This window comes from Cuculus canorus, chromosome 1 (assembly GCF_017976375.1).
Source record: "Cuculus canorus isolate bCucCan1 chromosome 1, bCucCan1.pri, whole genome shotgun sequence".
Lineage (NCBI taxonomy): Eukaryota > Metazoa > Chordata > Aves > Cuculiformes > Cuculidae > Cuculus > Cuculus canorus.
In genome coordinates this window covers 169,653,653-169,768,625 of record NC_071401.1, presented here as the reverse complement: position 1 = coordinate 169,768,625, position 114,973 = coordinate 169,653,653, and the positions used below count along the sequence as shown (strand labels likewise).

General features: G+C 36.0%; 1 protein-coding gene across 1 annotated transcript; it reads right to left on the bottom strand.

Moving 5' to 3' along the window:
* Positions 1 to 5,848: 5,848 nt before the first annotated feature.
* Positions 5,849 to 114,715, bottom strand: CFAP54 (cilia and flagella associated protein 54). Its single transcript, XM_054067432.1, is given in 69 exon segments — positions 5,849 to 8,016; positions 9,796 to 9,873; positions 11,209 to 11,398; positions 12,822 to 12,928; positions 14,209 to 14,394; positions 17,483 to 17,691; positions 18,928 to 19,128; positions 21,104 to 21,245; positions 21,774 to 21,866; positions 22,573 to 22,678; positions 25,119 to 25,227; positions 26,405 to 26,560; positions 27,984 to 28,110; positions 29,385 to 29,570; positions 29,766 to 29,923; positions 30,848 to 30,986; positions 32,332 to 32,434; positions 37,435 to 37,604; positions 39,133 to 39,227; positions 39,574 to 39,790; positions 41,192 to 41,245; positions 42,410 to 42,532; positions 43,570 to 43,656; positions 45,809 to 45,991; positions 48,085 to 48,151; positions 49,708 to 49,914; positions 50,379 to 50,466; positions 51,349 to 51,546; positions 52,047 to 52,199; positions 53,218 to 53,326; positions 54,802 to 54,937; positions 55,035 to 55,258; positions 55,467 to 55,694; positions 56,364 to 56,545; positions 58,474 to 58,610; positions 59,032 to 59,248; positions 60,827 to 60,980; positions 61,886 to 61,991; positions 63,047 to 63,173; positions 64,057 to 64,146; positions 67,123 to 67,219; positions 68,532 to 68,675; positions 70,809 to 70,931; positions 72,636 to 72,791; positions 73,753 to 73,900; positions 77,344 to 77,486; positions 78,598 to 78,783; positions 80,966 to 81,058; positions 83,440 to 83,613; positions 86,859 to 86,980; positions 87,064 to 87,141; positions 87,537 to 87,684; positions 88,052 to 88,168; positions 89,149 to 89,207; positions 91,044 to 91,194; positions 92,237 to 92,371; positions 94,346 to 94,440; positions 95,067 to 95,235; positions 95,348 to 95,460; positions 96,588 to 96,683; positions 97,624 to 97,822; positions 101,017 to 101,118; positions 101,212 to 101,325; positions 101,737 to 101,880; positions 103,195 to 103,253; positions 104,365 to 104,536; positions 105,465 to 105,611; positions 108,237 to 108,342; positions 114,339 to 114,715. Coding segments are annotated over 69 exon segments (9,729 nt in total). The 3' UTR covers positions 5,849 to 7,896.
* Positions 114,716 to 114,973: the final 258 nt, after the last annotated feature.

The window sequence follows — 114,973 nt, the reverse complement described above, 5'->3', positions numbered from 1 at the left end:
CCAGGATACGGTTGGGCTTCTGGGCTGCAAGCGCACATTGCCGGCTCATGTCAAGCTTCTCATCGACCAGCAGCCCCAAGTCCTTCTCTGCAGGGCTGCTCTCAATCATGTCATACCCCATCGTGTACTAAAATCGGCAATTGCCTCGACCCAGACATAGGACCTTGCATTTGGTCTTGTTGAACCTCATGAGGTTAGCACAGCCCCACTTCTCCATCCTGTCCAGTTCCTTCTGGATGACATCTGTCCTTCCCGTGTGGCAACTGCACCACTCAGCTTGGTGTCATCTACAAACTTGCTGAGGATGCACTCGATCTTGCTGTCTATATCATTGATGAAAATATAAAATGGCACTCGTCTGGTTCCACTCTTCACAGTGGGATCATTCTGAGGGGCACCTGGTATCCAATCTGAACCTCCCCTGATGCAACTTCAGGCCATTACCTCTCATCCTATCACCTGTTAGGTGAGAGAAGAGACCAACACTCGCTACAATTTCCTTTCAGGTGATTGTAGACAGTGATAAGGTCTCCCCTCAGCCTCCTTTTCTCCAGGCTAAACAACCCCAGTTCCCTCAGCTGCTCCTCATAGAACTTGTGCTCCAACATTTTTTTTTTATTCTATGAAATAAATACATTCCAGACAGAGGAGTTCCTGATCTGAACCTGTCAACTCCACTCTTTTTTTCATTATACTTTGTGTTATTGACACATCTATTTGTGTCAATAACACACCCCTTCATGGTTATTTCCAGTAACGCCAAGTAACAGAATTGCTGCATCTGTATCCTGACTTGGAATACAGCCCCTATTCTGGGCATGCTGAACTTTATAGAAGGAGGGAAATTTTTTTTAATTATTATTTTCATCTGGTAAAATATAAGCTAGACCTTCCTCACAGGTAATATGCATTTGCACTGCCTCTGCTTTCTAAACTCAAGCAGAAAATTACTTAGTAAAAGATTGTCTTTAAGGGGATATTAGACCTGAAAACTGTAGCAAGACTAAGCATTTGTGTAGAGATCTGGTTTCAAATGAGCTTTTACCTTGAGTACGGGCTTCAGAATTGGTAGATCTGAAATGTCCTGTTCACTTCCCTCTGCCAATGGAGTTTTGGGTTTCCAAGTTAATTTATTTATGTAAGTGAACTCAGAATCAGGGAAAAAACTCCTGTCACTGTTACACAAAGTGCCATCATTATTTCCCTACAGTAATGAGTATCATGTCCTTATTGCATCTATTAATCCTCATTAACTAGTCATTGGTCATACATCATCTGTCATTTGTCTCTTTGAATATCTCAGTGTTGGGGGACTTAGAGCAATCATAGAATCATAGAATTACCAGGTTGGAAAAGGCCTCTTGGATCATCAAGTCCAACCATTCCTATCTGCCACTAAACCATGTCCCTGAGCACCCCATCTACCTGTCTTTTAAACACCTCCAGGGATGGTGACTCAACCCCATCGCTGGCAGTGCCCGATGACCCTTTCTGTGAAAAACTTTTTTTCTGATATCCAGTCTCAATCTCCACTGGCGTCTTCTATCCCCACTCCACTTTATTGTCCTAATTTGCTTTTAAATGAACCATTTTTCACTTCTAATGCAAATACTCGTTATTCCATTGCGTGTGTCATCAATACATAAGCTTTTTATTCCCCATAACAATATCCTCTCTCTTTTTTTTTTTCATCTTCTCTATATGTAGCATAACTATGTTTAAACACATCTGGGTGAGCACCTGCATTCCAAGCCCTGAAGCTTTGAAGTTCAGCAATTAGTCATCATTCTCTAAGTAAATATGGCCAGGGTTTTTTGCTTCATTCTGTGACACCCCCTCAATGAAATCAGGTTTTTTTGGTGCTGTTAAGACCTGTGGTGGCATGTGGGTTTTTTTGCTAGTGACTGTGCTGTATTTCTTCTTGGTATTCATAAGAAACCACTGGGACACGCTGGTGTATCAGAGTTGGGGAAAGGACAGCAGCAAGAAGCCCAGTTTTTAAAGCAGAGTGGTGCTGTGGCTGGAAAGGATGAAGGCTGCCAGCAGAAGGCAAGGCTTTTCAAGCAGTTGAACAAGGCTGTAAAAGAGGCTCCGAGAACGTTCCCTGACACCTGAGAGAGAAAGATCTGGTTTGGAGCTTTCCAGGTGAGGAGAATCAGCTCATCTTTGAGAACCTCAGCCAAAATATACAGCATGCAGCCAATGATTTCATACAGCCCTCAACCATGACATAAGGAACTTCCAAGTGCAGGATGCACTCCTTTCATCAAGCATTTTAAAGCATGTGAAAGTCCAGTCAGTTTCCTGCCACTGAGAAGAAATCACAACTGAAATACATATGTAACAATGCAGTGTACAGAAATGCAGTCTGGGTAGGAGAGCAGAAGCCTTGAGAAGTGGAGGCTTAGGATGAAGCAGAGGATGGGGCACATCTCTGGTGCTGGGAACCCCATGGCTAGAACAGACTCACCATCGGTTAAAGACTTGTAGACTTCGTCCTGAACAAAACCAGTTTTCATGGGTAACGAAGAGAACTAAACCCAGCTTCCTAACATGCATGAAACACCACAGATACTGATTTTTGATGTATCATGGAACTGCAAACCCATGAAGAAAAAGCAATCTGTAAAAGTGTGTCAAACATAAAAATTACCCCAAATGGATCCTTGGGTGAGGGAGAAGAAAATGTCAGCATCCTAGAATGCCAGGTTGGAAGGGACCTCAAGGATCATCTGGTCCAACCTTTTTATGTGATCTATCATTTAAATGAGATGGCCCACCACACTGTCAAGCTGAGCCTTAAAAGTGCTCAGTGTAGAGGAACCTACCACTTCCCTGGGGAGCTTATTCCAATATTTAACATTTCTCATGGTGGAAAATTTTCTTCTGGAATCTCCGCAGCAGCAACGTAGACCCATTACTCCTTGTGTTTTCCATTGACTCCTTGTAAAAAGGGAGTATCCATCCTCTTGGTAGACACCCTTTATGTACTGGTATGTGGTAATAAGGTCTCCTCTAAGCCTTCTCCTCTCAACGCTGAAGAAACCCAGCTCTCTCAGCATTACTTGGTTTCCTAGTCCTTCTCTGGACCCTTTCCAGCCTGTTTTTTGTTTAGTGGGGACCAAAAATGAACACAGTATTCCAGATATGGCCTGAGAAGCATTATTATTACTATTACTTTTTCTGCATAGAAGTATTATTTCTTTTCTTGTATTAATTAGGCCTGGATTTATAATGTTTCTCAGATTAGGCTAAGATTTCAATCACTCTGAAAATAAAGAATTGGCTTTAAATACAAGTTTTGTTTCCTTTTTTGTCCATAAACAAGTTTTCAGCATAACAGCAGTGACACTAGGTCCTGAATGATGAGCCACAGAGTTCCTGAGGGTTAAGGCCAGTCAGAAAGCTGGGGAAAAGCAATCTGGATTTCTTTACAGTTATAATTGTTCTTTAAAGCAGTTTTGAAATAGTTTGTATTATTTCATCTGGTAGTGGAATCATAAGAATGTAACAGGGCTAAATTAATTCATTACATGTTGTATGAAAATAAAATGTATACAGTAATTTTACAGGATAAAAAGAATCTTGATTTCTACCTCTAGCCATGCCATATTTTAGCTATATAATGGCAGTAACCATGGGGAATGAAGCAGGCAAAGCAGCCACATGAGCCGTCAGGCACTCGCAGTTCTCACATTTGGAAAACGCACTGTAGAGGATCCTGTGCCAACCCCCCAGGTCTCAGTGGGGAGAAGATGTTGCTGCCAAGAAGCACAGAGTTTTGCCTACGGCATTGTTATTTTTTGGTGGCTGCTGAAAAGTTCTTTTCAATCCTGGATGCCTGGCCAGGAGCTAAACCAGCCTTGAAAGTGCGGTGTCTCCTGACAGCGCTTCACCTTTCTCACAGCTCTCCTGACTGCAGCCGACATAGACTGTGGAGCCAGACCCATCACCTCGTGATAATTTCTTATGTAGCATATTCTGGTTTTTCACTGTGTGACACTGAGATTGTTGGTGTAATTTGCTTCAACACATACATGGGGTTTTTTTCTTCACACATTAAGTAGAATCCTAGATCATACTGACATGGGAGACAAATGAGAATAATTGTAATTATCTCTGGGGTTTCAAAGTGGAAAATTAAATTGCAGTGGTAAATATTTGACTTCAGCACTTGCCTCTGGACCCTTTCACCCACTCTATTTTAAAGATTAACCTATGCTTCATATTTTCACTTCTCTCATTTGATGATGTACTCAGTATCTTTAACTCAGAGAGAATCTTTGGCAAACATAAATGGAACTCTTTGCTGGCTTAATTAGTTCAGCATATTAGCCTGTAATTCCAACAATTAATTCTAGTTCTATCATTATTCTTTTTTAGCATCTTTCTTCTTGGATTTCACTGAAAATGTATTTGAAAACAAATTGCTATCCCTTTTATATTGTGTCTCAGTTGAATAACGTCTTAAATTCCATGCCTCTTTTATTCAAGGATCTGAAAATATTTTCAAAATGTTGATGCAGAAAACTTCAAAATCCTTACTGATGAGGGGATTACTGTTATCCTCAGATAAAGGAACTGAAAATAGTGAGGCTAATTACTAGGATTATTTTGTTAGATTGATGTCATCCGAAAACCAGATAAATACCTAGGCCAAACCAAAATGAGTGTGGAATTGGAATGGCTGTCGTGGAATTTAAAAAAGAGTCACATACAATTGAATAAATCTCTGTGAAATTACTAATTTCCACATCATAAAATTAATTTAATCAGAAATAATTTTAGTTTGCCATATTTTTGTAGGCATGACACAAACTCTGTGGATGCTTTGAATATAAAACACTCCATCAGGGCAGCAAGATAACTTAAAACTATATTGAAAGAGTACATAAAAAATGAAGTATTCTAAAACGCATTCAGACTTGTAAATGTTAAGCTCCCCCTTCAATTTTAATTTGAGCCCTAGCAGATTCTTGAGGATGCAGTTATTATTTACAGGAACAGAAGCTAGTTTTGTTCTCAAGATGCTTACTTCATTCAGTCCACAGAACAGACAGTGCCAAGGGAATTAAAAAACCCTTAAACCTCTTTTTACTACTCTTTAGTTCCCTGTAGTATCCTCCTTGTCCCTCATCTGGGGGATGCGCTGAAGATAAAGTGTCGTTCACTTCACAATCCTTTCTATTTGTCCCCACAGTGCTCACACTTGCTCTCTCTCCCCTCTCTCTGTCCCACAATTTATCAGATAGGGACATGCTATCCATTCCTTTCAGATATGTGGAATGGAGAAACATTTCAGTTAGAAGTTGAAAAGGATTGGTAAACATGCTGTGAAGGCAGTAAGTAGCCCTTCAGCAGTGTTGCACGGGGCAGACCAGAGAGCAGACCATCACAGAGGAGGAGAGCCCTCCCTTACGCTTCAGACTGTGGAATCAAAGAAGGTGCCTTTCCCCTCTTCCTATTTAATTTTGGAGACAGTGACACAGACAAGTATTCTATAGAAACTTAATTGAGCATGGTGCTGACACAAATTTATTCTAGTCTCACATATTGAAAGTTTTAGTCTGCATTCAGTGGCAAGGAAAACCCCGCCCAAACTACTATAATACATAAAACAAGAAGCAATTTGCTTTGCAATTAGCTTTATGCGCTTTTTTTCCTATGCAATTACTGGAGACATTTAGATATGAGCTTTCTTCCTTACAAGCAGATTTTAACTAAAGAGTTTAATTATATGCTAAAAGAAAAATGTTTTCTCCAACATTTTCTTCTGAAACCTGCACTGAATACTTAATCCTGTGTTTATGAGAGTAAAATCTGCTGCTATGGATACAGTGGGGTCAACATTTCACCATTATTATTTTACTGTGCTGTGTTAAAGGAAATGGTAGGATAATACTTCTGTTTCAATAAAAATATGTTAAAAAAGCGTAATGTATTTTAAATGAATATGTAAAACATTTTATTTAATATGTCTCTTTTAAGTATGAGAATTATAACAAGATCTGGAATGGCAGCACTGATGAAACAGTTCAACTGTAATAGAACTTTACTTCCATTTTACAAATTTTACATTTTCCAAATACTAATTAAGCTGCATAAAATTCCTATGATAATCCTCAAGGTGACCTCAAAAACAAAAAAGGTTTTATACTTTTTACAAAGCATAGGGAAAGACTGAATAGCTTTTCCATAAAAAGCTGCAATTTTCTACGCATTCCTTGTAAAAGAAAAATGAGTAATGTCAATTTTTATTCTTCCAGCTTTTTGAAGACCTGCAGAACAATAAATTCTTCTAATTGAAAGAATAACGCTAAGGAATATCTCTTCCAAACTGGCTGTTAGACAGTTGAGTTTGAATAACCATTCTAACTCAGTTTTAAAATTGTCTTGCAAAAATACCTTCTGTATCAATTACTCATTTTTTACATTCTTTTTATCATTGTATCATAATCCTTCTAATTTTCTTACTACCTACAGCATTCCAGAAAAGGTTACACAAAATAAAAAATAGCATGACTTTTAAAAAGCTACACATCCCATGAATACATACCATCCTGTTTCTTTTACAGGAATAAAGAAAAATAACAGAAAACCTCAGCCCATTTCTTCCTGTTACTGATCACATTTCGAATACTCATTACGCTGAAACATTTACCTCTCTCTCCCCCTCCTTAAAAGAAACTTCAGTCAACCTGGTAACATTTCTCTGAAAAGCACAAGCCAAGTTAAATCTGCCATTTCCAAACAGCTCAAAATATTTTATCATTTTATCACTGGGCTACAGCACAGGGAAAGCCTGACTGAAGTGAAAGGGGCTGGCATTTCAATCCAATTGTTTATATTTCACAGAAACCAAACCCAAGAAGGTTAACTACTTAGGCCTGAATGGTCATAGCGATGCAGAAGCACAGCTAGTGATAGGACAAGTCTCACAGGGCTCTTGCCCAAAAAAAAACCCAAATCCTGGGTTTTTTGCTCTTTGTTGCAAACAAATTATCGTAACTGGGGAAGAAGTGCCTGGCCTTGTGATGAAACCAAAGGGCCATGAACTCTTGGACCCAATTCTTCCTGCACTCCTGTGCAGCCTTTTTCAACTGACTCACTTTTTCATGTCGAATTCCTGATCTCTAACACTGGACAAGCATGTTTCCTCAGGTGGCTGTTGTTAGGACTCATATGGGTTTCTTCAGCTCTTTAAAATAATATTTACAACATAGAGAACACAAATAGAGGTTTTGTTAGCATTAGAATTATTAGAATTATGTCAAAAAAAGTTCTATACAGTACCATTTTTATTTTTTTAAAACTGACCATTTTTCTGACAAATGCTGTGAAATTATGGAGACATCCGAATTGTCAACAACCCGTGATATGGTTTTGTTTAACAGAAGATAGAAAAGACTGAAATGCTGGTTTCCAAAGAAATTGTAAAACAACAAACTCGGTGATGATTTTACACCGAAAAAAACAACCTCAGAAATAAAACAACCTTTTGTTAACTGCAAAGTCAATTAAAAAATTGCTGCAGAGAGTAAAACTTTAGGGAAAAAAGTAGTATCTGCTAGCAGCCTATTCAGCTTTCCTAAGCAATAAGAAATCATTGAAAAGCTGGGAAATCCCTAACACCCCCCCCTTATTTAGAGGTGTTTTAATAAATCAAATTTTTAATCCTCTTACTAAGAAACTGCTTTTAATATATCCAATTCCTGAAAATGCATCTTATTTTTTAAAACTATTAATTACTTAAATAACTTGAAATAAGCTAAAAATGAAAATTAGAAAATTAGGAGCCAAATCCTGGTATGATTAATGAGGTTGTTTCACTAACACCAGAACTTAGATCTAAACTATAGCACTTGGCAACCCATGAAGTTATTGCAAAACCAGAACTTAGTGAAACAGAGAAATGATCCAGTTGAAAAGACTTTCTTCAGTTATTATACATCCACTGGCAGGATCAAACATATCTCCCAAACTTGCTATTGATTGCAAAGTAATCTCAAATGGGATCTGGAAAAAACATGAAAAACAAACAAACAAATTACTTCATTAAGCTCATAGGTACAAAAAAATACATATATACAAAGAGCTCCATATTAATACCAGATTTCTGACCTACAACCAATTGAATAAGTTAGAAATATTCATTGCCTTAATAAAAATTTTGGTTGAAGACATCTCTTGCAAGAAAACAGCGAAACAGGATTAAGGGGTAGAAACTTCTATGCTCGCAAAGGTTATCCTGATCATCTGGAGGTGAAAGAAAGATCTCAGACAAGAGCAGCAGGAAAGATTAATAATTTGGAAAGCTTTCCCTAAGATTAGAAGTTGAAAGAATTGAGCTAACTGTAGAAGGTGGAAGAGAGGGCAATGATAAACTGGTTTGTGTGTCCATTAGACATGCTGATTTAATTATTAAGAAAAACTAACTAAAGGAAGAGAATCTTGGGACAGGCTGTCTGTGGGGGGTTATTGTTAATGCAATTATTTTATTTATAAATTTAGTTTTAAGATTGGAACTCCCAAATACTATGTGTTATTATTTCCTTCAAGAACATAGCTATTCATTAAATAGGTTTAAAAAGAAGCCATTTGATCAATTTTTATGCTTAAAAATTCTTCTTTCATCAGAGACCCACAAACAGAAGCCGGCGAAGTAAGGAAGGATACACAAGAATTTAAAACAGGTCCAGCAGGTCAATGTGATTCTATGAAAGTTCAGGTCTACCTTTACCTAGGTATCTGTCAAATCTCACTACCATGGAAGGTATTTCAGTAGGACGTTGAAAAGTGTAGTTGCAGATGTATTTTTGCACACTGATAGACTGAGTGATAAGGGTCTGGAAGTCATCTGGAAGAGACTTTCAGGATAGATGACAAAGGGTGACAAGAATGGTGCAATATGTACAAAAGGGAGATGTGTACTCCTAGGTACCAGACTGCAGGATGCACAGGGCAGCATTACAAATTCTTTATTCTATAATAGGCCAGTAGCCAAACTGTTCACAAATGAAAATCTTCATTCCCTTCTGGTGGCAAGAGCTATCTGACTGGAAAAGAAGACTACAGTGGATGCCTTATCTATTACCATTCCATTGTGAATAATTAGTTGCAGGCAAGATATTTAAGTATTACTAGGGGATTTGATGTGTTACAGTAGATTCCAAAATCTTCCTTGATGGCCCTTGAGCCCTGGCAGCTGTGGTCCTTTCCTGATTCCCCTAGGGTGGCAGAGAACACTAAACTCTACTGCTGCCCACTATGGGCCAGTTCCCCTGATCTCCTCCAGGATACTGACTAGAGCTGGGTAACACAATGAATACGACTGCATGGACAAAAAAGGGCATGCTATCTCTAAGGACATTTCATGGGCAAGGCAAAGAAAGCCAAGGAAAATAGAAAAAAGACTGAATAACTGTAAAAACCTAGGCATGGAAGGAAATTGCATTTGGCAATTGCATCACGGGAATTCATTGGAGTTTGTGTAACCTATGACCAGAGCATGGTGGATAAACCAGATGAACCCATTGTGAGTGAGATTAATTTTTAATACATTTTTATACGTATACAAAGGTGATTCTAATGAACAGGGAAGATGTTCACATCTTGTCATCATGCACATTTGTATTTTATTTGTAAAGATGAAAAAAATAAAACCCAAACAGAAAGCCCAACAATGTATGAGAAAAAAATGGGAAGAGACTTAGTGGTATAATCCATGTTTCAGTTTAACTGAACAACTGTTTTATTTTAGGAAACAGATTTTTACTATTAATGAGAACAGCATACCTCAGTTAACGGCAAGGACAGGGCTGGAACAGCAGACAGCAGTGCTTTGACTTCAGATAAACACCTTTTAGCCATTTCCTAATGGTGTAAAACAAGAAAAAAACTAATTCTGTACTATCAGTCTCCTGTGATAAGCTAACAGATGGATTAGCTTTACAAAATTCTTCAGAACAATCCAGTGGTAGGTTATTCTGGTTGAATTCACAGCAAAATGAATCTTAGCTGATTAATAGAAATGTTCTGCAATACTAGTAGTTGTGTTTGCTGTACAAACATAAGTGTCCAAACCTTGCAGTTTCTACTGAGGCAAAATTGCCCCTGGCTCAGGTATTAAATCCAGTGAGCGAGCACAATGTTGTTACATGTTTACTGAAGACATTATGAACAAACACTCAGACAAGATGACATTTATATATGTATAATGCATGGCATGTTAATCTTATTAGTATTCTAAACATTGTTTTTCCAACTACTGGTATACCTTAAAGAAAGTTTGAGCAAAACCCAGTAAAAGACAGCTCTGCCTACCCTCCTGAAAATACCGTGATTGGCCAAAACATCATCTCCAAGCTGGAGAAAAAACAGCCTCATAATAATGGCCCAGTGCACAATTGTCACTGTTTCACCACATCCGTCAGACAAAATGACAGCTTCTACATCATTAATCATTTCATATAATAGATATAAAGAGAATCCTGCCACATGATAAATGTCTCCCACTTTGAAAATAAACGTCTATTTTGCCTTGGCATTTATCAAGCAGCAGTTATGCTGTGGCAACATTCTATTCCAATGACATTATCTCAAACAGACCACATGGAAAATTCTGAAATTACCTCTTTTGTGTGTATATGTGGGGGGAGTTCTTTGGTTGTGGACCATATTCAGCCTTACTAATAAAAAAGAAGAGAGGAAGGTGGCATAGAGAAAATGAAAATAAATTTACTGCCACTTTTAGTCCTCTCTCAATAACATTACCATAGGAATCCTGTTTCAGAAACCATCACTGCCCATGTTTCAATGCAGATGTGTAACTGACTTTTAAAAAGCATTTTTGGGTTGATCACTGGGCTAATTTAACATTCTGCCAAGCATCTTCAGATGTAGATTACTATAAATTAGGCATCAATTTTAAAATCTATGTACCTGAAGATGTAGCCTCCATTTTCAAGTGGAAGGTTGAAGGTAGCCGATATGTTTGTAAAGTGACAAGCAATATATAAGGAAAAGTTAAATATTAAAGGAAAATTGAAAATATTTTGAAATTTCTTGAAAGGGGTGAGGGAAGTTTAATCTTTTCTGTCAGCTTTGCAAGTTATCTGTTTTTATGTCCCCAAAACAGATATCTTAAATAGATTTGGCTGTATTTAAGAGACCAAGACCAAGAGAACAGTAAGAACTGTTCTCACTTACTTCTGTTTTTTCATCAAGGTGCACTTTTGCAACATTCATTTTGGGTTTTTCTGAAGGATTTTTTTTCAAACTTTCACCTTGTTCAAGAAAACTTGTAGGTTCTGAAGCTGCTGACAAGCTTTCAGAATTTTGCATCAAATTTTCAACTTGCTGCTTCAGGTTTGATAATTTCTTCTGTAAAGAAATAATTCTGAGAGAAGACAAGATTTTTCATTATTGCTGTTATAAAACAACAATATTTGTTGTTTCCAGGTTATAATTAAACTGGTCTTAGTTTTATTGAATATTGATTAGAAATTATACAATCATAGAATCACCAGGTTGGAAAGAACCCACTGGATCATCGAGTCCAACCATTCCTAACACTCCCTAAACCATGCCCCTCAGCACTTCATCCACCCGTTCCTTAAACACCTCCAGGGAAGGTGACTCGACCACCTCCCTAGGCAGCCTGTTCCAGTGCCCGATGACTCTTTTCCGTGAAGAATTTTTTTTTATATCCAGCCTGAACCTCCCCTGGCGGAGCTTCAGGCCATTCCCTCTTGTCCTGTCCTCTTGTCACTTGGGAGAAGAGGCCAGCTCCCTCCTCTCCATAACCTCCTTTCAGGTAGTTGTAGAGAGCAATAAGGTCTCTCCTCAGCCTCCTCTTCTCCAGGCTAAACAACTCCAGCTCTCTCAGCTGCTCCTCATAAGACTTGTTCTCCAGCCCCCTCACCAGCTTCGTTGCTCTTCTCTGGACACACTCCAGAGCCTCAACATCCTTCTTGTGGTGAGGGGCCCAGAACTGAACACAGTACTCAAGATGCGGTCTCACCAGTGCCGAGTACAGAGGGAGAATAACCTCCCTGGACCTGCTGGTCACACCATTTCTGATACAAGCCAAAACGCCATTGGCCTTCTTGGCCACCTGGGCACACTGCTGGCTCATGTTTAGTCGGCTGTCAACCATTACCCCCAGGTCCTCCTCCGTGCAGTTCTCCAGCCACTCTTCCCCCAGTCTGTAGCGCTGCATAGGGTTGTTGTGCCCCAAGTGCAGGACCCAGCATTTGGCCTTGTTGAACCTCATGCCATTGGCCTCAGCCCAGGCATTAAGTTCTACATTTTTCTTATTCCAGATTGATCTCATAATTTTACTAAAAAACCGTTTTCCATTAAAGCAGAAATATGGAATGCATTAGCTTTTTGCATTAAAAGGGTAAGAAGTATTTTAAGTATGCCTAGGAAAAGATTTTCCCATCCCACCACACAAGGGTGGCAGAAGCTGGAACTCTTCTTGGCCCGTTATTCCTTCTGCTCCACCTGCTCAGCAGATCCAAAAGCTAGCTGATGCTAAATCAATGACAAGGGGGAAGTAATGAAAAACACCAGAAGATGTCAAATGAAAGGCTAAGAATCAAAACTAAAATGCTAATGTACTGAAAAGGCATATGGGTTTAATGCTGTGTACAACATGTTACAGTTTTTATAGTGAAAAAATCTCTGAAAAGCGAAAATGAATGCTTTTAAGGAATTACAGCTCTTTGATATTTTGTACTTTATTTTCTCTCATCCTAAATGCTTGACTGATCTTTAATATAGCATGAAATAACAGGATAGAGTCAGTGATTATTTACCTAGCCAATGGAATCCACAAGTAGCCTGAAAACATAGACATTGAACTGAAAGTCTTGATGTTGTTAATCTTGACAGGCTTTGTATTATAAGCATAAAGCAGCAAAACCTGTAAAAGAAGTGGAATGGGTAAGCTAGAATGCAGTATGGTATAGTAGACCTGAGCTATTTCAGTGATACCAGATTATAGTAACTAGCAAATAAAATGTACTGACAAACCTTTTTCAAAAAAGGGAGGAGCATGGCCTCATATGAATCCGTACTATACTCAGTTTTTATAGGTTTTAAAGCAATTTAAGTCTGGATATAATGGACATGGGTTTGAAAATTAATTATCCCCTGTAAAGTCACCATCAAAACCCCAGTGTTGTGGTCAATCAATCGCACTTATGCTCATGTCCAAAGTTCCAATTTCAAGTAGGGAGAAGGCCCTATGTAATTACTTAAACTTGCTATATGGCCTTGTGCATGGCTGTCATAACTCGCCAATCTAATAAAGCCTTATCAATATAAGAGCACAAGAGAATGAAATAGAATGTTCTCATCTTTCACTGAAATAATTTGTTATTATGATTGAAAATATGTTTTCTAGTGGTAGCTGAATATTTTGACTATGGAGAATGTCACGAATATGGCATTCATATATTAGATGATTTCAAGGGTTATCTTTGGATCTCTAGTGATCTGTAAGGTCATGCTGAATTCACCTGCAAAACTATATTGAAAAGTACATTATTTGCTCTAACTTCACAGGGCTTCTATCAGCTTACTAATAGAGATGAAAAGACTATAGCAGAAATGTTGACACTGATCTGCTATGTCAAAAAGTTTGGAAATCATGGATTTCTATTGCAGTAGTAGAAATTTTACCTACATGCTGTTCTCTTGTTTAAAAAGAAAACAAATTCCGTGTCCTAAGCTCTTGCTTTCCTGCATTCCTTCAGTCTCTCTCATCTTTCATGTTTAGTCTGATTTCTTAGGGAAATGAAGTTTGGAAAATCCCATTTTCTCTGTAAATACATACCTTTGCATATCCAACAGCCTCCCACCAAACAGTTGAATGCATTAGTCACCTCTAACCAAGCTTCACTGAGTGGGGGTCTTAAAAGACATCAAGTGCCTGCAGCAGGCATGAATACAACATGGCCTGGAAGCTCTATTTGGTCAACAAAGTATTTCTTTGGCCTACCACCAAAAAATTGTCAGAGCATTCTGTTTGTCCTACATAGCAGGTTTTCAGCACAGTAAATATATAGCTCCCTCCTGTCCAGCTTGCCAATCAGCATAGGTATAATTCAATTTAAAAGCTGATCAGCATAACATAAATATTCATTCAAATTAAGACTTAATATGTTCAATACCTAAGGAACAGTTTTGGTGAAGTTATACCTTAGTCTCTGTATCGTCCGATGGCTTTGCCAGAGAAGGAATGTACCACTGAATGTTAATTTCCTTATTTGAAGCATTTGCTGCCCTACTCTCCATCTGACTGTCTGCTTCTGTGATGAGAGAAACGAGAGAAGCTGTTCTTACACGTGACATCTTTGATGCAATTCCAGTAACTTCAACAGACATCTGAAACACAGAAGAAATTTTAATTTACATTTTTTCTAGTGTAACATGCAAAATTTGTTATAATCTAGTGTCTACTAGAATTGGTATGACTTTCACTCCTGCACAAACATACTTATTTAGATAAATGATTAACTTGGTGTCCATTTTACCAAGTTAAGGCTTTTCAAAGTTTACATGATGAGACATTTCAAAAGGTAATGCAAATGACCTCTGGGCTGACTTAGACACCTCCTGTAACAGCGATTGTTACCTTTGACTTATCTTCCTTATGACATAATTTTTTTTGCTAAAAGATATTATTTGACGTAGTGACCATATAAAACTTAGTGCTGAAAAAGTAGTGTGTCAGCTATACACATTTATAATTAAAATAGTAATCTGGATCTTAGATTACTGCTGTAGTTATGTTTATGTATTCGTTTTCTCATTAGCTGTGCAACTAGCAAAAGTCTTACCTACTGAAAATTCAGTCACTTAATCTGTGAGGAGTTGTCCTGTGTTATATTTACTAAAATACATATGGAACATTAGCAGGTTACTCATCGTAGTTACTGGTTGGCTGTAATTTACCAGGGAAGCAATGGAGGAATACGGTCAACCAACATATTCATTCATGAATGAAAGCCTTTTTAAAAATTGTAAAGTACTTGATTTAAAGGCTGAACAGTGCCATACGAGTTCAACTTTTTATAGTGTTATACAGATCTGCAAAGAACAGAGGAGGCCAAACAGTGACGTTATGGGGGAATGCTGAAGCTATTTGAAAAGGCTGTTAGTGTCTCCATCATTAATTCCAAAATGTGAACACTGAAAACAGCTGCCTGGGGAGTTCGTTATTTTTTAATTTTCGATGTTTTTCTCTGAAAAAAACTGAATAATTTTACCCACTTTATTTTCAGAAAATACCGCTCATGACTGATACAGGGAAGTATATCCAGGTGAGCAGGAGATGTGATTTTTCACAGTGACATCTTCTTATGTCATAAAGTCACTTCCCATGCCACATTAAAATATAATGGAAGTGAAGATAAAGATGAAGCCACACATGCTGAAGTCATGCATTTGAGTATATGGGTGTGCCTTCAGGATGGCGTGGGACAATGAACTGTGGATGATCCATGCAACAGACTCTGAACACTGAGGCAGTGATGGGAGTGGCCATAACCCATGGTGTGCCATGAGGTGTGCATTTGTCAGTCACCTACTACAAGGATCTTCTGCATTCGGGATCTTGGACTTTAGTCTAAGAATCACCCACTATCCTCCTAGCATGGAGAGTGAAAAAAATTATGAGAATATACATCTATGGAGGTGGGAAGAATCTAATTCATGCCATGCCTCTAAGCTAGAGGTCTTAAACGTCCGTTTCACAACATATATTTCCTTCTAAAACGTGGTATGTTTTCTTTTTCACTGAACTGTATCCTTTGCTATTTTCATCATATTGAATCTTCTTGAGGAGGGAAATTACAACTGCTGTTGTCAAAATCTTGCTGAATCACATACATAAATATGTATCTATACAACTCTCTCAAAAGCCTGGAAACAGCAAACTGTCTTAGTTAGGTGTTTCCAGTCCTGCATACTATCATAAATCAGAATAAAAAAGAAGCACACAAAATATAACAAGGCACACAATTTTAATTATAGCCTTCTTAATGTAATTTGGATACTTTGCTCACCAGAGCTGAAAAAAACTTCAAGAGTCAAAAACAGAATTACAAAGACACATGCAAGTGAAAGAACCCTGTACACAGAAATGATTCTTTCAAAAATTATATCTATTTGTACTGTTAAAAATCCTAGTATCAACATTACAGTAAAATTTTTAAAAATAACTTCTACAGCCTTCTGAATATTTAAAGCTTCTAAAAATGTGAAAAAATCAATGAAGCTTAGAATTAAAAAAAGCAAGAGCTTTATGCTTGTTAGCTGTCTACAACAGTGAAGCTAACACATGATTATGCAGCTTGCACCTGTCACAAACATGACAGTGAGCTCTGAAGCTTATTATTCCAGGACAGTGTAATACTAATTATGTCAAAAGAAGAGCAGACAGAGTAAAATAAATTTTGATATACGATGGCTGTTATAAATGTCACATACCATATATTTACAATTTATTCAGTGGCTCAGTCAGCTCTTTGTTGGGAAAAGAGTAATGATATGCTGTCCAAAACTGCAGAAAGTTCACCAACTCTAGAAGATCTACTTTCACAAAAGTATTTTAGTTCATTTTTATAAAAGAATACTCCTCAAGGCTCCCATCTCCATTGAATACTGAACATAATATGTGAAAAATCATAGAGAGTAACCAGTGATTTTAAGTTTTTAGTATTACAATAATTATTAATGTGAGAAGTGGGGTGGAGAAATTTTGAAGACAATTATTTTTACATTGAAACTTCAAAGACCTTTACCACTCAATATTCAATACATATGTCATGGTCAGCATAGACTCCAGAATTCCAATTCAAGGTTTCTGAGTAATGTAGTCTGAGCTGCCTACATTTGAGTGCTCAAATAGGCTGTTTGCAAGCCAGACATCTGAAAAGATTGATTATCTAGACAGCTAATAATCAGTGGAAAAAAAAATGGCACACAGGCCTTCCACAAATTTTGAGAAAATATAAACTTATTTTTTAAAAAAATCTTGGTTTTATTATAGTCCAAATTAACAACATAAAGGCTGGTATGTACAAATTACACAAGAAACATCAGGACATTTTTTGTTCAAAACATGGAGAACTACAAGACTAAAAGCCTCACTCCTACTGAACAACACAGCCAACTTAAATTAACTCATAATGAAATCTTGTAAAATATCTTTCTGCTTAATCTTCTAAGGTCTAAACACACTAGGCATGGGATAGAGATCATTTTTGCAGGAACGAATAACACAAGGATATTTTCATTGTTAACTGTCTTTCACTGCTTGTGCAGGATTTTGGTTTTGCAGTGATCCTCTGCATAATGAATTCCATTCTCCTATAGTGCTCCCAGAAATATCATCATTGCAATTAGCAAGAATTTAAGTGAAATGCAAGTATAATACATATTTTTGAAACATCAGTAAGAAAGTAAGTACCTTTGAAGAATCAGCTGCCCTATTAAGTGGCAATTCTACATCACGTAGCTCTTCTGGGAAATTCTCAACAGAGCACATTGAGTATCCAGGCAAATATTTTTTAAGAAAGGAATGCATTTCTGCTATGTGTAGAACAATCCCTGTGTCAAAAACAGAACTAAGGCGTCCATCTCTTGCAGAAAATGATCCAGGTCCTGAGTCAGGGGCAGCTTTGAAAGGAGATTTTATTATTACATCTTCATTTGCCATTAAACAGTAAAGTTTCTACAGCTACTCAGTATTCATAAATTTTGAAGATACAGTAAAATATGTAAATTGATTCAATATCAAATAAACGTATTTCCAACAATTATACTGATTTTCCTTAAATATTAATAGGTTATGTTATTTATATTGTGAATTTTCACTGTTGATCTCATAACGAAACAAGCTCTGTCTAGACATTATAACATGCATAACATGGGAGGTGCAGCTTCAAGGTTTACATACTTTAATTTAGATCAGTATTTTCATTAGATGTTTGAGCATCCACTAGAATAAACACATAGTCAATACAGTCAAAAGAAACTCTAAGAACTATTAAGACCCTAATTGAGACAGCCAGCAGCTGATAGCTGAGTTGCTCCCTGGGCTCCATTACTGCTAAGTACAGCTGAGATATACAAGCACATTTTGGCACCTAGTTGTAGATACCTTACCTTCCCTTATAATTCTGTGGTGTGGTAGAATACTCTTCTTTCATTTGGTGCTGCAAGGAAAAAGCCTAACCCTCTCTGAAACTTCTATTTTCAGAGTTGATAAGTTTCTGTCTCGGCAGCACCTGTATGTAAAATCTAGTTCTATATTCACCTACTAGGTTGTCACTTGTGCATCCAGCAACTGGCCATCAGATGTAGGTGCATTGTATTAGGTCCTGAATCAGTGGATTTTTACTCTGTTTGAAAGGTGTGATCCTTCTTTTCTTTACAGTGAAATAAACCAGGCATGTACATAACATCTGGGATGTTAGTGAAAACATATTTGATAATGCTCAGCCTTTACGCTAATTCAGTTCTCACAGAGATCCCCAAACTGTAGAGATTTCTTTCTGATGTGACTTAAGTCTGGTGTGTGTAGAACTAACAATGAATACAGGAAATACATTTGTAAAAAATGCTTCAGCTATAGCAATAGCAATTCAGTTTTGAGGGATGCTTTTCCTGGTATCATGAAGACTTATGAATAATTATGGAAAAAAAAAAGATAACATCTTCACTTACAACTCTTCTAAACTGACATAAGTCTTTATTTCAGGAAAGATTTTTTTTCTCTTTTGTACATTTTAAAGGAACTCAAAATGAGACTATCATCTATCTCAGATGATGGTCTTTGAACGTGACACTGTTGGCCCCCAAGAACAATATCCCACCTTTGGTAGCTTTTTAGAAGGAAGAAAAAATTCTTACCAACTAGAATGTTCATGTTATAAAGTCTTCTTAAAAAGCTGTGGTAGTGAATTAAGTGAATCCATGTTATTGTCTCTTTCTTCTGGCTGGCCGTGGTGGCAAGGCTTTCAGTTCCTTCACTTTGGCTCTGCTTGTCATCTACCATTTGGGTTTTTTTGGTAGAAGATGCTTTGGGATTGTCAAAGACAACATTGTATCCATCTGCAAATCCAATGACAGTTCAACAATACACATTAAGTGAATGCTCTTTCTGCATTGTGTTGGAATTGACTAATCTGTAACTAAAAATGTAATTTGTGAACCTGGTTATGTTTTTCATAAAACAAAAAATGTTTTTATTCTTCTTTAATATCAGTTGAACTAGTAAAGAAAATATTTCTTAGATCATGGCCAGGAATCTGACTGATCCTTGCAAGAAGCTAAAAGGGGTAGAGAGCAAAGTGCTCTCGCTCTATCTTACTTAATTTAAATATAAAGCAATTATTTCTATACATTGTTTAATAGCAGATATTTACTAAATAGAAAAAATACTAGGAGTCATGAACTGTAACTACAGAATTTGAACTTCCCAGTTATATTGATCTGAATTCAGAAGAGTTAGGTGCTCTGAAATGTTTACCATTAGCTTCAATCCAGTCCCTTTTAGATATTAAGGACAGTATTCATTAAATGTGTTCTTGACTATGGGCTAAAAAAAACTTTTTCTTTTTTTTTTTAAAAGTTATACTTATGCAAAAAGAAGAAAAAAATATCAGTAGTTATCACCATATCAGTGCTTATATTCAGCATTTTTCTTTCACTGTATTAATAAATGGCTCTCAAAAGCCTACACAATTCTGCTCTGTTTCTCATTCCAAATTGAACAAACATTATGTTATGGTAATCCCTAATAGTAAACTTCAAAAAACCATTTATGTGTGCTTCTTCAAAATCCAAAAGTCTCCATTATTCCTGATATTTGACTGTCAATTGTAAAAACAGAATTTAGTTTAAATGGCCATATTGTTTATAAATGAATCTTAAACAATGTGCTTCAGTCATAGTTTTACAGAAAATATTTAGTGTGCCATGCTGATCATTTCCACTTCAATTTACCTTTATATATTTTGGCCTACTATTAATTTTCCACATTTCCTATTCTTCCTTGTATTGCCTAACAGAACTATCAGGAGAAACACCTGCTGCATTTGCTAAGAGAACAAATGATCTGTAATTATAAGCAAATGGAGCTAGTACAAAACAATCAGATTGATGGAAAGTCTTAGCATACAACACTTGTTTTCATAAACCAATCAAAACACATATGTTTAAACACTGTACAGTAAGCAGACATTGCTGAGCTTTGCCAGCAGCTATCAGGCAGAGCGATCCAGTCTTTGTCAGTTGCTTGCGATGATGGAAATTAAGCCACTGAACTAGAATTTTATCACTAAATTAATGGTTCCCGGTTTAAAGTAGATATTTTGCCGTAGTGTTTATATAGCATCTGGCAACCATTATCCTGGAGTTCTTAGTTTCTGACTTTTTTTTTACATCAAAAACTTCCATTTCATCAGCTTATTAGCTGTAAAATAAATGCAGAAGTTGGAAATAAACCAGGCAAAGGCAAAGTTCTACCAAGCTAATGGAAGCATCTCTAAATGAAGCTCCATTGGGCTGGAATGGCAGTGAATTTTTTTCTTATTATACTGACTTTGAGTTGTAGAGTACCCAGGCAGGTAACTTTGCAAGAGTTTGAGATCGTTGGGTTTGGTGTTTGGGATTTTGGGGAAAAAGGAAAAGTGAAAGTCTCCAAGGAAAAGTTACTATACCTAGAGAAAAAAATCTGTTCTAAATCACTAAATCACTTTAAAAAAAGCAGTGATGACTAATAGGGGGCCAAGACCTCCTCTAGAAGGTACAGCAGTATGTGCACTCTCTTTCTGAGCCAGACTATGAAAGTAATTAATTTTTCTTAACCTACTGAACACACGCACATGCTGATTTTTAAAGACTCATTAGGTCTACTCAGTGTCTTGTATTGCTATGCAGGACAAGGATTTTGCTTTTACTTTCCAAATTTGACTTATAATTTTTCAAAAATGAAAATTAGATATTACATGTATTACCAGATTACATGGCATATGTCTTTTATTAGTTATTTAATGTTCCAATATTGCTAGGTATAAAAGAATACCAGATAAGAAATCTCTGTATGAAGCAAGAAGATCCATGGAAGCAAATTCCGGGATTTTCTGACGCATTTCATCCTTCATGCTGTGTTCTTTAACACTCTGCATTCCAATTAATAGCTGAGAAGCAATTGCAGCTTCACTGACCTAAAAATAATATTTATTTTATTCAGAACTTGTTCACTACTATTTATATAGGTTTTAAAATCTGAGAGTAGCAAGATGATGGAAAAAAATTAATTACTCAATTTACGATATTTTTAAAAGTCAGGAAAATCTTCTCTCTCTCTCTGAAATATGGTACATGCTATACTTACATAAATCATTATTGCTGACAGCTTAATTACTACATAAGTGATTCTAAATCAGATATCCTCACCTGCATGCCACTGATGTCTACCCACACGTCAAACACATGTGCCCACATATCAGGCAGTGTGCTGTTTTATTTGCACTGAATGATAGCTGAGGTAAACAGAGTATGATCTGTCCAATAGAGATTAAATGCACTACTCAGATAGTGTCCATTTTAATTTCCTCAAATAAGACCCATGCCAGAACTTTCAGGAAGCCTTAATTATTTTCTTGTTTGCATTGTCTTCTTTGCTTGTGTAAGTAGCATAAGATGAAATTTAAAAAAAAAAAAAAATTACCTCTTCAGAATATTGCACCAACCTGTGTAGCTGCTCTTACTGCAATCCAGGCTCGTACTTTGTAGTCCTCTGATTTCAGAGCCTCCTCAGTGGAAGAGAGTTCTCCAGGTGACATCTAAAGTTAGAATCCAAGTCACAATTAGGATCCTAAATGTGTTATAGTAAAATATATTTTAAATATAGAAAAAAAGTCCTCCTATTTACAAGTGTAATTTACAAGTTGTAAAAATAAGCATTGATTGTCAATCTATGGATTAATTTCTAAAACTGAAAAAAATTATCCCGTCCATACTAATTTGCTGCTCCTGTAAGAATTATGCAATTATGTACAATTTTGGTATAATTTTCCATTTTCTAGAGTCTGAATAACATCTTTTCACTTATGTCACACATTAGGCTTTGAATCTATGGCTTGTAGCCACTTCAGGGTGGTTAAAGCCTTTTCTATTTCTTGTGCTGGCACTCCCATTGAAAAACTGAAATCTGGTAAAGTATAAATACTAGCACTTAAAAAACATGTTTGAATGTTATGTTTTCTTTGCAAAGTACAGACTGACTAGTACATAATCAGAATGAAACACTGTTGGTTCCATTTCTTCCTGTTTTATGCAGAGAAATGTTTTAAATGTTATCATTTAATGCAATAACCATGAAAAATTACATCAAGCAAGATATAATTCTCCTGCTATGATTTTTTGCACGATTTTTCTAGTAGAATTTTCAGTATTAGTGTTATTTATAAGTCACTATGAGTAATAGTACGGCAAGATATGCAATGTTCCTGCTTGAAGAGGACACTACCCAAAAGATAGAAAACATACGTTTGATTTGGAAGGTACCATCTTATCTTTCGCTGACACACCCTCATCATTTGTGGCAAAATGCAAATATAATAGGGCTATTTCAAGGTATGATCTTCTTATTAACCTGTGAGAAACAACACACAGATCAGCCAAGGTTACTATCAAAGTAAGCAATACACCGATACAATCTGACTCCTGCATAAGACTAGCCAGACAGTTTCACCAAATAAATCATTCATCCAACCCTCATCATTTACGCAAAGAGTATCTTATTTCAGAAAGACGTGATCCTGTTTTAAAGTCCTAGTGAGTCTAAAACATCCCAATGGTATGCTTAACGAATAATTCATTGATTTAAGAGTACGTCAGATATGATTTGCATTATGTGCAACAAATGTTCCATGAATAAACTGCAAAGGTTTAGTAAGAAAACTGTAATTCTGCAAGGGAAGTGATCTTTCTGTACAGCATATGTATGGGTACCTCTTCCCTCCTCAAGTTAAGACAAATATCCGTTGTCCTGGTTTTCCTGAAATGTGGGTGGCTGAATTTGGATATAGATCCTCAGGCAAACTCTTTCAAGAATCAGTAAAATTACCCACAGTTACCCAAACAGTCTTTTGTTTCTTCATTGGTCTCAGGTGAGGAACTTTCTCAGTTCTGTATTCTGTACCAGAATACTCCACATCTTCAGACAGACTGTGCTCACCAAATCCTGTTCTCTTCCTATCCTTTCTTCTCCATTTATTTTTACAGTAGTAATATAGACCAGGCAAAAACCATAGAATCATAGAATGGTTTGGGGTTGGACAGACCTTTAAAGTTCATCTAGTCCACCCCCTGCTGCAATGAGCAGGAACATCTTCAGCTAGAGAAGGTTGCTCAGAGCCTGTCCAACCTGACCTTGAATGTTTCCAGGGACAGGGCATCCACCACGTCTCTGGGCAAGCTGTTCAAGGGTTTCACCACCCTCATCGTAAAAAATTTCTTCCTTACATCGTCTGAATCTACCCTCTTTCAGTTTAAAACCATTACTCCTTGTCCTACTGCAACATGCTCTAGTAAAAAGTCTGTCCCTGTCTGTCTTGTAAGGCCCCTTTAACTATTGAAAGGCTGCAATAACATCTCCCCAAAGCCTTCTCTTCTCCAGGCTGAATAACAAACTTTTTCAACCTCTCTTCGTAACAGAGGTGCTTCAGTCCTTGGATCATTTTTGTGGCCCTCCTCTGGACCCACTCCAACAACTCCAAATCTTTCCTGTATTGAGAACTTTATAGCTGGATGAAGTCTCAGCATAGTGGAGTAGATGGGCAGAATTACTTCCCTTGACCTGCTGGATTCATAACAGTGTTTGTATGCAGATTCCTCTAGGCTCTGTAGATGTCTCCAGATCTCTCTTATGAATTAACTTTCCTCAGCAAAGCAACGAACTCCTGCTTATGCAGTTACTATTCTGGACAGAGTCATGTTGCACAGAGCTGCCTGTTTATACAGCACAACAAGTTCCAGCTTTGGTATGATTTGTGTGAAGGAAAATACAGAAGTCAAAGAGTGCTGTACAGTTCAAGATAGGGCAAACTAAGTGAGAAGATGGCAAGTTCTACATTTAGTTTTGGAAAATTTAGTTAACTTTCTAGTCTTGCTACAAAGATTTGAGACATCAAGAAACAACTTTAATTAAACGATCCCATATTTATTAGAGGGTTTGTATAAGGGGGATTGGGATGTTTAGGTCTCTAAAATAAAAAGCAAAGGTCCACTGATGTTGCTGTACATTCTTTTAGAAAGATGGTAGTAAATTAAACAAGACTATAGCAAATTAAACTTGCAAAACATCACCACAGCCCATTTCCGTACTACCTTCCATCATGCTGACTGCTTGTAGAGGTTTATTACTATGCTATTGCTTTTGTGTTCAGAGTTCTGGTTCATTAACTTAAGTAACATAATACCCAAACAAGCAAGGTAAATTGCTGCCTTTAGACTGTCTGTAACCAGACATGGCACATTATTCATTAAGACTGGTCAAGGAACTAAAATACTGAAGTCCAATGTATCCAAGCTTCTTGACAGAATGTATTGGCTGACTTGGCTCAGCTCTTCAGCACCTTCTGTGCTGATAACTAATGCCAAAGTCACTGTCCTGATATCTGTTACAAACACATTTCCTGTGCTCCTTCTGTCTCTGTTCTGACTGTTTCTGGCTGCTAACCTTTTCAAGCTGGATTTCTATTATCTGAAAGAGGGCAGACCTGAAATATGAATAAAATCCCTGTTTAATTGATAGCTCTGTTCCTGGTTTTGACAGAGAGGGTACAAATTTGGAAACATAATAGAAAGCTGCAACTTTGTATATTCTAAAGTATGCTTTTAAATGTTCTCAGCATTTGTTCTAAATAAAAGAATAAATATAGAGTAGCTTTTCTGTACTCAGTAGAAGAAAACTCTCCTAAATATGAAAGATGCCTCATAATAGAAGTCAACACCAAACCTCAGAAATCTATGAAAAAATATATTCATGTGTGATTAAAACTGTTTTTAAAGTTACATAGCCAGTTTCTTACTCAAATTTTTGATCATGTTGCTGGCTGAGTTTTATAGCTTCTGACAGGGTTTCAACAGCTTGAAAGGACTTGTTATTGCCTGCTTCCGTTATCTGGCGTTCTACCTTACCTAAGGAAGAAATAGAAAAAGCAGATTTGCAAGATATTTTTTTTTTGTCTGTTAGACCCAACCTGGTTTTCCCTCCAGGGAATTTGAACAACATAGTGCATTATCTGTTCTCTTCATGATAAGCAACATCTTCTCCAGTTTGTTTAAAATGTAATGCAAAGATAGCCAATTACTTCATAGAGTAGTTGAAATAAACAAATTTGAGAATCATAACGATGCCTAACATGTAGTGATCCTAACTAGAAGACCGTAGGAGTTAATGGACAGCACAGGCCTGTTCTGTGCCACGCTACGCTGCACGTACAGTGTGGCCTTCAGGCCAGTGTTGTGCCGCGCGCATCCCTTAGCCACAGGATAAACGTAGCCAGGGAGTTATAACAGAAGAGCCTGTTGGCAGGTCTTCTCAGTCCCAGTGATTCCACCACCTGCCCTTTCTGTGAAAGTGCAGCAAAAAGTTCTTATGTGAATATCTTTTTGTTTCACAGTAGAAATAATGAAAAGAATCATTTTCTTCTAAGAAAGTCCTCTAGCAGCTCAAAAGACCAACATGAGGCAACCTTTCCATAGACAGGATCAGTGTGTTTCACTACACCCAGACTGGAAGCACATTCAGTACTGCATAACTTAGCATTCTCAGCCTCTGAAGGGGCATAAGATTATGTAGCCTCTGTTTTTTTGTTTAGCTCCAATAAATGGCATTTTAAGATCTACTTTACAGAGTCTTGGGTGTCTTTCTGCCTGAGATCCTAAAAAATGAACACCTCCTGGTGCCAAACATACTGCCACTATAATCCAAATGCATGCAAACACTGTGTAATTCATTAGCTTTGTTAAATAATTTAATACTTTCTGAACCTCTCATTTTCTTTAGTTCAGACTGATGTGGAGCAGCTAATTAACTTTCTACACTGTCCTTAATCTCATTGGATACACCATTTGCTCTCTGATAATATACAGGTGGGAGAATTTCTGCAGTTTTGAAACTATTTGTCGTGTCACACTTCCTGAACTATGCTGGTGTGATACTAAACACAGGAAAGAGAGCTGCAGCTAGACAGGGTGAGAAATACCCAAATCTGTTCTATTTTTACCATAAAATATTTCATTTTTAAGAGAGGTCACACACATAACATTGCCTAGGAAGGCAATCATGATGTACAAACAAGGCTTTATTTACCTATCTGAAAAAGAAGTTCAGCTTCCATATCCAGTTGTTTTGTTGCAGCTGCTCTGCAAAGCTTCAATGCTGATTCTAAATGTTTGAGAGCACATAGCCATTGCAGTGGATCTCTTCTTGCAGGTGTACAAGCTACTTTTTCAGCTAATATGCATCCTAGGGTAAAAAAAAGTCAGTTCTTAGTAAATTATTTTTTAAAAAAACAGTTCATGCAAAACAAAGGAACTTCCTTAGAACAAAGGCTGTTATGTATTCACTGCTATAATGCAATTCTCAAAAATCAAAATGATTAATGGATATAAATACAGAACTATAAAGTTGTTCTGCTACTTTATGATGCCGTTAAGGTTTACCGAGGCCATCTAAAAGAAGCTCAGGCTACACCAATCAACCCTTTCACAAACTCTCTGTTAAGACTAGCAGTAAGCCACTTCATAACTTTATGTCACCAGGCAGTTGTAGGCAAAACTCTCTGAGCATTTCCAAATAGCCACATTCCTTTTGTACTGACCAGTTCTAAAGGTTTCCTTGATGTATTGCATACCTCTTTATACTGTATTCCCAACATTCATCTGTATTCATAGGCTCTGCCTAAAAACGTTGATTCAGAAACAAGAACTGGTCAAGCGTGGCTAGTAACAATGAGGGAGTCTGGCCGTGCCTGGACTGACAAGCAGTAAAGCAAAATAAGAGCGGATCTGTAGAGCAAACTAGTTGGTAATGAAGACCTGGCAGCCACAGCCAACACATTTCAGTGTTTACGTTGGACTATTTCTATTGTAGTCCTAAGGGCTGAATACAATTTAGTTATTAGGGTGCACCACTCTGCTCCTGGAGCACATCTTCCTGAAAAAGAATCGGGAACACTCTGAGGTGGCTCCACAATGTGAATCAAAGTGCAGTAAGTGATTTCTAGATTTTCTAGTCCATTATAAGTCACTTATGCACCAAACTGAATTTAGCAGAAGGAACATGGAGACAATATCCCATTCTCTATATTTGCTACACAGCAACAACTTTCAGACAGATCTTTAAGGTTATCTGCTGTTGCAATTTAGCATTATTTCCAAGTTTCTATATAAAGAAAAGTTATCAACAAAAGATGTTAAATTAAAGGGTGATAACAATAACAGACACTATTTATTTAATTCGGATAGAGAATTATCACTGTTACTGTGTATGATTTGATATCATTAGTTAGCTCCCATAAAACTGCTTCCAGAGAGATGGAACCTATACAGGGAGTTTTCACAGAATGAATGTTTTGCATAGAAGCTGGAAAAGTATTGTTAACTTCCACTTAAAAATAACTGAATTTCCCATTAGTGTCATCACGCTATAACATTAATATTTAAGCCTTTGTTGATTACAGTTCCCATAGGAACTGTACCCTGCTTATACACATTGCATGGAGCCAAACAGGCATCTACTGTTAGTTTTCAAAATATTTTATTTGTATAATGAAAACAATTGATTTACTATATTCACTTCTAATGCATCAGTTTATCTGCTGCTGCAGAAAAAAAAGAATGACAACTAATGAAAAATTAAAAATACGAATGACTTGCATTTTCCTTACCAATTCTCATTTTGACTTGTGCTAGCGTGTTGATATGTGGCAAGTAGATGTTTTTTGTAGGCAGGACCAGGCAAGTCAATGTATTGTCTTCTATTTGCCGTTCAATAGGTTGTCCATAAACAAAAAACTAGGAAAAGAATATGTTTTGTAAAATCAAGTTGCAGACAGCAAATTAAATAGCAGTTTGAAAAAATAACGTAGCTAATTCAAAACTTTGGAACTGAAACGTGTCTTGTAAAAGTGCACTAGAAAAGGGCTTGACACTCCTGAAGTCCTTTACTTCACTTTGTACTTGTCTTCGTTGCAGAGGAGTTTGGTAGGAAATGAACAATTTCAATGTAATCTTGATCAAATTTAGTATGTTAGTCTTTGGTTTCTAGAAGCATACTCCCTCAAATCAGTTTTTAAGAAATAGATCTTGCAAGTAACCCAAGCCCTAGAAAGAAACTGTCATTTCAACAGAGAAATCTGAAAACCAATAAAGGCCAGAAATAAAAAAGAAAATAGCATGTATGGACCAGTCAAACTTTTCATTCGTGGAAATAAAGCAATGGGGACATGCTGTAAAGTGTTAAGTCTCTCAAAGACTAGCAAATCTCACAAGCAGAAGTCTGAGTCTAAAGCAATTCATATGATTCTTTATTACTTGGGAGAACAAATATTTCAGTGGATTAAACTTCTGTATTAGGAAGTATGAGGAAAGAATTCAATCCAAAAGCTTTTCTTTATAGACTGTATCAAAAATGAATAGAAACTGCAGAAGTGCATATCTATTTTTCAATCACCAAACAGGTAAATGGTTTATTACTCTACATTCCTCTCACAGATTTCATTTCTTTAGATTTTTTGTTATTGCATATTTAATTTTTTACACTGAAATAAGTCCTTCATACTGATTGTAACAATCTGTCAATCTAAACCATCATAAACAATACATGACTTTATGTAGATTTTCCAATTCAAATTATTCTAAGTTAAGATACAAAGCTAAATTATTAAACCTGAATGCCCAAGAGCTATTAATTTCGTGAGATGTGCATTCTCCCTGAGGTGCTGAGTATGAACATATCACTCATTGAAAATGGAAAAAGTGAGTGTTCTGCAACTCGTTAAAAGTCAACCTACCTATTTTAGTTTTCACAAATGGATGTACATTTTGCAAGTGTTCAATATTTTTTAATAGTATGAAAATACCAGACTACATACAGGAATGTGCATGATAAGTATGCATGAATAAGTTTGGTTAGAATAATTACTTCTTTATGTAATCTAGGACAAAATGAAGTGATCAGTTAATAGAATAGCCCATTTTAAGTAATTGCTAAAATAGCTTCCAGAACAGATAATTAAGATTGTTGGAAGGATTTGCATATGCTGTGTAAATCACCAACGTATACTCACTGCTTTAATGGTAAGCTCATGTGCCAAAATCAGTAAGTTTAGTGGTTCCACTGTTGAGGACCAATGTTCTGAATCCTCTGCTGTTTCCACTGCTAGTATATCTGCCAGCAGAAGCATACTTTTCACAAGAGTCAAAGAAGCTGGAGGGGAAATAAATGTATCCTCTTGGAGTAAACTGATGATATTCTGTTTTGACATAGACAACATAAACAGAAGTAGTTATTATTTTTGTTGTCTATTTATGAGGACAAATCATACAAAGTGAAAAAAATCTGTTGTAGAGGCACTGTTTCAAGCTTATTTAATGCTGGCATCAGCTCTTCTGACTACACGAAAAAAGACATCAAAGAAAAGCTAACAGTTTCTCCTTTGTGCTCAAACCTCCAATAGAAGTTTAATGCCTGTCACGGGACATTTTTCTTGCAGGTCAAGAAGAGCAGCTTGCACCATCATTTCAGCCTGAGTCTCAATATCACCAAAGGCTTCTGCCTCAAGTATTGCTTCTTTTATCACACTTCTGCGTTCAGCCACAATATTTTCTAAAAGAAGAGAATATGTGAAGAGTAAAAATACAATACAGTGTCTTCTACCATCCTTAAAATGTCCCTTCCATAATAGAAGTTACAGTAAATCTGATATTATAGATCCACATTTAGCATTTCATAGATTCTGAGCCAAATTTACTTTAAAAAGAAAGAAAAAAAGAGTACGTGGTTTAAGTTCACCCAAATACATTCTTTATATGTAAACCACCAGCTTTTGTAGATCAGATGTCATTCTCGCCTCTAAAAGACGTTCTATGCGTTCAAAAATCTGATCTTAGTTATCATTCCAAAATACTAACAGCCTTCACAGAACTTATCCAGAAGAGAACAAAGAAGAATTAAATTTGTCTACAGACCTAGACTGTGATTTTGATACTTAAGTGAGCATCAGAGTTTATACTAAGATCATAGAACTAAGGAATGAAAAACATCAGTTAAACTGCAATAAATATATTTTGTAGTATCTCACTTAAATTATTTTTAAAAAAGAATCTGGAACATTTTCAGGAGATACACAGAAACATGTAATTTATTGAAGATATTAAAAGCGAAAAAAAACTTTTGAGACTTTTAAAAGTAGAAGTGTGCAGCAACAGTGGTTTTTGATAACAAGCATACTTATTCAACTTAATTATATTAGAACATTTTAAACTTTTTCACACAGGAGTGATTTATCAAAAGATAATGATCATTAAATGAACATTAATATAATGCTTTGTGTTTACATTCTCAGGGAGAGATTGTACTCAGAAACGTATTTTCCTTATTGCACTGGATGAATTTAATACAAATAATTGCTTAGTGATATTACAGCCCCAGAATTAATGTTGTTATTTTTTATTTATTAATAAGAATTGTGTCTGAGCAAGCTCATTTGCCCATTATACTCCAAAAGTCTAAACTCAAAAAGGGTAATACCTTCCATATCACCAGCGCCATATATCTGTCTTATTAGTGCAGTCACTAGCATTGTACGACACCTTAGCCACAGACGTACATTCATATGTTCTCGTGCTATTACACTGTGTGTCAGTCGAACATCTTCAACGTTACAGTCCTAATAATTTCCAAAAGCAAGATAAATGTCACTTTCTGAGACAACTACTTTACTACAAACAAAGCAACAGGGCAGCATCGGTCTAAAATAAATCAAATTAATACATATTTATTACAAATTATAACAGAATTATAACCAGAAGTTTATGTGAAGGGTAGATACATATTTTTAATAACAGGGATCTATTTATTACTTAACTTTTTATCTATAGAAGAAAAAGAATTGCAACAAATTAAAGTTAAAACAGCTTCTATGGGACATTTCACAAATATATCCATATAGTATATGTGTCACAGAGAATAATTCTAACTGTTTGGACTTTATTCCTCTGAAACAGGAACATTACACAAAACTCTAAGGCACATAAAAGTTTAATTGTAGAGCAGGATCGGGGTCAAGTTCTGGTACCTCACTAGTAATTAAAAAGAATTTTTTTATTTCTGGTTTTTAATGTTTCTGTGGATTAAAAACAAATACCTGTGTAATACAGTACTGGAAGCATTTAGGAGGATTCTCAGCTCAACTCCTTGTCCATCTTCACAAACTACAAATCATCTTTCTATTACTAAGATTCTACAGTCATGTTCTAAAGATTTGCTCCAAGGAAGCAATAAGTGGGCACGACACCACTTGTGGTTTACTTATACAAAAATCATCATGAATAACTTGTATTGATGCAAGTGTAGGAACAAATGCAGAAAGACAGAAGACTCTAATATGCAACATAGACAGAGAACAATTACCCTGCATGCAAGAAAGTACAGTCTTGTTACGTATGTTACGAAACCTGGCCTCACTGCTCACTTGCTCTGTCCATGTGAGTCAGTTTTACTCACTGTGCACTTGAGAGTGAATGTGTGGTTTATTACCCACGGATTTTGTCCAAATTATAGGTCCGTATCCTTATGTGTTAGACAACAGAGGTCAGCTGAAATCTTGCTAAATTTGGAACACAGCAATGATGTGAACTGGTCTGCTTGGGCTCTTTGAAAGAGAATACTCTGAAGTAGGTTTTCAATTAAAAAAAAATAAAATATATTAACTGAGTAATACAAGATTTTCACCTGATAGCTTTCTGTTTGTTTTTTAAAAATAAGAGATTTTCAATGCTGGCATTTGAAGGAAGAAAAAGTAAAACTGTAATTCCTAACCACATACAAATTACAATTATGTTTATAGACATTAAATATACTATAGGCAAGCAGGTAACTGAAGCACGACATACATCATCTTCTACCCAGGCTAATGGTGACTGTGTAATACCATGTAATAAATGTCAATAGACACTTAATACAAGTCTTCATACACTAAGAAACAATAGTTGAAAACAAATATTCACACATACCAAACACTCCCATTCATCCTTTTCTTCTTGAAAATGTGTCACTTCCATCCTAAAAATTTTTGCATCTTGGAGAAGTCGAATTGTAGAGAAAGCCAAAGCAACACTGTGAAACATAACAATATTATTAAAAAATACTAATTATATTTTCCCATTTTTGCTTTTATTATAATAGAGACTTCATTTCTGACAATGTCAGAGAGGTTATGATCAATATCAATATTAATTTTTGCTTCAGTAAAAAAAAAAATTGCACTCTGAGTATATTCTGAATTAGAACCATAGAATTATAGAATGGTTTGGGTTGGAAGGGATCTTAAAGATCATCCAGTTCCAACCCCCCTGCCATAGGCAGGGACATTTCCCACTAGATCGGGCTGCCCAAGGCCCCATCCAACCTGGCCTTGAACACCTCCAGGGATGGGGCAGCCACAACTTCCCTGGGCAACCTTTGCCAGTGCCTCACCACTCTCACATGAGTGAGATTTCTCACATGAGAAATTCTTCCTCACGTCTAGCCTAAATCTGCTCCTCTCCTGTTTATACCCATTACCCCTCTCCATTTTACACCCATAATTTGTAGGTACTGTAGCATGAAAATGAGAAAACAGCAGTAAAAGCTTTGCCAAAAACACATAACCTGATACTAACTTCCAGTTATACGTATCTGTTTTCAGGGATGGGCTTTTGCAAGTCAGAAGATGGAAAAACACTGAAAGTGACCGAATATATGAGGACAGTTCTACATCTCATCCACAACTACAGAAATACTTTCGTCCTTAAAGTCTTTCCAGACTATATATCAATCCTTCTGTTAAATCCCCATATCCAAATATTCACAGGCACTTAATAAACACCATCAACCAAAAATTGAGCCAGGCCCAACCTGGCAAAACCTCATCAGTAAGCAATCACACGGCATTGAGTCTATCCTGCTCCCAGTCATAAATTCTTTTCTGGAGCTTTGGACTCCAAACAGCATCTAGAAAGATACAAACAGTAGTAGGACTGGCACAGCATCCAGCTGCACATTTCATTGTGAGTTCAGATCTCAAAATATGGCCAGATTTCTTAAAGCATTAACCACTCGGTGGTTTTGCTCTTTATGCGGTGCTTTTAAAGCTTTCACATACACTGTTCAGTTTTCATGTTAACTATGAAATATTGTAACATCAGACTTTGTGAATACAACTATTTTCATGATATGAAGACACTTGCAAAACCAACATAGTAAGAAGATCTTTATTATAACAGATTCGTTGCCCAAAGATCATGCTACTTAAAATACACTGAAAACTGCCAAAACCAATTTCTCATGGTGTTAGTTTTCCATCTGTAATTGTACATTTTCCACCACATCTGTAAATCTCTACTTTCTTACTTTTATAAAATATTTTTGGGCTTGTTTTTTTTTTTTTTCACTTATTCTCTACCTACTGAAACGTATTTACCTAATGATACAAAAGTACCTGAGGGTATCCCTATCTATTTCTTAAAGATTTTTTCAGCAGGATAATTGTTAAAAATGCATAACCAAAATTCTGATCTATGCTGTCTTTTCACATAGAGTCTCTTTACATAGAGACAGGCTACTATGAAGCAAAAGAAAAACTATTTTATGAACACCTTAAATTCTTTGTACACTACAAGAAACCTGTAAACAGTCTTTAGTGCAAGAGAGATTCAGGCTCTGTGTGAATTTATGGCTTTTGAGAAGTTCTAGATTAATTGTCGTAAAGGCAAAGTTCTTGATTCATGCACAAAGAAGCCAGAACAAGAGCTGCACTACTATGAAATTACTCACATTATTCTGCCAACATGTATCCAACCACAGGATGGATAACCTCCAGAGATAAAAGTGTAGTTCAAGTCTTCCTGTCAATTCTCATTTTATGCCGCTTGCTGTTTCGTTATGCTGAATTGGATGGATTACACCAATTCAGCACAAATAGACCCCAAAGTAACAATGAGAACCCAAACTGTTAATATCTTGCCTTTCAGCTACTTATGAATCACCTTCATCATCGCTTAACCTCAGTTTTATTCAACAAAATGAAACCAGAATAAATCAATGTTGAATTTGATGATAACCTCCTCTCTAGCAATGGAAAAGATGAAACAGAATTTGCTTATAAAAGCAAAAGCGACAGTAAGGATAATGCAATGAAATATCCCAACTGGTTTTCTTTCTTTTTATTAAGCAGAGTTTTCCCCTGAAACCAGGCATCAAAATTAAAATTACAACATAACCTGACATTTTTCAAAACATAGCTTGAGATGCTAAGGCTAACATTTGTCAAACAAGTTGGAGAAGGTGTGGTACCCAAAAGTATATACAGGCTGTATATACTAAAGGAATACTAAATTATCTTCCTGAGCACCACTGCCTCCAGTTACCTGCTGTCATCAATATTTAGCAATTCTGAAAATGAGGCCATTTTTACCTACATGTTTAGATATAAATTCCATGAGTAAAATGTAGACCACAAGCCCAAATTTTCATATATGTGTTGTTTTTTAAACAGAAATGTATTCATGTAAGTAGACGAGCACATATTAGGGTAATTAGACACCTCACATATCTTAGGGGGGGACACTATGTAAGTGCTCTCCTTGAGATCAATGGAATTAATCCTATATATAAACTTATTCTGAGGCATAATTTTTTTGCAAGACAGAGGCTGTAATGTAGAAGCTTCCCTTGATGAAATTTTTGTGACCCTCTTCTGCTGTCAACAAGAGTGATGTGTCTATATATTTCCCTTGACAAAATACACATCCTTTTATCAGCTGCATCAGAAAGTGACAAGATGATCAAAATAGGAAAGTACAGCTGACTATAACAATTCCACCACTAAGTCATTTCGCCAAAGGAAAAAAATGATGAATTTCTGTAATATCATGCAAAGTTTGATTTCTAGGCTGGCAGGCAGGAAACATTCAGCTGTCTGAAGTAATGTTTCATTTGTATCTGAGGCAGATATATCAGCAGTTTCCATGGAAGGCAGTGCAATAAAATTGTAAAATAGGTTAAAAAAACCCAAACTCTTGCTTTGTTTGTTGGTGCTATCTGACCACTATCTGACTACAAGGCCCATTAAACACCTATCAAGAATTTGAGAGTCCTAAAATATGATCCATAAAATGCTTGACATCCATTGGAATCCTTGATACTCTAAAAAAGTTTCTTCTGCCTGAGACAAGTTATAAGCCAAGAGGGAAACTACACTCTAGGATACAATTTCATGTTAAAAAGAAGGGTCCTGCACTGAAAATGTCTTGCATACCGGTTTAGCAGGGTAAGAAAGTTTGAGTTAGAACTCTGCTAATGCAGGTTTTACTAAGCCTAGTAAACAAGGACAAGTAACTAGGCCTAGTAACTAGGACAAGTACCAGCATACTGGGCCTTAGTTACTAATAAGATAATTTTATAAAATCCACATGGTATTCAAAAGCATAATAAGATCACTGTCCAGTGATTTGTTGTTGACTCGACAAATTTATGGTAAATTAATCTAATTGAAAAAGCACTGAAATAGATTAATATTTCAGGATAGAAAGTCTGCAGGTAGCCTATAAATTCTTACATACATCTTCACAAATGACATTACTACTGAATTACTACAGTCCTAATAGCTGAACTTTTGGGAAGCTCCTATCTTTCAAAACAGTATAAACAAAACCCAGATGAAAGACCATGCTGCACTACTCATACTGGCTTTGGTTCAGTAGTCTATACGGCCCTGCGAAGCTCCCGTCCTTGTTAATTTTATTTTTATTTATTGCTGTACCGTAGGAGCTAAAAAGGAATTGTGCTATTTAAAGGCTATCTGACGTGGAGGTTTGTTTATTCACTTAAGACATCTGGGAGAAGGAAGACAGTTTGCTTTTGACATAGCAGAAAACATGGACACTGATTTATTTTTTGGCCATATGAATCACCTACCACTTCATCAGTAAGAGTTTTACAGCAATTCACCAGCATTCCAACAACTAAAAAAAATGTTAACTTTGCTTTTTCCCTGGTGCTCACTATAATGTAAGACTTACTTTAATATTTTTTTTGTGTGTAGTCAGATCATACTTAACAAAATTACAAATACTGATTATGATCTACTTATTCTTATTCCCAATATAGTCAGACCAGTGACAATGCTACACCTCCACATGCTGCATCTTTACTTAAAAATTTGTACCCTCGAAGCTTTTTCAACCTAATAATACATGAAAAGACCTTGACATTAATAGAAATTTATTGTTAAACTATTATCCTCATACAAATTAATTAAAATTACAACTACACTAAGCAGAAGAATCCTCCTAGCTGAAAGATCAAAACAATGTTCAGAATTTAACATCTATAGAGAGTTAATATATTTCTATATGCCCCATGTATTCAAAGAACAGCACAAATGTAATTTCAGCAAGTTCTCCAAAAGAAGTTAGAGCCTAAAAGAAATCACAGAATTTGGGAATTATAATTTGGAGAAAATATCCGACAGATTATATAATACAACAGTATTTGACACGCTATCACTATCAATATAACTAATACCTGCTAAAATCTGTTCTAATACATTAAAAGTTACATCAATGCTCTTTAATCAAATTAATTTAAAAAATAGGATTTTAACATTTTAATTTGACACCGCTAACTAGGTACATCAAGAGAAAATGTTCTTTTAGGACAGAACCACAGGGCATTCTAGAACGAGGTAAAAATTCAGTACTTCAGAGACAACATTAGTGCTCTGCCATAAACTTTAGAATTATAAAAAACACATGACCTAACACATCCAGAGTTTTATTTTAACAAAAACAGCAACCACTGAAGGTTTTTCTTTCATTTTCTTTAACACAGTATCACAAAAACACCTCACAGAGAAATCATAGACAAATAACTGATGATCTTGAAAAAGTAAACTAAAGCAATAATTAATAAAAACCATTTTCAGATATACTTGTGGAGTTGTTATGGCTGGTTGCAAAGATTTAGAATATTAATGTAGATGTGAGAGAGTCACAGAAAAAAATTGCTGGATTTTGGTTTTTAATCTTCTGTAGTCAGGACTGTGCAACATAAGGTTTTTCCATAATATTACCTACCTGAGAGCTGCGTGATGCCTTTGCTGAGAAATAGCAGCAAGCTGAAGTCTGGCCTCAATAAGAGACTCTAAATCTTCAGCAAAACACTGAGATATGTCCCCATCATATTTGTCCTGTATGTTCTGCACAAGATGGCTAAGACTTTCTTCAGCTTCCATCAATAAGATCCCCTAGAGCAGAAGACAGCATTGTATAATTTCAAAAAATAATGAAAGAAATAATAAAAAAAAAATCCTTAGAAGTATTTTATTCTTTTACAGCCCACTGTCATTACATCCTAAAAAAACCTGACTGGAACACAATATGCCTTTTCTATAAAGAGCTGGGGGGTTAATTTAGTTTTATTCAAGTTTATAGATTCAATGTGTTTAAAGTAGCAACATCTTATCTGTGACTGTACTATTGCAATTTATGCTTAACTACATATTTTATGGCTTAGCAATATTACTCAATATTTTTTTATTTTTATCTTATAGCTACACTTGATAATTTTATACTATATTTCTTGCTATGCTTAGTAGTTTTAAACAATAAAATGCTATATCAAAATACAATATTAAAGACACTGCAAGTATTACATTCTTTTCTACCTATTCTTTGACAGATCCTTGGCTGCAGTATGTATCCTGAAAGTTCAACTGTAATTTACAGACTTTCTGACAAACAAAGCTGTCAGAAGCTGTGAAAATCATCTCTAAAAACCATATCTATTTTATATAAAGTTAACCATAGTTAACTCAATCATGGAGCTTTCAGCAAAATTCAGAAATAATTCAAAGCTTTGTATTGTCCAGTATCTTTTTTTTGACCAATTTCCTCAATGAATTCAGAGCTCTATTTAAGAAAACAAAAGAGCAGAATGGTTAAAGAAAAATCAGAAAGAAATATACATGCTTCTTAAAAAAAGCCCCATTCAAATTAATTTAACATTTCTATTTTAGTTACTTTCCAGATGCTGTTTTCAAGTTATTTTCAAGCTATATCAAAACTTTCATTTTCTAGCATATGGCATTTGCCAATTGCCATACAAAATCCTCCTCCATTTCTCCATGGGTATTTTTTACATTACTTTGTTTGGCCAAGGTACTTCCTAGACAAGACTATTCTCTGGAATATGTCAGCTGCCAGTTGCCTTTTTGTGATGTGAAATTACCAAGCATGAAGTTTAGAATTAAGCCAAAAAAAAAAAACAAACCCCAAAACAAAAATAAAACAACCAAAAATCCCTTTTAAACAAAGAAGCTGTGGTATGGTTTTTCCAAAATAAAGTATCAAAAAAAGGAACATGAAAACCATGAGACATTTCACATATGGTAGAGAATGGTTTTCCATTTATTTGTAGAGCATACTACTCCTTCAAAGAGGCCCTAACATGTTCTACAGGCACGAACTCTGAAAGGAGATGATTTTATACTCGACATACCATTCAGTCTTTACCCTTGTTGCTAAAACAATCATACTGAGGGCTGACTGTGATGGTGTTTCCCATGGACATTTATACAACATAAACTAACCTGTTTGAAAAACTGCACCGAACCACCACAACTTTGTGTATGACAATCAGATTAGAAATTAAAATTTATAGTGCCCTTATTTATGCCATCCTCCCATCATAATTTCTGTTATTTTAAAGCATTAGCAATGTTTTTGGAACAATCTGCAGCTTTTTAAGCCTTTCTTCTTAAAATCCAAAATTACCTTCAGCATGGCCATATTTAATTCATCTTTACAGTGAATGAGCCGCACTATTGTGCCTCTTTGTTCCTGTTGTCTTGAATTCTTAACAGCATCAACTGTCAAGCACATTTAAAATAAAAGTTCAGATAACAGAAGCAGAAGCAAAGCATTTTCCATCATTTGGAGAATATACCCTTTTTTTCCTATGTATAATTGGGACTTTCAATATCAAAATAATTGAGGAAGAATGTGATACAGCTCTAGTAATATTAAAGATATTAGCTAAAAAAGACTCGAAAAATCTTAATGCTTCTTTCAATAATTACTATTTTTTCCAGCAACATTTAATATGAATATTGTTTCTAAATAGGACACATTAATGCATACACAGATGAAAGTGGAAAAAACATGCTTGAAACAAGGCACAGAGTAAATGCACTTTTCCACCACCCTTATAATTACCTTTTACATTTGATGCTGTAATTCCACTTGGCTCCTTCACGTTTTTGTTATCAACAGAATAGACGTGTTTTTCCACTTTTTCAGGCATATTATTTATTGTGGCAGAAAGGCAAATGATTAAATGCATTTTGGCTAAGGTTAATTTATTTATAATTCGTTTACTGCACAGTGGCACCATTGTTAAAGGCAGACTCCAATTAAATGTATCTTCCAGTACCTATGAGAAAGTTAACAACTGAGACACTTGAAATAATATATTTTACATTTTTTTTGTTCAAGGCCAACTCTGCTTCTATTAATAATGATGTTTATCAACAATTAAGATGAATAATATTAGTAATGTGCTCTTAGTAATTATGCATGTGTTGCTGTTTTCCTTTCCAAACTTAATTCACCCCTTAGCAGCCTCAGTGAAGTTATAGACGTTACTATGTGTGAGTTCTAGTTTTTTTGCATTGTCCATAGCACTCTGAGCTAAGGTGGTCACAAAAAATATATAGGCAAATCTGTAGTTCAGAAATCTCAACTCAAAGAAAAGTCTGGTGTTACAATTCACCCTAACTAAAAAGTTTAAACGAGGAAAAAATACTTGTATCCAGACCATTCTAGCATATTTCATAGAATCTTTTTGCTATTCATTATAGCATCTTTGTTTCATCTTGAGTTTAATATTCTCACTTTAGATTAATACATTTAGAAGTTGAAAGTCTACACAGCTTTGCAAAATCATAAGCAGACCGGTAAGAGCTCCATATAGACTGTAAAATGTTTAAATCAAAAGCTCAAGATGAAGCACAACTTCAAAATAAATCTTAAACTATTGAGATCAAAAGCTGTCAAGATAGACATCGCATTTCTGCCTTCTAATATCAATTGTTGTAGGAGATGCAAAAGATTACTGTAAACAAAAAGGAGAAAAGTGGAAGAAAAAGCTGTTTTTCTACTTTATCAGTTTGGGTTTACGGTACATTTTTTTTTCACATTCTGCTAGCTCAATGGATCTGTGACAAGGCAAATGAAAGGAATTTATTAAAACTGAAAAAAAAAAAAACAAAAAAGAAGTCATATAGGAACATGTAGTTTTAATTAAAATGAGAAATGGCTATTCATTAACTGGTTTACAGATTCACTTTTTTCCTGTCCTGTCTGTCTTGTCCCGTCCTGTCATGTCCTCTTCCATCTCCTTTTCTTTTATTCTCCCGAAACGGACTTTGACCCCAATCTGAATTAGGACAAATCTATGAAGACAGCTCTAATTGATAGAAATTGTAAAGCTAGATGACTGTTGTTCTTGGTATTTTAGCAGGATAAACACCAGAACCCACATATCATGACAAAAACTGAATAATTTTACTAATATGCTCTGCACAGGCAAGTCACAGATTTGTACATATTAGGTCTCTCGTCTGAAAAATGGTACTTGGTGCTCCCTTGTGAGGTCAGCCATGAAATTTTAAATTTAGGAAATAGTAAGTCATTGAGGAGAACACGTTTTCCGTTTACTGTTTTTTACTAATAATACGTATATTTTCTGAACCAAATAATCTTTAACTGATGCCAGAAAAATAAATATTCAGTCTAGCATAAAATTTTTAGGTCTTTCAGATTTTATTTTTACCTGTAAATTTGTAAGACTCAGGAGAGATTCTGAGGAGTCAAATTTCTGTAAGGCCTGTAAAATGGACAAGATCAGAAATAAGTTATGCATTATAATATGAGCATCAAATAAGTGAGCTGGCAGAGCAGAGTACAAGTGTAGTGCATTTCCAACTATACTTTCAGGGCTCTGAAAATGTGACAATTACTTAGAATCATAGAATCGTAGAATAGTTAGGGTTGGAAGGGACCTTAAAGATCACCCAGTTCCAACCCCCCTGCCATGGGCAGGCACATCCCACCAGATCAGGCTGCCCAAGACCCCATCCAAGCTGGCCTTGAACACCTCCAGGGATGGGGCAGCCACAGCTTCCCTGGGCAACCTGTGCCTGTGCCTCACCACTCTCATAGTGAAGAAATTCTTCCAAATGTCCAGTCTAAATCTGCACCTCTCCGGTTTATACCCATTCCCTCTGGTCCTATCCCCACAAGCCTTTACGAATAGCCCCTCTCCAGCTTTCCTGTAGGCCCCCTTCAGGTGTGGAAGGCTGCTATAAGATCTCCTTGGAGCATTCTCTTCTCCAGGCTGAACACAAGCCTACAGCCTACCTGCTCTACGGCCCAGGACTCAGTGTCAGCCCCCTGGGGCCATCAGTCCCTGCCCCAGTGATGCCACAGCAGGAGCAGTCTTCAGGTCACCACAACCCTGCACTGCCACTCAGGTGGGGCCACCTGTGTGCCCACATCCTGGCCCAGCCTCAGCCAGACCCCACAGCCCTGTGTGACCATTCTGGGGCTGTGTCTGTGCCTGGTTGTCCACACAGGTCTGATGTTGACCTCTACCCACAGCCCTCAGCTTGTCCCCAGGCCCACAGAAGTGCTCAGTGCCCTGGGCTGGGGGCTGTCCTGCTCCCGGCTGGGGCAGTGGGGATTTTGCCATTAACTGGACAAGGACTCTATCCATATTTTTTTGTCTGCATATGAAATTACATGTTATTTTTCCAGCAGTATTATCTGTGTTAGTCACTGTATAAACGAGACAGCACGTGTTTCAAAATTTATTTTCATTCTGGTTGTTCAGTGCGAAAAATTGTCATTCAATGCCTACTATTTGACCTACCAATGGAAAGAAATTTAGGTTTTTTTAGGAATGTGTAACAACTTGAAGATATGGAGTGTGTGCAGTTTCATGAAAAGAATTGAGTATTACAGTTCGAGGTTATACTTTACTGTTGCTTACCTTCATTGGCTCAATTTTTCTGTATCCTGCAGGTATTTTCCACGGAATTCTCTCTCCACAGTTAAGCAAAGACAGTTCATGAAAGGCCTCTGTAAAAAAGCCTATATCTGTAAGCACTTTAATCTGTGAAAAAATAACAGAGTCTTCGATTTCAATAATTTTCAATTTTTCTTTTTGCTTAAAATAAAATTTATTCAAGGGTAATTTTTAAGTAGATCCGGCTATTGGAATAGTACATTCATGGAGAACATTCTTCAGTGGAAAGAAATCTTTCATACTTTTACTAAATAACTGAAATCTCAATGTTGGGTCTTTCACTTTTAAATACAAAAATAATTAAAAAAAAAAACAAACAAGAACCAAAAAACATATTCTTCAAAAACTTGCTCCTGAGAAAGGAAAAGAATTTAATTCATCTGGCAGATCAAAATTTGTTTCATACATTTTACTCATCTTGACCTTGTAGTACTCAGCTACTCTCCCTAACCAGTATCAGCATTTCCTGAAAATATCTAATATCAATGATGCTTTGGCTCTTATTACAAATTAGATTCCTTTAAAACAAACAAACAGACAAGGGATTAAAAAAAGAAACAAACAAAGGATTAAAAAAAAAAAAAACCAAAAGCAAACATTAGTGAAATGAGAAAAGTCTGTTCCCAGAAGTCTGACAACCTGGTTCCACCATGATACTGATAACAAATCCAGACGTGAACATTGCGAAGAAAAAAATCATTCATGTTTTGCATTTAAGAAAACGTTTAGAAGAACAGTGGAATAACATAAAAATTAGGAAGTAAAAAGTTTGGCTCTGAGAGGGAAAATCTTACGATCGTACCTTTAAGGAGAATATTTGTTAAATGGAGAATTAAAAGATATCATCCAAGTACTTAACATTCTCTGTAGGACAGTAACACTAAAACTGTATAAATAAAACCACATCTTACTAAATTGATTCTATAAATAATACTTGCATTTAGAAAATAGTCCTGTTCTGCAATCTGTTGTGCTAAGAAACACTAGGCAATAGTTGAATATTAAAGCATTACTTTACATAGTAATCATACATGAATAAATATTAAATCTAGTACATTCAATAAAGAAATAAAAAGTTTACTTGAAATACAATGTGCTGTGATTAGAAAAGTTTCTTTGATTACCTTTAAGATTCTTCCTTCAATACATTTGACTGGGTCCTTACAAATCTCAGAAACAAAGTATTGGTATAAGGTGAACAGTGGTAAAATCTGTAGGGAAGTATTATGTCATCTAGTTATAAATGTCATCAAGGGTACAATTATGGAAATGTACATTGCAATTATATATCACAAATATGTAGATAATCTATGAATAGTGCATTCACTGCTACATACCACCACTACTTTCTCTTATGCTCCATGAAGGATGAATGTGTTAAAAAGTTCTTCACCTAGCCAAAGCTAACCCCTTATACTTCCTTATATGTGATTCACAATGTAGAAAGTAAAGTTTCCCCAAATTATTCTGTGTGTTCAACGTGGGCTTTTTTTTACTACACCATCTGTGGGTAAACCTACTGGGAAGATGTTGAAATGAAGGTTTTCTAAACCTGCCTGCATCTGGATATGCCATAATCTTTTAAGCGACACAGTAATAGAATTCTGTGAGCTTTATAAAATAAAAACAATGAAGTCCTGTGATTGTCTAAGTGAAACAATACCAATTGTAAAATAAACTGGATGGTGATAAAGCTGATTTACAAATTTATTTACAGTCATTTAAAATTGAAAGTTTTTTTAGGGGTAGCTAATAAAAAACATTTTAAAACTGAGTTCTAGTAAAGTATACAAGCACTGTAGTTATTACTATATAATGTTTCAGAAAAAAACCCAGCTTCTTTTCCAACAGGAGTATTTGTTTCTTGAACATGAAAGAACTTCCAAAATTCAATTACTGTTCATCTTTTACATTTTCCTTCACTTTAAAATGTCCCCAAGCTTGGAAAACGCTAACAGCATTGTTACTTTCTTGTCAAATGCACTTTCAGTTTTTCATAAAGTAGCTTAATACTTCTGAATTGGGATTACCAATGCCTGAGGCAGATGTTTTAATTCTACGCATACAGTTTCCAACTGATACTTGAAGTAATTCAACAAAATTAGTCTTCAAAGTCTTATTTTTAATAAAACTCATATTTTGATGTATTTTGATTTAATTGTCAAATCAATTCAGTGCACACCATCCAAAATATTCCCATACATTAAGCATTCAGTGGAAATGAGGTTGCCATCCTGCTGAAACTACAATTGCTTTGCCTATGATCTATGACCTGTATCTATATTCTGTTAGTACAAGTGCAGAAACGATCAAAAATTGCTTGCTTCACATGGCCATGCACATCCCTGCCTCCAGGTAACTGTCTGCTCCTTGTTCTCACTTGGTCTCATGTAGCGAAGGCAGTTAGACAAAGCAGTTAGACAAACTGAACTCCAGTAATGCAGGATGGGAAGAAGCAATAACAGGAGGTAAGACATGACACAGCCTAAAGGTCCAGAAGAAATCAATCCAAATAATGGCTTTCTGACAAAAAAGGGGTAACATCTTGCTGCCTCCTCTCTAACTCCTCTTCCATCTCAAACCCCTAACCCTTTCGTACTCTTCTGCTGTCAGCCACACGATCTTCTCCCCTCCCTTACACAGGACCTTTCCATAAGTGGATTCAACGCATCAAATCAGCAGAAAACTATCTACTTTTTCTACTTGGGGAGTTTTCTGTTTTGTGGAGAGTTGATTTATAGAGGTGTACAATAATTGCCTGACATGAAAATCTGTTAAGAGCATAAAAGGGCCAAACAAATTCTACAGAGGTAGAATTGCACCCTTTTCAGTAATAGTAACCAATTCAATCTATTTATCCTAATACACAGAACTGCACCTTTGAAAGAAGCTGGATGAAAGTGGAAGTGGTCAGTCATTAAATGGAGGAAACAAGTACATGATCAACATAAGAGGGAAGCTGTAAAAACACTCCACGCAGAGGAATATGGCACCATGAGAAGGAGGAAGGCAGAAGAGACTTTTATTTATTGAATGTGAAAGTAAAATTATTGAAAGCATTCTGGACATACTGCATTTAAAGTAATAATACAGTGTATCTCAAACTGTATATAATAGGAAGTTTCCTCGAAAATGCCTACGCTAAGTGGACAATGTATTGTCACCTTCTTGAATAAACAAGTACCCTGTTTATTCTAAAAACTGTAGGCAGCAAGCTATACCTTGCCTCTATCTCAGTGCCACAGAACCTATCCAGACAGTTATTTTGCTAGAACTTCTGAGGTATCTCATAAGTACACCCACACTAAAAAATAAGATTAGATGTCTTAAAATTCATTTCCAGAGTATAAAAATAGTACTTACTATTAAATTTTGCTTTGCACAATGTAGTTCAAACATAAGGAAATTCAGACTTGCAACTACAGTACAGATATTAGCTCTGTAGCGATCAGAGAACAAGTCGATACCAGGAATAAGCATATCTGTTTCATATTGGGCAAAGTCGTAGTCAGATGTTGGATGTGGAAGAGAAGCTCTGAACAGGCTCTGAAAGTAATAATGATCTCCTTGTGAAAAGATGTATAGTCATTAATGAAATACTATTAAACTCTAACACCTGAGACTCATAAATGACCTCATAAATGAAACTCAGTCAATGTCTTAATTATCCAGTTGTTTCCAGACAAAACCATGGAAAATCTTCTAAAAAAAGAAAAGCCCTACGTATGAACTTGACAGATTAAAAAAATACAGGCTGAAAGTAGTTTAAGGACAGTATTTCACAGAACAAGCAAAAGAAAAAAAACTAATCTAGGTGTAGAAAAATAATCATGAAAGATTCCTCAGCAAGTACTCCAGGTAATGAAAAGTCTTCCGAGAGCCAATGGTGTTTCTCTCAGGTTCCAAGTCAAAGCATCCCAAATAAATCTTTGAAAGCACCAGGGGAAAAAAACTTATAAATTATAAAACTTATTAAAATTAGGGATTTTCACAAAGATTTTTTAGATAATTTTTAGGATAAGTTTCTGCCCAGTAAACAAAAAGACCTTACTAAATTATTCAAACATGTCCATCAAAAAATCAAGGTAAACACATAGGAAAAATGTGTTGAGAGGATTCTGGGGATGTGTTCAGATTTTCAGAATTTCTCTGCTGGTCCAAAGATGTTTCATGGAAAATGTCTTCCATCAGAAGAAAAATATTTTTATTTTCCCTAAAGCTATGAAAGCTAGTTTGATTTTACTGAGCCTTAGGTTCTTGCCTTACCATCCCCTCAGAATTTTTTTCTGAGAGAGCTGCAGACATTAAGGCAAATTAAAAGCTAGTTCCATGGCATTAACTAAGTCAGCTAATGCAGATTAAATCATATAATTTAAAACTGAAGTGAACTTTAAGGAAGTAAATTAAATGTTCCTCCTTTAAAAGGGGAGGAGTGCTAACATAGTCTCTGATATTGGATATCCCTTCCCAATTGTGTTTATCCTGTTGTAATTAGCAACGATGCTAGAGAAATATTCATTTAAATACTCAGATCTAAGATATTAACAAGCCTAAAGCTAACACCAGAGGTGGAATTTAAATAAGGTTATAAAAGCTTTCCAAATCAAGGAGCAAATTATGGGCTTGAACTTCACAAGGTACAGTGGCAGTAATTGATTATGTTTTTCAAGACACTCACCCTGCAAGCTGCACTCACCCAATTAATATCAGACCCCGTTCAGTCAAGTCACAATTATTTCTAGCATTATACAGCTGGAACAAATACTTACCACTATTTCTGTCAGTAGGAGGAATCAAAATTGTTCAGCTTTGTAATATCAGCACTTACAGTGCCAGAAGCTAGTCAAAATTGTTCTTTACTTTGTTTCTTCAACTTATTCTTCTTTTGCTAAACTTAACGAGGTTTTGCACTCGGATGAGTAAGCATTGATCCCAGTGGAGTACGACTGGCAGAATACTTGTAGTTCTTTTTCCTATATCATTTTTGTTACTGGTATCTTAAAACTTCTTTTTAAAAGTAAACCAAAACCCTTTTTTTTTTCTCTGTAGTCGGTTTCTGAAAGGTTACAAACTTAATGATCTTATTTTCTTTGTAAATGAAACTGAATCATTTTGACTATCCTCTGGTTTTAGAGCAAAGTTCTTATGAAGCTGAGATTTTAGTATTACAAACCAATATTTTTCAATGCTAAAAAGGATTAAAAGAATTCTTTTACTAAAGAGTCTGTTATCCTGGCTGAAAATTTATTACAACCTATGAAGGTTCTGCACAGGTCTGACAGAACATTCTGCTATTTTTTATGCTATCCAACTCTTCCTGAGCAGAACACTTCAAGGGAAGAAAAATATATTTGTCTGCCATATATTTTAGCCATCTTCACTTTGCAGTATTTCTTTATTTCTCTGACATACTAGCCTCTTATTGAAGTGATAATTTTTAGGCTTTAATACAGGAATAATGTTAAAAAACAGAGAATAAAAACATCTAATCTAATATGCATAAATTGTCAACAACCTCTTATATCCAGCTTTCCTTTAAAATCAAAAGGAAAAGAGAAATGTTTTAATAGGATATTGAGGTTTAAATTTTAGAAGCAATTTGTCAACTTCATGAATTTTAACTGAAATTATATACTCACCTTAAAAAGTATAGCAGAAAAACAGCAGTATTTAGTTCTTAATCTCATCTTTGATGTTGTTATATACCTGCAGAGCAATAAATAAGAAGAAATATGAATGTGCCAATCAATATGTTATTAAAATTCTTTTTTTACTCCTAGTATAATAGTAAGACAATCTAGATGTTTACTATACTGCAAAACATCTGCTTGTTCTGTAGATAGATGCTCAGCTATACCAGGCAAAGAAAGAAGCATTTGACCAAAGATGTACCTTAAGCAAAGGAAGTTGTCTAGATTCTAGTTAAAGTAAGAGAGAAACAAGCAATCTAAGTGCAAAATTCATCTCATACAAAACTAGAAAGATAAAGCAGGTCAAGTAACTCACACCTAAAAGTATAGCTCTTTCCATAAAGGAAGCCTAAGATAATCAGCGGAGTGTGGACTTTCACATGGTAGGTGTCTACTTAGATGAAATGAATCCCAAACATTACTTCATCAGAGCTTTAAAACATCCTGGTAGCAGGGTACTCCTCTGATCTACAATATCATAAATCTTTAATCTGTATTTTACAGCCTGAGACTAAGTTGCTCTAGAAAGAGTAGCTCAAAGGAAAGATGTTTAACGGCCCAAGTCAGGTCTGAATAGAAAAGATCTGCCTGAGGAAGAGGATAGCTCCCTCCAGATTCCTGTCAGGATTTGGAATGGACATTTTACCAGTAAAGGGATAGTAAAAGTGCAACAAATATGAGCCACAAGCATCTGTAAAAGAAGCTAGGGTCTGGTCTTGCCTAATTAGACCTGAGACTGCAACACAGCCAGAATTAGAAGAGCTATCATTTATAAACAACTTACACTCACTCCTTTTCCTCTTGGGTGCTAATCCTGAGTGTGACAATGCTGTTTCATCCTGAAATACCCATGCTAAGACTTCCAAAGCTAGCTTGGTTTACAGACATTTTACAGTGCTATTAATACACATTGTTTCTCAGGGTAGGACAGTTTACTCAGATGACACTCGGTCGTTTCACAGGTATAATGCTTCTAAGGTCATTTAGAACTGGCCTAGGTATTTCCAAGTTCTAAATTTCTACGTTTTGTAGATTTTTATATTGTACAATACATTGAGGAACAGCTCAGAATTGCAGCCACAGTGCTTTACCAGCAGTCAAGGACTACTGGACAGAAATATTTATTGATATTAGACTTTAATACAGTAATTCAAATTTCATTTAGTTGTAATTCATCAGAAAAGGAGTACTTTAGGCAGTAAATCTGCCTTCAAGATACATTAATATTTAATATGTGCAATGACTTGGGAGATGTGATATTTCAATTGAAAATCGATATGACTGTAAAATCCTTGTGCTTATGACTTTTTATCATTTTGTTTTATTTGAATGATCTCTCCATATAATATAAAGTTGCAAATATGATCAAAGATGAGCACTCAAGGAAAGTGAACAAGCAATATTCTCCAAAAGAGCAACTTTGTTCCTGAAAGAAAAAACTCCTCTGCTTTTGATGAGCCTTTTTTATAGCAACTCATTAGTATTTTTAAATTAATTTCAAGTTGCCTGCTGTCCTGGATGAGCAATTTGTTTAAAATATTAAATCAATACATACATAGATAAAATACTTACTGAGCTATCTTAGCCACTAGGACTGCTGCATGTAAACAACCCCAAACTCCAGCCTGAGAAAGAAATTTCTGACTAATATCAGTCGATCTTCCAGCTACAAAGCAGTCCGTAGCATCTTTTGGAAAACCTAATTCTTGCCAGTTGTTAAGAGTATCAGCAATGTTGAGTGTTTCATCAAGGGCTTGACACCAATATTTAAAAGCAGCTCTGTAACACATAAAAAACACGCTCATCATATTGCTGACATTTTCCAAAGTGGAAGATAAGTGGAAAGTGGAAGACTCACTTCATTTTATCTTTATTGCCTGAGATATAACTAATTCTGATTAGGTCAAAAACTGAAATACAGTTTCTACCACATAAAATGATACCATTCTTGGTCAACAAACTTACCGAGACTTACACTACAGTAAATCGTCAAGTAATAGATATCACTTTCTAAAAACACACAGAGATGCTTAATTAGTGTGCTTAGTTGCAATTAGCTAGCTAAGAAAAATACACAGATTCTTGGGAAAGAAGCCTCTCAAAATATAGCTAATAGTGAGTTAGATTAAAGAAGTTAGATGGACTAGAGAACAGTACAAGAACTTGCAAGAGAGTTGAAGGGCATATGAATGCCAATTAAAAATAAATGAAACCATGCTCTTTTTTAATCCAAAACTATGTACCTTTTGTTTCCAGCATAAAAGTGAAGATTTCCAAGTTCATGCAGAGCCTGAACCTTGAGGTCTCTCTGGCTGTTCATTTCAAGGACTCCTGTTATTTATTTTTCAATCGATTAGAAAAAAATGATGTCAGATCATTAAATCAGTTACTGAATCTTGAACAAATTTTGCATGAAGAGACAAGCACTCACATGTAATTCAATGCATTAATACCTTTTGAAAGATTTATTAGGCTTGTATACTTTATCTTCAAATATACAATTGCTTATATCTACTAATTTTAAAAACAAGAGTAGGATGTATGCATGGACCTGTTTACCTAAGGTTTTTCATTTTTGTTTTTTTCAGACTTCTGACATGATTTACACTTCAGGAGATAATTGGGAAAGCAGGCCATTTGCCTGGCTAAACAACACTGTGTGCTCACAACACAGCAGCATTGTTCCTGGGCCATTTCTAAACCTCTTGCTTCAAATAAAACCACTTAGGGTATTTGTTGACCTGCTACACTTCACCTATTTTGTCACACAGCAAAAAACAGGTAGTGGTGCTGAACTGTAACTGTATGAGAAAAGCCATAATGGAATGGAAGATGGAAGACAAGCAACCAGGCCTCATATTCAAATGCACAGAATTCAAAAGATCCATTTGCTAGGAAAAAAACTGTCAAGGAATTCAAATTAATCTGTTAATCATTGCAAAAGATTTCTAATTTGGGATTAATCAGTATAGCAGCACTGAAGTAATTCTTTTTCATAAGATGAGATAACTTATGAGATAACATAAGATGAGATGATCTAATGCAGATTTTCTGAATTAACAGAAAGAAAGTACTGTATTTCTGGAAGCCAGTTTTCAGACAGCTATAGCTGTCTGACAGAGGGAAATAACACTGGAATAAACGTATATGAACACAAATAGGCAGAACGCTGTTACATCTTAGCTATAAACAAAAATGTATGAAAAAAATTACCAATTGTTTTTTCATAGGAAGAGATAATTATGGAAAGCTGTGACTGTGGTATTGGTTTGCTCTCAACCATATTGGAGAAATTAAATTCTTCTTGAGAAAGGTCTTGTGGCGTTGGTAGAAATATCAGATCAGCTCCCACATTAAATTCCAGTCTTCTATTTGAAGAGATACGATTGCCAATTACTCCTCCAGCGTTTTCTAGACCAGAAAAGTGATTTATATGATCAGTTTGGAAAAGTATTACACTATTTCCAGCACCACAAATATTTCCACATATCACTCGAACAGATATACAATTCCTGTGTACCTTTTTTTTATCTGCTTTTCTGTGCTATGATTCTGTCTGTGTCTCATAATTAAACTCACTGGTCATAAGTCATCGGTCAGTGCAATCTAATGAAAATGTACTTGGGAAGGTCTGCCAGTCAGCCCTCTAGCAGAGGTTTGGCTGCAGACAGACAGGTGACGCAGCTTCATGAAAAAAGAAATATATTATCCAACCATGAAACACAAATCACAGGAAATCAGGCTTAGAGCTTGTGTTTACAGAACTTCCTATATAACTACATTCTATGTGTTTTTCTAATTGTCAATAGCAACTAAAACTTCAATTAAAAAAAATCTTTTTCTTTCAATCCTTATTACTTTAACTGTATATACATTTTATTAACTGAAAAACACTTCAGTAAATAACTCACCTTGTGTGTGTGCAAGAAATAATGAAAGTAGTTTTCTGCTGTGTCTCAATGCTCTGCTGTGGTATTTAGATTTCTGTAGAGTATCTCTAAAACATTTCAGTGTGTCATTCACATCAAGAGGTACGTAAGCTAGGGCTTTCTCTTGACTGCAGTCTAAAAGGATTTAACAGTTATGGAGAACAATTCTGCATAACATAAGTTTATATTTTTAGTAAATCACCCTACAAAACATGTATTTAGACAATTCCACAACTTTAAGACTAAAATTGATTAATGTAATAATCTCCTTTGCTTCCTGTTCAATTATGAATTAAAGCAAATTATTAACCGCCAAGAACACTTGTGAGCATTTGTATCTTTTTCAGTGTTATATTTCAATTGTCATTTGACATCTATATTCCCTGAATTCCATCTGCCCTGCCTTAGCTCAGCTCTCTGAGTTCTAGTGTCTGAATTCTGGAAATAAGTCTACTACAAATCTTGATCGTATTTACTACGCTTACTGCAGCTTCAATGTAACAAACCTGGGAGTTAGCATACTCTCTCCAGTGAATGCATAATATTATCTACTCTTCTTACAAACAGCATTATTTATTGTTTAATAACTTCCCTCAGCTGAATTAAACACAAAGCCTTGTGTGCAATGTGTTGACATTTCTGTGATATAAGGAACTACGCTTTACAAACTTTCATTAATGACTATAACATTTTAATCCTGACAGGAAAGAACAACAATTGTGGGTAAAAGAGGTGTCGACTTATGGTTCGCTACAGTTTTCCTATTTATTTTATTAATAACAGTGAACTTTCACATTAACTTCTGGGTATATTGCTGGATGTCCAACAACACAGATGGAAAACTGGACCAAGACCACCAAGCTCTCTCAATATACTGTAGGTCAACTGTCATCTGGATGATGAATGCTTTTCTCTGCTTTCAGATACAGCCAGAATATATTTGGAAAAGTCTTGACAACATTACTGTACATCCAAAAGATGAAGAATAAAAATTTGAAGACAAATCTAAGTTTATATCAGAAGAAACAGATTACAGGAGAAGTGGAAGGCCTACGATAAGGGGGAAAACAAAATATATATAATCTCCGGTATGAAAAAAAAAGGAAAGGTTTTGGCAGAAAACAGAACTCAAGATACTGAATTGTGCTCTGACCTGTATAATCATTTTTCATCTCAGGACAGAATCCAGGAAAAATCAATTCACTAGAAGAATGGGCCACAGGAAGCTGTAATTTCTGCCCTATGTAGCTTCTGCAACTCATCTGAAAAATAAGTTTTTTTCATGATAATTGAATAATATTCAGAAAAATCAATGTTTAGTGCTCAAAGAATCTAAATACTCAGTCATATGACAAAATAAAAGAGAATTATTTTACAAAGACACCAATGACCCATAACTAGTACGCTTGTCAGTAGGAGGTGAAAGAATCACAGCACCTAATTATTGGATATAACATACAAGTGTTTAGATGTTAATGAATTAAATTTATCTCTTATTTGGTATTTGCCATAATCATAAGTAACTCATTGATGTTCAGCAAATATACTACCTTTCTTTGTCTAGATAAATACATGCTTGCAAATAATCTGTCAGCGTTAAGTGTGCCTAAAAAGAGCACGCTGCCTGTAAAGCACAATGTAATGCTCCATAGGCTTATACAAAATAGCTCTAAGCAAACAACAGAAGCAGTCTAACCCTGCTAGAGAAACTTCCATACTTCTACAAAGAGCAAATCCAGTGCAGGCATTTTCTTCTGCTAATGTAGCTACATCACTTCAGAAGCAAAAGAACCAATTCAGAACATTCTGCCTTTTTTTTTAGAAAAAAGAACGATGTTCTGAATGGCAGGGCCTGAAAGAAGTCAGCAGTAACAGCCTTCCAGAGAGACAGGACGGAGCACCTCAGCTGCCCTTCGCAAGCCAGGAATGTCTTTAAGTTCCTGCAAGCACTGGGCAGCAGTGTGCTGTCTCTAGGCAAGGCAGTGGCCCCTGGACCATGTTCGGAACAAACCCATGTGGAATTCCAAATCCTGCTTTCCTCCCTCGTCAAGTCCTGGGTTTATATTAGGGATAGAAACATATCAAAAACAACAACCATACGTATGACTTTAGCAAATCTTCTCTCAGAAATAAATCTTAGGTTAAAAAAATAGAAAAATCCTAGTTTTTAATAGCTAATGCCATGAAAAATTTCCAAGTGGCAATCTCAGTTCATCAAATACATACAGCTAAGGCTTTTAAGGAGATGAGTTTGCTGAGCAGCTCAGGGGGGATTGCTGGTGATCAAGTTTTTCAAGTTTTTTTATTGGTATTGTCAGTGTTTGGGTCAACACAGTTTGATTATTTTTGGTCTGTAGGAGCAGTGTTCAATGCAGAAACAAAGCAATCTCTTTGTATTTTATTTTAATTAATCACAGAGATTGCACACTATCCAAATAAATGTTCTCAGGATGAAAGAGCAGCATCAAGAACTAACATGAAACTAGATTTAGGCTAATAACATGGAATGGGTATATCATGTGTGGCAGAAACATTCTCTGGGTCAAGTTCAGACCTCTGCTGCTGGAATCATGTCATGTAAGCCTCTTCATGCACTTCAATCAACTACATTCATTAATTTACTAGAATTTACTATTTGTGAACATTATGGAAAACCATACTAATCTAATCATTGAAAATATTTCTCTATATGTAGTTCACATTAAGAGTGTACCCAAAAAATAAATCTGCAGTTCACCTTACGTGCAGTATCAGACAGATATTTTAGGAAATGAGATTGATGGCTCTCTGGGCCAGTGAATTGCTGTATCCTTTCCAGCAGCTGCCTCTGAGCATACACCAGCAGTGGACTCACTTGTTCCGTGTATCTCTCACTGAAAAAAAAGCAAACTCTGGTAATTAAGAAAAATAATGGTATATTTAACTATATCATGTTGCTTTTTCGTTTTTATTAGAGTTGGTGTGACTTACTGTGTAAAGACATTAAATTGTACAGCTATGTGTACCAGTGCTTCCCACTTCTTCATTTGATATAACAATTCTATTGTTTTAAGAATCAGATTACATATCCACTTCAAGTCAACGATATTTACATCATCCAGGGGAGACTGTGGATGGAGATTAGAGCCACCATTCTCATCATTAATACCTCCTAAACAACTGGGAATGCAGAAGTCTCCTTCAGGATCCACAATCTACAGTGAAGAAACATTCTACCTGTTACTTTCAAACTTGAGTTTAGGACAAATTAAATAATAAAGATTAGAAAATACTGTAATCTGATAAAAACTTGTTACAGAGAATAATTTTGAGATACCAGAATTTAATGCAAGAGAAAGCAAACTATCTTTACTGAAGATGCGATAATAAAGAGCATATTGTGATAATAAAAATAATTTTTACCTTAAGAGATCTGCTTGCTTGTAGCTCAGTTATCATATCAATGATCATGTCTGATGCCAAATAAAATGGCAACCAGATGGTGTTCCTAAGAAAATCCCTGGTAATGGGAAATGCATCCACATGTGAATGTGAATGGTCAGCAATCAATTGTAATTCTTCAGTAAAGTTCCAAAGCTCTCGACAAGCATTTTGAAGCAACGTCCAGTGGCCACCACGGTGAGCAAGAACCTATGCATATAATTCAAAATATAAGTATATTTTGGAAATACGGAAATTAAAAGCTGCATTCTTTTGATGCAAAGCTTAGGTATAAGTGATCTTTCAACATTACAGCCTATGGATCTTCTTTAATAACAGATCATTTAATATTTTAATTTATATAAAGAATTATAGAATCTTAATTTGGAAAACTTCATAGAAGCACTGCTTTATAATTTAATTTAATTGTTGCTTTTATAAGAAATAGAAATTAATTCACACCATCTATACATGTGCTTTTATTTTGTATTACAAGACATTATGGGAAAAATAGTTGGTCTGCATTCCTTTTCAATCACTTTTGTTTATACTACCAAGGCATTCACTAAGATATGTAAAGGGAAAAGTAGGTCTTCAAGTATTTTCACAAATATTAAAAAAGCATGAGGAGAAGAGTTACAAAAACTAAATGAAAAATAAAACATTTATGTTTGGTAGAAATATACATTATGGTAGGTGATGTGTCTGATTTATTTCATTCACTGTACTTGGACATTTTGCAGAAGATGAAGAATCACTACTTTTTCTCACTAAAGTTTTTTTACGTTTCTGAATTGCGGGTTTTTTTAATGCTGTAAGTAGTATTTTAATGCAATGCTTAGCAACAAATAAAATGTTTAATAAGAAAACATATCTTACCACTGCTCTTCTTATATGCAAAAAGATTTTTGTAAAATGCTCCAATAAAACTGTATTTGACAGCAATTGGTTGCATTCATTGGGGGAATGAGAGATGGGTATTTCTGTATTGTTTGTCTCTCGAGTTCGAGGAGTATCTGTTCCTCTCAGTTCAATGCTGTCCTCAGAATATCTATCTGTACCTAAAGACAAAATGTTAAATAGTTGAAAATGAGTTAAAGTTCTCAAAAAAAAAAAAATAAAAAAGAAAACATTATCACCCAGCTAGGATTTTCCTGTGGCAGCTAAATGTTAGGAAATGCCAATGTTAAGGTTATCATATTTATAAGGTTATGATATTTAAAATATAAGATGCTTTTACTTAAGTGTTGGGAGAAGCAAGGATGAAAAAAAAAAGTTTGAGCAAACTAATAAATGTGTACCAAATAGTTTTCAGCCTTAAAGCCAAAACACAACCTACACAGAAGTTAAGAAGTATTAGGGAAAAATCACTGCATGGCCAGCTCCCAAGAAACTTTCTGAAACTGAGGCGTCTTAAAAGAAGAAGTTAGGAAGAAGGGAAGATTTGTGATAAATTCTGTGATACCTGCAGAATTGTTTCATTATTTTATTCAATATCAAATATCCTCCAAGGGGAAAGACAAAGGTTCTCGGTAGTTGGATACAGTAATATCTGAGCTATAGATTTCAGGCAGAAGCTGATCACAAGCTAAACAGTATTTGAACTCTATGTCAAACTACATACTTTGTGAAATTCTTTCATTCAGAATTGCTGCAGAGGCTAGGAGGTTATAAACAGGATTTTCACAATTTTTCAGTAGCTTGCAGTGACTCACTCCCCAGTGACTGGTAAGCATCACAACACAAAAGAGTATAACTAAAAGTAAGCTGTTGCAAAGAGAACCAGTGAATTCAGCTGTTAGTTTTTTTCACATCTCCTTGGAAAAGACAAAGAGGCTGGTTGATCCTGCCTAAGGAAGTCCTACATGGAAGGTGTTTGAGCTCTGCAGGGTGGTGGTTGAGCCATCATGCCTGGAGGTATTTAAAAGACGAGTGGATGAGATGCTCAGGGGTGTGGTTTAGTGGCTGATAGGAATGGTTGGACTCCATGATCCTGGAGGTCTTTTCCAAATTCTGTGATTCTGGGAATGATAGGACAATTTTGCTCTTTACAGTTGTGGCCACAATGTGTTCCCTGAAGTGCTATTGAAAAGACCAGGCCTGCGATTTCATCTTGAACTTATATTGGCCAGGCAGACTTCTTTGCATTGCCTTGTATGTTATCATCAACAGCAATGTCTGAGGTAACCAAAGTCCTATATTTCACAATTACCTACAACGAGGAGCCTTTCAGCTCCTGTTGAAACCTCAAAGGATGTTATTGAAAACAGCTGTCAAATGTGGATGACAGAGAATTGAAGTAAAAATGGTAGAAGATAAAAAAGGATAAATTATAGAAGATAAAAAAGGTAGAACATAAAAAAGGATAAAATTATCCCGAGGTAGCCCCTGCCACAGGAAAACAGCTGGGAGCAAGCACTGGAGAAGGCAACATAAATTATTCTACTTAAAATTTGAAAGACAGTAATAAACTTAACTCTATAATTTTAAGCAAGACTTAAAGAATGACCCAAGAAATTGTTGACATTAGGAAATCTAAAGGAAACTACCGACCAATTAATAACCACAGAAACGGATAAAAATTAGCATTGCATTTAGAATAATCTGGAATATTATCAATTTAATAGGTCTAGGTAACGGGACTTCTGCAAAATGAAAACTAGTATCACTAATTGGCTAGAATTTATAAACTCATTACTAAACTTCAGGATAAACTTTATAAAAAGTAACATATTAATCAATGCAATAAACAATGCTCAGAGTTATTATAAATGCCCCATTATTGACTAGGACTTCTTTTATACTCCTTACGCCAAAAAAAAAAAAAATACAAAGGACACTGCTGAAATCCAGAAACTCTTTAGATTGGCGTGAGTGCTTTTCCAAAGGCAATGTGGAAAACTTATGATGGAGGTCAGGACAGAAATTAAGAGAAAATAAAAGGTAAGTTGAAACTGATTCCAGTTGTGCACCCATTAAATGTTCTTACAAGTTTGGTTTTCGGTCATTCCTGACTTTTTAATGCCAGAAGGAGTTGGTGTTCTCATGTTATTCCCTGCAGCTTCTCTCACCACTACAGTGCCAGAATTATTTAATGAGAATATTTCAGGATCCAAAATATTGTAACTGCAGAATGGAAGAAAAACAAGAACGAACAAAAAAAACCCAGATATAATATTAAGAAGAATTTTTATATACACACACAAAATTCAATTTCTCAAAAGTAAGTTTTGATTACTTTCCAGGAGCTTTAGGATTCAGAAATGGTGAGTGACAGCCAAAAGTTATAAGGAAGCAAAAAATAGCACAGTATAATATATTTCCAAACTTTCATCTGATCAGTCAGCTGAGCAATCAAAAATGGGCAAGATGCCTCCCATATGATGGAAAACAATATCTTTTACATGGTAAAAGTTAATTTGCGTTTGGAAGATGAACTTTTCATATGACAAACTGACTGATGGCATTGTAATTCAATGTTTGCACTAATGGCAATAACACAATAATCTACATTAACAGCAGTCACTGATAATGCAGTAAGATATACCTGTCCAGATGCTGTGAACCACAAATTCCAATGTTATATTGCTCTTCCAGTTCCTTTCTAAATAAGTTGTAGTGTGAAATTGCCAGATAGATATTCATCTGAGACCTCCAGGGCATCTCTTCAAGACATGTTTGATGAAACATCTTTTGGTTTAAGTAATTACTGACAATTGGTTTCAGCAGCACCACTAAGGTCTGACGAGCTACTTTTTGCAACTCTTTCCTAAACCAAAATATATGAAGTAGCAAAAAAATGAAACTGTTTTCCTGAAGCTCTAGAAAGGAAAATCATGATAAAGATCCACAGAAGTATCCCATTGCATATCCACAGACTTGTATTAACTCTGAAGCATACGACATATTTCTAGCAAGAGTATTTTTGCTACAGTCAAGAAAAGCAATTGTGCTTTTCCTCCTTAGGTGCACTTAACACACTGTAAATACTACCTTATATTTTACAAAATTCCGTAAGATATTTGTCTTAGCATTTACAAAAGTTTAGCTCTGTGTTTGAAATTATTTGTACTTAAATCATCCAAACAGATTATTATAGCAAACACAATGTGTTTCACACAGTCTGTTCAGGAGATGGAGGGTCTACTATTACACTGTAAATCTGGATCATTCTTTTTATTGCTGTTTTTTGATAGCTAATTATCCTCAATGTGAAGAAAACATTTTATTTCAAATGTGGATGCCTGGCTTTATTTTCCAGTCATAGATTTTTATTTTTTTTTTATGCTTCTCTGCCAGGTCAAACAATTCTGTATTACCTGGCACACATATAATGCTGTAGTGAAAACAAATCTCATTTTTCCTTTTTAATAAACTGTAAATTAATCTCTTTATCAATCTAAATAATTTTTCTGCCTGTTTTCCACTTTTAAAGCTGGGCATAACAGTACACCATCTACAATGATTATTACATTATACAGCAATATTATTATGTACATACAAAAAAAGTAGCTGAAAAAGAAAAAAAGCTCAGGATAAGTTAAACATCCCCTCTTCCACTAAAAGCCATGAAAGTCATGTTAAGTTGGGGGGGGTCTGTCAAGGAGGAAAATTTGACAGTTTAGGTAAATATTTAGAAGACAGTATATGGAAGAATTTTTTGAGGTTCATTATTTAAAACACTTTCAGAATCAGTTATGTGATTGCTTACATTCACATATTTCTGGTTTTCTGTTTCGTAATTGCTGGAAGCATAAGTGACCAAAGCATGAGGTAATGAATAGCACAAATTCTTTTAGACGAGAAGGTACTATTATTAGCAAGTTATCCAAATATATATAATTACCTTCCAAAAGAAGAGGAGAATGAATTTCCATTTGTTTCTAAAAAGAAATATTTTCCTGAAAGCTACAGAACAGATAATCCAAAAAGACTAGCAAAAGGATGACAAAAATCACTCTGAAACTACCCGAACATCAGGAACAAACAAACATTATTTATTTGATTTCTAACAGCTAAGCTCCCTAACATAGTCTGAAAAAAATTATAGAATGCAAATTAACATAGCATTTCTACAAACGTTCTCAAATTAGTACAACTGAAACACAGTCTTTGATTATCAATAAAGACTTCAAAATCTTCAACAGTTATTCTCTGAAACAGAAAAGAGGCAGATTTTGTTCTCTTGAATATAAGTCAATATTATATCAAACCAAAACAGAAAAGTGAGTGAACTGTGCACAAATTCATCCCTTTCATAGAAAGAAAGTTTTTAAATACACTTTTAATTGTAAACTAAATTTCAGTCAACGTATTTTGGTTCTGCATATCAACGTGGCAACTTATTTTCATTTACCTTTCTGCTTCTGGAGATGTCATTATGTTTGGATGTTTCATTAAATACTGTCTAAGACTCTGTCCTTTTCGATTAAGACTTGAAGCTTCTTTTCCTGGTTTCTTCGAAGTTGATGCCTTTGGTTTCTTTAAAGAAGAGATCTCAAAAAAAATATTCCAGGCACATCTTAAATACACTTAAAATACTTATTTATACCTACAGTATCAATTACTTAAGGTAAACAGCACTTTGAATTATGCAGGAACAAAACAGAAAATAAATTCTGGAACTGTTTGTCAAAATAAGACAGAAAAAGAAATAATATGCCAGAAAGCTTTACAATTTTTCTGGAAAGAATTTGTCAAATGCCTGACAATAAGAAGCCATCCAGGTTCCCAAATATTTTCTTTCCCACAACACTGTTTTTCATCTCAAAAATAATGATAGTTCTTTTCCTATCCATCTATCTATCTATCTATCTATCTATCTATCTATCTATCTATCTCAGATGCCAGCAGCATTACTAGATGGTTATGAGGGAGAAAACGCTTTCTCCAAAACAATACAAATCCATTAAGATTATTCTTACTTTTCAATAAAAGCAATATTTTATTCTAAAAATAATTCTGAACAAAAAGCCTTATTGTGCAACTACAGTATCTGCACAAGGAGTTACTCATGAAAAAATGCAAGTACAACATTTTGTACAAAAAGGCTTAAATAGATTTCCCTTTCTTAACGTGATGGTATCTAAGTCATTCCCTTTTAACATATTGTTTTCTCTAAAGCGAGTTGGTGAAAGGCAAGCTTTCATTGGTTTTGGAGTGCATTGCTTTGACTCGGCTCAAATACTTCACAATTGTTGGTCTTTCAGATAAACCCCATGCCAGCTTTTCATCTCCAGGAGTGCAGAGGTGAGCTGAGGACTGGAGTTTGTACCCTGAATTTTAGAAATTATGCATGTCTCTGCCTTAGGTTTTTGAGACAGTTTTTAAAAATTTAACTTTGTGCTTATGGTACTGTCACCCAGTAAAGACATACATGACCTTTTAAAAGTAAAACTCACTTTCTGAAACTCCGTATCTCCTGTATTTCTTTTATCTATGCTTTCTGGCAAAGTGGAAGAACCTGTTTCTTGTGTTGAAATTCCATACACAATGTGATCATTCCTCCTAAAAGTTAATAATGTTAAAATCATCATCATCATCATCATCATCATGTTAAATTCTTTTCATACTTAAAGTTCATAAATTCTTTTCATAGTCAAAGTGTTATCTTTGGGAACAGGTAGAGCACATGTAATTCCTATTTGAATGGGAATTCAGCAGTTTTTCTTTTCTTTTTCCCCTACAAAATGAAGACATGCTCATTTTCAAGATTTATTATAGAAATCTGAATTTATAGGTAAAAGTATCAGACCTTCCTAACTCCTAGTAAAACAAACCAGTTTGCTTCATTACCATAATTCTACTCTGGAATTCTACAAAGAACTTCTTCATATACAATTCTTTTAGTCTTTTCTAACAGCAATTCCTGTTCACTATAGTATATCTCCTTTTCACTGATTATTTGCCTTTCAAATTTTAGAGATACCAATGTGCATTTTTTAATAAAATTGTAGTTGAATTTCTTTGCAATCCTTTTAGATAAATGTCCTCAATTTGATTCCACTTATCTTTTCAGTACCAAATTTTTTTCAGACACTACGGTAGGCCCTGGTCAGTTTGCTTTTGAGTTAACTCAGAATACTTATCCCACTGCCTCATAATAATATGGCAAATGGCCATATTACAAAGTGGTGTCTGTAAAAAAAAGAAAATCCTGGAAATTGCTAGTGATAGACAGGAGTTTTAAACAGACATAGCCAGGGGAGAAGTTTCCATGTACAAACAAGGTCACAATACAATATTTTCTGTAGCTATATAAACTGGTGTTAATGGAACTGCTGAAGATTAGGAGGCATGGAAATGGCTGTAGATCAGACTCCTACCAGCTACAATTTACAAAGAACTTATTTAAGCCATGTTTTATTTGATTTTGTATAAATGAGAACAAAATGAAGAGAAGTTTCCAAGAGCTTATTCCAAGCAAGAAGTAGATTGCTTTACTGACAATTTTCTAAAGTAAAGAACCCTTTACAATTAAAATAATTTATAGTTTCTGCTGTAACTATGACACTGGTAAAACAAAATAGTAGTTATTCACTACTACTATAACGGAGATCTACCTTTTCAAGTAAATTTCCACATCACCTGCCCATTCCAGAACACATTGAAACATCTCTTCATTCAGGATTTTGTGCAAAAGTTTAACAAAGAACTCAAGAAAACGTGGTGTCTCTTTGAATTTCATCACTGCAATAAAGAAATAAATAATGAACACATTTATTGTACTTGTGTTGCAACAGGTTTCTGAATTCAGCGCACATTTATGTCATGCTGCATGCTGATGAAGGAAAAGCATTTTTTATCATCAAGGAATAAAAACATTTATCCTATCTGAAAGCTATATTAATTTTACAGGCTGGTCTCCATCATTATGAGAGTGGTGAGGCACTGGCACAGTTTGCCCAGGGAATATGTGGCTGCCCCATCCCTGGAGGTGTTCAAGGTCAGGTTGGATGGGCCCTTGGGCAGCCTGATATAGTAGGATGTCCCTGCCCATGAAAGGGCGGTTGGAACTGGATGATCTTTAAGGTCCCTTCCAACCCAAACTATTCTATGATTCTATGATTATATTGAACACCAGTATTTAAAAAAACAAGGCACTGGCAAAGGCCACATACCAGAATCTTAAATCCTATTTTAAGAAACACAGATGTACTTGGACTTTTATGAAATTCTCTTTCAGTAACATAATTTAATGTGGAAACGGGGTATCTCAATTTAAAAAGAACATTCCACACAAACAATCTTTGAGAAGTTGATGAAATTTTTAAAAATGGGCTAATTTTCAAGTTTATTAGAAAACACACATTATTCAAATTATTTGAAGTATTCATATTTTATATAATTAACATCAACATCTAAAATAATTTATTGCAGTTATTTCATACACTTCTAAATGTGACTGTATTAGGAACTTATTTATGCTGTATTTTATTTGATTTTGTATAGATGAGAACAAAATGAAGAGAAGCTTCCAAGAGCTTATTCCAAGCAAGAAGTAGATTGCTTTACTGACAGTTTTCTGAAGTAAAGAACCCTTTACAATTAAAATAAACACCAATTATCCTACCTTCTTGGTAAGCACTGTCTGATGTCCAACATGAAATTACAGGGTAGAGGAATAAAGAATCTTCTTGTCCTGTAAGCTCTGATCCACAAGCTACATCAATAAACAAACCAAATCCATTATGATAAGCAGTGATAGTGTACAATAGAAACTCTACCTGGAATCACAAGTGAAGACTAGAAAAATCCTTCTTTAGTGCAGAGTTTGCTTTTAAATCTCTCACTGCTATCCAGAGAGAAATTCAAAAGCTTGTTCTTTGCTTCTAACATAAGCAGCTGTGCCACTCTAAATAATGAAGAGCTTACAGATGTGACTGATGAACTTCCAGCTACTAGACTAATGAGCAGAGTGTCTGGAGTTCATCAGAGGTCTAACAAAAGTCCATATAAATGATCTCTGGAGGAAGATGTGCAGTAAGGACTTGTCCAAAAATGGTATTTAAAGATATAAAGCATGAACTGAGCACTTGATGCTGCTAGTGACTACTGTTTACATACATGTTCAGTATATGAATTGGATAAGTAGGCATAATACTTTTTTCTTCACTTACAGAATTGTATAAATACATCTATACAAATATCAATATTTATATCCTAAAATAATATATGAGATGTAGTAGTATATATAGTCTACAGGAGATGTACATAGTATACATAATGCATAGGAGAACAATAACTTGTATTCAAGCATCTGAAAGCTAAACACATTCATGTTACAAACTAATGAGCCCCAAAACACTGTATGTGCTAGTTGCTATTTTGCCTTAATAAAGAAACAGAACCTACAAATTTTGTGCTTAGGCAGGTTCAGTGGTTGAAAAAGATCAATGCAACTAGTCTCGGACAAAAAGTGAGATTAAAAATGCAGTCTGTAACAACCAGTTGTGATACTGGATCAATAGCAACATTCTCCAGTGGCAGCAGTCAGTTGAAGTCTGTTGAATGCAAATAATGCCTAAGAAAACAGGACAGTCAGCAGGACAAGCAGATTTTCTTTTACATTCTTTTTAGGACAAGTTACACCTATTATTAGTTCCCTCTCCTGTTTGACAAGTGAAAAAAAAATATTGCTTCAAAATAGTATTTCACAAAGAACACATCCCAAAATTGTTAAAAAGGGAAAACATCTGAAATTTCAGAATTTAAGTTGTACTGTGTACAAAATATTTTAGTTTACTCATTTTTTTAAGAAAAAGACAGATTCAGCTCTTTTTCTTCTTTCTCATAGACTATCAACAATAAAATGTTCAATGCTGATGCAATTATAAGTACTTTCCTACAGGATTTTTTCCAAAATATTTTTAACAGCATACCCTACAAAGTGTGCACATTGTCCTAAATCACTTACACTCCTAATATTTCCAAGGACAGCTGTAAACTTTGTTACTTGTTCTGCATGGCCTCAGCAAAAGACTCCTCCTCAATTTTTATGCTGAAACTTATTGACAAATGTGCTGTTTCAGTAACTGAGCAGACCAGCTACGAAGCATATGCCAGTTACTGAAAATGCATTCTTCTCTAACTGATCAGCCCATAAATTTCCCTTTCTATTAAGTAAGAATAGAGCATAATTTTATTATGTAATCAATGTAACTTTCAATTAACTTAAAGAATTCATTCATTCTGTAGGAATGCAGGCACCAATGTCAGCAACAAAAAATAAATCAGCAGTCCATAGATGAATGGAATTTTGCTTCACTGTTTTTGTCCTATGTATTACAGAAATTCTTTTTTTTCCTAAGACAAATTCATAAAAACAGAGGTGATGGACAATAACCACAAAATCAGCCAGCAGCATGCCCTTGCAGCAAACACCAGTTGTGCACTGGGCTGTATTAGAAACAGCATGGACAGCAGGTCAAGGGAAGTAATTATTACCCTCGATTTAGCGGTTGAGACCACATCTAGATTACTGGTTTGTTTTGGACACTATAGTACAAGACACTGACATACTGGAGTAAGTCCAGTGAAGAGCCACCAAGATGATAAGGAGCTAGAGTGCATGACAAAGCAAGAAGAGGCTAAAAGAATTTGGTTCGTTTAATCTTAAGGGGAGGCTAAAAGGAGTCTACACCAACCTAACAGACGGAATAGAGAATGTGGAGACCGACTGTTATCACTGACAGCACAAGAGGCAACGGACAGCAGTTGGAAATCAGAAAATTCCAAATAGATATTAAAAAAAACTTTTTTAACCATGAGGGTGGTCAACTATTGAACAGGTTGCCATAAAGGTTGCAAAATCTCTTTCTTCAGAGAGGTCAAAAACTTGACAAGTCCCAGAACAACTTGATCTAATTGCACCTGTTTTGAGGAGGAGATTGGAATACATGCCTTCTAGCCTAAATTGTTCTCTAATTCTATCCAGGCTACAAAGAGTACAAGATGCCATGTAAATTTAAAGGAAAAAAAATTCAGTAGTGGCTCTGCGATTTCAGTTCTAATCAAATGTCCTTTGTAAGTCCAACTTATTAATTCATCTAACTTTGCCACAACTATTAGCCTGAAAATTCTTGTTTAACCTAGGCCCTAAAATATTTTAAAGCTGATATATTCATTCTTGAGCCACAATATAGTTAAATGCTAGTATACTCAAAATTCCTTTACAAAAATTACTATTTGTGTTAACTTTCTTCAAGATGTTTTTTCTCTAATAAAAATTCCTGTAGTGGTCATTACTGATAGCACTGGTAGGACAGTAAGACATACTATAAATGGACAGTGGTCTTTGCCACTTCCTTTTCTGATTTAGGGAGATAAAACAAGTCTAAATAACATAGATCCAAATTTACACAGATTGGGAAAGCACATATTTTTGCAGAATAGAATAAAAATTACCATTCCTTTCTAAGAAAGAATGGGTGTCCTGGTGGAAATGGTGAAAAATGTTACTAAAATTCATAATACACATCAGTACCAGGTATAAGTAAGATCATTGAAATTATGATTTTGGATGATTTATCTTGGAAGATATCTGAAATAAAAGTAGTTCTTAGGTAAATAGTTTTTACAAATAAACAATAGAAAATTCCATAGAAAAAGACAAGAAATGCTTTAATAGTACACTCACCTGGTTCTGTCAGTCTGAGGAGATTTAATTCAAGAGCACTTAAATTTTCTTTTGCTTTTTCCACTGCAGCTAAATGGGATGTCTTTGCAGAAGTGGTCTGAAATATCCAATACTTAGTTATGAAAACTTACTTTACCTAACTAAAACCAGAAGGTCAATAGTGGAGTTTAGCTTAGATCCCATGCCTCCTAATTCTGTCTCTGATAATTTCATCAATATTGTCTTATTTTTCTTTCAAATGAAATAAAATTGATGTTCATAATTTTTTTAGTAGAGCTTCAAAAACCTCGCCATGATTCATTCTTGACTGACTCCCCAAGAAAGCATGGAGTTGCTCTGCCACCAAATAAATTTTTAGAGAAAAAAAAATTCCAGAAAAAAAATCATCTTTTTTAGATTATTTACTGCCTACAGAAATCAAAATCTTTCTCTTTAAAGAAGATTATTATTTTTTTAACTTCAGTGAAAATGTCATTTTCAGTCAGCCTTACTCGGCTCAAGCCATTGTATTGTTCCTACCATCTTAGATTCCTTTCTCTTTCTCCATATGAAGCTAGGAGCAGCTAACACAAACTCAGCAATAAACAATGGAGAAAATTTTGTCCTGGATCCTATCAGCGTCCTACAAATTTTCTTCCAGAAATTCTTCCCCGCAAATGGATTGGCTTTTTGTCCCTCTCTTTAATATCTCATTTTCATGCTTACACTGATTCCTTTCTTCCTCTCTAATTATTCCTGCTTTCTTACCTCTTTTATAAATCTCATCTCCAGTAATATCTCTTCTAAAACTATTTCAAGAAAAAAAGGGACAGAAAAGAAAGGACAACCAACACTTTACTTGTATTCTAAGCAGCAGTAAATCCTCACAACCTGCTGCATCTCTTTTTAAGTATTAAGATCTTTAAGGCTGAAAATTCTTGCTCCACTGAGAAATATTTTTCAGTCTAAACAATTCTGAAGTTACTGTCTTATAGCTCAGTTTCAAGCAGCTGCTACACAAAATGAGATGCTAAGTTTCTTTAGGATATTTTTGCCCTTGCTTACTTATACAATTCTTTTTTTTTTTTTTCCTGTCTAATAAGGTATTTCTGGAAACTATATGTGAAAATCAGTCAGGGATATTTATATAAATATATGCAGGATCCTCATGGCTCTGAACTATAATATTGCTAGCCTTTCTCCAGTTCAACATGATAAGACCCTGCACCCACTGCAGTCTGCAAATGGTCTTAACAGAGATGGCTACAATTAAATAGAAGCCTCCGAGCTGTATTTTGGGAACTCTTATTCTGCAAGGAAATTCTTAGTCCACACAACCACTTCTAAAACAAAAAGTTAATAAATGTAGTCTTCAAAATAATAGAGCACAGTATTTAGAGAAAACAAAAAGTAAAAATCAGAGCAATTACTTTAACTTTCTTTTTAGTGTTTGTTTCTTCTGTTTTCATAGCTTCTGACAGGCAGGGTGAGGTGGTTGGTGAGGAATCCAACAATTTTTTCCCGTAGTTAACAACAATTACTGCTAGTTCATATTCTTTCCACAAACGTAATACCTATTAAAGAATCATCAGTTATATAATTTTGCTTTTCATAACATGCAATATTTCTTTATTGTCTACTTAAAATTGTCAAAATGCATGAAGATTATAAATAGAAATTAATTACTCAATTCTTAAGTTTCCTTTCATTAAAAAACCACAGGGCTATAGACCTGTAAAATAATTGCAGTTGCAGATATGTTATATATGTTCTACTTCTGTTTAAACTATCCCTCAGAGAAGAGAAAGACTTAACTAGAGTATCTATTGCTGTGATTGACATTCTCTGTGTTCTCAAGCAGTACTGCTATCAAAGAATATTAAGGGAAAGTAAATGACCCTCATTTACCCATCTGGTATCAAGTGCATATTTGAAAATCCCAACTGTATTAGTGAAAGGAGTGGTGAAATATGTTTTTAAAATTATGAAATTTATAAATGAACAGCGTAGGGAAGGTTTTTAGATGGCTTTATCTTCTTTAGATAGAGCTCTGAAGGCCAAAGTGCTTCTAATGTATTCAAGGTAACTTCATGTTAGGATGTTTGTCTTTGGGATACACAAAATAAGTGTATAGCTTACTTTAGGATAAGTACAGTACATGGCTTGACTGTAGCTCACAGAAAGCCATATAACATGGATTAATCAGAAGCATTTGTGATTCACTCATTCGATTTGCTATTCTGTATTGCTGTTCTGTTGAAATGCCATCTCTAAGGCGAAAAAAAACCCTCAGCAGTACAAGCAGACAGTTATTTAGCTGGGGAATCCAACAACAAATAAACATTATTTTCAGCATTCCTGAAGCATTTCAAGTTTTCAGTATTCAATAGGCTTTGCTGGCCTTGATAGCCTCCACCTTGGCACTGCCCCACAGAGACAGAAGCTTCCTTTCAGTTCAAAGCCCACAGTCCCTGCCAGCTCTTACGGGGCAGAAATGCTGGTGTCCAGCATGCTCCAAGCCATGTCTGGGCCTGGCAATGAATCCACAGCTCTGGACACCTGACCCGTGGTCTGACTTCTCAGCTCGACCTCAGAGTGCTTCCATTACGACGGAGCAGCCTGCTGGGTTGTGCATGACTCTAGCTACCCTCACCAGACTTGACCCCAACCTGCAGATTGACTTCCTGGTTTCAGCTCAGACCTGTCTCAACACCTCAAACTCAATGATCTGGACTCCTGGTTGAACCTGACTGCCAGGTGCTGTCCCACCAGCCATGGCATTGCCCTTGGCTCCTGCCTCCCCAGCCCTCCCCGTGCTCCGACACTGCCCTTACAGCCGTGACATAGTTGATTCATACAAAGAAAATGACAACTCTAAGGCTTAAAATGCTCACCTTTATAGAAAGAATGAAAACCCATTCTTCTCGCAGCACACTTTTAAGGGTATCTGACACTGACCTGGTTTTGTGAGGTAAGCATAGAGATCCTGCTGCTATAAAGACTGGGGTGAGGCATCACCAACACAGGGAAATCCCTCAAAACATCAACACAGCTTCAGTATGAGCACTTAGCTGAGTTCTACTGAAAGCTAGAGGAAAGCTGACTTTTTGAGCACCATACTTTTGTGATGGTGGGTATTTAATTCTAGCACAGCTATATAAGTGAGGAAAAAAATCCTATCAGTACCATGTTTCTCCTTATCCCACTAAACAGGCTGAGTATCTGAATCATAAATGTGATCTATGGATATATATTATGGTTAAAAGTCATGGTGTTTATGTTCCTGCCAGCACATGGAACTAAACAGTATAAAGTCTTGTAACTACTTAGCAAACAAACCAGATGTGCTAATCTGATTAAAACTACAAATATGGCAAATTAGCAAGTAAGTAGATATGCTAATCTGATTAAAATTACAAATATGGTCTATTTGCAGTAAATAAACTTCTAAATTTGTAATATATATTATACATAGGCCTTACTGAAAATAGCACTACCCTAAATGTAAAAATACACACAATTATATAAAATACAGATTTCATGTCATAAACTAATAATTACAGTCTATATTTCTATACCTTTACTATTTAAGAGCGCAATATCTCTAAGAAACCACTCTGAAGGTGAGCTTACTGAATCTTTTTCTTCTCTAAATGGCAAGAGGTATATCTTAAACCAAGCTGTAAGCACAATAATACACACTATACCTTTGCTGTATAAAATGAAGCACAAGCTATCATATGCTGAATACTCTCATAACATCCTGTCTCCCTCCTCTGCAAAGTAGCACTTGGAATTTCTTGAAGGACAGCCAAGCACTTAATGAGGATCTGTAAATACAAGGGTTAAAACAAAATTTGGAGTCTGCAACACACTTACAAGCTGGTACCTTTCTACAACCTATTTTATTTGATGGTGAACTTTAAAAATACTTTGAAGTCTAATGGATAGGATGAAATGCCAGCACTACAAAAAACAATAATAAAATTTCCATTGAATATAAGTGTCAAGATTTCAACCACAGCCCTTTGAATAAATGCCTTGTTCACATAAAATCACCAACAACTAAATTACAGATACATGATGGATATTTCTGCTAATTCAATTAACATGAAAGAATACTTAATTCAGTGAGGTGACTCTCACTCTACCTCCTGGTAGAGGGCTACTTAAAAATATATATCGAGCTGTTCAGAATTTTAAATGAAAGAAAAATGAACCAGCAATTTGGCTACAGTGGGAACAGATTGCCCAGTGAAGCTGTGGATGCCCCATCCCTGGAGGTGTTCAAGGCCAGGTTGGATGGGGCCTTGGGCAGTTTGACTTAGTGGGATGTCCCTGCCCATCACAGGGGGATTGGAGCTGGATGATCTTTAAGGTCTCTTCCAACCCAAACTAGTCTATGATTCTTAAGTAAGAGGCTAACCCTTTTTAAAACAGTCTTCCATTTTCTAAGAAGAAAAGAAAAATGTATATGAAGCAAACATTCCATAAAAAGCCATAGGCAAATGCTGCTTTTCTTTCCTCAAAATTGCCATCTGCAAACAGCATTCAAGTAGAAGTTACATTGTAGATTCTACTATAGTTTAAAAACACCAATAAATCATCCTGCAGAATATTCTGCAGTGTCACGGTTTAGCCATACCCGGCCAAATTTCGGCAGCTAAAAATCGTGCAGTTGAGTTTCCAAAGGACTCCCCCCACCCCACCTTGGTGAAAAGGAAGTGGAAAAAGACTTATGGGTTGGAAACTAGAACTGCAGGTTTAATTAAATGATAATGATAATGATAACAATGAAAATAATTAGAAAGTAATCAAATATAAACAAATATATGAGACTGCGCCCCCAGCCCTCGATGACTATATGTCACCACAAATGCTGCAGAGCAGACACAAGGGAAAGGATCCACAGCTAGGAGGGAGCTGAGCTCAGGAACCGGATTCAGGATTGCAGGAATGTTGGATAAGGAGCAACCAGACAGACAAGGTCTTCACTGGATGTTGGCCATCACAGAAGAGAGACCCTCGTGATCTCTCAACTTTATACCAAGTATGATGTACATGGGATGGAATACTCTGTTGGTCAGTTTAGGAACACTTGCCGTATCGGCCCCTCCTCGCAGGTGCAACTCTGTTCTGCCAGCTTGAGGATGGCCTTGGTTAAGTATAAGCATTGGCCTTTTTGGATACCAATGTCCTGTGTTATCACTTTAGAAACACTGTCTCAAAAAGATGCAGTTAGTTTTCAGAGAAATTAAGTTACTTACAGCAACTCAGTTAGGCACAGAACTGACTCCAATTTACCTCAAACTACAATATGCAGTTACTTAATACATCTCAGCTCAGGATCTGGGTGGCTGACACTGAATATATACGCATTGGGAACACATAAAACCATAAAAGACTTTTCTTTCATCAGCTACTAAGAACTCAAAGCCTAGATATTTATATTCCCACTGTAAATTCCATTATTAGTTTAATTTGAATCACTGTCATGACAGGATGTAAGCTGCTTTGTCTTAAAATGCTCTCACCTGAGCTACTGGCACTGAAGAAATCTTGTGATAAATAATTGGAGCAAGGAGACCATAACATTGTACAACAGACTGCAGGGTATAATTTGCATCATTCAACCAATTGCTAAGTTCAATGGCCACAGTCATTCTTTCACATTCTGCTAATCTAGAAACCTGTAAAAGAAAAACACATTCTGTTTTTACAAATCAGTGAAAGGAGACAAATGTTATTGCAGTTTAAAAAGCCATGTAAGGAGTAAGTAAGATAAAAGTTTAAAAATTAATTTACATTGACACCTGTTAGAAGTATATAAACAAAGGCAACATTATTCATAATACTAAAAGAAATAATTGTTATGGACCTAATTGTGCCCTCTGAATGTATCCATCTAATTTACAAAGCCCGGTTAACAACCTCATACTGCGTGGAATGGAAATTTTCCATGCTACACTCTCAGACTAGGCAAGGGGAAGATAACAGTTCCTTCCTTTCCCTTCCAGTTATCTGCTGCAGTATTTGCATGTGTGAGCAGATCCAGTAAAGTCACTGAGTAATCAACCATTCCCATTTTTATGAGACAAATACTGCAGGAAAGAAGAGTAGAATAGGCATGTATAATGCAGGAGGGAAAGTTTGACTATCCAAATAAAAAAGAAAGGGGTTTTGTGTAGGTAACATGTTTATTATGCTATAAGAAAGTCTGAAATAGATAAAAGATATAAAAGAAACAGTATACTAAAACCATGAAACCCTGTAGAAGTTCAATATTAATTAAAATATATGTATTAAATAGTAGAAATGTTTAAAATTGAAAATCCAGGGTGCTTCTTAGCAGGACAAAATTAATAATGATTATACTTCTTTCTTAAATTATAGTCTACTGAGGTCAAGAAAAACCCATCTTCAGATGGAAACAGTGGGGTTTGAATTAGACAATAACTAATTCAGAAACCTTCTTTCCACCAGGATACAAATTAACCAACATACTTCAGAAAGGAAGATCAGATAACTCACAGAAAATGTAATTTTCTGTAAATAGGATTAATACATTACAATGTTTATCTTGCAATGATGAAATACAGCTGATCAAAAAAGTAAAATCCAATCCCGTACGTTATTTTAAGCCACACATACTTGTTCCTTATAAAGCATCTCATTGGAAGAGATGGAATCGCAGAAGAGTCCTCCTTCCATGACATTAATATCACAAATAGCAAATAAATTTCTCAGAAAGAGGTGCAAGGTAATAGGAGAAGTCTGAGATACAGCTTCAAAACATAACCTACAGAATCAAAAAGCAAAATAACGGTAAAAGAATGCTAATGATGACTGAGATAGCATATGCCTGAAATTGCATTATAATAACATGCATTAATTATAAAATGATGGACAAAAGGGATTACTGTAGCTACTTCTAGAAATAAGATTTATACATAAACCTGAAAAAATTGCTTAATATTGCTAAAATAAATAATTACTAAAAGGGATGACTTGTTTTCAAATTGTTGTCCACCTTCTACTATCCTAAGACAGCTTTTACTTAGCTGTTTCATCTAATCCCGTGAAACTTACTTTAAGCTGTCCTAGAAAATAGAGGATGCTACAGCTTACTTATTTTAACTGTCTCCTTTTACACATTATTTTCTGTATTCTGACAATAACACATACAGTTGTGAAGTCCATTACTAAGTATTAGTAAAAGACTCCTTTTCATGACTGATGTCTTGTATTATAAGTCTCAAAATTATCTATTTTCTTCTTTCTGCCTTTTTATTTTTCTTCCCTGCGGGCACGGGAGCATTTACCCACGTTATATTTTTTTAATATTTTTGTTACACAAAAATTCCTATGATTCTAAAGTATAAAAAGTAAATTCCTCCTTCACTTCACTTCTATTCCCTAAAAGAGACTGAAACTCAAGAAGAAAGAATAGACATGTTCACACACTTGAAATTGCCAAGTTGTCAACAGGGCTTCCAGCTGCAAATACGGTTTCCTTTCCTTCCAGCTCCCTCTGCTGCCTCTTTTACGTCCTATGTACTATGAAGCCAGTCCAATTAATTTCTTAGTTATTGATCACTAAGATTAAAACTGTCTTATTTCAGGCCTACTGCTGCAGCTTTGAGAATCTATCATATTGTTTGGACATAGCCATCAAAAAAGCAAAATCACTGGACTACTTTCCATATTTAAAATTTGTTGTCTTCATAGGATTTATTTGAAAGTAGCTTTATTCAAACATTGTCTCTAGAGCTGCATGTATTTAAAAAGAAACTAATTAGGGAAAAAAAAGTAATAAAAAACAAGTGCAATAAATGCACAGTGAACAGACTTACATTCCTGCTTTGTTGCCTGGGCCAAGTACAGATGTAAAACAGAAACACACAGAATCACAGAATACATTAGGTTGGAAAAGACCTTGAAGGTCATCGAGTGCAACCATAAACTTAACACTGCCAAGTTCACTGCTAAACCATGTCCCTAAGTGCCACATCTTGTGGACAGTGACTCAGCCACTTCCCTGGGCAGCCTGTTCCAACTCTTGACAACCCTTTCCATGAGGTAATATAAAAATAAATAAATCAGAACAGCTGATTACTGCTTATTCTGTTTGTAAAGTGGAAATGGAAGTATTATCAGCAAACTTTTAGGAAGTCCCTCTAACACCTATTTCTTGAAACAAAGATCTTTGTTTCTTTATTTCTCTTTAATTCTTGAAACATTCGAGAACTAGTAACACACATTCCTCATTGCTTCTTGTCATTTTGGTTTACAGACCAAGTCAGTGTGTCAGAGTAAAATGGAGAGGCTGCAAAACTTTTTCATACCTCCTCCACAAGCTTGACAAAACTCTCGTAATGAAAGAATCACAGAATCACAGAATAGTAGGGGTTGGAAGGGACCTCTGGAGATAATGTAGTCCAAGCCCCCCTGCTAAAGTAGGTTCACCTATGGCAGGCTGCAGAGGAACACGTCCACGCAGGTTGAATGTCTCAAGAGAAGGAGATTTGACAACCTCTCTTGGGCAGCCTGTTCCAGTGCTCTGTCACCTTCACAATAAAGTTGTTTTTCCTCATGTTCAGATGAAACTTCCTGTGCTGCAGTTTGTGCACTTTTGTCCCATGTCCTGTCACAGGTATCTATAAGCATTGATAAGATCCCCTCTCAGTCTTCCCTTTTCCAGGCTAAACAGGCGCAGCTCACTCAGCCTCTCCTCATGAGAGAGAGATGCTCCAGTCTCCTGATCATCTTCATGGCCTTCCACCAGACTCTCTCCAGTAGTTTCTTGTCTTTCTTGAACTGAGGAGACCAGAACTGGACACAGTACACCAGATGTGACCACACTAGGGCAGAGTAGAGAGGGAGGATAAGCTCCCTTGACCTGCTCGTTTCAATCTTCTTCAGGTACCCCAGGATACCATTCGCCTTCTTGGCCACAAGGGCACATTGCTCACTCATGATTAGCTTCATTGTCTACCAGGACTCACAAGTCCTTCTCCAGAGGTCCTTTCCAGCAGGTCAGCCCCTAACCTGTGATGGTGCATAGGGTTGTTCCTCCCTAGGTGCAGAACTGTACAACTGCCTTTGTTGAACTTCGGGAGGTTACTCTCTGCCTAACTTCCCAGGCTGTCCAGGTCTCACTGAATGGCAGCACAGCCTCCTAGTGTATCAGACAATTCTCCCAGTTTTGTATAAATCAGCAAACGCGTGAACGTACACTCAGTCCCCTTATCCAGGTCATTGATGAATATGTTGAACAGGACTGGAATACCGCTAGCTTCAGGCTTCTAACCTGCACCACCAATCGCAACTCTCTGAGCTCTGCCATCCAGGCCCTCCTCAATCCGCCTCACTATTGACTCATCTAACCCACACTTCCCAAGCTCACCTATGAGTGTTTTATGGGAGACAATGTCAAAAGCCTTGCAAACAGTCTAAAAATAATTACACACAAGTGAAATTCATGATCTGTGTTCCGTTACACTGGATATTAATTAGGTATCAAATTAGAAACAGTTAACTAAGATTTAAAAGTATTATTTTTTTTATTATAGTATTTTATGTCTATTATTTCATACAAGTCTCTTTCTTTTGTCTGAGAATTAATTAAGTTTTTATTAGGTTTTGCATTTGGATCTATTAAATTTCAGTGAACATAACCACAAAAATTCTAGCTGGGCTTTGTCATCATAAAACCCCTATAATATTACGGTTGAACATTTGAAATTTATTCTAAAATTAATTTTAAATATATCTTCTAAAGCACGTCAGTATATTCAAAGATTATTGGCAGATTTATGTAGCCATCCAAAACCAAAATTAGCAAGCATTTACCCATTTTAGGTGATGTTCTAGACAAAATTTTCAGAATTTCTGAACTCTACTGCTCCCTCGATAGGAAAGTCAAGAACTCAATGAGTATTAGATAAATTTTGCGTATGAAGATGCATCACGCAGAATTAATAGCCACTTTCTAAATGTTTCCCAATTATTTTAAGAAAACAATCATTATAAAGAATGACATGCTTAAATGCTAGCAGTTCAATAAATAACAAAAATGCTCTGCTAATTATAAACCACTATAATTTTATAACATTTCACACCTTTTTTCAGAATGTTTTTCATATCACAACTCTGAACAAAAATTCACAACCTGGTACTCTTTAAAATAAAATGTGCAGATCTATAATTAACTATTATTTTAATTTTGTACTTGCCAGTTACCTGTTTTCAGATATAGTCAAATCATTTCTTGCAGAAATAACAGCTGCTTTGGCAGGTAGTGGAAAAGAATTTGCAACAAAATAATCCCACATTGGTGAAAAAGATTCTCTGGCTAATTTATAGTTACCAGTCTGATATGCTACCTACAAAAAAAAGGTAAAAACAATAAAAAAAATTAACTAGTTTCCATGCCATCAAATAACAAAGCCAAATATGATTATAGTATAAAGAAAGGTTATAAAACATCCCCCAACATGTAAATTTATAATTTAAGAATTTTCTGAAATAGTTGAATAAAATGATTATTGATATAAAATATCAAATATTTGTCAAAAAATTATCAAATACATGTGATATAAAATATCAATAATTATAATATATCAATAATTTATATTGATATAAAATGATGTAGCAAAATGATTCTACTAATATTAGTTTGCCTTCAAAATTAGCATCAGAGAAGGCAAAAGAGTTTCTTGACTCTTCACCAAGGATCTAACAGCTCTTTGAGGAATAATTTACAGGTATTGTACTGCAGTCCTTAAATACATATTATTTCATCTAGGTTTATTTTACTTTTGCTAATACTGCAGAATGCCCTGCTACTTTGTATAACTGGAAGAAAACAGAGCCACACAAGTAGGCATAAGTTCAAGTGGATACCTTTCGCTCTGGAATATTTCAGGAAATCTTCTAACAGTTTCCCATGGTCTGATCTGTAGGGCTAGATAACTTCACTTTTCTCCATGCCACTATTTGTTTTAAATTTTCCTCATTAAGAATATAGACAATTATAATAAAGGTCTGATAGTGCCTTTGTGGTCTTTCACAAGACACTACAAAAATAATTTCAATATGAAAATGGTTGGATTTGACACCTAGTAACTTAAATCACATTTTTCATCCCACACTGCAATGACTAATAAGATAATTTCTAGCACTTGGTCTCAATCACAAAAGTGAAAAAATAAAATTAAAAAAAGAAGGAAGATGTTAAATGCAGATTGAAAAACATATGAGAAAACTAGCTGAGAGACATCTTTCCCCTTGAACTGGAATGTCAAATAATTTTTAATTAAGAATTTAGTTACTCAAATATACCATTTGTTAAGTTAAAATTGTGATTTTTGCTTATCAAGCTTTGGACAAGAAAGTCTCGGGTTTTTTACTAGAAGAAGGCTTAGAGCTAGAGTGAAAACAAGTAATAGTAAGCAAATTAAACTATGTGTTTATTCTGAAAGACTCTAACCTTACCTGAGTTAGATAGGCTCGAACAGTAGTAGCAGAAAGAGGTGGATAAGCAAGGATTGGCTTAGTCATTTCCCCAATGGCATCACCAATAAGTTTTCCATCAGAAGAATATGCTGCGACTGCAAATATGTATTTCTCATTGGGTTCTAAGCCTTGTATTTCGAAGAGGCTTGTCCCATCAGCCGGTATCTGTCAATAAAAGTATTTTCTAGTTACATCCGCTGTACATATCAAAAACAAATCTCAATTCTAAACTTCTATTGTTAAATAAATTATTTAATTGTCACGGATACAATCAAAGACCAACCTAGATTAACAGACATGTCATGTTTCCACATAATATTAGGTTCTTGAAGACAATGAGGAAACGATGATATGACAGGGAAAGAAGAATCATATTTCTCTGGAATGCAGATAAGTACATAGAGCACATAACCTAAAAGAAGTGCTAAGTACCAGGAGCTGGAGTTTCTCTAAGACATTTTTGTCCGTTTGCATATTCACACCATGAGAGTGCATGCTTACAGCCTTTGAGCTGGAAACGTTCTACCCCTGAGCTGTGCTTCCAGAGAAAAAGCACATGGCTCTCCTCCACACATACCACATGCCACATACCACATTTAGTACCAGTATTAAATATGGGCAAAGGATGTCTCAGGTCTTCTCAGCACCATTAATAGGACTTTGGAGTTTGTGAATGTGTATATTAACAATATGTTTTCAAGACCTTCTCTTCATTTTTCCTTTAAGTAAATTGTCCACCGGCACTTTAACAACATGGCTCACTCCTAACAGCCTTTTCCACCTTCTCCTCCATAACAAGGACAACTTACAAAAAGGAAGGTTTTAGGGTTTTGAAACAACAAACTGTCTCACTGTCACTGTGTAACGAGATCATCATAATGTAGTATCAACACAGTACTCTTATTTGAATACTGTCTGGCCTCTGAACAACAGAAATCCTTTCAAATGCCGAGGGGTGGCAGACCAAGGGTCCTTGCCAGCTCACCATCGCTCAGAAACTGGAGTGCTATTCCCAGGCTTTTTTTGATCAAGCCTGGTTATGTCCCCTTTCCCCTTCACATATAGTTTAAAGCTCTATTAATAAGCCCTACTATCTTCTTGGTGAGTACCGTTTTGCCCCCTAGGAGACAGGTGCACCCCATCCTTGGATAGCAAACCTGGTGATTTGCCTGTCAACCCATGATCAAAGAACTCAAAGTTTTGCAGCTCACACCAGGTTTGAAGCCAGTTATTTACTTCCCAGCGCTTCCTAATCTTGCCCTCATCATTGCCAGTAGCAGGAATGACAGGGGAAAAAACAACTTGTGACCCCGAACCCTTCACCATACTTCCCAGGGCCCTGAAATCCCTTTTAATTACTCTCAAATATTTTCTTGAGATTTTTCTATTACCTAATTGGAAGACCAGCAATGGATAATAATCCGTGGGCCTGACAAGTGTCAGCAGTTTTCTCACTACCTCTCTAACCAAGGAAGGCAGCAAACTTGCTTGCGTAATGGGTCCATTCTGCAGACTGGTCCTTCTGTTCCCTTTACAAGGGAGTCTCCTATGACAATAACCCACCTGTTCTTCTTATCAGAGGCCATTTTAATGCAAGGCTTGTTGCGTCATAACCTAGGGAACATTTCTAGGAACCATCTACACTGAGGTTGTGTTCCACTTCCAGAGCTTCGTATCTATTGCGCAAGGGAACCTGGGAGGCTGAGGCTGCTTCTTGTTCAAGAAGAGTAGCAACACAGTCACATGATCACTCATAAGTAATCAAAGATGTGTGGAATGATTTGTCATAGCACATATTCACAGCATGTGGTAGTGGGAAAGAGCATGAACCTAGAAGTCAACCATGTCTGAACATGAAGGTTATTGAAGGAATTACATTACCCTGTTGCCAGAATTAAGCACGGTAAGGTCTTGTTAAGGAGAAATAGCTGTTAGGAGTTACACAATTAAGAAAAAATGTTAAATTTTATATCTGTTTAGAATTTCTCTTTTTTTAATCCCTGGAAAGAGTAATGTCTGGGGCACAACCTGCATATACATCAAATACTTTTTCTTCTTTTGTATTTTTTAGATGTCTCTCAAAAAAACAAGTTATAACAGAAGGAACAGAGACCTGTCTAACATGAAGCTTTTTGAAGCATTTAATTCATTATTCAAAACAGGTTCCTAGAACTTTTTTTGGTTTTCAGCCTAGCAAAATTTCAGTTGCTTAAAATAAAGATCAAAAAGTTTGTCAAAGGCTTGGCTAGTTACCTGATTAAAAAAAGATGTCAGATGGGTATATTTTGAAAGTTGGAATTTTTAAAGAAAGAGATAATGAACCAAAGGAGTTTTATCTCTGTCTTACCTCTTCTCCTGTATTTAGAAGTTTATTGTGATTTAACCTTACTTTCATATTACTTCCTTCTGCTACAGAGCCAAAAATACTGTACCATGAAACCTTTGAAGGAAACAGAAACAAAATGAGTTGATACATAACAGCATTTCCAACTTTTACCTAATGTAGAATGTATTAATTTTGTAAAAACAACCTCTGAAAGAAAAACTTTAGTTATAAATATCTATAGTCTAGCTGCACTAGAAACATTAATTAATTGATTTAGCTAGAGAACAAGATATACTAGAATGGCAATAAAAGCAGACGACTCTCCATTATCCTGTCTCCTACCTTGAGCTGCCCTATACCTCAAGACTACCCCAAAGTATAAACGCTATAAATCATCCTGTAGATTTAAAGTGATCCTTATTTGATCCTTGCAATGGTATTCTTCTAAAGCCGACATCAGGTTCTGACTCAAAAAACTACTTGAGGGCAAATCCTTAGAAGCAGGCAACAGAAATGCAGATATGAAGTCATGCAGTAATATTTTCTAAACAAGACATGTTCTTTGTTCCTACTGAAATCTATGGTTTCTTAATGCCAGCCAGCTGCTGATAATCCCATTGGACATATTAATCACACTTTAATATTGATATAATTTTGATTTTATCTCTGAAGAACTGGGCAGATGGATTTCAGTAAGTTATGCATCTGATGAAGTACTCTTGCCTTAAGCTTCTCTACTAAGTCTACTGACTTTCAGTAAACATTCAAACAGACCTAAGGTTTGGCAGATGAGGTAATTTTTCAACACATAAAAATTCCGAACAGCTAAGATGTGTATTGTAATACACATGATTTTTCTTGCAATCAGTCCTGACTTTTTTTCAGAAGGAGATATTGAAATAGAGGAGATTATTTTCAGCAAATCAGTAACTCTAAGACTGGGAAATTAATTTAGAGATATTTTAACTTTTGGTACAAGAACTATATATTTCTAATTCAATCCTAAGTATCCATTTCCAGTTAATAAGTTCTTCAGAAAAAATACTTTTCATGTATTTTCATGAATATCTTTAGGAGAAAAAAGAAGTCCAGAACATATGGGCTCAAATTATAAGACTAATAATCACATTGCACCATCTAGTGGCCTAACATGTTACGTTCACTTTCCTGTATCGAACAAAACAAAGTACTAACTCTTACTAAAACTGATGAACTACCAGACTTTAAAGAATTATTTCTTTATTTTTATGATTATTAGGGATAAAAAGAATGAACTTTTCCTTAATTAATTTCTTTGAAGTTCACTAATCAAGCTCCAATAAAACTGCAAGTTATAAAACAACTGTTGACAGAAACATTGATACCACTATTAATAAGATTTGTGCTCCTGTTGGATTTATACACAGCATTATTTTGAAGAAACTTGCAAGATTTATCGGACAAGAAAACTGCAGCCAGTGAATTTTTCATACTTCAGCCTATTTGAACTCCTTCTGTACATATTAGATTGAGGAACATGATTAACCCCTCTGCTTTAGCAAATCGAGGAACGCGATTAACCCCTTTGCTCAGCACTCATTAGACTACATCTAGATACAAGGGACAGCTTCTCTCTGCCTCATCCCACTCCCCATCATTCTAACAAGAAATGCTGAACAACTAGAGTGATTACAGCAAAGAACCACCAAGATAGTCAGCAGCTAGTGCTCTAGCTGCTAGAGGTCACTTCATGGGACCTACCAGGAGCCCCTGAGTGCCAGCAAGCAAGTGATGAAGAAAGCGTAGCCAGGCATTTTGCAGTAATGGCAGGAAGATGCAAAACAATAGACATAAATTGAAGCAAGAGAGTTTGCAACTCTACATAAGGTGTTTTCCCCACCAAAAGGTGCCCTATTGAAACAGGTTGCCCAGATAGCTGTTCATTCTCCATCTTTGGATGTTTTCAGGACTGACTAGGTAAAGCCCTGACCAACCAGGTCTAATCTCAGCTGACCCTACTTTGAGCAGAAGGTTGGACTAGGACATTTGCTGAAATCCCTTATGATATGAGTAGTCCTCTGATTCTGCACGTTCAACAGATGGTAGATTTTTCCAGACGAACTATGGCACTTCATTAATAGAGGCTTCAGTGTGGTATTTTCTTACATCGCATGGAGCAACAGCCTTGCACCTCTTCAGAAGGTAACTAGGAGTATTTAGGCCCCTAAGCGACAGAATGACCTTTTGACAAGTAGTATAAATAAGTTTTATATGACAGAAGTACCAAGGAACATCATGATGCATGAAATGAAGAAAGTTTGATGAAAATGTGAGGATCAAAACAGTGAGTCACAATTGACTCACGGAGGGAAAAACAGCACACTTGATGAAGTCAGAATAATAAAATTTTCTCAAGAACAACAGAAAAACATGACGGTATAATACTGTTGAAATAACTTTTGCTCTCTTGTGTATTGTTTAATTATTTCTTATGTAGTCATTATGAAAAACATTACCTGAACATCTGAAGTGAATGGGGCTGGTTTAAATGTCATGGAGCAATGTGATCTAGAAAGTAATAGAGGAGGAGGAGGAGTCTTGCGTTTTTTCTTGCTGCTCATAGCTTCTTTGAGACTGTGATACAATGCACTTTGTTCAGCTTCAACTTGCTCAACTAAAGTTAGTGCTTCCTATGATTTAAATGAAAACAAAATGGGAATACTATTAAAACATAACAATCAGACAGATTAATGCTTATAAATGGTTTTCAAAATTATCTTATAATAAATTCATTGCTATGTAAAAAACTTGTATAGATTTTCATATCCTCTTACACCCTAAGGTAGGATGAATGGTACTTCATATAGGCCCTACATATATAGATGAGTTTCACAATGGAACATAAAAAGAATGCAGGGTTGCATGTGAAAGAGGCAGGTCTGAGGCATATCCAGTTTTGGAAGAGCCTATAGGAAAAAGGAAAGTGATCACAAATATTGTCAATTAGCAATTAGTGGCAACTAGTGACTAGTTCCACCAAGAAACAAAAAGACATCAACTCTTATTTAGTAGTTAGACCGATTTTCTGTACACCAGTAACAGAGGAAAGACATAAAGTCCAGAAATAAAGAAAAGGTTGGACAAAGCAGCCCCAGAAAAAATAGGGCTGAGCCACTTCCCCTGGTTAGATGGATAGAGCTGAAAGCTCACTGACAATCTGTTAGTGACTTCAAAAATGTGGGGGCCTCCAGCACATAGTGATTTGGTTGGAAATCAGCGTAGATTTTTTTCTTACTGGACCGAATGGTAAACTGGTAGGTTTCTACACTTTGTTTGCACTGTCAGGTAAGAGAAACTGAACTTGGAAATTTAATATCAAGAACTTAGTACTTTTTTATATGTGGCAGCTGTCCAGTGAAAATCAAAGCCAAAAAGGTCAGCTCCCAGACATGAAGGGATTGGGGAATGTCTTGGACAAATTACATTCTACTGAGAGAAGAGAGACTAGGGGTTTTTATTTGAAACCTTTTAGTATCATACACTGGACAAAGGGCTTAGGCTGAACTGAGTCTTAAAGGTAAGATAAACTGAAAAAGAAAATCCAGGTTACTGGTTATTCAGCAAGAGTCCCATAATCCTGCACCTCAACAGTTCCTTGTTTCTGTCCTCATACATTTATAACGTCCTAAGAACAACCATATCAGGTCAGAACACAGATTGAACAAGCCTATCTCACGTCCAAAAATGACCAAAAACTAACCTTAGGTTTATAGTGAAACGAGGAGCTAAGATTTAATAGAAACTTAATCAGATAACATAGCTAATTTGCACAGCCCCTCTTCACCCCACTGCTTCCCCCGCTTCAGATCAGGGTGGCATCCATCCTGGTGAGAAACATTTAAGGAAGACTATAGGATAACAAACAAGATACGGAGTGACTCTTCCCCTCGCACAACCATTCAACTTCTGCAATGGTTAATCAAACTTCTTTGCTTCCTTAAAAAGGATACTTCTTTATGGCAAGCTGTACTGTAACAAAATTTTTAATTAAAAGAATCACAGCTTCATTCTTCTTTGAGGACACATGTGTTATTAGTGCAAGGATGGATCTGCTCCCAGGCTGGACAATAGACACTGCTGTGACTGAAAGTGGTGTCGCCTGACCAGTACTTCATTATGAATTGTAGAACTTGGAAAATAATAAAAGTAGCAGTGTTGCTAGAGAAGGAATAATCTTATGGTTGAGGAAGTCAAATGTCACTATAAGAAAACATTTATCCCTGCTTCTGCCGCAGGCTTGCCCTGTGATAAACAACATTTTATCCTGGCCTCTGCCACAGCCTTGCACTGTGGTATCATGCTAATTCAGTTTTACAGCTGGCCAACAAGAACTACCAGCGTACCTAATTCTGTAAAGATGTGGATGTTCAACTAGACATACAGGACAGGAAGGAAGGATAAAACAACTGTGAGAAGAAAAGGAAAATGAAGGGTACACAGTAGCTCAAGTAGTTAAGCAGTGTGATGTAAATGAGTATCCACATAAGACTCAAAAACCTGCCTTGTGGTTTACTGTACGAGAAAAGGTCATTTGTATGTTTCTCAAAAAAAAAATAAACAGTTTTCCTACTTTGCAGCATAATAAGAACAGACTTACATTGAGCTGAGTACAGCAGGAAAAAAAAACCCAGAAGATATGATTAATTCTATGTAGAGTTCTTGAATGTTCTACAATAAAAAAAGGCAAAATCCTCTACACAGAAGCATGAAAATAAAAATATAGATTTACTCACACAAAGTGAACACTGTCTACCTCAAAAAGGAAACCTAACTGAGCATATAATCAAATATTTCATCATAGTACAAATACCAAATCTCATGCTGTTTGTCCAGGCAAAGTTAATTCTGACATTTTCTGGCAACTGGCTGCAAATATATTCTTTTATCTATATCCTTCTCTGTGCACAGAAGTAAAATAGAGTGAAGGTCAGTATAAGGCCTTTGCAAATTTTTGTTCGGGATAACGACACATTACTTAGGAATTGCTTGTAAGTCTTCATTGGTGACTGCAGTTAAAACTTTCATACTTTTTCATTTCACTACATACTATATTCAAATAATATAAATAATATTAAATGCCACATATTATACAAATATGAGAGGTTTTTAGCCTATGACTTTTCTGATCCAGTTTCAACATTCTTCTCATGTAAAAGGTATGTGTGAATTATTATGCTTATAAATCTATAGCACTTAAAAGAAAATCACTTTCTAGTAACTTCTTGTTAAAAATACTTTTTCATATATTATATGCAGATTCTGTTACCAATTTTACAGGCTATGAGGAAATTTTATGCCTTGCTGATAAGTAGGCAATTTTCACGGACAGCTGCTGGTACAAAGCTCAGAGGAAGGACAAGTCTTCAAAATGAGCCCATAACAAATCTACTTTTAGCCTCAATGAATTCCCAAATCTTCAACTTCTAAACTATTTCTTTAATTATTATAAAATTAAATGCATGCCATCACCACCAGCCGAAGTAATCTAAGACAACTTACAGAACCCGGAAGAGTGCTGAAGGTTGCAATGAGGAGAAGGAAACCTGCATGACAATTTGGCAAGTCACATATTCAGGATTGCAAAGTCTAAGTGACTAAGTGTAGAAAGTTCACCTCTCCTTTCAGGTTTCCTGCCATCAGCATGTGTGCACAAAATTTGGGGATGTGCTCTTTCCTTGTTTTCAGCCACTTTATTCTTTCATCATAAATGTCTCATGGAAAATATGACAACAGAAGTTAAAAATATCAAATATCCCTCAAGTTCATTTTATTTTTCTTCATTTTGCAAGAAGGAGTAATCCAAGTCTTAATTATACAGAACTTGAAAAACTGTGATAATGATAAAAAATTTCTACCATAAGATTATTTTTATTACCTCCAGTAGCTGCCTTTGGGAAGAAGTAGTTAACTCTTTAGGGAACCTCTGTGCAACCTTTTGCATCAAAAAAATTGCTCTGGATAGTTTATTCTTTTTTATTTTTCTCATTATAGCTGCCTCTGTAAAATAAATATTTTAATACATTTATAAAACAGCAGCAATAATTGATTATAGTTCTAAAATCTTAATTGATAAGCCTTACCTGTTAAATAATGGGATTCTTTATTATTCTTCACATAGAACTTGCTAGACTTATGACTTCTGTCATCCTTTTGAGTACCTATGTGGGAAGGGAATCCTGAGTTATTCATTCTGACAGTGCTGGTGAGAAGATTTCAGTGAGAGGGGTTACTGCATAGTTTTGTTTACCTTACTGACACTGTAACAGTTTATATTATAACTGAAATGCCACACCAAACTGTTTAGGGATCAAATCCAGTAGTTGTTACCAAAGTTTAATCCCCATTGGTTGAGTAGAGGCTAGAGACTAGCATCATGTGGTAAAACTCTACTCTGCAAATTCAGTGTGTTATTTCTGTCTGTACATACATACAAACCGTACAAGATCAGCTCCTCTTCAGAAGCAGATACTCCTTTATTTCTTAGTATTACAAAATATATTAACAGAGAACTCTAATCCAGCTATGAAGATCATTTAGCTTTACTGAGACCTACCTTCTGTCATTTTAAGAAGTTTCACAGCTACTCGATGTTGGGCCTGAATGAGTTCCAAGTGTAAATCCATTACAAAACTATTACCTGTTCCTGTCTTATCATTACCACATCCCAAAAGAGAGCTCAAATTCTGATCACTTGAGTCCACCTAATAAATAGAAAGTGGTAATTAAGCAAATGGAACTTTTATGACTTAATTTACTGCAATTATCTTGATGTGGATATTATTATTTCAGTAAATTGACAGACTCTGAAGTTTGTCATATCTGGATATTTCCAAAAGGAAAGGGCAAAGAAAGCCTGGAAGAGTTTAGTTCATTACTGAAAGAGAGGAATGCTATTTCTACTACATAGAGATTTTTTTTTTCTATTCTCTTCTTATACGAGGTAGGAGGATAAGGTATATTTGATAATGCTAAGATTTCCAAGTAGGAAGAAGATAGGAGTTTTATGTCATGAAAATCCAAGATATTATTTATAGATTTTGTTGCAATGTAGCTTTTTGTACACTTTACCTTTGTACAGCAGTTATCAAATATCGACTCTCTACCATTAAAGCGAAATGTGTTCATTCCATTGATTGCTTTTTCAAGACTCTCATAAGCAGATTGTAATTGTTCTGCAGGACTCTTCTGAAATGAAAATACAAAAGAACATGCTTTATTAGATAATAGCTTAAAAGCTATAATAAAACTATCAAAAGTGAAGTGCTATTATTTTTAGCTGTTGCCATTTAAACTGTCACATCTTTACATAGGCCCTGCTCTCCATGCTTTCATATACTGATATCAACATTTTAGATTTCAAGTAATTTTAATTAATTAAGGACTGACCCTCCTTCAGCTCTCAAAACCCAAATTACAAACTCAAATAATTAGCTTATAGCAGAATTAAAGGGAATTTAGAGAATTAAGCTGCCAAACACAGTGTTCACAAGCAGTTTTTCAATGTTCCATCAGATGCTGTTAAGAAAACACCTATTCTTGAAAAAACAGCTTTAGGTAGACAGTCACTGAATCACAGTTTCTCTCTGTATGTAAGCATTAGGATATATCACTGACAAAATTCCTGAATCCTGAAACTAACGTATGTCTCATCTACTTAATGTGTTTCAGTAATTTTGAAATATTTGACTGGATACTTCCGCAAAGTGCTAAGCACTGAACGTGCTGAACAAAGCAAGGACACTCAGGATGTTCCACATCACCCTTACAAAAACAAACAAGCAAAAGCAAACCCCCAAATATTTTCTTAAATAAGCCAAGGACTAACGCTTGTATGATCTTTAAAAAATGTGCTATTAAATCATTTAAAGCTAGTACTATATATAGGCATAAAAAAAGAGTTCACAGTGGAAATCACTATGACCATGTGGTAAAAAAGGTTTCAAATAAAACTTTTTCTATATCACAGATTTATCACAAGAATACAGGAAAAACCTCAGATTTCATTTCATTTGAAAAAAAAATCTTTGCCTTTTTCTTCTGCACCAGCAAGATTATGTAAAACATTTCAGCTTCATACAACTAAATACAAAATTGTATTAAGAGCTTAAGCAGAAATAAGTGTTCTTATGCTGCTCAAAACTGCTGTGTTAATGAAAATGAATTACCATCAGTATTTCAGGAATGTCACAGGTTTCATCTTGTGAGAGAGAAGCACGTCTCTTTCCTTTTTTATAGGAAAAAAAAATTAGAGACAGAAAATGAAATATACTCAGAAAATTTTAGTACACATGATTAGCTCTACTACTAACTTAAGTCTCATGATAATTCACTTCTTCAGTACTTGATTATCAGAAGTAATTATATTGTGTCTTCAAAAGCTTTGGAGGGTTTAAACACCATAACTACATATGTACAATTATACTAGTTCAGTATATGATTATCAAATAACATAGTATTTTAAAATGTGCACTATATTTCATAGCAACATTATACCTAAGCGAATGAAATTCAGACTAGTTGTGTAGTTCCTCTCATTGTTGTAGCATTCATGTCAATTTTCCATTTTTAAATCTATGCAAATCTATTTTTGTCTGATTCGCAGTGGTTTTAATGCTAATTTAATTTATAGGAGGGTTTGTAAATACATGAGTTCATATTTTTATTATATATACTATTTCAATTTAAAATTCATTGAAGGGGTATTATCACCCTTTTAACATTCATTTTGATTGTTGATATTATTTTCATTTACAAAGTATGCACCCAGAATTGTGTTTTCCTTTCCAGAACTGAGATGAAGCAGCCAAAACAAGAGGAAGAAGCTTCTCTGCCCTCCATTACAGTCCTCAAGCCTGTCAAAAATCTACTTTTTCATGGAAATACATTACTTTTTTTCCCTTTCAGATGGACAACCTTCCTGTGACTCCCGTAGTCCTTGTGACACTTTCATCTGTTTATTTCTGCTTGTTCACTGTCTCTTTCTCACAAATAAGAAAATCTATATTTACTCAGCATTCATTCAGTAAAAAGACTCTTCTCAGCATAAACATGTGACTGGCTATTTGTCAGCTGATTTTGAGAAATGGTTCTTACATAATCAGCCTTTTTTCCTCCAGAAAGACATACTAAAACTAGATGAAAAAGAATAGCCACAATGCTACAATGAGGATTCATCCAGTCTTCATCATAACGGTAAGATTTTCATAACATGGCAGAGAACACCACCTACTCTACCTTTATAATGAACAGTAGTGTTCTAAGATTTTCTTACTTTCAGAAGAACAAAAGGCATTGTCATTCCCTTCTGTTCCTAGACATGTTCTAAAAAGGTCCTTAAAATCTACTCTCTAGTTACTACAAAACATTTATGAGAACTATGCTTCATATTCCAAGATTCTACATCCACAACAACAGGGAACTTTTAAAAGTATGTCTAAATATTTCTCTTTTACAGCATTAGTCAGATTTTAGAAATAAATTTGTTTAATGTGATTGTGATTGCATTATATTCCAATGATGTCAGCCAAGTTAAGTTAAATTTCAAAGATGATTGAATTCTTATACAAAAATCAAGACTTGAGTAGACAAGAGATCCAAATTAATGACCCAATAAAAACAAAAGCTTCAGTATGACCTCAATACTTCCCACTTCTGTTTGACCTGCCACTTAGGCAGCCAGCACTTGAATGCTCCAAATGAGCTGCAGTGCATATTGCCTTCTGCCTAGCCAATATTCAGAGAACATATGACTAATCTGAAGCTACTCTAAGGGGACTAACAGACATGTGGAAACCTATGGGGAGGGTGAGTCATAAGAGATGTGATTCAAAATGTGGTTTCTTTGATAGAACTGGAAATGTAAGGAAATAAGGCATAAAGGCTTGGAAAACCGGGTTTCATTACCTCCAATTATGGATGAAATTGTGTATCCAAAAATACATTGTCCTACTCTCAACAATCTCTTTACAATCATTTCTTTAATTTGTATATTCAATTCAGCAAAGTTCCAATCTTGAAAGTTATTCTTGAGAGAAAACCATTTTTTTCTTGAAAGCTTTACCTGCTTTTTCCTTAGGTTTACTTGTAGATTCAGCTACATTTTCCAATATTGCAGTTAGATGTAAAGTTGTCTCTGCAAGCATTACAACATCAGTGTCTGCTATGCTGCTCTTCTGAATTACTTCATTTATTATCCAAAGTACATAAAACCACTACGGGGCGGGGAAGGGGGGAGGGAGCAGGGGGGGAGGGAGAGAGAGAGAAAAAAAACAATCAAGACAGAGTTAAAACAATTTTTTGAAGATGTTTATGTTTACAGGTGTGGGTAGGATTTTGCACTCAAAGTTCTTTTAAAAGATTCATAAACATGGTCACAACTACTTTCTTGGATTTGGCTCCTTGTTTTGAATCCCACAAGACTAAGATGCTGAGTTTATACTGCTCCAAAGCCCTTATTTCTTCAGACAGCAGACTTTTTTTTAATTTTAGAATACTGTTAACAACTATTTTAGAAAGGTTTATGAATATTCTGCAAGCACAACTTTTATACTTTGTCATAGTGTGTAAACCTTCCAGCAGATTTGACCATTTGCCTCTCATTTATTCTCATATTTTCCTACTTAAACATATATAAGAAACCTGAATGCTCCTTTTGTATAAACAGAGGAAAGTAATTATACAGAACCTTCAAGTGAATCTCTGAATAATTTTATTATAGGGACGAGAGCCACAAAATGAGGTTCTCCAGGAACTGTAAAATTTCATGGCACTCCAGAGAAACTGGCAGACCAGAGAAACAGGAGTAAATTATATGTTAGAAGACTGCATTTCACCAATAGCCTCTCAGGATCAAGAAAAGTTCAAGGAAAGGCTGTGGTTCCATCTGGTAGCCCAAATCTCCCTTAAGCTGTAAGGTTTTTAAGACTTTCTTCAATTGATCTAGGGAACTTTCTGGAAATGTATTTTCCACAACACACCAAACACTGCTTCTTACATCATGCCAGAATGCTTTTACTATTTTACCTTCTTTCCACCAAGGCCCACTGGCAGAGAATGGGTTACTTTACAGAGAAACAGCAAAACATATTTTGATACTGGCTTATGGGAGCACAGTGCGTTCGAAGTGTATATGCAACTCACAGTGAAGAAGATTTATCTGCGTTTTGCCATAAGAAAGTGTACTATATTTTATCTTGGCTTTATTATAACAGACTGCATTCATATTAAGAGAAATACATTAAAATAAAGGTGTACTTGGTAAGCTTTGGATTCACTGATATATTCTAAGTAGTCACTTCCATTCATTTGGATTTGCTGAAGTCCTGGTTTACATTTCTGCCACAAAATCATTACAACATCAGCAAGCATTTCTTTGTCAGGTTGATGATTCTGAAAAGAAAAAATATAATTGTAGAAACAGGTATGTATATGAATACTCTCAAAACCCTCAGTATATTAACTGTCTCAACATTTTTCAAAGTAAGTAACTAAACCATTATTATATTTAACTTCCTTAGAATAGACGGCAATACTTTGAAAGCTTAAGAAATATATTTTTCAATAATTTCTGGCAGACCACACAAGCTTTTCTTCTCCCAAAAATACAAGTCATTTTAGAGGGTTTTTTTTTTTTAATTTCTTCTTTTATTGTCAAGCTCTTAAAAGTAACACAAACAAGGAAAGCAGTGAGATGAAAATTACATGGCAGACAAGCAAATTAACTATAATAACTGTGAAATGTTGTAATAGTCATGTTCTGGGGAAACTTTGTAAAGTAATTTAACAGGGTTTTTTTCATTACAATTATTTTTATTACAGTACTTAAATATTTGCAGAAGATCTAAATTAGTAGGTTTCATTTTGCATTAACAGAGTACTTCCATGGGTTATCGGTGCATCTGATCTGAAGGAGCAGAGAAGAACAACTTACACAACTAGAAAAAGGTTGAAGAAGAATATCTAACAGCTAAAAGAAATGTTAAAACACATCTGCATCTTGTGAAGAGAATAATTAAAAAATTCATAACCCTATTCAGTTAACCTCCTAATTAACACATTTTAAAAGGCAATAGAGTCATCTACACTGTGTTAAACACATTCTGAACAGTGAGTAAGAATCAGTACACATCTTTTTTGCCATTTATACCAGTTGGACTACTGTTCCAGGTGCAGTGAAACTCAAGCTTGCTATATCCATGCTATCTGTACACCTGTATGTGTATGAGTGTACAATTTCAGGGATAATGATATTGAGAAGTGTGGGGAGAAAAAGACTGAAAAAGAAGTAACGCAAGGCAACTTTCGCCTCTCATTTGGTGGCAGCAAGCTGTTAGATTGGCTCAGCTATACCATGTTACTTCATCATCAGTGAATTCTCTTTCCTCAGGAGGAAGAATCCGTCATTCTTGCCTGGACAGATTAGTTACCATGTAGAAGAACCAGAAGAGCTTAAATTCAGATAACTCACTTCCATGATAAAGCGGTCATGCAAAAACAAATGACAAAACATGCTGTCTAAAGATATAACCACCCATAGGCAAGATGTTTTGACTTAAAAATTTTACACTAGAGATAAAAATGTGTATGCCTTAGTTATACTCAAATTGGGGAAATATTCAAATTATGTCTAAAATAAATTTTGCAGTTAAGACATATAAAATGTAAGCAGAATACATTTTTTCTAAGGAAAATTTTTCATTAGTCTTTTGGATCACAAACTATTTTGATGTAAAGGCTAGCGAGACATTACACTGTAATTTTTTTTCAGTCACAGTAGCACACTAAGGGAAATCTCAGTTTGAGCAAGTAAGTGAAAAGTGGTTACTCTGGCAATGAATCATCAAATATTTATTCTGTAGTAGAGACTTCAGCACAAAAAGTCCCATTCTTTTTGGTTTTGTTGTTGCTGCTGCTTGTTTGTTTGCAGTGAGAATTTACCTTAAACTGCAGGCATACCACTGCTATAAAGGCATTATCATTCCTTAGGGTATCTGCTCCCATTTCTGTAGGTATTACAAAAGTGTTTTCTACAGCTGAGAATATTTGCCCACCTAAATCTAATATACTTTAAAAATTCAGTCTCTGCTTGATTAGCTGAAACATGCAATTAGCCCTATGGTCTTCCAAATAGATTTAATATCTATTAAACATTTTCAAAGCAGTCTGATTACATAGCACCAATTTAAAAAATGGAAACACTTTAAAAAGATGCCAAATTTATCACATTTCATAAGTACACTTTTTCATTTGTTATATACTTGCAGTTTGTTAATCATGCAACTGATTCCTTTCATCTTCAATTATACGCATTCATTACAGACTACATAATCCACTGAGAAGAAATGCCTCTAATTCTGTTATTACCTGCTTAGATGTGGAGATATAGGAAAACAATGTTGTTGCCAAAATGATAAGATCCTGAGAAGGTTCTCCATGTTTTAGGGAACTCTCCACACTCACTGTTCATGAAAAAGGAAGAAAAGGAAAAGATCTTATTTCTAGTCACAAAACTATGTTTGAAAACACCTGAGCTAATTGACTTACCAATTTCTTCCCACACATAATATGGTCTAACAAACAGTAAATACAAAGGAGACAGATATTCCCACATTTATTCATTTCTGTGAGCATTTTAGGTTTTGGAAACAGAAGGTTTCCAAGATATTTTTAGGTTTCTGATATGTCATAGAATTCAATTACAGTTGCTTTAACAAGTTTTTCTTGCTTTGATTTCAAGAAATTTTACATAAATGAAGTATAAGAACAGACAAAAAAAAGCAAAATATCTTTTGCACTTCTTTTCCTGAAAATCACTCTGCAAACATCCATTTGTTTACATCTTTGTACATAACTTCATGTATGTTTAATGTACATCATCCATTTTCACACTTGAGGGAAATGGTATAAAGTCAAATTTTGGCTAATGGAAACTAGGCAAAATTCAATATGTAGCCGTTTCTCACTTGCAAGTTTTTGACATAGAATACTTCACGTACCATATTATATAGTTTTTAAGTAGTAAATAAAATTTCTTGTTGCACAAATATTTGGAATGCAAATACAGCTATAAGTGAGCAACACTTACTTTCGAATGTTTGTTTCTTTTCAGAATCATGAGGCACCCTAGCTTCTTTGGTATTATTTTCACTAAGAGAAAAAACAGGTTTAAGTTTTTTTGGAAACAGTAGAGGTTGCACTACTGTAAGAAGTTTGAGTTCCATCTCAGCTTTCTTCCATGTTGGGTCATCTTGAGCCTAATTGAGAAATAAAAATAGAAATTTGTCGTAAAAATACATATTTTGAATACTTTCCTTATCCTTCTAGGAAAAGACTACATAAAGAATGTCTCAATAGCATTCAGATTACCTGAAGAAAATTAACAACAAGTTCAATAGCAGAATCAAATACGTCCCACTTTTCATAGCTGAAAGCTAATTTTATGAATTTCACAGCCGCATCTCCAGACACACCCTCTTCTCCTGCAGTGATGACAAAAATATTTTATGTTTTATATACATATATATACACACATATATATACACACTCAGAAGTTTAATTGAATTGAATTGAATAATGTGGGTATTGATAAAAACAAAGATAAAATCCCACGTGTTTGAACAGTCAGCATAATCTTGAAGGATGTTGTACTAGCTCTACAATACAAAATAGCTTTATTATTGTGCTGTAATGTCGATGTTTACATGCTGCTTTAATGATATATCTGCAATGTCCTGTTACATTCCAAAGAGGCTGTTCTATTATTGATATTAACATACCTCTGTAGAGAATATGAAGGGTCTGTTGCAGAAAGATATTAAATCTGAGTGTCAGCCCATAATGACCATTCTTACTAGAAATTTACTTGGAAAAAATGCATAGAAGCATGAATACTATCTTGCAAGACAGGTGAGCATTTCTCATTGATCTATCAGAAACAGTGTATGTACACATAGGGCGTCTATTTTCTCACCCTTCATGTTTATCCAAACCACTGTAACGCATTAAAGGGATTTCCTGGTCCCTGGAACTCTAAGCAAGTGTCTTAGCTAATATACTCAGCAGTGTTCTGCAGTCATAAAAACATGCCACAGTCATTGTCATATCACCTGGGCATGTGGACACAGTTAAATGGTTAATTTAGCAGTATTTACTTAGAAATAGACAGTTGCTATTTTCTAAAGCAGCACAATGATTGGTCCAAGGATCTCAAGAAGCTTATGACAATCCTTCCATTACTGCACCTCATTGCTCTTCTATAAGAATGTAGCAGGACATCATTTTAGGATTTGGCCATTGAACGATTGTTTAGGTGCATTTACACATCTAGATGAACTGCTATGCTGACCAGTATGTGATTACAATGCCCAGATATTGCTATATGTTATTTAAATAATACTTTTGTTAAGTAAATCATATTTATGTCTGTACATAATCCCTTTCGAATGCCTTAACATTATACATACAAACAAGTATATCTTGTGCAAAGAGGACAGCATTTTCCAGTCTCTTTATGCATATAAGTGATACTAACATGAAAATGAATTCTGGTCATGAAGCATTTTCACCACTGGGTACAGAATCCTATGAAAATTCAAAGCTAGCTTACCTGTTAGTATCAACTGCAGAAGGGTTGATGACGCATTAATTATACCAAAATGACTGGTGCAATGACTTCCTTGAATATCGGTACTGCTCACTCCACCTATAATATAGACAATTCACTAAATCAGTTGATATTGTATTTGACTCATTTTATTTCAATTAGTCAGTAATCATAACAAGAAAATATTGTTCTGAAGTGCATTTAGTCTCTCTCTGTTCTTTCATTAACAAACTATCTCTATACCTATAGTTATATTAAGTCCAGGGTCCAGCAAAAGAAAGATTTGGAAAAAATCATGAAGTCCAGTGATTTCCTCAAGTTTTAAAATCTAGCAGAGTGATTTTTAAAAAAATATATATATATTAAACACAATGATATTTTGACTTTGCCTGGCTTCCAGACTCCCATCTAGCTGCTCTCTCACTCCTTCTCCTCAACAGGACAGAAAATAATGTGGGAAAGCTCATGGGTTGAGTTGAAGACAATTTACCAAGAAAAGCATAAGCTATGTGTGCCAGCAAAGCAATAAAAGGAATGGATTCACTATTTCCCATAGGCAGGCAGATATTCAGCAAATTCCTGGAAAGCAGAGCCTCAGGATGTGTAGCAGTTGCTTAGGAAGACAATTGTCATAACCGTTCTCGCTTAGGCCCAGGTTTTCTTGCTGAGCATGACACGACACGGTATGGAATGTGCAAGTACTGCACAGCAACAGCCAAAGCACTGGTGTGCTACCAACACTGCTTTAGTCACTAATGCAAGGCACAGCACTATGCAGGCTTCTATGAAGAAAGGAAACTCCGTCGTATCCAGAAAAGATATATGCAAATTACCGTAGATTTTTACTGATATAAATTTTACAGAGATCAGCCCAGACTTTTGTCTCAAATTTTATGAAGAGATGAAAGATTGCCTGCTTTTACCGGTACAATTCTTATGAATGAAATATATGTCTTCAGGCAAGTTCTTTCTTTTACAGCAAAGAAAAAAAAAGTCTGCACTCCTTAGTAGCATTCTTTTTGCTTCGTTATGCTATTACCTGAGAGGATTTCCAGGCCTGCAAAAAAAAGCTCTGAAATAACATCATGAATTTCAGTTTCGTCAGGAACAGGTGAAACACGGCGCAACACATGCTTGCTGCTATCAGACAGAGCCTCCAGGATGGCAAGGAACTGAGCTGCAGCACTGTCGAACATTTCTGTCAGCAGCCGTTTGGTAATAGAGTGAGACCCCGGCAACTAAGTAAGAAAAGGTAATGTAAGCCTTGTAATTTTTAGACTGAGTTACAATAAAGCAAGATTCATTTCAAAACAGTTCTCCTTCAAAAAGTAGGTACGTTTTTAAGACAGAAAATAATATACTGTAAAATATATTGTTGTTGTGCATTTCATGCTTCAAAAGCATAGCCAAAGCCTCAGGCTAAGTGGGTATAGTACTTAACATGTGTCATAATTTCATAGCAGCCACATGCATTGCTGCATGGTGTTTTACTTAGAAAACAATACAATGAAAATTATGAGCGAGACTATTAAGGCCATGTAGTTTAAAGGCTCTAAGATCTTTGCTTATAATGATACAGACTTGACCATAAGGAGCTAAATTCTACACACTTTTCAGAAAACCAGGGAATAATTAGGATATGTAGCACTGCAGTGAAAAGCAAACAATTATGATGCTCTCTCACTTGCACATTTCAAAGAAGATAGCATAAAAATACATGGCAGAACACCAAAAATAAGTTTGCATTATTGTCAGCTAAGTTTTATTTCTATGCTCTGGTTACCAAATCACAACCAGTCATAAAGCGAATCAGAGATAGAGTACTTTAAAATGTTTTTCATAATCCATCGACGTTTCAGCTCTATTTATTTGGCACTTTCCCAAATAAAAACACTTCAGAATGGTTTCAAGGTACACTTAGCTAGATAAAAATTCGGGAAATTCCTTTTTGCTTTGCTGGATCCACATCCTTTAATTTAGCTTCCAAATTAATACTTACAGACAAGATCAGACGTGTACCTGATGAAATAAGATGGATTTGTTCAATATCTGACCAGTATTTAGAGTATTAAAGCTAACAGGTTATTTTTGCTTTCAAATAACTTCTACAATGAGCAATCCTCGTCAATACCATAACTATCTTTTTCCAAAGGAAAAAACTATTTCAGCTTGGAGTATACTAAAAGCAAACATAAAAGAGAGGTAATACTGGATATCGATGGAGTGGCTAATCCTGGAAACCATTTCAAGGCCTATGAAGGACAACAAAACCATCAGAAGTAGTCAGCATGTATTCACAAAGTGGAAGTCATTCTTAACCAACCTGATACACTTCTATGTTGAAATTACCTGCCTGGCAGACTAGTGGAGAACAGTGTATGTTGTCTACCTGTATTTCAGTAAGGCTTTTGACACCAACTCCCATAACCCTCAGCAAGTGTGCAGACAACACAAAACTGGGAGAAGTGGCAGATATGCCAAAGGGTTGTCCTGTCATCCTGAGGGACCTCAACAGGCTGACAGGAATCTCATGACATTCAACCAGGAGAAGTGCAAAGTCCTGTTCGTGGGGACAAATAACTCCATGTACCAGTCCATGCTGGAGGGCCACCCAGCTGGAAAGCAGCTTGGCAGGAAAGGACCTTGGGGTCCTGGTGGACATCAAGTTGAACACAAGCCAGAAATGTGCCCTTTCATCAAAGAATTCCAGCAGTACCCTGGACTACATTAGGCAAAGTATTGCCAGCAGGTCAAGGAAGGTAATCCTTCCCCTCTACTTAGCACTTATGAGGCCACATCTGGAGTACTGTGTCCAGTTCTGGACTCCCCAGAACAAGAGAGATATAGGTATACTGGAGAAAGTCCAATAAAGGGCCTTGGAGATGTTTAAGGGACTGGTGCATCTCTCCTATGACAAAAGGCTGGAAGAGCTGTGATTGCTCACCCAGAGAAGAGAAGGCTCAGGAGAGATCTCATCAATGTATGTAAGTACCTGAAGGAAGGGTGCAAGGAAGACAGAGCCAGGGGTTTTTTTCAGTGGTTTCCAGTGACAGAACCAGAGGCAGTGGTCACAAGCTGACCATCAGGACACACATTTTTCACTTTAGGAGTAACTAAGCACTGGCAGAGGTTGCCCAGAGAGGTTGTGGAGTCTCCATCCTCAAAGATATTCAAATGCTGTCTGGACTAAATTACTTCCAGAAGTTCCACGCGATTAAAATCTTTACTCTTATGATACTGTGATAACAGTAAATCTTCATAATGTAGTATTTGCAAAAGAAAATAATTTACTTCATAAAGCATCCCACAGAATAATGCTTTTTATTACAAGAGGGTGTCAGTGCAAAGAGATCACAATCTTTGACTTACATGAGTGCAAAGCAACTCAATGAGCAGGCAGTATTAGTATAAAAGCGTGGGTTTGGAAGCTTGCTGATTAGTACTTTCATTCATGCCTCTCTGCCAGCTTCTTATGGAACACTTCAGGAATTAAATTTATTTAGATCACAGTTGCAAACAGTGGGAAAGCAGAACAATCATCTGTCCACCACAAAGGGAATAGCCACTTAGAGGCATCCTCTCTGGCACAGTGAAATAGAAATGATAACTTTCAATTCTATCTGTGCAGTACAGAAAGGTTTTGAATTCAAAAACCCTATTGACCTATCATGAAAACTGGATGATACAATCTAAGTAAGAATCATAACTGCAACGAACCCACATAGTAGCATGATGACATAATGATAAACTTTACTATATTTTGATATACTGAAGTCTGCATGCTGACTGAAAAAAAAAGGCACAATGCACTCTCACAAAAAAAAAAAAAAAAGCATTTTCTCTGATTATTTATAATTCTTATCCCAATGGAGCACTCATTTTTGGCACTGACTGTAAGGAACACACAGGAAGAGTGAAATTCATTACTTCCTTAACACTCTACTTTGTATTCTGGATGCCATTATCTAATTCATAGTATCTTCTAGAAAAGTAAATGGTCTTCAAAAACAACCTCTTAAGACTTAAAAGAGTTTGCCAATCTAAGTGCAAAAAAACATAAAAACTACAGTACTTTTTTGTTTCCAAAGTACCTCTTTACCTTCACAGTTATTTAACATAGCAGGGCAAATTTGGGGCTCCCATACACTTGTGATGAATTTGAACAAGATTTCTCTTATTTTTATTGCTAATATAATTGTCAAAGTATAACAAAATGCTAGAAAAATCATTATTTTCTAAAGTAGTAATTAATATATCTTCCCTCCTTTCAAGTTTGTTTTGAATTTTAATAATAAATTGTTAACTATCAAACTCAGAAAATAAAACTTTCTCCTTGAGAACAGCACCACATGTATTAAGCAGAATTATATCACATATTCATCACATGCAAATAGCAAACAAAGAGAAAGATTATACAAAATGTTAGACTTACATTTTGGGCTTCTTTCCAGCTAACTCTTAACTTAGGTTGAACACAGCTTTTTGACTTTCTTCTGGATTCATATACTGCTCTCTTGAAAATCATTACTGACATCTGACACGCCAAAAAAATAAGTAAGTAACTGTGTCACATGTTCTGTTCATAGAAATTGTAAATACCTGTTTATAATGAACTGCAGAATGATACCTTTATGGTGGCCTCTCTAAAAATCTTCTTTGTCTCTGAATTTTCCAGCGAACAACTGATATTTTCTAACTGCTTCAGTTCATCAATTTTAATCAGACCACGACGAGCAAATACCTGTCCAAAGTATTAAAAAATTCTATTCTGTTTTCATATTCTGTACGTTGGTATTTAATTTGAGAAGCATATAATTCTTGAACTCAGATGACTGCAAAGCCAGGTCATGACTAACAATTGAAAACAAAAAGAAAACCTTTGCAAAATACCTTTTGTATACAGGCATGGGGGTTGGCCACTATTTAATGCCAGAAGTCTATGACTATGATTATACGAGAAAGTGCTACTGCATTTAGCTTTGAATTGATAACTCATTTGCATGTGGAAACACATCTCCACTTTGCAGTTCAATTTTGGAATATGAGCAGAACTCTAAATACATACAATCTGATAAAAAGCAGGAATATTTAAATAAATATTTACTTCCCATTTGATTGCATCTGAAATGCCACATATAGTAAATCAGGATACCTCTCCGTGAATGCCGGCTTGACAATCAAAATAACACTGAGAAACTGCAGTATATAGGGTAGCTCTCCACGTCAAGTAATGTACAGATAAGAGCGGAATGGATGATTCCATGCAAATACTGGCCCACAGTAAGTATTCCAGGACCTATATTGAGAAAATCCAGATTTTAAACTATATAAATGTACTAAAGGACACGTACAAAGATTTAACCTTACCTGGTAGGACAAACTGAAAGAGGGAAAAAGGAATCACAGAAACTGTATTGATTTTTAACATTTTTTATTGACTACAAAACATTCCTCCCGCATTTATTGTTTTCTCCCACCTGAAACTGTGGTCAGACATTATAGTTCAGTCTCCAAGCTACCTTAAACACTCCAGTTCACTACAGCTTCGCTGTCAGACAGAAGTCCTGCCCTTCTCTCTCATCGGCTCTTATCTTGAGAGTTCTCCCTATCCTTTGCCTCAGCTCTAGGGATATTTTTATCTAAGTTAGCTTTCACCCAGATCAGTAAGCTTGTTTGGGATGAAATGTACTCTACCTTCTCTGGTGACAGCCTGTATTTAGATTAATTTACAACTGTGGAAATACACTATCAGCTCTTAAATATAGAGCCAATATAGTCATGGCAGCAGTCTACTTTTAAGAATTAGTCCTACTAAATTGATTGAACGATACCTTCCCCTTGTGTTTTCTTTGGGTCAGCTGTTCCTTGAGGTACACAAAATATGCATAACATTAATTCTAAACTGAGTCAATATACAGATTTTCCTTTTATCTGCATTGAAAGAATTCGAAATAGCTACAATCAATTCCTCTGTCTCCTAGATAGTAAAAGCCTGAACACATTAAAGGAGCTGCTAAATCACTTCTGATTTCAATAAAATATGTTCAAAGACAAAAAAAATGTACTTCCTCCTCAATGAAAGTTTAATATAACAAACAGATAAGAAAATATATTAGATCTATGTTGAGTCAGATTTTGTTCAAGTCTTAGGAGAAAAAAAGTAAAGCTAAGACAAAGAAAAAGCACACTCGTAGTTAAATAGAAAAGGCCAGGTGATTATCAAGTATTTACAATTGAAAACCTAGCCACCAGATGTCAGTACATTTCCACATTTTACAAAACAAAAGATCGGTTCTTCGACTTTGATGCAGTTGCCCCCCAAAAAAGTATCTAGAGCCCTCTGAAACAGCCTAACGCATCCCATCTCAAAGGCCAGCAGGACTTTATGTTGGGCTTCATTCTACAACTGGAATGAAGGAGCAGAGTCCTGAAGGCATGAGGGCTTACAAATTGGCCGTTTTGCAATCTAGACATTTGATCCTCTTGTGACAAAGTTCTACTACTGGCAATGACAATAAAATAGATACATCAGTACAGTGTTATGCAAAATACAGGTGCGTTTTCCAGTGTTCTGTAAGTTTTTCAAATGTTTCTATTTGTTTTGCCATACCTTAGTAGACTGACCTCGCATCATCAGATGTCTGCATATGGCATAAATATGAATAGTACCTGCAAAAAGACAATAAAATAAGTAAAAAACAGGTAAATTCTATAATGCTACATGAAATGTGCTATGCTAACTAACTGAAACTTTCTTTTAGTATCTGAGTTATTATTTCCAGAGGATGAAAAATAAACTAGTAATTTTTCTATAACTACTTATAAATTAGAGAAGATTAATCCATTAAAATCTTGGGCAAAGAATTCTAGCTTCAAAAATACCAACACAATTAAGTAGTATCATAAAAGAATGAAATCTTAAAAATGCACTCTATCAAATTTCTATTAAATAACCAAGAAAAAAATCTTATTTTTATCCCCAAATGCCAGTCTCTTCAAAAAAAATTACCTCTCCTCACAGACCTTACCTTATGTGATTACATGATTCTTTCAGTCTGATATGCCACTGTCCTAGCAGACATCACTATGATGTGATATTAAGTATGGTAAGTTAAGTGAAGAAAATTGATTGTGAATAGAATTTTCAAACACATCAAAGTGACTTGCAAATAAAATCCTGTCAAAAATTTACTTAATTTAGGCTATGTCACAAAACTGCTTTTAAAAAATCAGCCCTAGAAGAGATTGCAGCTCTCAGGCTGGGAAAAAGGTCTGTACAAAGTTCAGAAAGGGACACCTGTGGAAGCGGGAGGCATCACAATGTCAACTATCACAGCTAGAAGGGTGTTCTTATCCCAATAAGCAAGAATGGAACAGCATTAGGAAGATTTCTTTTTATCAATCAAATGTGCCACAAGGCACAAAATGTATTGCCACAAATTGCAGAAAAAATGCTCAGGAACTGGAGGAAATCTGAGTTATTATCAACTTCTAATTAGATTAGATTATTGGCTAGGCTTGATACACAGACACACCCAATACACAGGTAGTGGGACTTAAGAATGCCAGGTGAGTGTATTTTAGTTTTAATTTAAACCTATGTAGAAACTTGAATTTTAAAATCCCTTATTTAAAAAAAAATAAATAAAAAAACCTACTGCTATTAAAGACTAACTAGAGATTTATTCATGACCCTTGGGCTGACCATAAAGAACATATATAAAGTTTTCCTCCACAGGTTTTGCTTAGCAACGAAATGTAAATGGAAAGCCTGAGGTACCATTATAGATAAGCCAACACAAATCCTCCCGAGGCAGAGCCACTTGCATAGTGATTCGTAATAAGGACAAGACATTGAAACAAGTCTGCAGAGACTCTTGATTCTGGAGATTTCTGTCACTGCTGCAAACCATGTGATAAGTGCAAACATTCCTCTGTTGCAAAGCATGGAACTAAAACATATGGAAACATATATAAAATTAATACATAGAGATAAAATAGATGCATATGTCTACATTTACATCAGCGAAGTACAACAAAATGGTAAGTATTAAGAGATCAAACATACCAGAAAAAAAAAAAACAAACAGCATGACATTGAAATAAGAATTAGAATATTGAGAAAGTGCTAAAGCTTTAAGATTGCTGTACCCTTAGCCTCAGTTTCCACTGCCTCACAGGACGAAAATGCACCTAGTCTAATAGGGCTGCTGGAACAGGTGTAGGAAGGAAGGATAAATAAAGCATTAAACTAATATTCAAAGAATCTGGCTTTAATTCTTGGCTTCACTTCCTCTGTAAATTAAGGCAAGTCTTAACGTTTCTGTAGTTCTCCATCTATATCACATATACCTTATTTCTCACTCTTATCCATTACCCTTCTATTCTACAGATGCATTGTTCCTACTTGGCCTTGTAATACCTAACATAATGTACACTAGTCTTTGTCTGGAATACAGTTTCATCTGAACAAACCAATATGTGAAAAATGAGCTAAGTGGGACACAGCCAGTCAGTAACTATCAACATCTCAGAAGCCTACTAACCTGATAATATTTGAAATTATATTAATTTTTACAGTTAATTCACTGAAACTGGAAGTTTCAAGCCCTGCAATTCCATTTCTGTGACTTCCTTAGTGTTACATTAAAAACCAAAAGCTGCCCCACAAACTTGGCCAAAAAAATATATATAAAGCCTTTAATTTTAATAATTTGACATATTATCATTATCCCTTTCCAACTGTAGAGATCACTGTCAAACTATATTAATTATTCAATTAATTAATTCAATTAATTGGAAGTACATTTGTGGAGGATAAAATGGGCTACTTATTTTGAATCTGTGAATGCATGACAAATAAAAAAACTAAACACCTACCGTAAGCATTGCATTTTTGTCTCTGAAACCATTAGGAAAAAAGGTGGATTTAAATTGATGGACATCATCTATGATCTCATCAAGGTTTCCAGAAACGAACTGCTGAAGGTATCTCCCATAGCACTGTAGAAGTGCCAACTTATATTCCTAAAGAATGAATACTATGTTATTTTTATTGTTTTTACATTACCTTTCTATTACTATAAAAAGTTCGGGAGTTTTATTATCATTATGAAAAAAAGGTATCAATGTGAAAGAGCAGCTAGAAATAAAATGCTAATGTTTCATACAGACATTCAGCAATGTAATTTCTAAAAGTGAACACTTTCAGCATATGAAAGGTTGAAGTACTGAAAAACTTGTGGTTTGGGAGCTTCTGTTTTTTTTAATCATAAACATGACATATCAGAGAACAATTGTAAAGCATGACCCTGTGAAAAACTCAAAGGATTCCTGGAATGTCCTGCAACTTTGCAACAGTGATGATAATGATACTACACTTCTGAGAAAGGTACTTCATAACATAGAACTTCATAAACAATATACAGACATTATCACTTCTCTCTCCCCTCTTCTCCTGACGTCAAAGCCCTTTTTTATAAAAGCAGAGAGGAAGAGTGACTCAATATCAGAAATCAAACACTTCAGAATAAGATGCACCAGAACAGAATGAAACAACCAGATTTTACATATTGCCAAGAAGTCAGCATGAGTATAAATTGCCACTGGGTCTTTAAGAACTATTAACAAACAGGATGTTGAGCTTTATGTCTCATTCAAAACAAAGCTCCCCAGCAGCATGCTGAACCACTCTAACATCATGCTGAGAGTATGGTTCAGCTCTGACTCAGCCATGGAAGTGCCACTCACTGAATCACCTCCACCACTTCCTGCAGGGAAGACTACTCAGAGGTTTCTCTATTAACTTCACTAATTCTAGCACATACACGTCAATCATTATAAATTGGAGAGGAAGTAACTGATTTGTATTCATTAAAATGATACTTTAATGTCTAAACACAGAAAATTCGAAAGTATTTCCTTGCACCCGCCTTTTTTCAATATAAATTCTGACCACTGCGGTAATACCCTGAGTTTTTAATCATCTGAGAAGTCTAACTCATACAGGCCTATTGTTCTCTTTGCTGTGTGAAAGCAGCTGCCATACACAGAAACTTCCCATGGACAGCTATGGGCTGTTGATCACATCTGCTTACCTACAGCAAAACAGTAATTTCTCTCCCAAAGAGTTTAAAACATATGTATAAGACCAAAGATAACAGGCACATACAGGCACACACAGGCAGAGAGGGAGGAGAAAAAATGAGTCAGTACTAATTCGTATGATGACTAATGGGCTAATTTCCAGATATATGACATAATGAATTTAGGTGTGTCCTAAAAGGCACACAGCAGATGTATAATAGAAAGGAGCCTAAAGTGAGGGCACTAAAAAAAATAGCAGGAGGACAGAAAGTGAAGTAGGTGCTTACCCACCAACTAATTGAATTCAATAATTAATTTTAAAGACTATTAATTACTATATAACACAAAGGTGGCTTGAAATTCAACTAGGAGCTGAATTTTTCATCTAGCATTTATAACTAACATTGATCATGTATTTCTTCTTTCAATTTTCTCCAGGGTAAAAGAATGACTACAATGAAAATCAAATATGTAAAGTCAAAGAAATATACTTTAAAATGGGAGTTTCAAAGAGAGATCATTTCCAAGTTTTCCAATTTTAGGCTGGCCAGCAAACCAACTTTTCGTATGACATCGATAACTTAAACTTTATTTTAGAAAATTTAGAAAAAAATTTAGAAAAACATTACACCAGAGCATTGAAGTTGCAAGCAGAAGACGTTACTCAGAATTCTAGATTATTTTCAGGCAATCTAGGGCCTGATCACTAAGCACCTTCAACATAAGGATCAAATTACCACATTTGAGCTGCACCATGGGAAGCCAGTGTAAAATACACAGAGCAGAGTTTGATGCTTTTGAAATAACTTCTTACAGAGTACACTGTGAGAACAGCAGTTGCCAAGTATGATACCATTGAAAGCCCTAGACTTTACAACATGATCTTCTGACGCAAATATCACTCATGCAATGAGTGGCATGCCTTTGAGGGTTTTTTCCCTGCAGATACAAAGGACAAATACTATAGAAGAATATAATCTAAATAGAGTCATGCAGTGAAACATCCCCCAAATACTCTCAAAGTCTCCATCAGTCTAGGTCTTGAATATTTTTTAGTTTGGATTTAAGAATTCAAGGTGCAGGAGCATCATCGTTTCATATAGTTGTACAATGTGCAGTTGCCCCCTGATTTTTTGTTCTCTTGTTCCTCTCCTGGCAATTCTTTATAGTCACGTTTGGTTAACTGAGCACTGAACTGACATTTCAGTGTAACAAACCACCAATGCCTTATCTTTGTCAATATGTACTTAAGCAGTATCTACAGGCATAATCAGATATTGTATTCTACTGTGCCAAAATGGCAAACAAATTATTAAAGAAATATTTTGGGGTGTTTAAAAAGGCAAGGCATGCATAGAAAATACAGATATAGAAAATACATCAAAAAATCAGGGTAACTTTACAATAACAAGCAAGAGATAGAAACAAGCAACTCTCATTAGAATTATTTGCTAAAAGTTCCTGGTACTTTCTAAACAGCTTCCAGTAAAATATGATTAAAGTGGCATAGAAAGATAATGAAGCATAGACCAGTGATTGGTCCTTTTCTATTTTCACATGACTTACTTTGATCTGAACAAGGGAATCACCAACTTTCAGAAGTTTTTCATTGTAATACCACTCTGGCAGTCGAGGCTTATATTTGATCCATATATTGAACAAAGTATTTGCTCTAAAAAAAGATACAGGAGAAAAGGTTTCAGATCAAACTAGCAGCAGACCTGTCAAAACAAGTAAACAAATTAGGAAAACTTCAAATTGTGAAAACTCCTTTCTTCCAAATCTATTTGAACCTCTACATATTTCAAAACAAGTGATCATTAAAACCGGATTTAACAGGCAGCCAAGAACACTTCTCAGTTTCATTTCTGTTACTATTTTTTATCACACATTTAAAATAGGATGTATTTTATCCTGTGTAAATTCTTGCTTAGATGTCTAGGTATTAATCCCCTTGCATTGTTCAAACATAGTCACACATGGAAAATCTCTCCCACCTTTCAGCTAATATTTGAGAGGTTCTGTTTGAAGAAACAATTTGATATTTTAAAGAAACTCAATGAATTATAACTCACAGTAATTATTGAGCGGAAAACTACAAATGCTAAGAGCAGGAAAAAAGATCCCAAATTAACAATGCATGCCAGGCAGCAGCAAACTTAGGAATTGGCAGCGATGGAAGAAACCGTAGAGCCATAAAGTATATATAGCTATGGTATACAGAGCTGTAGAGTTCACAGTATATAGACCTATATCACAAATCACAAAAGAAGAAAGTCACTAGAAAGCCTCCAGCATTAATTGCATTTGGCAGTAAATGTTCAGGAATTTTAAATCGTAGAGTAGGATCCAGAGAGAAGCAAATTACACATCTGTTAAAATAGAAAGGATTTTATGGCAATAGTTGCAATACTCTTCTATTGCTTCGGCCTATTATTGTAGTCACAGTTGTCATCAAGAATGACTTTGTATAACAAATTACTTATTCGTCTGAACCAGCAGGCCTCCCATATACAGGAACTGGTTCTAAGCAGTTTGCCTTCTCTACAGAAGAAATGACTACATCACACCAGTATTATAGTCCTTAGTGACTGTTGTTTGATCGGCTAGTGCCCTGACGTGTGCAACTTTCCCACCCTAGACTTCTTTAAGAAAGCTATATTCAAATTGAAAAACAATGACTGATCCTACAAACTGATAAAAAGCACAGTGATTTTTCAGAAAAGAATGCTGTTACCGAATTATTAATGGTATTGACAGTGTTCACAGTGCCAGGCACCTCTTATATTTATTCTCTTAACAAATCACTTGTACAGAAACCTCAGCAAAGAGTGCCTTGTGAAAGCCCAAGATCTAAATTATTCATAGATCACAATTTACAAGGAAGGAAAACAACTGAAGAGAGAGGAATTAATGTTTTAAAATAACATTCTGGCTGAATTCTCACATGTAAACCTTTCACTTGGTGTGAGGTAGCTGGAACTTTCCAACCTCTTAGACAGTGACAGTAGACTAGAATGCAAGACATTTTCTTAAGCTGCTTTCTGACATTCAGAATTCAGAATCCATTCTTATACTCTCATAGACAGCTCTTCATTTCAGCTTATAAGATGACTCCCAGTAAAAAAAAAAAACACAAGTAACATCATTTTTTCCATACAGAAAGCTGCAAGCCACCTTCACATTTCAGGGTGAAACAGATGGCTGTATGAGAAACTTGTCAAAATGATCTTTACTCCAAAGAATTAGAACAATCATAATCCTTTTTTTCTAAAAGTATCATGTCAGCACAATTCTCAGTTCTTCAAAGTAAGCAGCAAAGAAATAAGTAGGACATTCTAGAGGTGTATCCTAAAAGGAAAAATGCACTAATAGCACAAACTAGGCCAAAAGCAACAGTATGAATAAAATGTTCTAAGACATTATGTTTGCAAAGGAAATCATAGCATCTGGTCTAATGAAGAGCACCTTCTAAATGGAAAATGAGTCCCTCTTGGTCCATCCAGAGGCAATTAACAGCCTAGGTGGCTACTGACTTCTTATACTAAGAGAAGGCTATCAGTCCAGCTAGCAGGGAAAAATCTGCAGAGGATCCAAAGTGAAGGAATCCATCAGGCCTCAGAGCAGAATTCCCTTAGACTACCAAGGGAAGAGGCTTAGGAAAAAACTTCCAGAATTCAATGGACACTGCTGGAGTGGGGGAGGGGAGAAAGAAGGGAAACAGTAGTAATTATTGGGTTGTAAGGCTGTAAAGTCACTGATAGTAAGAATGACTGTGACTAAAGATCTGAAAGGTGAAACTAATAGACTTGTCTATGACTGATCAGCTGGAAAGTCCCCAGTGAAGGTCAACTTCATTTTTTATTTTGAATGCTCATATTAACACAAGATGCATGCGTTAATGAGTAACAAATCTGTAATAAACTGGTTTAGAAGTAGGGACAAATCTCACTGGACTTTCAAGGTAACCTGTATCTATTATAGTGCCGTGACTAGCTACAAGTGAGTTCATGACACAGGAATGTTTCTTTGACACAGACAAAGGAGGAGAGCAAGACACCTCCCAGGCAGCTCATCAGCCTTTCCTTTAAACAGGCTGTAAGACACCAGAACAACAATCTAAGCAAGTGAATTCTTAAAAGAAATACTGGGCTATTGGGGCTCAGAGGTGAAGTTTCTTTATTTCTAACCACTCTATGAATAACAAGAACATTTTCCCTAGGATCAATCCATTAATAGTGTGCACAGGGTAAGGCCCACACGGCTATCCTTCCAGGCCAAAAGTCTTTACTACAGGTAGTAAAGGATACTTTGATACTGATCAAAAGATGTCTTATTAAATAAGGGTGGCTAAGCCTCACAACAGAGGATAAAGCCAATAGTTCAAAGCCTGGTTGCCAAGAGAAATGAGGTAAAACAATTTCTCATTTAATTGAGGGGAAAATGCTTTTGACTGCTACTTGTGATTGAAAAAAATCATTATTCCAGTACGGGGCAGGTCTTCAGTAATATTTGTTTCTTACACTAGAACAAGTGCCTAAATTACAGCCTTATTGGTGACTTATCAACACCAAAGGCTGCCAGCATTAGAGGAATGAAGCTGACACTTCCATTTTTCTAATCCGATCAGACTTGCCATGTGTGGTTTTCTTGCTCCTCAAATAACAAGAACACTTTGATCTCAACCCATGCTATGAAAAGTAGCATGAGAAATGACAGAGCAAGAAGTCTTCAGAGCATTTAGGAAAGCACCTGTAATAGCCATTACCTTCAGAAAGTCTTAGGAACCAGACTAAGGCTGGTTCTGCAAGCAGCACATGCTTCAATTCTGAGTTATTAAATAATGAGAGGCAAGGGAGAAACAACCCTGAAATTCCATAATCACAAGTAAATACTCACAACTTTGCTAGCTGCCTGAACATATGCTAATACTTAGAATTCCAGTCTTCTGCCTCTATGCTGCCCCTATACAAACGAAGAACACCAGCGGATGTAGAGCTGCTGGGAGCTTCCCATTACCCAATGTTCTGAATGCCCTGGAACTTAGATACGGATCATCGCTACCAGTGACTTCTGGGATCAAGACCCAGGTAGCATTAGTTGTCATCTCCATGAAGAATGCTGCAGAATTCTTTGAATGAGGAAATGCTCTCATGCCAACTAAGTTATGTGTGGGCATGGGCCACATCTAGAAAATACCAGTTTGAATAAGATGGAGTCTACTGCAGTCAAAATAGTCCAGAGGTTAACATAAAGAAATGCTTGGAGGGAGACACTGTTCACAAAAAATGCTAAGTTGGTATGACATTGCAAACAGATCAGATTCAGCATAGCCAACTTGCAACCAGAAGATACAGTGAAGGTGCAGAAGATACAATGAATGTGTTCATCATCAGCAATTTTGGTGGTGTCTGAAGCAGCTGAGTGGCATTCCTTCTTCTAAGGGGCCTAAAGGGGATAGCTTTCAAAGTAAGAAAACATCAGCTAAAATAAAAAAAGGTCTGAAGCACACACAAAGGCTTAAAAATGGCAAAGCACTTAAATCAAAAGCCAACATACTGAATTCAGAACATTGGAGGAAAAAGCCTGGAGACTGACACCTGCGAGATAGATCTAGGCCTAGAACTGACAATGAACATGCCACATAAAAAAATTAGAAATCCAAACAGCTTAGAAAAGGAAAGATCTCAAGTGCAGACAAATGCTAGGCTGCAGAATCTGAGCACCTCCTGAAAAGCTCCTTTAGAGAAGGGTCATTTGTAGGCTACACCTAAGAAGTAACGAGCAAAATACATAAGGTCAGAAGCTGCACCACCCTGTAACCAAACTCCTGTGCTGTGTTTGAATGAGATTTTTATTAGCTGGGAAACTTTCATTTTTCATGTTAAAGAACTGTAAATTCAGAATAGAACACTGGTTAGATAATAATGATAGAAAATCAGTGATTTATCCTAAAAGAAGCAGCTGAACTCTTATCTCATAATGGACATGAACGCAGTATGGAGAGCCACATGAGAAATGCACAATCTATTAAAGACATATGCATGCACTATGAATCATACACTGATTCCAGTTGCTCTATCTTAACTGCATTACTAAATCTAGACTTACGCGTACCCACAGAAATGCATGTATGCGAGCAAACAAATATGCACAATTATACTTGCCATATGCTCTTCCTGCATCAATGTGTATAAAAATATACTAACATAGGCAAAGACATATGCGTAAAAAGATCTGTGTGATGCTATTCTTGTGTAGCCCTACTGCGAGCACATCTTTTCAAGGCATGTATGTGCCCACACGCTTTCACCCTCGCCACATTGCTGGTGGGATGCCAGTTGCTCCAAGCACTGTGGAGGGATTTTCCTAGGAGAAAGCTCAGGCAGCTTGGATACAGCTAACAGTGGTGCTGCCAACTCAGAATCATAGAATCACACAATGGTTTAGTTGGAAGGGACCTTAAAGATCATCCAGTTCCAACCCCACTGCCATGGGCAGGGACATTTCCCACTAGACCAGGCTGCCCAAGGCCCCATCCAACCTGGCCTTGAACACCTCCAGGGATGGGGCAGCCACAACTTCCCTGGGCAACCTGTGCCAGTGCCTCACCACTCTCAGAGTGAAGAAGTACTTCCTTATATCTAGTCTGAATCTGCCCCTCTCCAGTTTATACCCACTGTCCCTCGTCCTATCACTACAAGCCTTTATGAATAGTCCTTCCCCAGCTTTCTTGTAGCCCCTTCAGGTACTGGAAGGTGCTATAAGATCTCCTTGGAGCCTTCTCTTCTCCAGGCTGAACAACCCCAACTCTCTCAGCCTGTCCTCGTACAGGAGATGCTCCAGCCCTCTGATCATCTTCGTGGCCTCTTCTGCACCTGTACCAATAGTTCCATATCTTTCTTATCTTGAGGATTCCAGAACTGGACAGAATACTCCAGGGTGAGGTCTCACAAGAGAGGAATAGAGGGGTAGAATCACTTCGCTTGACCTGCTGGCCACACTTCTTTTGATGCAGCCCAGAATACAGTTGGACTGCTGGCTCATGTCAAGCTTCTTATCAACCAGCACCCCCAAGTCCTTCTCTGAAGGGCTGCTTTCAATCACTTCATCCCCGATCCTGTACTGAAGCCCCCACCCAGGTGTAGGACCTTGCACTTGGCCTTGTTGAACCTCATGAGGCTCACACAGGTGAAGCTGTCACAGGTGTGTGACTTCCACAACACCTTGTGCTTTTTCCTGCTAAAGCATTAACTTCTAGGAAGTGCTGAGAAAGGAGGTGTTAAGATGTTGAAGGGTTTTTCATTAAAATAAAAGAAAGCAAAAGGGCCCACTGGTATTTTGGCACACTGGACAAGGTGTCCTGGGTGAACCATCTGGCTCGCTCCCAGGCCAGGGGAGCGGCGGGAAGGGCTCTGAGGATCATAGGATCATAGAATAGTTTGGGTTGGGAGGGACCTTAAAGATGATCTAGTTCCAACCCTCCTACTCCGGGCAGGGACAAGGATGGAAGGATGCGGGGTGAGGGGGGAGCCGGGAAGCGGCGAGGGCGGAAAGGCGGGCGGAGAGGCGGGGAAGGGGCTGCAGGGGAAGAGCAGAGGAAGAGGGGAGCGGGGTCTGAGCAGCGAGGGGCTCCCCGGGGCTCCCCCGGGGCGGCGCAGCCCCTACCCGCGGCGGTGCAGGCGGTGCTGCTGCGGCGGGGCCTCCTCCGCGCCTCCCGGCCGCCGCAACCAGCCCAACGCGGCACGCAGCTCGGCCTCGAAGCTGTCCACCACGGGGTTACCGGGCGCCACGGCCCCGAAGAACGAGGCCGGCGGGGGATCGGCGGGATGCGCCATGCGGCGGCCGGGAACGCGGCGGCGTCGCCCGGCAACGTGCTCGGGCGGCGGACGGGCGGGCGCTAGGACCCAGCGGCGCTGAGCCCGCCCAGCTGCCTCCCGCTCTCGGGCCGGGGTCTGTGCCTTGGCTGTGTCAGTGACCGGGGAGTGGGCGAGTGTCCCCTTCTGCGACCTCACTAATGGCACCAAGCTGGGAGGAAGTGTCATAGAGTCGTAGACTCATAGAACCATAGATTGGGTTGGGCTGGAAGGCACCTTAAAGATAATCCCGTTCCAACCCCCCTGCCATGGGCAGGGACACCTCCCACCAGACCAGGCTGCTCATCCAACCTGGCCTTGAACACCTCCAAGGATGGAGCAGCCACAGCTTCCTTGGGCAACCTGTGCCAGTGTCTCACCACCTTCATGGTGAAGTATTTCTTGAAGGGGCTACAAGAAAGCTGGGGAGGGACTGTTTACAGAGCC